At 47.0% G+C, this 140,887-nt stretch overlaps 4 protein-coding genes and 1 non-coding gene across 18 annotated transcripts; 3 read left to right on the plus strand and 2 right to left on the minus strand.

Annotated features, from left to right (window-relative positions):
• Positions 1–4,670: 4,670 nt before the first annotated feature.
• ZNF605 (zinc finger protein 605) lies at positions 4,671–19,281 on the minus strand. Of its 5 annotated transcripts, XM_032849230.1 has the most exons (5): positions 19,125–19,281; positions 17,083–17,257; positions 11,759–11,879; positions 11,440–11,529; positions 4,671–6,824 (listed from the first exon to the last, which is right to left on the minus strand). In XM_032849230.1, the coding sequence occupies exons 2-5, from the start codon at positions 17,095–17,097 to the stop codon at positions 5,029–5,031; spliced, it is 2,022 nt and encodes a 673-aa protein (XP_032705121.1). In that variant the 5' UTR covers positions 17,098–17,257; positions 19,125–19,281; the 3' UTR covers positions 4,671–5,028. The 5 variants fall into 5 exon arrangements, with proteins under 5 accessions (XP_032705121.1, XP_032705120.1, XP_032705122.1 ...); XM_032849229.1 differs by lacking the exons at positions 17,083–17,257; positions 19,125–19,281 and adding an exon at positions 16,902–17,075; XM_032849231.1 differs by lacking the exons at positions 11,440–11,529; positions 17,083–17,257; positions 19,125–19,281 and adding an exon at positions 16,902–17,075.
• Positions 19,282–32,646: 13,365 nt separating this feature from the next.
• On the plus strand, positions 32,647–52,151 carry ZNF26 (zinc finger protein 26). 6 transcript variants are annotated; one of them, XM_032849237.1, is made up of 6 exons: positions 32,647–32,750; positions 32,958–33,010; positions 34,942–35,049; positions 44,422–44,548; positions 44,805–44,900; positions 50,175–52,151. In XM_032849237.1, the coding sequence occupies exons 2-6, from the start codon at positions 32,978–32,980 to the stop codon at positions 51,524–51,526; spliced, it is 1,716 nt and encodes a 571-aa protein (XP_032705128.1). In that variant the 5' UTR covers positions 32,647–32,750; positions 32,958–32,977; the 3' UTR covers positions 51,527–52,151. The 6 variants fall into 6 exon arrangements, with proteins under 6 accessions (XP_032705128.1, XP_032705129.1, XP_032705130.1 ...); XM_032849238.1 differs by having other exon boundaries at positions 50,178–52,151; XM_032849239.1 differs by having other exon boundaries at positions 44,440–44,548.
• On the plus strand, positions 32,971–95,594 carry ZNF84 (zinc finger protein 84). 3 transcript variants are annotated; one of them, XM_032849227.1, is made up of 6 exons: positions 32,971–33,010; positions 73,523–73,632; positions 79,468–79,661; positions 86,314–86,440; positions 87,073–87,168; positions 92,892–95,594. In XM_032849227.1, the coding sequence occupies exons 3-6, from the start codon at positions 79,647–79,649 to the stop codon at positions 94,874–94,876; spliced, it is 2,223 nt and encodes a 740-aa protein (XP_032705118.1). In that variant the 5' UTR covers positions 32,971–33,010; positions 73,523–73,632; positions 79,468–79,646; the 3' UTR covers positions 94,877–95,594. The 3 variants fall into 3 exon arrangements, with proteins under 3 accessions (XP_032705118.1, XP_032705117.1, XP_032705119.1); XM_032849226.1 differs by lacking the exon at positions 32,971–33,010 and adding an exon at positions 72,480–73,150 and having other exon boundaries at positions 73,514–73,632; XM_032849228.1 differs by lacking the exons at positions 32,971–33,010; positions 73,523–73,632 and adding an exon at positions 74,118–74,136.
• A 9,731-nt stretch (positions 95,595–105,325) lies between these two features.
• ZNF140 (zinc finger protein 140) lies at positions 105,326–121,519 on the plus strand. 3 transcript variants are annotated; one of them, XM_032849197.1, is made up of 4 exons: positions 105,326–105,392; positions 107,933–108,059; positions 108,863–108,958; positions 119,735–121,519. In XM_032849197.1, exons 1-4 carry the CDS (start codon positions 105,384–105,386, stop codon positions 120,889–120,891), a joined length of 1,389 nt encoding a protein of 462 aa, XP_032705088.1. In that variant the 5' UTR covers positions 105,326–105,383; the 3' UTR covers positions 120,892–121,519. The 3 variants fall into 3 exon arrangements, with proteins under 3 accessions (XP_032705088.1, XP_032705087.1, XP_032705090.1); XM_032849196.1 differs by lacking the exon at positions 105,326–105,392 and having other exon boundaries at positions 107,666–108,059; XM_032849199.1 differs by lacking the exons at positions 105,326–105,392; positions 107,933–108,059; positions 108,863–108,958 and adding an exon at positions 110,265–110,324.
• Positions 111,154–111,288, minus strand: LOC116862107. The gene has a single exon (XR_004381592.1). It is a non-coding gene; the product is annotated as a small nucleolar RNA SNORA70 (small nucleolar RNA).
• Positions 121,520–140,887: the final 19,368 nt, after the last annotated feature.

Raw genomic sequence — 140,887 nt, forward strand, 5'->3', positions numbered from 1 at the left:
CAAGGGATTAGGGGAGTCTCTAGTTTAGTCTGTAAGAAAGCAGGCCGCTTTTCTTCTGCACAGACCCCAGACCCCAGACCCCAGCCAGGTGGACCAAGGGCCAGGCAGACCACTGGCCGCCAAGTGAATCGGGAGGTGCTTTTCTCCGTACGTTTCAGGTGTATGTGGATGATAAGTGTGTTGGAAGCTGGCAGAGCTCAGACTTGGTTTGGGATACCCAGTGGAAGAGAAGCTAGAGTTCACAGTCACCAAGGATTACACTCACACATACTAATTCGTTGAACAGTTTACTCAGTAAACATAGAGGTACAGAGACTTTGTTTTCCAATACAGCACAGAGAAGTGTGGGCAATAGGTGTGAGCTAGCACAGCTCCCTGGGGCGCCCCTGCTCTCTAGGTGTACCAGTCAGTGGAGACCCGCACCAGCAGCGCACAGACAGAGAAGGGACAGCAGCCCCACCTTCTTCGTCAGCTGTCTGCCCCATCCTTGTATGTGAAGCACTGCTGGCCCAGATCTCAGGTGTCATCCCTCCCACATTCTGCTCTGTGCAAACACACACCAGAGAGAAGTATGTACACTCGCTCACCCACATAGGGCTGGCCTGTGATACCACGGTTTGGAGATACACCCACACTGCCAGCTGATGGCTACAGGGGTAGCAAGTCCATGGTTTACATGTCCCATTAACATGACCACTCTCTTCCATACACTAGCAGTTAATCTGCTTCCCCATCTTCTCGTGAAGTTGAGCTTGATGTGTTAATAAATTTTAATGAGAGGAATGAGAGCAAGGCTTTAAATGAGAACCTCAAACTACAAATGTCACTTTGTTTGCATTCTCCTCTCACCTTACCGGTGACCGCTTCTGTAGCTACACTCTCCTTGCTGGGCGTTTCTGATGACGTAGGTGTTGTAAAATACCTAAGCATAGTGATTTCGGTATTCAATACAGTTGGTGGTCCCTTGTTTACTTCATCTTTGTGTTCTAAAAGTAACAATCTCTATGAAGAGATGTCAAGTCTGCCTGGCTACAAGGAGCAACAGCTCATCTCAACTGCCCAGACCCCATGAAGGAAATAAACAATGACCAGACAGCATCACCAGATTCACACATGCGGGACCGTGTAACTTAGTTACCTGTCATGCTGTGAGCTGGTCATGAGATGTTACATGGCCTACTTCTCAGCTGCAGACACACATCACGAGATCAAGTCTTCTAAGCTGAGAGTGAGCGTGGCCTTTCCCTTCACTAAGTGACAAATACAGGGGGCCCGGGGAGAGCTGTGCGGGTGGAAACCATTTTGCTATCACACAGAGAGGACACAGTCCTGTTACAGAGAAGCCGTTACAGGTAACTGTCACAGTGCTATGTTCGAAACATGTCCACACCTTGAAACATTGATTTCATTGGCTAGAGAATTCCTTAATGACAGGACCAGAGAAATACACAAGTTTATTGGCACAGGCAAGATTGTGAATGGGGTCTTTCAGGGTTACACAAAACTGAAGACCTGCATGAAAAGTTCAAAATGCACACCGAAACGCAAGCGCACCCGGAGAGAAAATGCAGCTGTGTAGCCTGAGGGCAATTATTTCCCTTCAAAAGCCGCCCAGGTACCAAGAGGAGAGGGCCAGGTGAGAGAGGGTGAAGAAAGGTGAACTTCCTAAGAGATATCTGACAAGTGACAACGGACGGGGCTGCCGCGTCCAGGCTCGAAGGCAGCCCACTTCAACCTGACTCTGACTTCCCCAGACCGTCGTGCTGGTAATGGGCCCTGGTGTGGAGCCTTTAGAGACCCTCTGTGGCAATTCTTACTGGCACCTGGGTTACAGATTACATGAATTATACAGAGAAGTAGCAGAATATGGAATGAGGGTATGCCCAGCAGTGTTTCTAAAGGAGATACTGGGATCTGTGAGGCACCATTCCTTTCCACCTCACTCAGGACCTGGTTATCCTTTTTTCTTGTCCATACATATTGAACATAAACGCCAATGTGTTTCTGTAAATTGCTTGGCTAATCCAGAGGTAGCATAAGACTTCATAAGTGTTTTGGCTTCTATTGCTGAAGAAGGGTTAGTACTAAGTGCAAGACCATTGGACACGTAGCAGATGACAATCCGTGCAGCCATGGACATTTGCAGCAAAACAAAACACAAAACACAAAACACTTTGTTACTTGTTATAATTTCTGTGGAATAGTTTAAAAAAAGAGAGAGAAAACACTGACATTTCGTGTGGGGAATCTTGACAGATGTCAGTCTGTGCCCTGTGAGGCACACGCACCAGTAACTGGCACTCAAAATGCTGTCAAGTGCTCAACCTTAACACGGCACAGAAAACAACTGGTGCGCTCCAAATTTTAACTCAAGCCCATTTAACTGAGCGACTATTTACAGATAACGAGTTCAGAAGTAAGGACGCCCGCCAGGGATGGTGAGACACGTGAAGGGCAAGGAGAGGGAGGTGGGAGCGGAGAAGGGAGAGTCTACAGCCCCAAAGGAGGGCCACCCCGCAGGAGCCGGGCCATACAGCAACAGACTCTGCCAAAACCAAGGTCCAGGAAAGGGAGGCGGTGGGGGGAATGAATTGTCCAGCCTCTCTCCTCCCACGGGCGATCTAGCATCTCCCGCGTTCACACTTCAGTAGGAACCCTAGAGGGACAGCCCCTGGGGTGCAGAGCAGAGAGAGGAGGGTGGGCAAGCGCCGGCACACATGCCGGTCCATCACACGGGCCACTTGTGCGCAGCTGCTACGGATCCGAGTCACCCTGAGCCCTGGGGAAGCAGGCTTCGGACTCGGAGGAATAGTCAATTCAACTACTTTGGAAAGTTCATCCAAAGTGTTGTTTTTGTCATATACTTCTAAATAGATCATAACCCACAACACACTGTCACTATTTGGCTTTAAACAATGGATTACCCTTTTAAAACGAGAAAAAAAATCTATTATATTTACCACGTATTCGGCACTCCCAGAACTCTTCGTTTCTTCCTGTAGATGCACATTTCCAGCCAGCATTCCTTTCCTGCGGCCCCCAGACTTACTTAAATTTTCCTGGAGGAAAGCCTACAGCTAATAAATTCTCTAATTCTGTTCTCCTGAAAAAGCCTCTTTTTTTGCTTTCATTTTGGAGAGGTCTTCTTGATGGGTAACAGACAAATACCAGGGTGCGGGGGCTTTATTTTTCCCTCAGTAATCCAAAGTCGTCACTCACTGCATTGCCCCGCAGCCTGAGCAGCCTCTGCCCACGAGCCGTCGCACTCTGTTCTGTGAGCGCGCCCTGTCTCTCCCGAGGTGCTTTGTAACTGTTCTTCTTCCATCTGACTATGATGTCCGTCAGCAGGGTTTATGGTGTGTCTTGTTTGGGGTCCTTTGAACTCCTTGAATACGTGCAGTGACACTTTTCATCCCAAGGGTAACAATTTCAGCTGTCACTTACTCAGCTCCCTTGTTACTTCTCTTCCCCAGCCCCTCCTCTCCTGCTAGGACCCTGCTCCCACTACAATGGACCCCTCCTCTCTTTTCTCCCAGGCTTTTTACCTCTGTACATCAGTTGGACAGTTAGTTTTTTTTTTATTCTTACTTAAATTCATCGATTTCTCTTCTTCTGTGTCTTATCTGTTCTTAATTCCATCCAGAGTTGGGTTTTTTGGTTATTGGTGTGGTTTTTTTGTTTGTTTGTTCGGTTTTTGTTTTTAATTTTCAGATTACCACTGTTTTCATCCTGCGAAGTTCCACTTGGGGTTTTGAAAATACACCTTCCACTTCAGGTCTTGTCACATTCATGTTTTCCTCTATATTCACAAAAGCTAGTCAAACACCCTTATCCTATGCCAACTGCTTCAGTCTCTTCTATGTCTCTTCTACGGGCTCATTTTTGTCCTGGCTACAAGTCGTATTCTCATAGTTTCTTCGCGTGTCAGGAAGTTTCTGGATGCCAGACATCGTGGGTCCAGAGCAGCTCTGAATCTAGCGTTAGTTCCTTCACAAGATCATAGTCTTCTGGGAATCCTACCTGATGCCCCACGTGTTCAAAGTTGTTTCCACTCTAGCTGGCGGGAACTTTACTCCCAGCCTGGCACTGATTTCTGGGACCTGTTCAGCCTCCTGCTTTCCAGCACGACTTTTCCTTTCACACACATGCCAATCAGCGCTAAGCCAAAAGACTCAAGGGGACTCCTTGTAGGTTTCTGCAGCCCTCTCTCTAGAAAGCGCTCTCCTCTCCTCTCCCCATAAATTCTAGCTACTGTGGCCTCTCCAAAGGCCAAGTCAGCAGCTCTCTTCGACAAGACCGCATGTGCTCCCTTCCCCGAACGGCAGCCTGGGAGCGCGCCTCACTCTGTCCACCTTCTGCCGGGGATCACAGACACCTGCTTGCCATAGGTCTCTAAACCATTCTTTCACATACATTTTACAGTTTCTAGCTGCTGAAGGCCGGGGAGTCAATCTGGTTCTTGCCGTACCAACACAGCAGAAAGCAGAAGTTTTCATACTTAAAACACATCTACCATTTTAAAATAACCATTTTCATAATGACTTATATACAACAAACACAACGTTAGAGAATTCTTTCAATAGGATCACACTTATCAAAATTCTTCCCATTAGGACCTCTCGTCCACACGGACACCTCCAGTTGAGGTGATTCAGCATTTCCGCTGTGTATATACCCTCTAGCGTACTGCGAGTTATCCTTTCTTGATGAAACCTCTCGCTTGGTTTTTACAGCAGGCCAGTTTCCCCTCGAGTGGAGGTCCTCTAACAATGAGCCGTCACTTCTGGCTACAAGGTCTGCTACACGATACTGCTAAGACTTCCACGTTAAGTCATCAATGGGTGACAAGCTGTGTGTTCTGGGAGAAGTCTCCCTTACACCGTCTACTTAAACAAATTCCCTCTCTGAATTGGGTGAGACCTGCCTTCCCAGTGCACCGACGGGGTTGCTCCTGTGTGTGTGTCCTTGGACACCTCAAAAGGCGACATCAGACGCCAGATTTCCCACGTTCACGGCATCACGCTGTTTCTAGAGTACGTGAGTCCTCTGGTGAAGCATGAGCTGTGACTTCCTGCTGAAGGCGGTCCCACACTCACCGCACCCAGCGTATTTGTCTCCTGTGTGAATTCGCTGATGCCTCATAAGGTGAGACTTTCTAGTGAAAGACTTCCCACATTCACCACATTGATAGGGTCTCTCCCCTGTGTGAATTCTCTGATGGATAACGAGCTGTGCCTTCTCAAAGAAGGCTTTTGCACACTCACTGCACCCGTAGGTTTTCTCTCCTGTGTGATTTCTCTGATGCTTAATGAGCTGCACTTTCTGAACAAAGGCTTTCCCACATTCACTGCATTCATAAGGTTTTTCCCCTGTATGAATTCTCTGATGCCTAAGAAGCTGTGGCTTCCAGGCAAAAGCTTTCCTACACTCACTACATTCGAAGGGTTTCTCTCCAGTATGGGTTCTCTGGTGATGAATGAGGCTTGACTTCTCACTGAAGGTCTTCCCACACTCCGTGCACTCATAGGGCTTCTCCCCTGTGTGTGTCCTCTGGTGTGAAATCAGGCTGGACTTCTGGGTGAAGGCCTTCCCGCACTCACCGCATTCATACGGCTTCTCGCCAGTGTGAGTTCTCTGATGTGTTAGGAGCTGGGACTTCCCAAAGAAGGTTTTTCCACATTCGACACAGCCATAGGGTTTCTCCCCCAAGTGAGTCTTCTGATGGCGGAGTAGCTCTGACTTCTTAAAGAACGCCTCCTCACAGTCACCGCACTGATAGTTCTTCTCTCCTGTGTGCGTCAGTTGGTGCTTGACGAGCTGCGGTTTTCTGATGAAGGCTTCGCCACACTCGCCACACTCGTAGGGCTTCTCCCCCGTGTGGATCCTCTGATGCCTGATGAGCAGTGAGTTCCTGCTGAAGGCTTTTGTGCACTCGGTACAGGCATAAGGTTTCTTCCCTGTGTGAGTCCTCTGATGTGTAATCAGCTGTGACTTCCAGAAGAAGGCTTTCCCACAATCACTGCAGTTATAGGGCTTCTCCCCGGTGTGAGTTCTCTGGTGGGTAATGAGCTTTAACTTCTGGGAGAAGGCCTTCCCGCAGTCGCTGCAGCCGTAGGGCTTCTCCACCGTGTGGGTTCTCTGATGTCTCTTGAGCTGCGACTTCCTGCTGAAGGCCTTCCCGCAGTCGCTGCAGCCGTAGGGCTTCTCTCCCGTGTGCGTCCTCTGGTGTAAAATGAGCAGGGACTTCCTACTGAAAGCTTTCTGGCATTCTCCACACCCATATGGTTTTTCTCCTGAATGCGTCCTCTGATGAATAGTGAGCAAGGACTTCTGGGAGAAGGCTTTCCCGCAATCGCTGCAGCCGTAGGGCTTCTCTCCCGTGTGCGTCCGCTGGTGGACGATGAGCTGTGACTTCTTACTGAAAACGTTGCCGCAGTCCACGCACAAGTGGACTCCTGTGTGTGTTCTGCGGTTTGCACGGGGCCATGACCCTGTCCTGCTAGCCTTCCTACATTTACTGCAATCACAGTATGGCTCTCCACCATGGGTTCTATCAGCTTTGATATACAATAAATATTTCTTATTGAGCTCATCAGGTTTCTTTCTTCCACGGTTATTTTTTGGAATAAGAAACTCAAGAGGATGTTTCAAACTTTTTTCACCTGAGCCACATTTATGGGGTCTCATTGCTAAATGAACAAAGTTAATGCTTGAATGAAATATTTTCCTAAAAACATCATATTCATGGCCTCTCTCCACACTTCTAAGCTTGTCTTGATTATCCTGGTGCCACATTTTGAGACTGTTATCTAGCCAGACTTCTTCTAAAAAGGAAACAAATGAATCATACTGTGTAAATCTCCCAATGATTATACTCATTGAATAAAACTGAAATGAGCCTAGGATCCCAATTAAGACAAAACAAAACACAAAAACCCTCCCAAATAATATCTACTTACTGGACTTTAGAAATTCTGACAGACACCGTATGTTAACTAACTGGAATTTAAATAAAAGCCTAAAAAATGTTTAAACAGAAATGAAAACATTTAAAAGTTACAAGTGCTTAGAAACATGAATTTTTAAACGAGAAAAGATGAAATCCACTCAAGGAGCAGTGACCATGAGCAATTTATACTCAAACACTGGAGAGACTATTAATCACTAATGTGACTATCTACTGTATGTCCAGGGGGAAGACGAGGGAAGAGCATGGGTAAGCACGCCCGCGCCAGGGGCCTCCAGGTGCAGCAAACGCTAGGAACAGCCCACACACAGAAAAGGACTGGCACAAACTGCTGAGTGCTACGAAGGCAGAAATACTGAATACAGAGCAAATACAGGCTATCGAGCTGACATTCGAAAGACAAGAAACAGTAGGTTCCTGTATGATCGTCACAGCTGAAGAACATTCTGGTTCAAGGCTGTCTCCCGAAACACCCCGTCACTGACTTCCCCATAAAGGCTCCTTCTTGCTAGCCAGTTTTATTTGTCTTTTTTGACATTTTAACTCAGTCTGTAATCTATAATGAATCTATATGTAATCCTACCTGTGCAAATCATTCCAAACCACAAGAAGCCTGTGCATAACACATTAGGACAGACTCTTCAGTACTCAGTAAGTACAACTGTTTGTGGTTTCCACAACATGGTCATTTATCGGCTATTTTAAAGTGAAAGTCTGTTTACCTTACAATAATCTTTACTAGTAATTGTGAGCCAATATTCCCAGGAGGTACCCTGCAAGTCAAAAGATTTGGCAAGAACTCAAATATAAGGCAAATACTTCTTTTCTGCATGATTTTGTGTGTGTGCGCGCGCGTGTGGGGTGGAGACTTACCTAATTCTCAGACATATCAGAATTTCAGAAAAAGGACCAACTAGAGCTGCTGATACAGAGAATAAAAGGACTCAGTGTCTGGAGCTTAAGTGAGTAAGATATTAATACTATTCATTGAGATGAAAAAGACTGAGAAAAAGTTTGGAGATTAAAAGCAAGAGTCAGGGCGCCTGGGTGGCTCAGTGGGTTAAAGCCTCTGCTTTCGGCTCGGGTCATGATCCCAGAGTCCTGGGATCGAGCCCCGCACCAGGCTCTCTGCTCAGCAGGGAGCCTGCTTCCCTCTCTCTCTGCCTGCCTCTCTGCCTGATTATGATCTCTGCTTGTCAAATAAATAAATAAAATTTTTAAAAAAATAAAAATAAAAGAGTCATACGTAGACGTTTAAGTGTGAAGTCCCCTTGAAGTGTATAAAAAATGGTTTCATGAAATCTGAGTAAAAAAATGAAAATTTTAAATTAAAATCAAAACGAAAAATAAAAATCAATATACATACAAGTAAATAAATAACATAAAATAATATTCAAGTAGTTCAACTGTATCAAAAAATATTTAAGAATTTAAAAATCTTGGGGCACCTGGCTGGCTCAGCGTGTTAAGCCTCTGCCTTCGGTTCAGGTCATGATCTCAGGATCCTGGGATCGAGCCCCGCATCGGGCTCTCTGCTCAGTGGGGAAACTGCTTCTCCTTTTCTCTCTGCCTGCCTCTCTGCCTACTTGCGATTTTTCTCTCTGTCAAATAAATGAATAAAATCTTTAAAAAAAAAAAAAAAAGAATTACAAAATCTTGGTGCACTGGGGGACTCAGTTGATGGAACGTCCGACTCTTGGTTCCGGCTCAGAGCATGATCTCGGGGTCCTGGGAGCTGACCCTGTGTCAGGCTCTGTGCTCAGCAGGGAGTCTGCTTGGGATTCCGTTTCTCCCTCTCTCTTCCTCTCCTCTGCACCCCACCCCTGCTCTCTCTCCAAAAAATAAAAGAAAAGAAAAGAGAAAAAGGAAAGGAAAGGAAACAAAAATCTTGTCATTCTGGAAAGCGAGTGTGTCGCTTACAGGTATTACGCAGGGCCAGGCACGGGTGAACCCACTTCTTTCTGTCGCACTCTGGTCCACACTGCCTGCATTTCACTTTAGTTTTCAACTAATATTCCTTCTTCCAGCCTTGATCCCCCTCAATTCTAGTTTCCAGAGAGCCAGTGAGCTTTAGAAAACATGATCAGGCTTTTTACCCCCTTGCTTAAAAAAAAACCCTTTAAAGGGCGCCTGGGTGGCTCAGTGGGTTAAGCCTCTGCCTTCGGCTCAGGTCATGATCTCAGGGTCCTCGGATGGAGCCCCACATCGGGCTCTGCTCGGCGGAGAGCCTGCTTCTCCCTCCCTCTCTGCCTGCCTCTCTGCCTACTGTGATCTTTCTCTCTCTGTCAAATGAATAAAATCTTAAAAAAAAAAACCCAAAACCCCCTGATAAATGCAAGCTTTTACCAGGGCTCAAATGCACAAACCCACGCTGGTCTCTTCCAACTGCTCTGCCTTCCTCTCGCGCACTGTCGCTCGCTGCTGCGCAGCCACACTGAGCTCCTTCGCATCCCTCTGATCCCAAAGGCCTCTTCTGCTCCAGACCTGTGCAATGGCTGCTCCTTTTTTTTTTTTTTTTTAAGATTTTATTTATTTGACAGAGAGAGAGAGACAGTGAGAGGAAACACAAACCGGCAGAGTGGGAGAGGGAGAAGCAGGCTTCCCGCCAAGCAAAGAGCCCGTTGCAGGGCTCGATCCCAGGACCCTGAGATCATGACCCGAGCCGAAGGCAGAGGCTTAACGATGGAGTCCCCCAGGCGCCCCGACGGCACGGCCGCTCCTCCTTTTTGGCTCTTCCCAGCTTTCAACGGGGCTCATTCAAGTGTAAACATCATTTCAAGGGAGCGTAAGGATATACTGTTTATTTCCTTTCTAGCACTTATCAAACAGGCAATCAGCTTACTTCTGTGTCCCCCACTAGAATGCAGACCTGAGGGCAGGGAGGGGTCTGTATTTCAGTGACGTACCCAGCGCGTGCAGGGAGTGAGGCCTCAGTGCACAGAGAACACTGTGCACTCGCAACTACGCTTCTAACGCGCTTCCTTCCTGTACCATGAATCTTCATAAAGAGCTCTGCATTTTAATACAAACACTTTCTGTTCAAATACTGAGTGACGGAATAAATAGTTCTCCATTTCCTTCTGCATTGAAACCCTGCTCCCGCATGACCCTTCCACTCGGTTCCTTGCGTCCCACAGGACAGCGGTCATGCTAAACTAATGGGTGAACACAAAGGTCTACCGTCGCAGACAGTATTTTCTAAGGTGCACATGCCCGGACCAAATCATCCCTGTGAACGGTACCCAGACCTCGGTCATGTCAAGTATTTCCTAGGGTGAGCCGAGACACTGGGAGGTGAAGACCGATGCACTAACGGATATAAAGAAGAAAAGCCCCGCCTTACCTGGCCCCGCAACACTCCACTAATGAGATATTTAATAATCACACACCATAAGTGCTACGGGGAGAAGCGAAGAGCGAGTCACCTGCCATCTTAATACATGGGGGGAAAACTGTTACGACCTAATGGTTAAAAACTGGTGAAAAATTCCAGGTAACCCCTGACCAGGGCCAGGGCTCCTCGAATACAACACTGGTGGCCAGAGATCTCCGAGAGGCCGGGAGTCGCTCTCGCCAGGGGAAGAGAGGGCTCTGAGTAGTGGCACCGGGTCTCCGTGGTAAGGGTATGATAACCACAGGCTCACGTGCGGAGAAAAATGTATGAAACATGTGAAGACACTAGTTCTAAGGGAGGCAGCCCTGACTTCTGGGCACAGGAATCGAAAACAAAGAAGAATGGGTAAGACGTTACCATACCATGAGGTTCTTCCACAGAAGTGTCGTGAAAACATCAACCCAGCCCACGGGGTTAAACCCAGCAGACTCTTGGCGGGTCACTGAGGAGCCTGGGGAAGAGGGACATCGAGGCACCGCAACGCGCCCGGCAGCTGCCCGCGCGTACAATGGAGAGAGCGGGGCCTCCCCACCAGGCTCCCGGTGCTCGGTTTTTGCTCTATATGCACGGATTCCCCTTCTACTCCCTTTGGGTTCAAGACAGAAATCTGACAAACGAGAGGCAGGAAAGAACACTAACAGAGGACTCGGCAGGCGCCCTGCGACAGGACGTGAGGAGCCCTGAGGAGGAGGCAGAGGGCCCACCCCGCGGAGTGGGGGTGCAGGAGAGGAGGAAGGGAGCCGAGAAGGTTGAAAGAGGACCCTTGTCCCGGAAAGCAAGGTCCCACATGCCGGCCACCGGCTCGTGCGGCGGCGGGGGGGTGGGGGGCCGGGGGAACGTGCCGCCACCAGCTCCACGCAAGAGGACACAGCCCGCCGTGCAGTTCAGGACGGAGCGCTCGTTAAAACGCAGGAAGCACTCAGGTCCCCAGCCCGAGCCAACTCTAAAGACGCAGGAACTTCAAACAGTTTTTACAAATAACATTTCCAAATAACTCTTCAAAACATCATACACCAGCTCTCGTCAGAAAGCCGTGATGCAGCGGGCACCGAACGCCACGCACCCGGGTGCCCCTCACCTGCCGAGGTCCGATGCGGGGCTGCTTCTGTGACCCACGGCTCTTCCGGCTCTGGCTTGAAAACCGCATCAGGTCTGATAATTTGATAACCTGTCAGTTGGAAACACGGACAACTTGGACCCGACTCCTCGGGCTGACAGACTCTTCCACACAGAGGAGATTTACTATGGAGGCTATAAGACAAAGCGAGCAGCCCAAAATCTGTCAGATGGGCACAGAAATCAGAATCTTTGACATCGGAAACTTAACCCCCAAGTCAGTAAACCTGAGAGCCCCCCCAGTTACTGAATACACACGGTTTACACACGAACATGCTTACCCAAGAAAACCAGATTGCTGTAGTTCTCCAACATCACGTCTCTGTACAAGCTCTTTTGAGTAGGATTAAGGAGCTGCCACTCCTCCGAGGTGAAGTCCACAGCCACATCCTCAAACGAGATCTGGAAAACGTCATCACGGTTAGAGCTGCAGAGGGGCTCCTGGTGGGACACAGGCCTTCTTCTCCAGCGAGGGAGGCAGCCCCGCCCATCTCGAACTCCGCGTGTCCCATTTGGTGTCCTGCTCCCCTCCAGAACGGGTGCTGCCCTTACTGACTCACTCCTTCTGGGGAGCCCTGACTTGCTCTCTCTGGGGGTGGGGGGTTCCAGCTGCCTGTGGCAAGGCACCGAGGCTACCAACTCCCCACGTGACTGAGCCTGGAAGGGGCTCACTGCCCTACTGCACCCTGTAAGGGAACCAGATGTAAGCTCGGCTGGCAGACTTCTAACCCAGAGAAGCTGTGGGAGAAATTGTGCTATTAGCCACTGAGGTTTGGGTGACTGTTACACAGCAATTGGTAACGCATATGATATCCTAACCTTGCGCTATACTTTCAGAGAAACAATAATGTCATCGAGCCGTTTTTCATTTTGAATTCACTCATCTACCCACACACCGATCCATTAAGAAACTGGATAGGGGACGCCCGCATCAAGGCCCCTTGCTCGGCGGGGAGCCTGCTTCTCTCTCTGCCTGCCGCTCCCCTTGCCTGTGTTCTCACTCTCTCTGGGACGCCTGGGTGGCTCAGTGAGTTGAGTGTCTACCTTGGGCTCAGGTCATGATCCCAGGGTTGTAGGATCAAGTGCTGCATGGGGCTCCTTGCTCAGTGGGGAGCCTGCTTCTCTCTCTGCCTGCCCCTCCCCCTACAGTGCTTCCTCTCTCTGAAAAATAAATAAATAAAAATCTTAAAAAAAAAAAGAAAAGAAAAGAAATTGGAATACGTTGTGTTTAAATAAGCACAGTGCTTCCCAAAGAAGGTGCCACTGGTATGTGGGGACAATTCTTAGCCGAGTCCCATGCAGCGTCAGACCTCCAGCACACTTGGTGCCCACCTGCTAAGTGACAGTCCTGTTTTACGGCTACTGCCAACACCAATGTTGACAACATCCCCCCTCCAACACGCTCCTCCCTCCGCGTCCGCACCCACATGCTAACATCTAGCTGGTCCTCCCCGTATCTTCTGGAACACATACAGGGAGCAGCTGGAGCTCCCCAAACCGCAAACAGTGCCAAAATATGGAGACGGGTAGAATAAAAAGCATGCTTTTAAAACTTTCCAGTCTTTTTAGGCCAGGAAAGAAGGTGTTACAGAGGCCATAAAACAAGTATGCAGAGGGTTTTGGGACAAAAGGCAAAGGAGCTACAAGGTGAAACCAGTGTGGACAAAGAACGTTGTGGGACTCCCCCTACTTGACCTCACGACCTCCTATAAAGCCACAACAGTCAGGACAACCTACTGTTAGGCAAGTGATAAGTACACAGACAAGCCAACAGAACAGCCAGCTTAGAATTACACCCCCCAAGTACGCTCAACTAATTGTGACAAAAGGGTTCCACGAAGAAAGGAGTGTCTTTGAAAAACGATGCTAGAACAATGGCATACCCATAAGCAAAAGAATAAACCTCAACACAGACCTCATACCTTATATAAAAATTAATTCAAAATGGATCACAGGCCTAAAGGGAAAACATAAAAGTATAAAGCTCTAGGAAAAAACCTGCATGATGCCGGATTTGCCAGTAAATTTTTAGGTACAACACTGAACACATGGTCAACTTAAAAAAAAAAAATCAGGGGCACCTAGGTGGCTCAGTGGGTTAAAGCCTCTGCCTTCGGCTCAGGTCATGGTGTCAGGGTCCTGGGATTGAGCCCTGCATCGGGCTCTCTGCACAGCGGGGAGCCTGCTTCCTCCTCTCTCTCTCTGCCTGCCTCTCTGCCTACTTGGGATATCTCTGTCAAATAAATAAATAAACTCTTTTTAAAAAAATCAATGAAATGGGCTTTTTCAAAATCATTTTTCTCTTTTTTTTTTTTAAAGATTTTTTATTTATTTATTTGACAGACAAATCACAAGTAGGCAGAGAGGCAGGCAGAGAGAGAGAAGGGGAAGCAGGCTCCCTACCGAGCAGAGAGCCCGATGCGGGACTCGATCCCAGGACCCTGAGATCATGACCTGAGCCGAAAGCAGAGGCTTAACCCACTGAGCCACCCAGGTGTCCCTCAAAATCATTTTTCTATGTGAAAGACACTTTAAGAAAAAAAAAAGGCACAGACTACGAGAAATATTTGAAAATCACTGAGCTGACAGAACACCTGTATCCAGAATAAAGAATTCTTGACACTCAACAACAACAAAAAAATACAATTAAAAAATGGACATTTCTAGGGCACGTGGGTGGCTCAGTTGGTTGGGCGACTGCCTTCGGCTCAGGTCGTGGCCCTGGAGTCCCGGGACTGAGTCCCTCATCGGGCCTCCTGCACGGCAGAGGGTCTGCTTCTCCCTCTGACCTTCCCCTCTCATGCTCACTCACTCTCATTCTCTCTCTCAAATAAATAAATAAATAAAATCTTTCTAAAAAGTGGGCATTTCTTGGAGGGAAACATAAGCAAAAATAAGCTATTAGGATGTCATAAAAATAAAAAGCTTCTGCAAAGCGAAGGAGACAATCACCCAAACTAAAAGACAACCCAGGGAACGGGAGATGTTTGCGAGTGACAGAGCTGACAAAGGCTCCGTGTCTCAAATCTACAAACAGCTGACACACCACCCAGAAAACACATAATCTAATTTAAAAGTGAGCAGAAGACATGAACAGACATTTCTTCAAACACAACATGGCCAACAGACTCATGAGAGCATCTCGATATCCCTCATCATCAGGGAAATACAAATCAGAGCCACAGTGAGATCCCACCACACCAGTCAGCATGGCTAAGATGAACAAGTCAGGAATGACAGGTGTTGACGAGGACGGGAGAAAGGGGAGCCTCCTACACTGCTGGTGGGAACGCAAGCTGGTGCGGCCGCTCTGGAAACCAGTGTGGAGGTTCCTCAGGAAGTTGAAAATAGAGCTGCCCTACCAACCAGCAATCACCACTACTGGGTATTTACCCAAAGATACGAATCCGCAATTCGAAGGGACACATGAAGGCGAGACTCGGGGGATGTCTCTGGAGACCTGGACCTGTTCCAAGTCCTGACTGATGCTGATGACATGAATTTACAAACGTTCGGAAACTCAGGAGGAGTCAGGCTCCTGGCTAAATGCTGAGACGTTTCAGGCCCAACCACAGGCAAACCGAAGGCTTTACCTGACCGGCCTCCCAGGGGAAGCTGTGGCACCATCAGTGGGGACTAGTATTGGGTCCTCACTACTGAATGTGCTATTGGTGCTGACTTACCGCCCATGTACACCCTGGCCGGCCTTCGCCCCCAAGCCCAGACAGCAGCGGCCACAGCCAGGGCCGTGACAGTGAATATACGGAAGATTGAACCTCCCTCGTGGGGTCTAGCTCGTGCCTGAGGCGAGCCCCAGACTGGCAGTTAAAGGAACCCTCCTGCAGGATGACATGAGTAAGTTCTGCTCCTAATAAGCTTGATTTTTTTTTTTTTAAGATTTATTAAGGTAAGATTTTTTTAAAGACTTTTAAGATTTTTTTAAGATTTTTTAAGATTTTAAGATTTTTTAAGATCCCCCCCGAAGGCGCCCCAGCCAGCCAATTCTTAAACGTGATGCATCTTTCTGGTTAAGTTACGTAATATTTGTTCTTCTTGCATCTAATCTTTCCAGACAAAGGGTCTAGATGAAAACAGATGAACTTTTAAACGTTTTGATTACTAAATGGAACACGCTGATACTAACAACAGAAAAACAAAAGCAAAATAAACCTAGCACCGGGACGCCTGGGTGGCTCAGTGGGTTAAAGCCTCTGCCTTCGGCTCAGGTCATGATCTCAGGGTCCTGGAATCGAGCCCCACAACAGGCTCTCTGCTCAGCGGGGAGCCTGCTTCCCTTCCTCTCTCTGCCTGTCTCTCTGACTGCTTGTGATCTCTCTGTCAAATAAATAAAATCTTAAGCACCCAGGGAAGCATGGTGCTAGAGAAGGTCACGACGGCCTTTGCTTTTTGGACTTGCTCCTGAAAGCTTTCTCCTCCGACTGGAGAGAACATAAACCAAAAGAAACAACTCTCAGGGCTGCCTTTCAGAGACTCTCGAGTAGACCGATGGCTGAACCAACAAAGACGTGACCGGGAGACGGCGAGGATAGACCGCGCTCCTGCGCTCCGCAGGCCAAACATACCCAGATGCCGCCCACATCTAACGAAGTGTGGACTGATGACCTGCGGTCGTGGACAAAGTGATTTGGAAGGAAATGCCCCCAGCAGTCCCTCTAAAACCACATTACCCAGACGGACTAAAAACCGCAGGGCAGAAGTGCCCACACTGGGGGCCGTGTTAACCTAACTTGGACTAAAGCAGCCCCTGCTGGGGGTCCCCTCTATAACTTCTGTTTCCAGGAGAACCATGTGTCCTCTGGGATCACGCTGATGTGTGTGCCCCAACGATCGTGACACTCTGTTAAGTCAAAAAGTAAAAAGACCTAAAGGTAGATACCCCCATCCCTAGCTTTTACCAAAAGAAGCAAAAACACTTCTACCTAAACAGTATCAAAATTACAACTGAGTGAATATTTATGGGGCCATTTGAAGGTTATTTGTAATGATCAGTTCTGCCAGGTGACTTGGGTTTCTTTCCTAGCGCTAGAACATAGGTAAGACGGGTGGTCCAGGCCCACTGGTTCGGTCCTGTATCGAACTCTGAGTTCTGAATTTTACTTCAGATTCAAGCCCTTCGTTCACACTGAGGAACTCTGTAAGGAATAGCACTGGGAAGCTCATCGACCGCAGGGTTTATGCCTCCCAGGGCAACCGTTCAGGACTTTGTCCACTTATCATCCACATGAACAACGCTCCAGACGTCTTCGGTGTAAGGCATCTTCTGCAAACGTCGGCTTCTACTGAGTAGCTAGTCTGCCTTTTGTCCGAGGAAAGCACGTACCAGCACTACCCGTGCTTCCCTTCCTGTCTGCACTCCGGGACTGTCTGAGGACAGCCTGCGGCTCACCTCTGGCAACAAAGTACCTCGTTTCCTACAGATCCGTGCTTCCACTGAAGACTTTGTATGATTCCATAATCCACCTTGTTCTCTGACACCGTCATTCCCAAGCTTATGTTTCTGATTATGGTTTAAATGTATTTAAGAGCTTTCCTATAAGCCTTGTCACGCCTATGGAAGAAGACTGTTGGAGAACAAAGAACTCACCTGGGACTTGAACATTTTCTGCGGCTTGAAAAATCGGCTCTGTTCTGCGACTCCTCTCCGTCCCGCTGCTCTGGAGAGGCTTCCGGTCAAATGTCTGTAAACCGAGAGGACACCCCTAGTCCCGAAGCCTCCTCCTTCTTATTTCACAGGAGTTCTCTTGCTCCTCAGTCATGGCCTGGAGATGCAGTGGGAATTTTATCTTAGATGATGTCATTACTCTGGGTTCTCTCTTACTGGGAAATCAAACAACTTGAATCAGGGCTGCAGCGTAAGAATCAGATGCGAGAGGAGCTCCTAGCAAGCCTGCATCAGGCGGGGTCTGCACCAGCCTGCACTCTGCAGCCCCTGGCGCCTGCCCGCGAATGCCAGACTCCAAGCACTCGCCCCACCGGTGCAGCCAGACGTGCGTAGAGAAGGATCACCACACCAAGATGCTCTCCACAAACAGACCCCTGGCTCACTCATTGTGCAGCATTATTTACTGGGAGCAATGACATGAAGTTACTAGTACTGGTGCTATAGAGTAAAATGCAACTTTCTTTCCCTTTTTTTTTTTTTTTTGTTAAATAAAACTATTTTTTTTTTAAAGACTTTATTTATCTATTTGAGAGAAAGTGAGTTAGAGAGCACAAGCAGGGGGAGTGGCAGGCAGAGAGAGAAGCAGACTCCCCACCCAGCAGGGAGCCCAATGCAGGACTCGATCCCAGGACCTTGGGATCATGACTGAGCCAAAGGCAGAGGGTTAACCCACTGAGCCACCCAGGCACCCCTAAAGCTATTTCTTTTTTAAGATTTTCTTTGTTTATTTGGGGCACCCGGGTGGCTCAGTAGGTTAAGCCTCTGCCTTTGGCTCAGGTCATGACCCCAGGGTCCTGGGATCGAGTCCTGCGTTGGGTTCCCTGCTAGGTGGGGAGTCTGCTTCTCCCTCTCCCTCAGTCTTCTGCTCTGCCTGCTTGTGCTCTCTCTCAATCTCTCTTGTCAAATAAATAAATAAAATCTTAAAAAAAAAAAAGTAAGAAAAAAAGGTAATTCTCTCTCATGCAAGAAAGGGAGACTCCTGTGACTTCTATTCAAAAAAGTACTTCAGAAAACCCGTAATTGTACATTCTTTCTCTGCCCCTTGGAAAAGTGTGTAAATGTTATCTAAAGCTAATAGGCCTTGTCTAGTTAACCACCCAGTATGTCTTTCCTAAGGACCTGGGAGCTATCTCTTTGACGTCACCCAGGAGGATCGGCCCCTATTTCCCAATCTCACAAAGGACAGGACCCTATCCAAGTGCCTGACTTTGGCACTTGCCCCCCTACCCCTGCCCCGGGGTGTAAAACTACCTCTTACCACAAAGATATGAGAAGGCGATTTTTCCTTTGGACAAAGGCAAAAGGCTAACACAGTGGCCACCTCAAGTACTGGGAAAATGCAGTATGAACTGCATGTGACAAATTATCCTTTACCTTGAGAACGTGTGCGTAACGGGTGTGCTGGCCTGGCTCCAGAGAACAGTGAGATTCTCCCTGTCTCTGTGAACTCTTCAGTGCGCTGCCTGCAGAGCTCAGGGCAGTCTTGTTCCAGGTTTAATTTTTACGCAACAATAAAACTGTTTTTCTTTTTCTTCCACTTTTGTGAAGAGACTTTTGGGTTGGCTGATTTGGATTTTCATTATCTCCCCAAGAGGCCAAAGAACTGAGTACAACTGCTATTCTAAGAACTTTTTAAGAGACTGCAAGCTACGTAACGATATCTTAGGCAGACTTATTGGAAAAAATAAAACCAAGGTTTCAGCTAAGTATAATAAACCAAAAATACGGGACACCTGGGTGGCTCAGTCGGTTAAGCCGCTACCCTCGGCTCAGGTCATGATCCCAGTGTCCTGGGATCAAGTCCCTTGCTCCGCGGGGAGCCTGCTTCTCCCTCTGCCTCTGCCTGCCACTCTGCCTCCCTGTGCTCTCTCTCTCTCTCTCTCACTCTAACTAATAAATAAAATAAAATCTTTAAAAATAAATAAATAAATAAATAGGACATCTTGATGCATACACATACTTACACCGTGAATTCCTTCACTGCTCATGGACCAGGTCACTTACATGCAGCAGAGAGGAGACGAGAGCCAGGCACTTCAGAGACGTGAAATCGCACCGAGATGTTATTTCCTTCCTAACAACATACCTGAAAAGAAATGTCCAAACATCATAGCACCCAACTTGGGGACAAGAGGGACAAAGTCCACGTCTCCTAGCGATCCTGCCGATGGAGATTTGTCCAGTACTGGTCTGTACCTGGGGTCCGGGAACGGCCCCTGAGCACCGTGCCCGTGGGCTGACAGGCTAGCAAGGAAGACTGAACGTGGTGGACAGGGCAGTGGGCACCTTTCCAGAAAATAAGCTGAACAAAGAGAGTGTATAGCCCCTGTAGAAGATGGACAGCAAGAGCTCTTTGTCCAAAGGCACTGTTTCGTTCACGCACAGGGAGAGGGTCTCCAACGTCCCAGTGGATATAGAGAAAAGTCAGCCGCAAATGAAAATTATGCCTGGAGGTTAGCCAACTGCCGGGTTCTGCCCCAGGGCAGCTGACCAGAGCAGAGCCGGAAAACCAGCCCCTTCAAGGCAGTTACGACCCACCCCAAGTTGGGCCGAGGGCTAGAAAGAGATGAGACAAGGCTGCCCCCAACACCACATGCTCGAGAACCCTCCGCAGCTCAGGCAGCAAAGCGCCTGCCCCGTGCAGACCGTGCGAAGGAAGCAGAAGGCTGTGGGAAGACCATGCGCATCACGGCGCACTACACGCAGAGGGCTGGAGCCAGATGCAGCTACGATGCTTCCGGGATGGAGGAGGGCACGGGGACTGAGCCAGCCAGCAAGGGGGAGGACCATATGGCCTCGGGTCACCGAGAACACTTAAACAAGGAAATATTCCAGGAAAAGAAGCAGTCACACATCAACAATGTGACGTGCAGGGTGAGAAGAAACAAAGAACAAAAAAGAATACGTCATTCAACAGAAGTCACTAAGTGGAAGTGTTGCCTGAGCCAGTGTGCGACCAAAACTCACCGGGACCCCCCCCCAAACCCACAAATACAACTCACACAGGTCCTATCACCAAGGAGGGCCTCAATCACACATAAGCCCCCACAGAATGACTGGACCCCCTCCCTCCAAGCCCACGGACAGAACTTAAGCCCCCGGAGGCTCCCACTTACCCACACTGATCACCTGAGAATTCTCCAGCCCCTCCTTCACGGATCACTAAGAGCCCTCCCAAGTCTCCAGACCTCACAACCACCAAGCCCCACTGTCACTCACCCCACTTGCCCCTCATCCCACCAGGACTGACTGCTGACCTTACAGGCGGTCCCTCTAGGACCTTCACTTACACATGCACATCCCCAGTGACTCCTCTAGCAAAACCCCTATCATCAACCCCCAAGTGACACAGGAGTCATCCATCAATGAAATCCGAAGTCTCGCCACAGCCCCACCCCCAATCAGATATTCACAGGACCCTCCATTCCTGATCATTCTAGGCTCTTCCTCACTCAGCCCCAAGCACCAGCCAAGGTCAGCCCCTCATCACCAATTCCCACAAGTTTCTCAACACTGATGCCACGAAACCCATCACTGGACCCCCCACATTCCCACCCAATAATCTTGACAGTCTATTCTATTTGTCGACTAGAAGTGGAGTCAGTGAATCCTAAACACAGAATCCCAAGTCCTCCTTCCTACAGTTGCCCATCCACTCACCCTAAAAGTGCCCTAGTCACTGTTCTCACAGAGCCCCTCAGCCTTGCTAGCCCCCATCACTACATTCAAGGAATTCCCAATGCTTAATCATACACCGCCCCAACCATTCACTTCCATGATACCCTATTTTCTAATCTACCCCATGCTCACCCACCATTCACTAATACCCCTACAGTCCTCCTAATCATCACCCGAAAGGGCCACCAGCTCTATATAAACACCGATAGGCTGGTACCTCCAACTCCTACACCACTGTCTGCTCACTCACACCCCCAACAGGCCACCCAGCAGCGCGCACCTAGACCCGTTGTCAAGCCCACAGGTTCTGTCCTGACTGATCAGCTGGCCCTCCAGTCCGCTGGCCGCTGATGAGGCACAGGACGAGAGTTTGGAGGACTGGTATCTGGCCTTCTCATAAGCCAACAAGGGGGCATGTGTTACGGGGTCCTCTGCAGCGCGCTCTTCCCTGGAACACACGGGGGCGGGGGAGACTTCTCAACCTTCCTGTGCTCCAGAAGCCCAGAGCTCAGGTGAAATCCAACACTGTCAGGAACCAACATGCCTTCCAGGCAACGAAATCCTCGGTCCACCAACCCTGAGCCCTCTAAACACCCCCAAAGCAGGCTCCCCACAAAGGCCTTACCACTTGTCAACGCAAAGGCACCTCAAGCACCCTGTTCTTCCCGCAAAGCCGCCCTCAAGCCGCATCCCCGACGGCACACACCCTCTCCCCCAGTCCGGAGCGCAGCCCCTGGAGGCTCCCGCGCCCGCATCCCGGCCAACCCCTCCAGTCTAGGCCTCCCGTCCACAGCGCCTCCCAACAGAGTCACCCCAGAGGCCTCCCCCACCACTTAACGCCCTCCGCCGGCTTCACAACCACTGGCCCCAGCCCCAGCCCACACTGACTTATTACCACACACACCCCAGTGTTTGGGCCCTCCGGTGCCCCCTGCTCCAGACCTCCCTCGGTGTCCTCATCACAGTGCCCGCAGACGGCCCCCTACACCCGCCCCGTCCCTACGCACCCCAACCCCCTAAACGCTGTCCCCAGACCGCGCCGCCCCCACGCCCCGCCCCGCCCAGCAGGGAACCGGCGCCTGCGCCGCGGGACCGTCCCCCCCACCTACCCCCCGGTCCTCCTCGCACCCGGCTCCGGAGCCAGTTGGCGCGTGCTCCGGGGTTACCACGGGGCCCGCACGGACACCGAGGCCGCACCAGCCCCGCAGCCTCGCCGCCCCGCCCCCGCCGCACACACCCTTCGGCTCAGGCCCTCAGCGGCGGGATTCACGCGGCCGACGGCGGAAGGGCTCGGCCGAACTACATCTCCCAGAGGGCTCTGCGGCGGGCCTCTTCGGACGGCAGGTCGGCGGTTTCCGGGTGGCAGGCTCTCAGCGCGGCCCGGGGCTTCCTGCGTCGGGGCTCCCGGGCACGCGGGGTGCGCAGCCGGGATCGCGCGTGCGAGTGAGTGTAGGTGGGTCTGCAGGGGGAAGCTCTGTGTCCGGCCCATTCTCCATGCTGGGTCGAAGTCATGTGCGAATGGTTTCGGTAAGTTTTGGAACATCCAACCAACAGCACTGACAGACGGAATGAAAATAAACGAAGTGAGGCATTTGGGGAGAACATGTCGTTGTGGAAAGAGGAGGAAATCATGAGTCTAAAAGCAGAAGTTGGGGGACCGAATAGCAGAAAACAACGCGATGAGCCAGTTTTTAAAAACAAAATATAAACTCTTGCTAGCAGTTTTTATCCGACGGGGAGGAACCCCTCCCGGGAGGTCGCTCCGACGCACGCGCCTGCGGTCCTGCGCTCCAGGTACACCTTCTCCTCCAGACGCCGCTTCCCCGGCTCGCCGCGGCCTGCCCTGCGGGCTCCTGGCAGCGGCCGGAGTGGTTACCGACGGACAACTCGGGCTCGTCCAGCTGCTGGTGGTGGTCGAAGGCCCCGTCATTGCAGAACCCGAGAACCGCGCTGGCCGGAGGATTCTCGGCAGATGCCCGGGAGCGCAGACTGCGCAAGGTGGCCGGCGGCTTCCCCAGACCCGCAGAGCAAGGTCGCCTGTGCCGCGGGCCGTAGGGTGCGGTTCACGCCATGCCCGCTCCGGTTTCAGTTTCAATGGCTGATGGACGCTGCTGCATGGAAAACCCGATGCTCCGCAGCCAGTTTATCCTTAATATTGTTCTTTGTGGCTCCGTCTTAGGGACGAGTCCACACCTGGACGCAGTTTGCTCATGGTTTGACTTAAATGACAGTTTCCGGGCGCCGGGGCGGCTCAGTAGGTTAAGCATCTCCTTTGGCTCAGGTCCTGATCCCGGAGTCCCCAGATGCAGCCCCACGTGGGGCTCCCTGCTCGGTGGGGAGACGGCTTCTCCCTCTGCCCCTCACTCCACTCTCGTGCTCCCTCTCGCTCTCTCTCACATAAATAAATAAAATAAGATGGACACTTAAGTGTGTAGTCACTTTCCACCCGACTTACTTTGGTACTAATTTCTTGATGAGTTAGTAGATTTCCCGAGTGAATTGGATCAAACTGTTGAGTGTGTTTTAAAAGAGAAGGCTTTTTTCAAGTACGCAATTTTTTTTCCACGTTTTTATTCAAATAACAGCTGGTTTACATACAATGTAACATTAGTTTCAGGTGTAGACTCTCGTGCCTGGGGGCGCCTGGGTGGCTCAGTGGGTTAAAGCCTCTGCCTTCGGCTCAGGTCATGGTCCCAGGGTCCTGGGATGGAGCCCCATGTCGTGCTCTCTGCTCAGCAGGGAGCCTGCTTCCCCCTCTCTCTTTCTGCCTGCCTTTCTGCCTACTTGTGATCTCAGTCTGTCAGTCTGTCAAATAAATAAATAAAATCTTAAAAAAAAAAAAAGAATCTCGTGCCTGATCATTCACATCCAACACCCAGTGCTCATGCCAAGTGCCCCTCTCATTTAAGTAGACAATTTAGTTAATACCCCCGTAACTAGTTAATCACACTTCACAGTGGGAGTGGGACCTGTTCTCTCGGTTTATTTTGGGTAAAGTTGGATCTTGGTCTAGAAGTCTCTGATGTGTAATGAAATCTTAATGGTATCTAAAGACTTATTTAGGTTCATAGAGTGTGAATTCTTCAGTATGAATTCTCTGATGTTTAATATGGCTTGAGCAATAACTAAAATTCTTCCCACATTGCGTATAGTTAGAAGCTCTGTACTTAGCCTAAATATCCTGTCATTTGATAAGGGGTGAATGACACTTAAAGGCCTGTCAATATTCATTGCATTTAGAGAGGTTTTCTACTTTATGAGCTATCTCGTGTTGAATACTGTCTGTTCTGTACATATGGGAATTATCTTCGTAGAGCTTGGTTCCAGCTCGAATTTTCTGATACTGGGTTAGAAATCACTAAAGGTTTTTTCAGATCTAAAATGTTCATAAGGGGTGCCTGGGTGGCTCAGTGGTTGAAGCCTCTGCCTTCAGCTCCGGTCATGATCCCAGTATCCTGGGATCGAGCCCCGCATCGGGCTCTCTGCTCAGCAGGGAGCCTGCTTCCTCCTCTCTCTCTCTGCCTGCCTCTCTGCCTACTTGTGATCTCTGTCAAATAAATAAGTAAAAATCTTAAAAAAAAATAAAATAAAATGTTCATAAGTGGGGTGTCTGGGTGGCTTAATCAGTTGAGTGTCTGCCTTCGGCTTAGGTCATGATTCCAGGATCCTGGGATCAAGCCCCACAATGGGTTCCCCGCCCAGCGGGGAGCCTGCTTCCCCCTCTCCCTCTGCCTGTTGCTCTGCCTGCTTGTGCTATCTCTGTCGAATAAATAAAATCTTAAAAAAGTTTTTAAATGTTCATAAGCTTTTTCTCAAGTAAGAATTATCAGATAAAGACTAAGTTTTGTGTATTGACCAGCAAAAGGCATTTTTTGCTTGGTGCTGAAATGTCTTCTGATTTTCCTTATGCTCTGTATACAGCTTTTACATTCCTAATTCTCTCTGAAACAGGAACATTTACGCACATAGCTTAAAAGTTGTTCCATTGTTTTTGTTTGTTTGTTTGTTTGTTTAAAGATTTTATTTGACAGACAGAGATCACAAGTAGGCAGAGAAGCAGGCAGAGGGAGAGAGAGGGGGAAACAGGCTCCCTACTGAGCAGAGAGCCCAATGCAGGGCTCTATCCCAGGACCCCAGGATCATGACCTGAGCCGAAGGCAGAGGCTTTAACCCACTGAGCCACTCAGGTGCCCAAAGTTGTTCCATTGTTTTATGTTGGGATGAGTAATGTTCATAAATATTCTAGACTCCGAGTGTGAAAAATGAAAGAACAAAAATATCTTATTTGATTTACTACTTTGGAAGAAAGATAAATTTTTTTTTTTAAGATTTATTTATTTTTAGAACAAGCAAGAGCAGAGAGCACAGGGGGAAGAAACAGAGGGTGAGGAAATCCCAGGTTGATTCTGCACTCAGCATGGAGCCCAAAATGGGGCTCAACTCCATGACTCTGAGATCATGAGCTTGAGATCACGACCTGAGCTGAAACCAAGAGTTGCACGTTCCACTGCACCAACCAGGCACTCCTGGAAGGAAGGAAATTTCTTTTCTTTTTTTTTTAATTTTTAAAAAAGATTTATTTATTTGACAGAGATCACAAGTAGGCAGGGAGGCAGGCAGAGAGTGAGGAAGGGAAACAGTCTCCCCGTTGAGCAGAGACCCCGACGTGGGGCTCGATCCCAGAACCCTGGGATCATGACCTGAGCTGAAGGCAGAGGCCTTAACCCACTGAGCCACCCAGGCGTCCCTGGAAGGAAATTTCTATACTACAAGTACGATCATTAAACTTTCAGTGATGTCAATGAAACGTGACTGGCACAGACAGCTCTCAGTTATGGATTTGTAATCCACAAATTGGACAATAACCCTGAAAATAAGAAGATTTTTGTCTAGGAAAGTGAGAAAGGGATATTAGAGAAAGAGTTAGGTAAATCAGTGATTCTCGCACTTTGGCAAGCATCATGTTTACCTAGCAAATTTATTAAAAGTACAAATGTCTACGTCTCGTCCTCTGGATAAAGAACACATGTCTTAAATACCCGGTTAAGTAATTTCTTTGAATCCTAGACTTCAAAAACTACCGAAAGGGAAATAATACAGGAAAACATTGTGAAGTTCAGGATCAGAGAAAGCAGCTTGGGATCATAGTCTTCACTGTACATCTGGGATCACGTAAGAAGTGGTGAGCTCTCTTCCACCAGTCTGTAGTCCCTCCGTCCTCCAAATCATTCTGTAGCTGTTTTAACACTTAGCGTTTTTAAAGATTTTATTTAGGGGCACCTGGGTGGCACAGTGGGTTAAGCCTCTACCTTCAGCTCAGGTCATGATCTCAGGGTTCTGGGATCAAGCCCCACATCAGGCTCTCTGCTCAGTGGGGAGCCTGCTTCCCCCTCTCTCTCTGCCTGCCTACTTGTGATTTCGCTCTCTCTCTCTCTCTCTCTGTGTGTGTGTGTGTGTGTGCCAAATAAATAAAAAGATTTTATTTAATTAAATTATTTTAGAGAGAGAACACAGCGGGGAGGGGCAGAGGGAGAGAGAGGCTCAAGCAGATTCCCAACTGAGCGTGGAGCCTGATGCAGGGCTCTGAGATCATGACCTGAGTCAAAACCAAGAGTTGGCTGCTTAACCAACTGAGCCACCAGGCGCCCCAACATTTATCCTTTTTAAAGATTTATTTATTTATTTTAGAGAGAGTGCCCGCAAACGGGGGGAGGGCAGAGAGAGAACCCCAAGAAGACTCCCCACTGAGCACAAAGCCTGACATGGGGCTCAGTCTCACGACCCTGAGATCACGACCTGAACCAAAATCAAGAGTCAGATGCTCAACTGATTGAGCCACCCAGATGTCCCCATTTATTTTTTCAAAATATTTATTTATATCACTGCTGCTAACCCAAAACCTCCAGGGGTTCCCTGCAACCATACACACTTCATAATGACAAGAATAACAACAAATGTAATAATACATAACAGTTACTGAGTACTTTTATTTAAATCAGTGCCACAAAGGTAACTGAACTGAATTCAACCTAAATGGTCTAAGTTGTGACTTATAAAAGAAAAATACAGCACAGGCCTATTTGTAGAGTCTATGTGAAATTTCAAGTTCAACTTTTCAGAAGGAAATATAAAGAGAAATTTTTTTCTAGCTAGAAAAAGATTTAGGTCACTCTAAGTCTACATACCTGGTTGAACTCTGGAAGTCATTATTGGTTTAAATACTACTTTTTATCATATCCTGTAAGGATATATAATTGGTATATATTAAGTATAAACAGCGGTATGTCCAGGGTATGTCCCGCCCCCCCTTTTTTTAAGGAATTTGTTTAGTTATTTGAGAGAGAGCGTGAGAGAGAGCACAAGCAGGGTGAAAAGCAGAGGAAGAAGCAGACTCCCCACGGAGCGGAGGGCCTCATGTGGCACTCGATCCCGGAACTCCAGGATCATGACCTGAGCTGAAGGCAGACACCCCAGGTATGTCTTACAACGGTTTTGCCTAGTTCTGCTTAAATGCTGGCTTTAAAACAATACGCTGATTTTTCCGCAAAATCTTTAACCTGGTGGTTTTACCGCCTTCGGTGTTGTAGCGGGCACTCTGGCATCCAGGCTCCTTCAGGACAGAGGCACGTGTTTCTCCAGACACCGGCTGCGGTGATTTTAAGGGGCCATAAATGAGTCCCTCTCAGGAAATTGCCCTCACCTGAAGGGAGAGGCCTTACCCAAGGTCAGCCTCCTTGGATTCAGCTCAGACCCTAAAACTGGTCAACATAAAGGTGCAAAGTCCCCACTCCTTTACCCCAATTTGGTCATCTCTGAAAGGCCAGTTTCAGAGATTTTATGAGATCAGCTGAGGCCTCTGCTGTGAAAGCATCACTGTTCAACTTTTCCTTCCCTCATTCACTCCCAGGGGTCGATCGGGAGAGCAGTCCCTAATACGCCAGCTGCTTGTAAGTCTGTATCCTGCAAAACCCAACTGACTGCATGTGCATACTTACTGTTCCAACTAGCTTCTAAGTCTGTGAGAGAAGTAAATTTCTCCTCCTTTGCCATGTCCCTTGTATTAAAGTTCTATGTTTATATAGTAGATACTCTATAAGAACACAGAAATAAGGGGTACCTGGGTGGCCCAATGGGTTAAGCCTCTGCCTTCGGCCCAGGTCATGGTCTCAGGGTCCTGGGATCGACCCCACATCAGGCTCTCTGCTTGGCGGGGAGCCTGCTTCCCCCTCTCTCTCTGCCTGCCTCTCTGCCTCCTTGTGATCTCTGTCAAATAAATAAATAAGATCTTAAAAAAAAAAAAGAAGACAGAAATAAGAAAGAAGATCAGGGAAGCTAAGACAGAAAAGAAACTATTCTGAAAAAGACTATTCTAAGAATGAAGAAATAATTTTTCTAGACGTATCCCATATAAATTAACCAACAAATCCAATACCTAATTTTCCAAACATGGGAACAAAAATAAATACGAGCATTTAAAAAAAATTTCTTTGAAGTTTCATGCTTGATTTTTTTTTTTGAAGATTTTATTTTTGTATTTGACAGAGATCACAAGCAGGCAGAGAGGCAGGCGGGGTGGGGGGAAGCAGGCTCCCTGATGAGCAGAGATCCCAATGTGGGGCTTGATCCCAGAATCCTGGGATCACGACCTGAGTCGGAGGCAGACTCTCAACCAACTGAGCCATCCAGGCACTCCAACATGAGCACTTTTAAGTAGAAAAGAAAAAGAAAAGACAGGCGGGCAGGAAATAAGAAATGATACCATGACATAAAGTCCATAGGGATAATTTATGTAGTCCAAATTACAAATCATACCACAGTTCATAAACAAGAGATCAAAGTTCATTAGAAAAGACAAAAATTAATTTTTGGAGACTTTGAGACATCACCTGAACATTGAGAATGTTACACTGCTGCCTCATGCTCTGACTTTCCAATTAACAGGAATAATCCACTACCAGTGGAGTCAGTAATGCTAGAACTAGACCTGAAAATTTTTATTTTGGCCTGCTCTACATCCATTCCCTTTCTTTTAATAGTTCATCTCTACTTTTTAAGGAAACAACCCTTTTCCTGTGTTTAGTCTGTGTGGTCAGAGAAGCTTAGGACAATGAACTGCTGGTTTTATGTAGTGGACCAAGACCTGGACAATCAATCATTGTGAGTCTGGTTCAGGGCTGGGCATCTGACCTTTTGAGAGTCAATCCCTGCATACTTCCCAGAACCCTTTCGAAAGTATGTGTATTTTCCTTTGCTACTTCCTGAGGAAAACTTGACTGAAAGTTAGCCAACTGGGAAGAAGAGAAAGGGAGACAGTAATCTGTAGGTGATTGAAGCCCTGCATCCAGCCGTTCCTGAAGCTTGACCTCCTCCCTAACTAAGGGCATTTCCTCTGTTAGTTTAAGCTACTTTGAGCAATATTTCCAGCATCTGCATTCAAGATTTTTTTTTTTAATAAAGATTTTTATTTATTTATTTGACAGAGAGATCACAAGCAGGCAGAGAGGCAGGCAGAGAGAGAGGAGGAAGCAGGCTCCCTGCTGAGCAGAGAGCCCGATGCGGGGCTCGATCCCAGGACTCTGAGATCATGACCTGAGCCGAAGGCAGCGGCTTAACCCACTGAGCCACCCAGGCGTCCCTGCATTCAAGATTTTTAATACAGACTTAATGAATTAATTACATATGGTGTTTCCAGCATCAATTTCATTCCAATACTGAAAAAAAAGGTAGGTCACTGAAAACAAACAAAAAAGCAAATCACATGTATGTATTTATCAACTGTTGCAACTCAACTTTCTTTAATCATTTGGATCTCCCAGAACTATTTTTTTTTTAATGAACAGAATGGCTTTGTTTGTTTAAGTAAACTCTACAGCCAGCTCAAACTCATGACCCCAAGATCTCGAGTGGAATGCTCTACCAACAGGCTGCCTGGCGCAGGTCAGAATGTTATCTTTGTGTTGATTTCTATCATATCTTACATATGGAAATGTCTCCACTGGTCTCCACTTTCTGTATACTGTCATCAGTCATTCTTACGGTGTCTATTTCTCTCATGGACTTTTCCAGGATATCCGTCCATTCTTTTTTATACGTTTCCAACCCTAGACCCTAAAATAGTTCTTCCGTCTTCCATAAAAATAGTTCTGGATCATTTTAGGCCAGTAGAACCTTTTCACCATAATACATTCACTCATAATTATGAATAGCGAGACTTGGATTAGCAGGAGACTAAAGTCCCCAAGATGGAAAGGTCTGGGAAGACTTTAGGATTAGGAATGATGCATTTAAATTTATTTAAATGACATAAGATGGCAATCCCAATGGGAGGATAGCCTAAGAAAGGTCTTAAGAGGTAAATTTGCTTCAATCAGAGTAGTAGACATAGAAAATATTTTTGCAATTTGCTAAAAATATAATCTTCTTGGGAGTTATATGAAACTGACTGAGTAGCTCTGGATTCAGCTAGAAAGGGAAGATTAAATTAAAGGTAAGTGGAATAATGGAAAGAGTTTGGGTTTGGATTTCTATCTATCTGGACTTTTTTTTTTTTAAGATTTTATTTATTTATTTGACAGAGAAAGATCACAAGTAGGCAGAGAAGCAGGCAGAGAGAGGGGGAAGCAGGCTCCCTGCTCAGCAGAGAGCCTGATGCGGGGCTCGATCCCAGGACTCTGAGACCATGATCTGAGCAGAAGGCAGAGGCTTAATCCACTGAGCCACCCAGGCGTGCCTATCTAGACATATTTTTTTAAAGATTATTTATTTATTTATTTGACAGAGATCACAAGTAGGCAGAGAGGGAGAGGGAGAGAAGCAGGCTCCCCACTGAGCAGAGAGCCCCATGCGGGGCTCGATCCCAGGATCCTGGGATCATGACCTGAGCCGAAGGCAGAGGCTTTAACCCACTGAGCCACCCACGCACCCCCCAAGTAAATTTTTTAAAAAGATTTTATTTATTTATTTGACAGAGATCACAAGTAGGCAGAGAGGCAGGCAGAGGGAGAGAGGCAGGCAGAGGGAAAGGGGGAAGCAGGCTCCCCGCCAATCAGAAAGCCCGATGTGGGGCTTGATCCCAGGACCCTGGGATCATGACCCGAGGGGAAGGCAGAGACTTTAACCCACTGAGCCACCCAGGCGCTCCAAGCCAAGTAAATTTTAAAGATCTAATTGACTTTATTATTCAATTCATGAATCCGGCACCATCCCATCTAGCAGGCAGAGGGGAGCTCCAAAGGGCTACAGAAAGGGAAAGGTTGGGACGCCTGGGTGGCTCAGTTGGTTAAGCAGCTGCCTTCGGCTCAGGTCATGATCCCAGAGTCCTGGGATCGAGTCCCACATCGGGCTCCTTGCTCATCAGGGAGCCTGCTTCTCCCTCTGCCTCTGCCTGCCATTCTGTCTGCTTGTGCTCTCTCTCTCTCTCTCTCTCTCTCTCTCTGGCAAATAAATAAATAAAATCTTAAAAAAAAAAAAAAAAAAGAAAGGGAAAGGTTTTAAAAACCAGAAGAAGCCATAAATAGAAAAAAGGATTATTTTAGGTGAGGTCACCTCCTTTTCCTTTGAGGGATGAAAAGGGCACTGTGACAGATGATCTTATTGGTGCTGACCTGTTAAGATTACATTTCTGGGAAGCTGAAACTGCTAGTGTTAGGTTACATATTCTGTCTGGGTTTACAGACTTGGGGCCTTCACTTAAGTGTCCCCACTTTGGGCCTGTGGTTTTCTCTTTATGAGTGTTCTCTAGATGTCAGGCACTCTGTGTCTTTTCATTTCTGATTCATTTTCTCTAGTTGTTTGCTTTTATCTTTAATATATCCTTTGCCTTCTTTTGGCTTATTTTGTTGGTTTTTCAGTACATTTCTGCGACTTTAATTTGCTCCTTTTTAGTGTTTATTTTTATAATTACTCAAGATTGTGAGATTTTGTTATCACTGTGTTTCTTCCATAAATGCTTATAGAGTGTTGTCTACACTTTTGTCTTTATTTCCCTATCTCATTAAAATAATTGTTGAATAGGAAGCTGTTGGGAGGGACATCTGGGGGGCTCAGGTCATGATCCCGACGTCCCGGGATGGAGTCCTGCCTCGGGTTCCCCGCTCACAGGGGAGTCTGCCTCTCCTTCTACCTGCTGCTCCCCCTACTTGTGCTCGCTCTCTCTGACAAATAAATAAAATCTTAAAGAAAAAAAAAAGCTGTTTGGAAAAAAAAAAAAGATTTTCAGGCAGAAAAGACTTCTAAACTCATGTTATTTAGAGTTTCATTGCATTATAATAAGAGAATTGTTTGATCTATTTTGGACCGGCAGTATGTTCCTGTCTTCGGTGTCTTTCCGTCTACCGCAGGGTCTCCTGAACGCGGCGCTGGCTGGGTCGGCCAGTGCCCTGCTGTGCAGGGCTGTCGTGTGACCCTGTGACCTGCAGCTTGTGCCCTTAGGAGCATCCTTCTCTTCTATGCCTGGCGATCGGATCCCCGTATTGCTTGACCTCAGGCCTCAGCATTCGCCCTGGCACTGAAGCTGGATTGCGGCGACGCCCGACGGAGGGGACAAGACGCCGCCTGCGGCGCCTGGCCCCGAGCTGTGGGTCCCTTGAGTCTCCGCCCGGTCTGTCCAAGTCAGCCTTCCCGGAAAACCCCGGCGAGAGGCCGGCCCCTCCGCAGAGGATTCTGGGAGGTGTAGTTTTCTTTGGGCGCCGTCTCATCGGGTGCCTCTGCGCATGACGTACTTCTTCTGCGCCGCACCCGCCGCAGTAGTGGGGTGCGCGCCTCCAGGGCTGTTTCCGCTTGGGCGTTTGTGGACCGGAGCGGGCCCGCGGACTTCTGAATATCTGTGGCTCCGGACCGGGCGGAGGGACAGATAGAGCCCCCGCCCGGAGCGTCCTGTGCAGACCAGCAGCTTGGCCGGCTGAGCCCCCACGGTAGGTCTGGGGCGTGGTCGGGGCCAGCCTGGACTCGGGGTCTCTCGTGTCAGTGCCGCTCCGACTGCTTGTGTCCAGGCCCGGAAGCCGTGTCCCTGTGAGGGACTCCGCCCCGGACCCTCCTTCTGTGGGGCGGGAGGTCCCCCGTGCGTGGGCGCGGATGAGGCCGGCAGGGAGACCCTCACGGTTCGGTTCTCTGCTCCGCAGCCTGCAGGGAACAGCGCGGGATGGCCGGCACGTTCCGGACAGCTTCGTGTTGGGTAAGTAGGGATGCTCAAGTCTTTAAACGCTGGCTGGGCGCTGAGGACGGGCACAGCCATCTCTTCACTGTCACCGCCAGCGCCCGAACTCGCATTGTCCCTCCCCCCGCTTCCTTCCCCGTCTCTGATCTCCAGAAACGTTCCTGGTTTCGGCACCCTCGGAAGTTACACCTTATTGCCCGCCGCGGACCCTGAACCCTGAGGATAGTGAGGGTCCTTGTTAAGGAAGCAGGAAGGAGCAGTTTTGGAGCTGGGGAGGGCCGTGGACCGGCGGGGCTGTGCCAGCGGTTGGCGGGGTCAGCAGGTGATGGCTGCACTCCTGACTTCTTGCACGAGTGGCGATGCTTCCCCCCGGGAGCACTGTTTGGAGAGGCGTCCAGGACAAGGGTGCAGCTGTGTAGGTGTTGGCTGTGTGATGCCTGCACCGAGTCTGCAGCTCAAGTGGGAGTTCTCACCTGGAAATACCCAGATTAAAGGTCCCTATGCGAGTGGAGGCTCAGGGTGTGAGGGAATAGAGCCCTGAGAAGTGGAGGGTTTGGTTTGTGGTAAAGACAAAGGAATGTCGGCGGTGCACAAGGCCTGGGGTGCAAGAGAGGTGTAAGTTTGGAGAGTGGTTGTTTTCCTGCAAATTTGGGAAAAGGAAACTTCATAAAAGCTGTGATATGAAATCCCTCAGAGAATTATTTCATGAGACAAACAGTATTTCTTGGACTTGGGTATTTATAAGTCTTTTTTTTTTTTTAAAGATTTTATTTATTAGAGCGAGTGAAAGAGCAGAGGGGCAGAGGGAGAGAGAGAAGGAGAGGCAGACTCCCTGCCGAGCAGGGATTCCCCACTTGGCACTCAATCCCAGGACCCTGAGATCATGACCTGAGTCCACCGGACACTTGACGATTGAGCCGCCCCGGTGCTTTGCGTATTTATGTCTTAAGCAATTTTTCCGTACCAGAAAGAATGTCGGAATGGTCACTTCCTGAGAGGTGATGGTGTTGTTGCAAACTGGATTGCATAAGGTTGTGGATGGTGGAATGTAAAGAAATAATTAGTGACAGTAAAGACCTTTTTTAGGTGGTATGATGCTTCAGGGGTGACAAGAAGAGTATGGGTGCCAGGAACGAGGCAGTTCACAGAGTGACATGAGTCAGACAATTAATCTTAAAATTAAGGGTCTTTTCATTATTTTCTTAAGTAATCTCTGTGCCCAGTGTGGCACTCGAACTCACAATCCCGAGATGAAGAGTGGCATGCTCTAACAACTGAGCTGGACAGGTGCCCCGGGATATTTTTATTCTTAAAACCATATGAAAAGTACAGTGAGAGAAAACATTGTATTTACAATAGCAATAAATAAAGATGAAGGAAGTGAGCAGAGTCATGCCTCATGGAGAATAAGTAAGTAAACAGACTAAACGAAGACTTTAAAACTATTGGATAGTATTAGTGGGTACCATTCTTAGCTAGGCATTTCATGTGTATGAAGTTGTTAAAGTCTCATAACCTTATGGGGCAAGTATGTCCCCACTTTACAGGTGAAGAAACTGGGAAGCCTGTCCATGATCCCAAATTCGTAAAGGATCCAAGGAGACTAGGGTTGCAGAGCTAGGATTCAAACAAGGCAGTATCTTCAGAGTTGTGCTCTTAACGCCTCTTACATTTTCTTTTTTTAAAAAATATTTTATTTGATAGAGAGAGAACAAGCAAGGGGAGCAGCAGGCAGTGGGAGAGGGAGAAGCAGGCTCCTTACTGAATAGTGAGCCTGACCCTGGGCTGAATTCCAGGACCCTGGGATCATGACCTGTGCCAAGGGCAGATGCTTAAACGACTAAGCCACGCAGGCGGCCCTATGCCTCTTACATTTTAATGTGAATAGCGTTTCCTTGTTTTTGAGTGCACATGTTAATTTAACAAACGTTAATTGATTATTACACCAGGTAATTTTTCTAGGGCATGTTGGGACGGACAAGATTGACAGGGTCCATGACCCCATGCTGGGTATGGGAGATGGTCAGACATACCAGAGGAGCATCGTAAACAGAGACGTGAGTGTTGAAGCACGGGGAAGAGAGCGACTGAGTGGCTGCTTTGCTTAGATTGGCACCCCTTCTTGAAGCGACATTTACATAGCATCTGAGTGACGACTTGACCATCATGATGCTGGGGGTGGTCGGGGAGGAAGCCTTCCAGACTTTTATTTCTAGGGTTGTATTCCAAGCAAGCTGCAGCCGCCTCCCGTGGAAAGAAAGCCTGTGGCTGGAGTGGCAAGGGAGGGATGGTGCAGCAGCCGGGCCAGACTAGTAGAGCCCTTGAAGTGAGGGAAAGGCTCATACTGGAAAGCCTTAGGAGTTTTTAATTTTACTTCATCTCGAAAGAATTTTGAAACTAGAGAAATCACAAGAATGGTGTATAAAACTCTTGTACATTGGTACCTGGGTGGCTCAGTTCATTAAGTGTCTGCCTTTGGCTCGGGTCGTGGTCCTGGGGTCCTGGGATTGAGCTCCACATCGGGCTCTCTGCCCCTCTCCCTGCCTGTCCTCTCTCTCTGTGTCAAATGATGGGTGAATGAATGGAATCTTTAAAAAAAATAATTAATTACTCCTGTGCACTGTTGTATAAAAAACCTCTTTACCCAGAATTGTCAACATTTTAGCATATTCGCTCTATTATTTTCTCTGTGTGTGTGTGTGTGTGCGAGCACATGAATTACACTCTAACTTTCCTCCCTTCTTTACTGTTCCAGGCCGCATCGCTTCATCGCTGTAGGCCAGCTCTTGCCTACACACCTCATCCTTTCTCCCCAGCCCTCCTTTCCTCCCTTCTTTTCCTTCTCCTCTTTCTCCTCCTTTCTTTCCCTTCCCTCTTATTTTTATTGACACAAATGTGTCAGTGTCAGTGTCAGAGTGCTCCACCCCTCCTGTTCTGCTCCCCAGAAAAGATTGCCATCCATGGTTTCTTATGGAACTTTCCCATTGTTTTTCTCTACATTTTGCATGTATGATCATGTACCCTGGTGGCTGTTTTGCATTTCAGTATAGAAGTGGCTTCATTGCTTTTCCTTTTTAATATAAAAATTTTTAATTTCCCCTTTTAGAAAATGGGATTCTAAGTAACGCAGCCAAAGCCATTTGGTTATCATTTCCTTCCTCTAATATCAAGAGGTAGTCAATCAGTAACAGGCTCCTGATCTCAGGGTTATGAGCCAGGCCCCAAATTGGCCAGGAGCCTACTTAAAGTTAAAAAAAACCTAAAAGTTTGAAAAAGAGGTAGTCAGTAGCTTGGGGGTTTCTGTCCAGACCCTTTCTACAGGAAACAAGATTTTATATTTTGTTTTCTTCTATGAATTGTGTATTTTGCCATTTCTTTTACATTTCTTTATGGCAATACCTATAGATGGGCGTTTCCTTTTATAATAGCTCCATTTTATGATCCTGCAGTGCCAATGGGCCACGTTTTATTGAACCGTTTCTCTGATTGGCATTTAAGCCCGTGGACTCGCCTCCTGGGTCCCACAGCTGGTAACCGCTAGGGCTTTCTGCTTCCTGCTCTCAGGCCTCAGCTTTTGATATGCTGAAATTTTGTATTCTTTTGAGACACAAATACATTTAAAAATTTTAAAAATAACTAATTAAAATTATTTATGAATATTATAGTGATGGTGTGGAATTTTAGGTGTGCTTAAATTAAACATTGGAGAAGTTTTTTTTTTTTTATAACTTTCTTTTAAGGTTTTATTTATCTATTTGACAGAGAGAGAGATCACAAGCAGGCAGAGAGGCAGGCAAAGAGAAAGGAGGAAGCAGGCTCCCTGCTGAGCAGAGAGCCCGACGGGAGGCTTGATCCTGGACCCCGAGATCATGACCTGAGCTGAAGGCACATGCTTTAACCCACTGAGCCACCCAGGCACCCCGGAAAAGTTTTGTTTTTATGAATTGCATCGTACTGTGTATAATTATTCTACAGTTTGAAAATGTCTCTGTAAGATGAATGTACCATATTCTTATTTAGGTATTCTCTTGTTGGTGGAAATTTAGGTTGTTGAGCTTGTCACTGTTACAGACTTTGAAACCACGAACAACTCTGCACATGTATGGATATATTCCTATCTCTTTTAATTTTTGGTGACATATATGATACCTTTCTGCATTCTCTTAGAACACAGTTAAGTCTTTTTTTTTTTTTTTAAGATTTTTATTTATTTATTTATTTGACAGAGAGAGAGAAAGAGATCACAAGTAGGCAGAGAGGCAGATAGAGAGAAGCAGGCTCCCTGCCAAGCAGAGAGTCTGATGCGGGACTTGATCCCAGGACCCCAAGACCATGACCTGACCCCAAGGCATAGGCTTAACTCACTGAGCCACCCAGGCGCCCCTACAGCTGTTTAGATCCTTAAAATGTTTGGTTTGTTTGGGTTTTTACATAAATAGGTTTCACACTATGTAACATTATTTCTGTTTTTCCTCATGCAAAAAAATACATTTGTAGTTTATCTGTGACAGTTTTATACATATTTATCTATTTGTGGCTTCTTTTGGCCACCCAGGCGCCCCAAAACACAGTTAAGTCTTACAATTACCCTCATATCCTAATCCCTTTTCTCCCCTCAGAGATAGTCAATTTGGTCTATATTCTAGATCTTTTTATGTATGTTTGTCTACAGCCGTTTATATCCTTTTTTATTTTTTTAAGATTTTATTTATTTATTTGACAGAGAGATCACAAGCAGGCAGAGAGGCAGACAGAGAGAGGGGGAACCAGGCTCCCTCCTAAGCAGAGAGCCCGATGTGGGGCTCGATCCTAGGACCCTGAGATCATGACCTGAGCCGAAGGCAGGGCTTTTTTTTTTTTTTTTTTTTTAAAGATTTTATTTATTTATTTGACAGAGATCACAAGTAGGCAGAGAAACAGACAGAGAGAGAGGAGAATGCAGGCTCCCCGCTGAGCAGAGAGCCTGATGCGGGGCTTGATCCCAGGACCCCGGGATCACGACCCGAGCCGAAGGCAGAGGCCTCAACCCACTGAGCCACCCAGGTGCCCCTACAGCTGTTTATATCCTTAAAATGTTTGGTTTGCTTGGGTTATTACATAAACGGCTTTCACACTATGTAACGTTGTTTCTGTTATTCCCCATGCAAAAAAAAAAATACATTTGTAGTTGTATCTGTGACGATTTTGTACATATTTATCCATTTGTAGCTTCTTTTGGCTTTTTAAAAACTTAATGGAGTTTTAAATTACAGTAAAATGCATAAATCTTAAGTAGAGTGTTTATATTCTTTTAGGTTCCTGGACCCAATTCCAGCGAGAGGGTTGGGGGTGCAGTTTCCCTACACACAGCATCACGCAGTTCTTGGACACCAGCAGGTTGTCTGAGAATTCAGCTTCATTGTGTCACTGTGTACCCAGAGATGGGGGACACTCTTCTGGGAACCAGCTGCCCTTTGGTCGGGTACCTCTAGGGGCTTTCCAGAAGTTGCTTCATTAACATAACAAAAGATACTGTGATCACACTTAGGGAATTCCAAGGGTTTTAGGAGCTCTGAACCAGAAAACCATGGATGAAGACCAAATACACATGAGAAGCGTTTTGGACATCTGAATGACCAAATATTCTTCCACACCACAGAATCAGAGCGTGTGCTGAAGGCAAATCAAAGTCAAGAATTCCAGTGGCCTAGCAGGTTCCATTTTTCTCCCTGTCGCCACTCCCCCCACCCCCAGGGTCACTGCTTTATTTATACTTTTTTACTCCTGTTGCAACATCATTAATTTTGCCTTTTTTTTTTCTTTTTTTAACTTAATATAATTGGAATTGTACAGTAAAGTATCTGGCTTCTCTTAGCATGGTTTGTGACTGACGTCCAAGTTGTATGATAGACTCTGTTGTATGAGTGTTTTATAATTTACCTGCTGTATTCTGGTGTTGTCACAGACATAGTCATCCCCAGCATTGGGCTGCGTCCAGTTATTGGCTGTTATGAGTAACACTGGTATAAACATTTTGTACACGACTTTTGAGGGACATCAGTTCTCGTTTCTGTTGGGCAAACACCAGGACTTCTCGGCCTCAGCACTGTTGACATTGTGGACTGAGTTACTCTTCGCTGTGGAGGACTGTCCTGTACATCGCAGGACGCTGAGCAGCGTCCTTGGCCTCTGCCCGTTCAGAGAGCAGCAGCAGCTCTGTCCCCACGCGACGGCACAGAAGTCTCGGTGCCAGATATTCCCAAGGGCGCAGACTCTCGCTCCCGGTGGACAGCCACTTGGCATATGTCTAGGAGTGATGCGTGTGTGTGTGTTTAAGTTTGGTGAACACGACCAGACACTTTCCCGACGCGCTGAAACGGCTCTGTGCCCCGTCAGCCCAGGCCAGCGGTGGTTTGTCCCCTTCGCTTGGAGCATCTAACCCCAGGATGGGTGTCCTGTACTCAGCCATTGTGCTGATGCTCGGTTAATACGATAGCCAGTCTTTATTTCTCAGTGTCTCCTTGGGTTTTTAAAAATAAATTTCTAATTTCCTTGCAAACTATTGTATACTTCTGTACTTTTAAGTATTTGTAATAGTATGTCTTATGACAGTTGTTTCTCGTGTTGTCTGCTAACTTCTGGGTCATCTGTGAGTCTGTGTTGTGTGCTTTTTCCTTGGATTTCTCAGTCTTGTTTTCTTGCCTCTTCACATGTCTCACAAGTTTCTGTTTTATGCCTACGTTGGTACAACCACAGAGACCAAAGTTTAGTGTTACCTTCCACCAGAGTGTTTCCCTTTCCTCTGCCACGCAGATAGGGAGAGGACTGATGATGTCGTCAAACAGGCACCAGGGTGCCACTTTGGTTGTGGTGTGTTCACCTGCGGTCTCAGCGGTAAGGGTGGGGACGGTCACTGCAGGCTCCTCTCTACAGTTCTTTGCGTAGTGCCTTGAGACTGGGAGGATCTGTCCGCCAGGCCAGCCCAGCTCCTGTGCTCACCGGCCTCCGCACATGCACCGGAGGGGAAGCCCGCTGTCCGTGGTGCATCAGAAGCTCCCCTGCCTGTTCTCAGGCTGGACGGATGCCCCCAGCGACGGAAACACCCAGCACTTGACTCACCTGGGAAGAGCTGGGGTTTTTAGAAGGGTTGAGTTTCACTGCATTACTTTGTTTCATCCCTTGAGATGATTGGTTGGCTGTTCTCTGCTGTGTACTGATGTGGCTTATTTCATGGATGGGTTTTTTTGTGTTTTTGTTGTTGTTAATTTTGGACCATGCTTTAATTTTTTAGAGAAATTTCTTTGTTATAGTTTGCTCCGTATGTGTGTGTGCAGGGCTTGTACTCTAATAGTATTTTTATCCAGATAATTTGATCAGAGTTAATGGTAAACGAGTAAGACTGCAGTTCGTGCTGTAGTTGCCTGGTTTGTCTGGGAGGTTGTGCAAGTCTGTGCCATGCGCTGTAGGGCATCCTGTGACTTGTGGGCGCCTCGTCGGGGGAGACATGATGGGAATTTGATGTCCCTGCGATGTCGATAGAACTTACTGTCAGGTGTAGTGTGGGCGCGCGACCTCTCTGGACGGGAGGGTGTACCTTCAGTTGTACTTCTGTGTGCTTTCTGATCATGGATTAGTCAGTCTTGCTTTTTTTACTTCCTTCTGGGCCAACTTGGGTTCTTTCTACTTTCTTTCTTTTTTTTTTTTTTTTAAGATTTTATTTATTTATTTGACACAGAGAGATCACAAGTAGACAGAGAAGCAGGCAGAGAGAGAGAGAGGAGGAAGCAGGCTCCCTGCTGAGCAGAGAGCCCGATGCGGGGGTCGATCCCAGGACCCTGAAATCATGACCCGAGCCAAAGGCAGGGGCTTACCCCACTGAGCCACCCAGGCGCTCCTGGAACAAATATCTTCAGGTCTGCCACCATGTTTGCTTTAAAAACGTGAATTCAGCACCATGGATTTGGTAGGGAACAGTGTGAACCTTCTGTCTGGCTTCACACAGCCCTCTTTCCACCACTTTATGATCAGCTGCAGCCCCTCTTATGTCCAAACACCAGGTTTTTTCCAAGGTAGAGTGGTATCTTGTCATTTTATTATTTCTTAAACAGTAAACATGTGAAACTGCTACTATGTTTGATAGGTTCCTGGTGTTCTTTCTTATGTGTTGCTGACAAAGGTGTCGTGCCCCATCCCCATTCTCCCCGGATTCCCTGTGGGTTTGCCGTGTGACTTCACACAGGGGTGATTCTTTGCTGCATACAGTAGAACTGCCTCTATGTTATAGTCTCATGTATTTAAAAATCTTTATCTTAGAGTTATGGATTCTCTCTTGCTCTTAATGGTTTTCTATTTCTAATTTCTTCATGTCTTTACCATTCTTGGCCAATAAAAATTTTTTAATGGTTTCTCTATATTTTATTTTTATGCTTATCAAGTTCACGATACAGTAAAAAGCTTAAAATAAGCCTCACCGTTTACTCTCACTCTCTTCTTCCATTCTGTCTCCACACTCAGCCGCTTTGGTCTATGTTCACTCTCGTGGCATCTGCCTTAAGCCTTTACACGATCACATGGTGTGCCATGCTTGGGTTTCTCCTCTGCTGAAAAGTCGCTGATTTGACAAGTGGCCTGGGCGGGATCGGAATGCTGGAAGTCACAGCCTCATTTTTCTACAACACAGCCTCAGACGTGCCTGTCCACTCTCCCTTTCCTTGGCCACAGGGGTTGTCTTAGTGAGCACTCATGATGTTCTGGTCTCATCTTCTCTGGTCACTTTTGGGCTTTGGGCCTCCAGTCCACACTCTTAATTCCTTCTCCTCTTCTTCCCCACGCAGGCTGCAGAGGAGAGATGGGGAGCTTGTCCCTTCATTCTCACCTCCTGTGGGGGCTCCTCCTCGGTTGGGAAGCCCAGTGCTTAGACCAGAGAAGCTCCTCTTGTCAGGTGGGTGGTGCTCAGCACCAGGCCGTTGCTTAGGGCCTGAGACATGACCTCACGCTGTATCGCCATGTCGTGAGCAGTTCTCTCACTTACCTCTGCAGACTCCCCCAGAACTGCACTCACTGTCTCTTCCCTCCTGAGTCTCTCTGTCTGCAGCCAGTGCTGTTGCATCAGGAGCCCGTCAGGGGTGCTTAAGTCCAGGAATCTCTGTACTTCACTTCTCAGTTGCCTTTACCCAATGTTCCAGAAGCCTCCATCTTCAGGAGTTCCCAGAGGGCAACAGATACCAGATTCCTGGTTTACTGAAATCCCTGAACACACACCAGTTCCTCCTGGCCGTGGGCTCAGTGGACACCCAGATGGTTGTCCCAGATGTTCCCTCCCTTCCCCCAGTGGCCTGCTTCAGGGAATTCTGAAGGAATTCCCCTCATTTCTCATCCCTCAGGCTCCCTCTCCTCGTTAAAGGGCAGCGTCTTTAGTTTACGTGGCCGGGATCCTTGCTGTCCTCCTCAGCATCCATCTCTGTGTGCCGGTCATCTCCGGTCAGGATGTTGTCTGCTCTCTCTTCACTTGATGCCCACAGTCCGGCCACTGCGTATTACTCCTGTTTTCCCACTCTGGCTCCAGCTACCCTTATCGCCCCCAGATCCAGGACCGTCCCTTCTCCACAGCAGTCAGAATGATCTTGGGTGGGAATCAGAGCATGCCACTCTTGCTCGAGGCCTTGGGATGGCCTGTCCTCACGTGGAATGAAATCTCAGGTCCTTACCATACGCTGTGAGCCCCGAAGGCCTGGGCCTTTGTGTTCATGCCTCCTGGAAGGCTCTTCTGCACAAATCTTGGTATCGTTCTCCCATCGGTTGGGTTTTTACCCAGGTAGTCCCTTACCAGAGAGCTTCCAGATCACTCCATCCGCCAGCGCCTGCCTCGCAGGACTCTCCCCCCTTACCGGGCCTGAGTCTTGGTAGAGTGCTGTCACCACCTGCTTGTTGGGTGGTTATGTGTTTACTGTCACCTCCCCCTGCAAGGACGGAAATGCACCAAGTCCAGGGACCGTGCCCATGGCTGAGCCCCCGGCACGTGGAACAATCCTGGCCCATCGGTGGTGCCTCAGAGATGCTTGTTGAATGATCTCGTGAGGACCTGTAGCTTGTCAGGAGTTTCTTTCGGTCCCAGGAGAGGAGCTTACTACAAGCATTTTGGGAGGTTCACAGAGCTATCAGGAGCCTCACTGAGGGTTTGAACTGGCAGAACTGCCTCACACTGGAGGTGGGGGCTGCTGCGCCCCGCCCGCCCTTTTCCGGCATCTGCAGCTCGGCCGCGCTGGCTCTTGGCTCCGGGGCTGTGTGGGAGTGAGCCCTGGTCGGCCTCAGTAATGGGTAATGGGCCCCTTATTTTCTTGAAAGAAGGCCAGGAGTTTATCTGTTGGGCCTTTTTTAATTTTATGTTTTCAAATTGTGCCAAGTTCTCACTCTGTGTAAGACTCAAGATGCGCTGAGCACCTGTCAAGATGACCGTTTAGAGAGTCACACCTTCCCATGTGTTTAGAATTGTTTTCTCCATCTCTGGGCAAAATATATCCCGGATAATTTTTTTCCTAAATTTTTAAAAAAGATTTTATTTATTTATTTGACAGAGATCACAAGTAGGCAGAGAGGCAGGCAGAGAGGGGGTGGGGAAGCAGGCTCCCCGCTGAGCAGAGAGCCCGATGCGGGGCTCGATCCCAGGACCCTGAGATCATGATCTGAGCTGAAGGCAGAGTCTTAACCCACTGAGCCACCCAGGCGCCCCAAGATAATTTTTTTTCTTAATCAAAGACTTAACAACACCTGTTTTGTCCCCGTGTATAGTTGTTTGTTTCCCTCTGTAAGACTGGAAGTTTCTTTTCATTTTATTCTATTTTATTCTATTCTATTTTCTGCGAGATTCCCTGAACAAGAGCAGGGGGAGGGGCAGGGGAGAGAGAGAACCAGACTCCCCGCTGAATAGGGAGCCTGATACGGGGCTTGATCCCAGGATCACAACCTGAGCCGAAGGCAGATGCTCAACCCACTGAGCCTCCCAGGCGCCCCCAGACTGGAAGCTGCTTGAGGGCAGCAGTTGGTTGTGTCCATCCTGAATCTTCAGGACCAAAAACAATAGGTGCACATGGAAGCTCAAAAGTTTTTCCTTTTAAAGAGCGAGTGAGTGAGAGAATGAGCAGGGGGAGGGGCAGGGGGAAGAGGGAGAGGCAGGCTCCACGCTGAGCAGGGAGCCCAGCAGAGGGCTCGATCCCAGGACCCTGTGATCATGACCTGAGCCAAGGGCAGATGCTTAACTGACTGAGCCACCCAGGTTCCCTGGTTTTTGTTTTGTTTTCATTTGTTTTGTTTTGTTTTCATTCTGAAGTCAGTGCTGACCTGGGCACAGGAGGCATTCCGGAGGAACATTTCTCCTTTCCCAGTTACTGTACATCTGTTCCGTGTCACCAAACGTGATTGTATCCGATTGAATGGGATGTATATTATTCCAGGGATTATTGTCATTCAAGGATATATCTATGGAGTTCACCTGGGAAGAGTGGCAGTTGCTGGACTCGACGCAGAAGTACCTGTACAGGGACGTGATCCTGGAGAACTATAGCCACCTGGTGTCTGTGGGTAAGTGCGGCTTCTCTGCGGTCTCAGTCTGCGCCTTTCGAATGGGCACCCTTGTTCTTTTGGTGGTCTGCCCTGAGGTCTCCAGAGTACTTCACGGTTATGGGCTTGAACGTCAGACTGACTCCGAGTGCCTGTATGGCCCTCATCCTCACCGCGGTCTTTCCCCCAAGTGCGAGCCAGCAGTTTCATTGTGTAGTTCTGGGTCCCTTCGTCCCCAGCAGCCTGGCCCACATCCTTTATGATTTTCCACCAACAGGGTATCATGGTACCAAACCCGATTTAATCTTCAAGTTGGAGCAAGGAGAGGAGCCATGGATAATAAATGCCCAAGTTTCCCGTCAGAGCTGTCCAGGTGGGTGCGCGGGGACCAGGAAGCTGGGCTGTGGGCGTGGAGCTCAGGCAGTGCTGCGCGGAAGCTCTGCTTCCAAGCCCTTGGACCCCGGGGCGCCCGGGAGGAGGAGGACCGCGGCTCGGCCCACGCTTGCCCTGTTCTCTCCGCGGCCTGAGCGGCGGGCGTGCCCGTGTGACCCGCGCTCTGCCAGGATGTCGCTTTCGGGGTTCGTTGCTTTCCTTCGCGAGGTCATGGGTGGTGTCAGCCGGCCGCGCCTCCAGAGTTCGTCGTGTGGCTCGCGCTGTCCCTGTCCCTTCTGCCGACTGCTCGTTTGCCTCCCGCGGGGAGACGCCTCGTCTTCCCCGCTCTGCGAGCAGGAGACCGCGCCGCCTCCTTTCCTCTCACCGACGTCTGAGCTCTTGCTTTCTCGGTCGGTTCTGAAAGCCAGCCCCGTGTCACCGGGTCGCGCCGGGACGCCCGCACCTGCGTTCCCCGCCCCCCTGTAGCGCGGGGGACTGGGCCCCGGCAGAGCGCTCTTCCCGCATCTGCCGGTCCTCCCGCCCTGCCGCCGAGGGCTCTTCCGCTGAGCGTTCTCCCGCCGCGCGGTGACGCGCTCCCCCACCGCCCTCAAGCGCCCTGGGCCTCAGCCCTCTGCGCTCCGGTGCCGCGGGTTACCTCCTCGGTGCCGCGGGTTACCTCCTGGCAGAGAGCCCCTGGCGGCCCCACTCTTCACGCTCAGGAGCTCTTGGGCTTCCCCGCGTTCCTCCCGCGGCTCTCGCGCTTGGGCTCGCTCCACCGGCTCCCGGCTCACCTGCGCGGCCGGTCTTCCTACCCCTGCGGCCTTGCCACCGTTCTGTCTTCGGAGCTCCTGTCCCTCGGGTGTCACCCGACCGGATCGCTGTTCTGTTGGGCGCGGGCAGCTCAAGTTCTTGGTCTTCTCCGTAGCTGTTCCTGCTGGATTTGTTTTCATAAGCATCCTGTCCGCGGGCTGAGAAAATAAACAGTGTCTTACGTTTCTGATTCAACCGGAGTAAGGAATCGGGAGTTTGTAGTCTCAGGTGACCGTCGTCTCCCGCAGGACAGGACGCCGCTGCCCGGCGGCTGAATTCAGAAGCTTAGTGATGTCAGGAGCGCCTGGTGGCTCAGTCTTGATGTCGGCTCAGGTCGTGACCGCAGGTCCTGGGACGGAGCCCGGCTTTGGGCTTGCACTCAGTGCCGTCTGCTTGAGACTCCGCTCCCCCTCAGGTTAGGTGTGTGCGCGGCACGGAGCTAGCTACCTTCCCTAAGACAGACAAACGCAGCGAGCAGCCTGGTGATGTCAGCGACCCAGGCCTCCTTTTTCTCACCCCAGATGCTCTGCTTTTCTTTTCCTTTGTCCTGGTGGGTTCCTCCCTGCCAGGCGTCACACACAGACACCGCGGGACTCAGGGATAAGTCCTGTTTCTTTCCCCACACTCCCCCTCACCAGTCCCCAGACTTGGTCTCACAGGCCTGCCGGCATGTTGTCTTACAGCTGACCTGCGAGGCGGGGGCGGGAAGGGGTCCCCGGGGAGCACACGGACTGTCCTCGCTGACCAGGTCTGGTGCACGGAAGAAGGGAAGTTCCCGCGGCTGTGCGGTACACGGCGTGAGTCCTGCCTTGGAGTGTGCCGCTCGCAGGCCCTTCTCTCCACCTGTGTAGCTCCAAAAATGCGGGTGTCCGCTTGTGCGCCGATCGTCCCCTCCCCAGCCCGGGCAGCGCGTGTTCTCGTCCTGGACCTGAGTCCAGTTGCGAGCCCAGGATTTCTTGAGATGTGTGTGGTGCCTTCAGACGGTGTGGCTGCGGCCGCACAGTCCGACCGGACATGGGGTTACAAGACCACTGGTCTGTTCTAGACGCGTGCAGTAGCGGCGAGGGATTCAGAAGCCCTCACGGAAGCTCCTCTGCAGAGGGGTGGAGGCAGGGTAGCCGCCCTCACTGGCCCATCTCACACTCTCCTCTTTGAGAAAGAAGGTCAAAGACGACTTCCTGCCCTAACACTGGCATACCTTCCTGTTCACTCCAGTCTTTTCTTTTTGTCCAGCATGGCCAGGGATAAGGTGACACTCAGGGAGAATGGTCCTGTCTGTTGGTGCGGATTTGGACGTGTTTGGGAGAATCACAGGCTGTTGTCAGACCAGGCTTAGGTTTCCTTTAGAACCTAACAAGCGGGGATGCCTGGGCGGCTCAGTCGGTTGAGGGGCTGCCTTCGGCTCCGTTCGTGATCCGAGGGTCCTGGGATCAAACCCCGCTTTGGGCTCCGTGCACGTGGGGCATCCGCTTCTCCCTCTGCCTGCCCACTCATGTTCTCTCTCGCTCTCTCTGTCTCTCTTTCTCAAATAAATAAATAAAATATTAAAAAAAAATACCCAACAAGCTTCCAGTCTGTCTGCTTTTTTTCTGAGTAATTCTATGAAGCCAATACCAACTACTGAAAGTTGTCTGAACATATATTCAAGCCTGAGAAGTCTTCTAGCCGCTGGTCTTGGTATTCTCACCCCTGTCCTTGAGTTGAATGGCCCTGCTTTGAGGCACAAACCATAATGCGAACTGTTGCCACATGAGTGGGGAGAGAAGGTTTATCGGAGGTCCAGAGGAGGCAGGAGATTCCCTGGTGGCCCCACAGGACAGCTGTAGTGACACGATGAGGCTGTGCCCCTGACGAGTGCGTCTTTCCTGGTGCCCTGGGGCCTCACACTCAGCATCATGTTCCTTTGGGCCTCATCCTTATCAGGCCACACGTGTCATCTGCTCACCTTCCCTGGAAGGTCTCATCCTTCGTGGTGTTTAAGACCTTTTACGTGTTGTTGACTCTTGCTTTTCCCCGAGCACTAAACTTCGGTCTGCTGCCTACGTGCTGTCTCCTCTCCATTTGGGTATCTGCTGGGATCTCTAGTGTATCAGATCCCAAATAAAGTCCTTCATTTTTCCTCCAAACATTTTCCCTTTCAGAGACCAGCACCTCCTGTTTCTCAAGCCTAAAATCTGGAGTTCTTGAAGCCTCCCCTTCTCTCACCTTACCCTTCACCCAGTCCTTTAGATTTTCTTGGTTCTCCCCAGATGCGTTCCACAGGCGCTCAGCTCCGGAGTTTAGTCCAAACCATTATGACGTCTTCCTGCACTACCGTAAGGGCTTTCTTGCTTGTCTCTCAGCCCTTCTTCTATTTGTTTTCTACATAACAGCCAAACATCTTTAGAAAGCACAACACGAGGGGCGCCTGGGTGGCTCAGTGGGTTAAAGCCTCTGCCTTCAGCTCAGGTCATGATCTCAGGGTCCTGGGATCGACCCCTGCATTGGGCTCCTTGCTCAGTGAAGACCCTGCTTCTCCCTCTGCCCCTCCCCCCTGCTCATGCCTGTGCGTGCTCTCTCGCTCTCTCTCTCTCTCTCTCTCAGAAATAAGTAAACAAAATCTTAAAAAAAAAAAAACCAAAAAACTCTAAAAGGGGTGCCTGGGTGGCTCAATGGGTTAAGCCTCTACCTTCGGCTCAGGTCATGGTCTCTGGGATGTGGGATTGAGCTTCGCATCGGGCTCTCTGCCCAGCGGGGAGCCCGCTTCTCCCTCTCCCTCTGCCTGTGTCTCTGTCTACTTGTCTCTCTTTCTTTCTGTCAAATAAATAAATTTTTAAAAATCTTAAAAAAAAAAAAAAACACCTCTAAAAAAGCACAACATGAATCAAGATGTCCTCTAATTAAAACTCTTTGGGTAAGATGAAAACTTATTACCTGCCTATTTGGTTCTTGCCTCACTCTTTCACTCAGTGGGTTTTAGCTATCCCAGGCTTTTTTCAAAATATTTTTCTTTTTTTTAACTTGTACGCTTCACACGCAATGTGGAGCTCGAGCTAATGACCCTGACAACAGGACTCACACGCTGCATTCTGCACTGACTGAGCCAGTGAGGTGTCCCATTTTTTCTGTTTCTTAATTGTGCCAAATAGGTGTTCCCTTCTCAAGAACTTTTTGTTTTTTTATTAAAGATTTTTTTTACTTTTATTTATTTGACAGAGAGAGATCACAAGTAGGCAGAGGGCAGGCAGAGAGAGAGGGGGAAGCAGGCTCCCTGCTGAGCAGAGAGCAGGATGTGGGGCTTGATCCGAGGACTCTGGGATCATGATCTGAACCAAAGGCAGAGGCTTAACCCACTGAGCCATCCAGGTGCCCCCTTCTCAAGAACTTTTTATGTGCTTTTCCATCTGTTTGGAATGCTCTTGCCCCTAATTTTCCTATGGCTTACTCAGTCTTACTTTTAATGTCTCATTGTACCTATCCGAATGTTATACGCTGGTTACCCTGTATCCTCTGAATTCACTTTTTGAGTAAGCTGCTGTAATAGTAACATTCAGATACAAGATTAATGGTATTGGCTCCTAAGTGCAAGCTGAGTTTTTCTTTCTTTGTTTTCTTTTTTTTTAAAGATTTATTTATTTGACAAGAGCGTGCACAAGCAGGGGGAGCGGCAGGCAGAGGGGGAGGAAGAAGCAGGCTCCCCACTGAGCAGGGAGCCCCATGTGGGGCTTGATCCCAGGACCCCGGGATCATAAGCTGAGCTGAAGGCAGACACTTAACCTACTGAGCCCCGCCACGTGCCTCTAGGCTAAGTTTTTTAAGCCTCTTGTTCTCTTTTTCTTTTTCTTTTCTTTTTTTTTTAGAGAGAGAGACCATGGTGGGGGGGTGTTGAGGGTGGGAGGGAGCAGAGGGAGAGAGACTCTCGAGCACAAGCACAAGCCCAACGTGGGCTCCACTCACCTGAGCTGAAAACCAGAGTCGGCCCTCAGCACACTGAGCCACCCGGGTGGCCCTAAGCTTCTGTTTTAAAAACCGCTTTTGATCACTGTTAATTTGCCAACCATTTCCATAATGGGATTTTGTTTGACGAGGTTCTGCATGCTCCAAAGCTCAGATAATGGCATGCCTGGGCTTGGCCAGTATTTCTTTGGAACCAGTGTCTGAGGCCTGTTATTAAGAAAAAAAATAGCTCAGGGGCGCCTGGTTGGCTCAGTGGGTTAAAGCCTCTGCCTTCGGCTCAGGTCATGGTCTCAGGGTCCTGGGATCGAGCCCCGCATCGGGCTCTCTGCTCAGCGGGGAGCCTGCTTCCCTTCATCTCTCTCTCTGCCTGCCTCTCTGCCTACTTGTGATCTCTGTCAAATAAATAAATAAAATCTTTAAAAAAAAAAAAGAAAAAGCTCATTACATGGCAGTTCTGTAGCTCTCTAATTCCACATCAGCTACATCGACAATTAAAAAATATATATGCATGTATATTTATTTTTCCTAGAAGGTTGGAAAGAATGGTGCCCGGAAAATGAAGATGAGTTTGAAAATGTTGAGAGAAGTTTCACTTGTGCTGCATTTGGAAGACGTCGTCTGAGCAGAACCCGTGTTCCTTCGGGACAGAGGATCCATAAGTATAACACACATGGAAGAAGGCTGACACAAAGCTCGGCTTCAGCCAAAAGCTGTCTGAGAAAAAACCCTGATAAGTTCCACGGATATGAAGAATCCTATTTTCTTAAGCATCAGAGAGCTCATAGTATAGAAAAAAACTGTGTGTGTAATGAATGTGGGAAAGCTTTTCGTTGTAAATCCCAGCTGATTGTGCATCTCAGAATTCATACGGGAGAGAGGCCTTACGAGTGCACCAAATGTGAAAGGGCGTTCAGTGCCAAGTCAAACCTGAACGCTCACCAGCGGGTGCACACGGGAGAAAAGCCCTACTCCTGCGGGGAGTGCGGGAAGGTATTCGCCTTCAGGTCCCAGCTCATCGTCCATCAGGAAGTTCACACGGGAGGGAAGCCTTACGGCTGCAGCGAATGTGGGAAAGCCTACAGCTGGAAATCACAGCTGCTTTTACACCAGAGAAGCCACACGGGCGTGAAACCGTATGAATGTGGCGAGTGTGGGAAAGCCTTCAGTTTGAAGTCGCCGTTCGTCGTACACCAGAGGACGCACACGGGGGTGAAGCCCCATAAATGCAGCGAGTGTGGGAAAGCCTTTAGGAGTAAGTCCTACCTCCTGGTTCACATCCGAATGCACACGGGGGAGAAACCCTATCAGTGCAGCGATTGTGGGAAAGCCTTCAATATGAAGACGCAACTCGTCGTCCACCAGGGAATCCACACGGGAAATAATCCTCACCAGTGCGGCGAATGTGGGAAAGCCTTCGGCAGGAAGGAGCAGCTCACCGCACATCTGAGAGCGCACGCGGGCGAGAAGCCTTACGGGTGCAGCGAGTGTGGGAAGGCTTTCAGCAGCAAGTCCTACCTCGTTATACACAGGAGAACGCACACGGGAGAGAGACCGTACGAGTGTAGTTTCTGTGAGAGAGCCTTTTGTGGGAAATCCCAGCTCATCATACACCAGAGGACTCACTCGACGGAGAAACCCTACGAATGCAGCGAATGTGAGAAAGCCTATCCCAGGAAGGCGTCCCTGCAGATCCACCAGAAAACTCACTCAGGAGAAAAACCTTTCAAGTGTGGTGAATGTGGGAAGGCCTTCACGCAGAAGTCGTCCCTCAGTGAGCATCAGAGGGTTCACACAGGAGAGAAGCCGTGGAAATGCTCCGAATGTGGGAAGTCCTTCTGTTGGAACTCAGGGCTTCGTATACATCGAAAAACTCACAAGTGAGAAATTAGAATGAAGTAGATGTTAGGAACTTTCTCACAGACGTTGACCCTCAGGGGACTTTCGATGATAATGGAGACGGGATGCAGGAGCAGGAAGTCCTAAAAATACACTCCGTCAACTAAATCAGAGAGAGACCATCGTGTTTGGAATGTGGGGGCAGAAGCTTTCAGAAATAAGTCCTACGAGACTCTGCAGATGAGAACTGAAGGAATGAGGAGTAGCTATGAAGGGCAGTGCCATCATGGTAGAGATAAAATCTGGAGAATTCATATTTGAAACTCTCCAAATTTAATAAACCAGGAAAGCATTTTCCCATAGGAAATGTGTTACGTGTGGAGAGTTACATTCCAGATTTGAAGCTACTTGAAAAACCATTCCAGGTTTTTTCAGGGTGGAGTATAAAGTTGTTTTTTATTTTAATATGTAAATAAAGCAATGGTCAGGAAAACATCAAGGAACATATTCTGAAGGTTAAAGGACATTTAGTGTGACTTTCCTAAGTCACACTGAATAGCATTTTAAAACATTTTGGCATTTTATTTTTTAATGTAACTTGTCATACATATATTTGGTAGCTTGTGGAATAACATCCCCTAATATTCTCCATATTAAATGCTAAATATCAGTTTTGTCTCTTTATTTCTTAGCAACTAAAGTGATGTGGCGTTTAATAAATAGAAAGAATCTGGTCCCCAAATGAGTTTACTTACTCGGCAGTCTGTGGAAGTGGGTCTGGCAGTTACCACGGGGTTGCTGTGAAGAGCAGGGAGAGACTGTATTTTATTTATTTTATTTTTTTATTTTTATTTTTTTTTTTAGATTTTATTTATTTATTTTGACAGACAGAGATCACAAGTAGGCAGAGAAGCAGAGAGAGAGAGAGGAGGAAGCAGGCTCCCTGCTGAGCAGAGAGCCCGATGCGGGGCTCGATCCCAGGACCCTGGAATCATGACCTGAGCCGAAGGCAGAGGCTTTAACCCACTGACGCCCAGGCGCTTTAACCCAGGCGCCCCGAGAGACTGTATTTTAGCCGTTGAGAGTGTGTTCTCCGCTGACTGGCGAGAGCTCCCTAGTCTCCTCTGGCTGGGCGCCTCTCTGGTGTGTGCGTACCCGGGTTGGTATCTCTCGGGCCTGTCCCACCAGCTACTGGCGACCCACTGCCAGGTCATGGGCGCCTCGTTCCTGGATCCTGAGTCTCTGACTCAGCCTCATGTGAACCAGAGGGGACCTGTGGGCCTCACTTACTCTTGCCTCGGCTCAGAGGTCCTGCTGGATTGGTTTCCCAGACTAAGTCTGGATGCGGTCCCTCCTTGAATCTGATTTTCTGCCTCTCTTCAGTAAAAAATGTTTTTTTTCTGCTAAAGTTAAGGAGAGTGAATTTCTATTTCATATCACTGAAGGGCTTTAGTCAATAAATCGTTGCTGGGAGTAGTGAATAAGCCACAAAAGAGGGCTTTTTTCCTGAGGCAAGAAGAAAATCAGATTCTTGTTTACATTAGTGTGGAAACTTTAGCCCAGAGTGTGAAGTGTTATTGCTCGTTTACACCAAGAACCCTGTGGCTCCTGATGATCAGATTCTGGGAACACTGAGGGCTGCTGTTGCCATAGGAGAGTTTTTAATTTATGAGGAAATCGGAGACAGGAGATGCGATGGCTACGTTGGTCCTGTTAGCTCTTAATCACAACAATCAGACGTGAGGCCCTGAAACTCCCCTCGAGGAAGAGCATTTTCTGTGACGTTGCTGAATTCAGCCATCCACTTCATGTGCTTGCTAATCCCTTATAGAAGCCTGTATTGGTCTAGAAAAAGTAGACTCTTTAATAATTTTTTTTAAAGATTTATTCATTTGCAAGAGAGAGAGGGAGCATGAGTAGCGGGAGGGGCAAAGGGAGAGGGAGAAGCAGACTCCCCGCTGAGCAGGGAGCCCGATGTGGGACTCGATCCCAGGACCCTGGATCATGACCTGAGCCCAGGGCAGACGCTTAACCCACTGAGCCGCCCAGATATCCCTAATAAATCTTTTTTGAACGGACATAATTCAATGTGTAAGTTTGCCTTCTTGCTCCCACCCCCCTCCATGTCCTTTTCACATGTGGAATACATTCTCCCTACCCGACACCCCCGGAAGTCTTAATTCACCCAAGCTTCAACTCTAAAATCTCTCAATACCATCTAAATCAATTGTGGGTGAGATGGGGCACGCTGTGTCGGGGCAGTATTCCTCTCTGTTTTGGAATGTGTGAAACCAGATCGGTTACCTGCTTCCAAAATCCAATGATGAGGCAGACATAAAATAGACGACCCTGTCCTAAAAGGGAGAAATCAGGAAAAACAGTTGTGAGTCCCACACAAGTTAAAACCTAGCAGGGCAAATTCCATTAGATCTTAAGGCCTGGGAATAATTCTCTTTGGCCCAGTGCTTTGTCCTCTGAGCCCACTGGGGTGGTGGCCATGCCCGTCATCCCTGGATGCTGGACAAGCCTCTGGAATTGAAAAGGTGGCTTCACCCTCTGAGACCGAGGAGGTGGCTCTACTCCCAGGGTCACTCTTCCTTTGTCTTTAAGGATGACCCACGTGCCCATCTAGAGAGCTCTGTTGGCCCGTTCCCTGGACAGCCAACAAGTTTCTTCACCTATCTCTCTCCCCTTCAGTCCAGTTGGTAGCATTTCTGCTGAGATCATTGATGGATTCACAAGGCACACCCTTGTTCTTGCCAGAGCATAGTTTCTCGTTTTTTTACAGTATGGATAAGCTGAGAATCTCAAATTTTCAAAATCTATTTCCTTTATTCTTAACAATTCATTTTTCAGTTTATCTCTGTCCTCCCAAATTGTACTATTAGCAGCAAGAAGTCAGGCCATGTCGTCAACACTCTGCTTAGAAATCTGTTCAGCTAAGTGTTTCAGTTCATTAAAAGTTTGTTTTACAGAACACTAGGACGCAGTTTAGCCAAATTCTCTGTCACTTTATTAGAAAAAAAACTTTTTTTAAGAGCTGCTTGTTCTTTTTAAACATTTTATTTAGGGTGCCTGGGTGGGTCAGTCATTAAGCATCTGCTTTCAGCTCAGGTCATGATCTCCGGGTCCTGGGATCGAGTCCTGTGTTGGGCTCCCTGCTCAGCGGGGGTGCTTACTTCTCCCTCTGCCTTTGCCTGCTGCTCTGCCTGCTTGTGCTGTCCCTCTCTGTCAAATAGATAAAGTCTTTTAAAAAATGAAGATTTGGGGGTACCTGGGTGGCTCAGTGGGTTAAGCCTCTGCCTTCGGCTCAGGTCATGATCTCAGGGTCCTGGGATTGAGCCCCGAATTGGGCTCCCGCTCTGCGGGAAGCCTGCTTCTCCCTTCTCCATTCACCCCTGCTTGTGTTCCCTCTCTCGCTGTGTCTCTGTCAGATAAATAAATAAAATCTTAAAAGGGGGGGGCAACTGGGTGGCTCAGTCATTCAGCATCTGCCTTCTGCTGAGGTCTTGATCCCAGGGTCATGGAATCAAGTCCCACATCGGACTCCCTGCTCACTGGGGAGTCTGCTTTTCCCTCTGCTTCTGCATCTCCCCCCTGCTTGTGCTCTCTCTCTCAAATTAATAAATAAAATATTTTTAAAAATAAAGTAAAATATCACTTAATACATAAGAAGTGACATAATTAGAAAAATCACCACTTGGTAGCTAGCACGGTAGTATTTGTCTCAGGCAAGAATTGTCTATGAATGCTAAAATTAGGTGGGTGAGAATTTTATGAGGAATATTTAATTAGTCTTAAAACATCTGCCTGTGAGATACTTATTAATTACAATTGGAAAAAATAAGAACTTTACAAAAGAGAAATCTGGCATTTACCACCTTAATTAAGCAATCAATATGAAAATTGCTATTATTAACACAAATATGGAACTCTTGATACAGATCTCTGAGAAAGACACCACTTCCGAAGTAGTCCATGAAAAATGCATGACCTGAATCTAAATCATGAAGAAACATCTAACAAACACAGGCTGAGAGTCATTCAGCATGAAAATGGCAGCACTTTTAAAAATGTCAAGGTCATGAAAGACTGAAAGACTGGTCCAGTTTAAAGGTAACTAAAGAGGGGAGCCCTGCGTGGAGACTAGAGTTTGCCTAAAATTAAAAAAAAAAGTTTTTTAATTTAAAGTTAAGTAAAGATACATGAAATTGGATATTGAATCCTAATTTTGTTTCTCGGACATTATGAGGATTATTGATGGAATTTGGATAACTTCTGTGTATTTGATAATAGTACTGCGTTTAGGTTCATTTCCTCAATTTGATAATTTGCTGTGGTTAGATAGTGGAAAGACCTTCTTGGAGACCCTCTCTGCGGTGTTCAGGAGTGTAGAGGAATTATGGAATTACAGAAGCAACTCATGCTTCTACCTTTTAAGAGAAGTATATTCTTTTTATTTTTTAAAGATTTTGTTAGAGAGGGAACACAGAGGAAGAGTAAGAGGGAGAAGCAGGCTCCCCTCTGAGCAGGGAGCCCAGTGTGGGGCTCCTTCCCAGGGCCCTGAGATCGTGATCGGAGCCGAAAGCAGAGGCTCAACCGACTGAGCCACCCAGGCGTCCTGAGAAGTATGTTCTTTTATAGAGACAGCAGACATGGTAAAAATGTTAACATCTGGGGAACATAGGTAAAGTTTATTTAGGAATCTTCCCTCTTCTGTGAATTCTTTACTTCTGTGATTCTGTGATTTTTTTTTTTTACTTTGCATCAGTATCAAAACATTTCTAAATACTTAAATGAAAAAAATGAATTTAGCAAGGTCATCAGATGTCAGGTCTATGTATATAAATCAATTCTATTTCTACGTGCCAGCAGAACTTTGCAAAATGGGATTTAATAAAATGAATCCATTTTCAAAAGTATCAAAGTACAAAATGTACAAAAAAAAAAAAGCCTTGTGCTGTGGGAAGGGGTCAATGTCGTGACTGTGGCTATTGATACATGAACCCACACAGGTGATAACACTGACTAGAACTTCACACTCGAAGGTGAGTGTAAGTGAAACCAGAGAAATCCGAAGAAGTAGCGTGGACTGTGTTAAGGTCAATATTCTGGCTGTGATGTGCTGTAGTTTTGCAAAATGTTAACATTGGGGCAAAGTATAAGGATCTCTCTATTATTTTTTACACTACAGCTGAATTTACAGTTGACTCAATAGAAGTTTCATTTAGAACAGATCTAAGAAAGTTGTAAAAGAATGAATAAACTTATATAGAGCCAATGGAATGTTATGTACTACTACATAAACTACAGCTGATCTATGATATCCTCATTAAAGGCCCAAATTAAGTGAAATGGAATTACGTATTATTTAGGCAGGCGTGTTTCTGTGATAAAATGATGAAACAGGAAAAGCAAGAGAATGATGACCCAAATATTCAGGATGTCGTCTGCTTCTCTGGAGGAGCAGCAAAGAGAGGCTGCGAATTATTTGTAATCTGGGTGACAGATGCATGAACATTCATGAGAAAGTACTTGTCAGTGATGTGAAATGAAAAGAGGACATAAATACAGATAATTTAGATTGTTGAAATTATAGGATAAATTAAGAATATTAATGTACCACTAAATATGAAAGGTTAGATCAAATCTCTTGATTTTCAGGACACCTGGATGGTTCATACATTAAGCGTCTACTCAGGTCATGATCCCAGGGTCCGTGGGATGATCCTGGGATCGAGCCCCTGCTCAGCGGGGAGCCTGCTTCTCCTTCTGCCTCTGCCTGCTCCTTACCCTGCTTGTGCTCTCTGTCAAATAAATAAAATCTTTTAAAAAATTATCTTAAAAAATTCTCAATTTTCTCACAAATTATACATGACCAAAATGGACCAAGCAGAAAAAGCAAGACTGAATAAATCAGTAAGAAATATGGAATTTGAGGGGTGTCTGGGTGGCTCAATGGGTTAAGCCTGTGTCTTTGGCTCAGGTCATGATCTCAGGGTCCTGGGATCGAGCCTGGCATCAGGCCCTCTGCTCAGTGGGGAGCCGGCTTCCCCCCTCCCCTGCCTGCCTCTCTGCCTCCCTGTGATCTCTCTCTCTATCAAATAAATAAATAAATAAATAAATAAACTCTTAAAAAAAAGGAGGGGGGCCTGGGTGGCTCAGTGGGTTAAAGGCTCTGCCTTCAGCTCAGGTCATGGTCCCAGGGTCCTGGGATGGCGCCCCATATCAGGCTCTCTGGGGGCGGGGGAGCCTGCTTCCCCCTCTCTCTCTGCCTGCGTCTCTGCCTACTTGTGATCTCTGTCTTGTCAAATAAATAAATTAAATCTTAAAAAAAAAAAAAAAAAAGAAATCCGGAAATTGAATTGTAGTCAGAAATTTCCCTCAATGAAATGTAGCAAGCTTTAAGTACTGAGCAGTAAAATTTTACCAAAGATTTAAGGACTGATCATCATGACGTTATACAAGCAGTATTGGAAAATTTTAAAGGGATAGATTACTCCCAAATTCATTTCACAGCCCTCCTATAAACTTCATACCAAATCTGGATAGAGACCATAGAAAAGCAATGACTATAGGCCAGTCGAATAGATGAAAGTTTTCTGGATAAAATGGAATCCAGGCTTCTTGGCCCACACATTTGTATGCATCCGTTGGGGTGAGCTGATCTGCGGAGTTACCGATGACGGGCCTGTTTGACCTTGGTGGGGACGCTGCTTTCCCGAGATGGCTGCGGCGAAGCGCCCGCCTTCTTCACCTCCTCTCCAGGGCGGCCCTCCCGCTGCTGCCATGGAGAGTCCAGTTCACTGGTGGTGGCGGCGGAATGCGGCGGCCCTCCCACGCGCGCACACGCGCGCACACGCACACGCACGGACGCACACACGAAGGAGGCAACGCAACCCCGCTGTCGCGGCCGGAGCTCTCGCTCGGGAAGCCCCGGCGGCCGTGCGGCCGTGCTGGGTGGTGCGGCAGGAGCCTCGAGGGCCCGCGCGGAGAGACTATGTAGGTTCTGAGGCTTCGCGAAGAGAACCAGAGGCCCGCGCACCCCCGCACGCTGCGCCAGACCGACAGACAGCGTCGCGTGCGGCCTCCGGAGGCGCGACTGCGCGGCCAGACTCTCCCCGCGCCCCGCGCCCGCGGAAGCCGGAGAGCGTTCGGGCTGCGGCGCAGGCTCAGATTTGGGGCGACATCCAGGCCGCAGCTGCGGTCGGCACAGACCTCTGGCCTGGAAGTGGGGTCCCCCGGCCTCGGCGCGGGGCTGCGAGAGCCTCCGGAAGACCGCGGGGGAGTATTCGGGAAAACGCGCAGCGCCGGGAGGCCGTCGGGGAGCACCCGAAGGCACGCGGGGAGGGAGGCTGGAGGTGAAGGGACTGGCTACCGGCGGCGGAAGAGGCGACGCCCGCGTGAGGCCTGCGGCCGAGGCGTGGGCTTTCCAGGCGCCCTGTCTGCGCGCCGCCCGCGCTCTTCGTGACTCTCATCCCGCTCGAGGCCGCGAGAAGCGCTGAAGCCAGAACCGTCCCCTAAGAGATGCGGAGCGGCGCGACGGCTGTTCGGGCGCCACCGTGTCCCCGACGGAGGACGCCCGCAGGGGGGCGCCGGCCTCGCGTCAGGCCGGACCGGCCGCGCTGCCATCCGGCTCCGCTTTGCCTCCGGTCCTGCTCCGACGGATCCGCTTGGGCGTCCCCCCGCCCCGCCCTCCCCCAACGCACGTGCTCTGTAAACAAAGTCTTTTTTTTTTTTTTTTAAAGAATTTTTAGTTATTTATTTGACAGAAAGAGATCACAAGTAGGCGGAGAAGCAGGCAGGGAGAGAGAGGAGGAAGCAGGCTCCTGGCCGAGCAGAGAGCCCGTGTGAAGTTCCATCCCAGGACCCTGGGACCATGACCTGAGCCGAAGGCAGAGGCTTTAACCCACTGAGCCACCCAGGCGCCCCTGGACAAACAAAATCTTAAAAAGAAAAAAACTGAAGCGAGTCAACAAGCCCTCCGTGAGGTGAGCCTGGCGTCAGCGGGTGAGCTCCGAGGACCCGGCTGCCGATCTGGGGGAGAGCCGTTGGGGGACAGACAGATCGCGAGCGGGGGGAGGGGCGGAGGCAGAGGGAGCAGCCGGCTCCCCGCGGAGCAGGGCGCCCCGGCGAGGCTCGGTCCGACACGCGCGTCAAGATCCGAGCCCACGGCGGACGCTTCACTGACGGAGCCCGCGGGCGTCCCCCCCCCCCCCCAGAATCATTTTGAAGAAAATGTCTTTACAGCCTCAATTCCCAAGCACATTTTCTAGCACCGGAGGCTGCCGACTTGCTCCGTACAGACCGACCGTGAGTGTTACGACTGTTCAGGAAAAAGAACTTGCGAAGTGAGTGGAAGGACACCGGCTGGCAAAGTTAGGGCGCGATTAGGTGTAGTGTTTGCGGGAAATAGGGAGAGAGAAGCTCCTCGTGAGCCAAACATAGCGCGAGTATACACACCCCGCAAGGCTCTAAGCAGCGGTATTAACTCGGACTGCGAGGGACGCACCCTGCGAGCTCGGAAGACTCAGCTCTCCGCAGGCGGGAAGGAGGCCGGGAAGCACCCCTGCGACCATGAATCCCGCGCGGGGGGGGGGGGGGGGGCCGGTGACAGATGGCAGAGCCGGGAGCCAGGTGCAGCTGGGAAGAGCTCCGAGAGAACGGACCGATCGGGGAACCTGGTAACGCGTATTCAGCGGGATGCAGGATTTTCCGTGGACCAGTGACTGTTGCGTGGGGACTCCTGTTGTCCCTCGTGTTAAACAGGACTATCAGTAGCACTTTTCCCGTGTCTGCGCCACTGATGTATTTTGGGTGTATAAGATGGAAATAACCTAATTTAACCTTAATTTCCCTAGATGCTCATCTCCAACTATAGCCACACTGGGGTTAGGATTTCAACAAAACAGTTTTGGAAGAGCGCAGATATTCAGTCCATAGCACATTTAGTAGCCAGTAAAAGAATACACGGCGGGGTGGGGGGAAGCTCACCTTCATAATACCAATAGGAATGACAAGTTTCTTAGGATTATATCTGATACAATGTTGAATTTTTTAAAAAGATTTTATTTATTTATTTGTCAGAGAGAGAGAAGGCACAAGCAGGCAGAGTGGCAGGCAGAGGCAGAGAGAAAAGCAGGCTCCCTTATGAGAAAGGAGCCCGATGTGGGACTCTATCCCAGGATACTGGGATCATGACCTGAGCCGAAGGCAGCAGCTCAACAAACTGAGCCACCCAGGCATCCCTCAATGTTGAATTTTTTTTAAAAAGACTTTATTTATTTATTTGACAGAGCACAAGAAGCGGGGAGGGGCAGAGGGAGAGGGAGAAGTAGGCTGCTCCCTGATCAGGGAGCCTAAGGTAGGGGTGCCTTAATGGCTCAGTTGATTAAACACTGGACTCCTGATTTTTTTAAAAGATTTTATTTATTTGACAGATCACAAGCACGCAGAGAGGCAGGCAGACATAGAGGAGGAAGCAGGCTCCCTGCTGAGCAGAGAGCCCTATACGGGGCTGGATCCCAGGACCCTGGGACTATGACCTGAGCAGAAGGCAGAGGCTTTAACCCACTGAGCCACCCAGGCACCCCTGGACTCTTGATTTTGGCTCAGGTCGTGATTTGAGGGTCATGAGATCAAACCTTGTGCTGGGCTCTGTGTTGGGCATGGAGCCTCCGTAGAATCCGCTTTCTTGGAACGCCTGGGTGGCTCAGTTGGGTAAGCTGCTGCCTTTAGCTCAGGTCATGATGCCAGGGTCTTGAGATTGAGTCCCACATCGGGCTTCTCACTCAGCGGGGAGCCTGCTTCTCTCTACCTCTCCCTGCTTGTGCTTTCTCTCTGACAAATAAATAAAAACATTTTAAGAACTATTTTATTTATTTATTTATTTATTTGGCAGACAGAGATCACAAGTAGGCAGAGAGGCAGGCAGAGAGACAAGGAGGGGAAGCAGGCTCCCCCGCTGAGCAGAGAGCCTGATGCAGGACTCGATCCCAGGACTCTGAGATCATGACCTGACCTGAAAGCAGAGGATTAACCCACTGAGCACCCAGGGTCCGAAATAAATATTTAAAAAAAAAATTCTTTTTCTCCCTCTCCACCTGCCCCTCCCCTTCTCCCTTTCTAACCAAACAACAATAACAACAACAAAAAAAAACTTACATAAAATGATTTATGAATAAAATAAGAAAATGCTACTAAAGTTCATAAAAGGGGGTGCCTGGGTGGTTCAGTGAGTTAAAGCCTCTGCCTTAGGCTCAGGTCATGATCCCAGGGTCCTGGGATAGAGCCCCACATGCGGCTCTCTGCTTAGCAGGGAGCCTGCTTACCCCCTCTTTCTCTCTGCTTGCCTCTCTGCCTACTTGTGATCTCTTATCAAATTAAAAAAAAAAAGAAATCTAAAAACAAACAAACAAAGTTCATAAAAGAACTGAAAAATTCATGGGGCACCTGGCTGGCTCAGTTGGTAGGCAATGTGACTTTTTTTTTTTTTTTTAAGATTTTGTTTATTTGACAAGTTAAAGCCTCTGCCTTCGGCTCAGGTCATGATCTGGGGATCCTGGGATCCAGTCCCACATTGGGCTCCCTGCTCCCTGCTTGTGTCTGCTCTCTCTCTTTCTCAAATTAAAAAAATCTTAAATTTTTATTTTTAAAAAAAATTTTAAGGGTTAAACAATTTTTTTTAGATTTTATTTATTTACTTGACAGACAGAGATTACAAGTAGGCAGAGAGAGAGAGAGGGGGAAGCAAGGCTCCCTGAAGAACAGAGAACCCCATGCAGGGCTCCATCCCAGGAGTGACTCTGGGATCATGATCTGAGCCGAAGGCAGAGGCTTTAACCCACTGAGCCACCCAAGCGCCCCAGGGTTAGACAGTTTTAAAAAAGATTTTATTTATTCGTTAGCACAAGCAGGGGCAGAAGCAGACTCCCTGCTGAGCCGGCGTTCCCCCCTAGAATGTATTTTTAAGTTTAAAAAGTTCCTTTCATTTTATTGAGGTGATTATATTTTCCTTTCGACTTATTGATATGGTAATATTAATGAATATATCAACTTTCCTGTATTTCCACTCCGTTACAATATATTTTCCTAGGGTATTGCCAGCTTCTCTCTGTTGATAATTTCTCGGGGTAGTCATAATTTTTGCACCGGTAATCATAATCACGTTTCGTCTGAGCTCCTTCCTCAAACCATACATTTGTCAATTTTGGTGTCTTTATGGTGACTAATCAATAGAAAACTTCCTTCTTCTATTTCCTCTGAAAATTTTATATGTAAGAATTCTCTGATCAAGATGTTTGAAAGAATTCCCCGGAAACTCAGTGATGCTTTTTGGCACAGGATCTCTGAAACTGTCTTCATCTTTACTCATGAAGTGGTTTCTCCTTTCTTGAGTCAAATCTGACACATTCATTCCTGGAGAATCATTTGTTTCACCAAGAATTCCGAATTTCTTAGTATAGATAGCATTCTCATTCGTCTTTCTACATGTCTGTGGTTATTCTTGTTTTATCATCCTACCCCTCGTCTGCGTAAGGTGATAGGTCCCCACTAATGGGTCCGTGATGAAAGGAGTGACACTGATAAAAAGTGAAGGTCAAGCAAAGCTTTATTTCACGCCAAGCATCGAGAATCAAACCGACTGGTCGGGGACGTCTCTTACAAAGTAGTAGATATTTGAACTGGCCTATCACGTTGGTCAGAATTGGCATAAGGCGGGGCCCACTCTTCTTGGTAGCTAGGGAGACGGTATGCGCGCCCCACTGATTGGATGTCTCCACCTGGCCTGACCCACCCTTGTATCTGGGCTTTGCTACCTGGGACTGGTTTCCTGGACTTGCTTTTAAGTAAGTTCCTCTGGGAGGGGCAGGGTCCATCTAAGTTTACTGCATAAACAACAAAATGGCTCCCTCTGACTAAGTAGGCCCTTACATTCCCCCCCTTTTCTTTGGAGATTTAGTCAAATCCTTGACTTTTCAGCCAGTTCTATGTTCTCCTGTTGTAAGGGGTTATATTGGGCACGTAAGACTAACATTTTTATCGCTCTAATTTTCTTTTGTACAAATGACATTAGGGCGTTTATAATGCAGGGGCCAAAAAGTAACATTAGTCAGTTGGCTGATGAGTTCGCCATTCACCGCTTTGTATAACCTTTTCCATTTTTCCTAATTCCGTTCATCTAATTCCCCACCTGTACTTTTTTGTCTTATGAGGTGACTCAGAAGCTCTTACACAAACAGGTAACAATAGGAGCAACAATGAACTCATAGTCTTTTGAGTCTTAGCTTTAGTCCACGGTCAGCAGGGTCCAACGGCTGCGGCTTCCCTCTCTGGGGGGCGTCCTCGTCCTCCGCTCGTTTGACATGACCCATGTGAATCAGGCCCTGATGCCTTCCACTTTTATTGCCATGGGGTTGGTCAGGATGACAGTAAACTGTCCATTCCAGCGAGGCTCCAAGTTTCCCACTTGATGGCGACGTATGGAAACCAAGTCCACGGTTGGTAAGGATGTGGTTCCACCTCCATCTCCGTCCCAGTGTGGGCAGTTCGGATCCCTGCGTGGGCTCTTTTTAAGACAGACTGTAATGCCTGCAGTGACTGCAGTACAGACTGATCAGTCATTTCTGCTAGGGCCACCTCTTGTAGCTGAGGGCAGAGCGGGGGGTGGGGGTTGGTGTGTCCCAAACATTATTTCAAATGGGGTCACCTTGTTTAAGTAGAGTGTACCCCGTGCCCTGAGGAGGGCAAAAGGAAGGAGATCCACCCATCCACCGCGAGTCTCCAGAATTAGCTTTGTCAAGGTCTCTTTAAGGGTCCGGTTCATTCTCTCGACTTGTCTGGAACTCTGGGGCCGGTAGGCACAATGTAATTTCCCAATAGTGCCCACAGCCTTGGCCAATGCCTGTGAGACTGAACTCACAAATGCAGGGCCGTTGTCCAAACCAATTGTGAAAGGAAGCCCAAACCTAGGAATTATTTCTTCTAATAGCTTTTTGGCTACCACTCCTGCCATCTCATGTTTGGCGGCAAAAGCCTCTACCCAGCCTGAAAAGGTATCTACAAAATCTAACATATACTTGTGCCCATATTTTCCGGGTTTCACCTCTGTAAAATCTATTTCCCAATAAATTCCTGGTTCCTTACCTCTTTCCCTTTTCCCCCTTCCCATTCTAGTTCCTCCCGCATTAACTGCCTGGCATTGAGCACATCTATCAACTACATCCTGAACCATACGCCCTAATTTAGAAACTAGGAACTGCTTGCCTATAAGCTCCTAGAGTTTGCGTGTCCCCAGATGAGTGCCCTGATGTATCTGGTCTACTAACTTCTTACCTAGTCTTTGAGGAAGAATTATTTTTCCTGCTTTAGTCTTAGCCCAGTCCCCTTCATAGTCCAATTTAACCCATTTCTGTAAATACTTTCAATCTTCCTCTGAATGGTCTGTTTTTTCTGGTAGGGCTGGAGCCGGGAGTGTCACCAGCTCTTGCACTGTTTCTCGGGCTGCTTGCTTTGCGGCTTGATCTGCCAATTGGTTTCCTTTTGAAATCAGATCAGTCCCCTTTTGGTGTCCGGGGCAATGCATAATGGCCACCTCTTTTGGGTCCCAAATAGCCTGGAGGAGAGCCAATATTTCTCTTCTGTTTTTAATTTCTTCTCCTTCTGCTGTTAATAGGCCCCCCCCTTTTTTTTTTTAAAGATTTTATTTATTTGTTTGACAGACAAAGATCACAAGTAGGCAGAGAGGCAGGCAGAGAGAGAGAGAGAGGAGGAAGCAAGCTCCCCGCAGAGCAGAGAGCCTGATGTGGGGCTCGATCCCAGGACTCTGAGATCATGACCTGAGCCGAAGGCAGAGGCTTTACCCCACTGAGCCACTCCGGTCCCCCAATAGGCCCCTTTCTTTATAAATAGCAGGTATATGGAGAGTAGCAAAGGCATACCTGCTGTCCGTATAGATGTTGGCGGTTTTACCTTTGGCCATCTGCAGTGCCTTAGTGAGTGCAATCAGCTCCGCTTTCTGCGCCGAGGTTCCGTGTGGCAGGGCTGCCGTCCAGAGTTCCTGCTCAGGGGAAACCACCGCAGCCCCCGCATACCTTTTTCCATCGACCATGTAGCTACTCCCATCTGTGAACAGAGTCATCACTGCATCCAGGAGGGGAATGTCTCTGAGATCCGGCCTTATTCCCCTGACTTGGGTTAGGACCTCCCCACAGTCATGTGGGTGGTCAGCCAGCTCCTCTGGCAGCAGCTTGGCTGGATTTAGCACCGCCTAATGGCCGGAAGGTCACTCTGGGTTGGTTGAGGAGGAGGGCCTGATACCCTGTCACTCGGGTGTTCATCATCCATCAGTCGGGTGAAGTCCGGAGAAGGCCCTCAATAGCGTGTGTGGTGGTCAAGATGAGATTTTGACCCAAAGTCAATTTCCTTGCACCCTTGACCCGGCGTGCCGGGACAGCAATTATGCGGAGGCAAGAGGGGACCCAGCCACTACTGGATCTAGTTTCTTGCGAAGATAGGCTACTGGCCTTTGCCAAGGCCCCAGAGTCTGAGTCAAAACTCCTTTGGCCACCCCTGCCTTTTCATCCACATACAATGGGAAAGGCTTGGTAACATCTGGGATGTCCAGTGCTGGGGCACTCAGTAAGGCTCTTTGTAATTCTCGAAATGCTCCTTCTGCCTCAGCTGTCCACTCTATCATAGTGAGCCCCCTTTCACCGGTTCGTAGAGAGGTCGGGCCATCTCCGCCAACCGCGGTATCCACAGCCTACAGTAGCCTGCCGTCCCAAGAAACTCCCTCACTTGTCGGGACGTGGTGGGGCAGGGGTATCGGGTGATCACCAGTTTCCTGGACTCAGACAGTGAACGCACTCCCTCGTGGAGATCAAAGCCTAGATAAGTGGCGTGGCTTTGACAGAGCAGCGCTTTCTTCGCTGACACCCGATAGCCTTTTCCTGCAGGGTCTGTAAGAGAGCTCTCGTCCCGCAAACATGACTCACAGTCCTCAGCGGCTACTAGCAAGTCATCGACGTACTGTAACAGAGTGCCTCCCGGGTCGGAGGTTCTGTACTCACGCAAATCCTCGTGCAGGGCTTCGTCGAAGATGGTGGGTGAATTCTTGAATCCTTGGGGAAGTCTTGTCCAGGTGAGCTGGCCTTGGAACCCTTCCTGTGGGTCAGACCACTCGAAAGCAAAGAGGGGCTGAGGCTCCCTTGCTAAAGATATGCAGAAAAAAGCATCTTTGAGATCGAAGACAGTATAGACAGTTCTTTTGGGGCCCAGGAGGGAGAGGAGGGTATAGGGGTTAGGCCCCGTTGAGTGGATATCTTCAACCCGTTTATTAATTTCCTGCAAGTCCTGAACGGGTCGGTACTCCCCAGTCTCGGCCTTTTTTTTTTTTTTAAAGATTTACTTATTTATTTATTTGACAGAGAGAGATCACAACTAGACAGAGAGGCAGGCAGAGAGAGAGAGAGAGGGAAGCAGGCTCCCCGCCGAGCAGAGAGCCCGATGCGGGACTCGATCCCAGGAACCTGAGATCATGACCCGAGCCGAAGGCAGCGGCTCAACCCACTGAGCCACCCAGGCGCCCCCAGTCTCGGCCTTTTTGACGGGCAGCAAAGGTGTGTTCCATGGAGACTTGCAAGGAACTAGGATCCTGTCTCCTCGGAGGCGGTTCATGTGTTTTCTGATCCCTTCCTTTGCTTCCCAGGGGAGGGAGTACTGCCGGACGCGAACAGCCGTGGCGTTGCTTTTAATTGTACCACCACTGGAGGCTGTCCCTTGGCCAAGCCAGGGGGCTTCCCTTCCGCCCAGACTTCGGGAAACTCGACCTGCAGGGTTTGGACAAGGCTCCCTTATCTTGTCTCCTCTGGTTCTGAGACTGGCTCGTAAAGGAGGTGTTCGTCTACTGCTGCCACAAGCATCTGCACAGCGGGTTGTCTCAAGGTCACAGTCACGTCTCCTTCGGAGAACTGAATGCCAGCTTGTAAGTTGTGGAGGAGATCTCTTCCAATCAGGTTATACAGGGCATTAGGGAGGACCAAGAATCGATGCTTGACTACTCCCAAGGCCAAATTTAAAGTCATTTCTGTTGTCCATTTATGTCTCTCTGTGCCATTCGCCCCTTGGACCCAGACTTCCTCTCCAGACAGTTTTCCCATAGGTTTAAGTAATGATGAAAATCGGGCTCCCGTGTCCACCAAAAAATCAATTGATTTTCCCTCCACTTTAATTTTTACCTGAGGTTCGGGAAGGGGCTCCAAACCACGGCCCCTTCAGCCTCTGGTGGCCAGCACTGCCGTCTTCCTTTTGGGGCACTCCCTGGCGCAGTGTCCTTTTCCCTTACAGTAAGCGCACTGACCTGAACCTAAGTCCTCCCGCCTGCCTTCTCTGTGCTTAGGATTTTGCACCCACTGACCATCCCCTCCCTGCCTTCTCCCTTTCCATTGACCTCTTTCCCCCGTCTCCTCCCGCCTCATGGAATGCCAAAACCTTAACCAGTTTTTTGGTCTGTTGTTCATCCTCTTGCGCATCCCTGTTGTGAAACACCTTTTCCGCTATTCCCACTAACTCAGTCAGATTCTTCCCTTCAAACCCTTCACTTCTCTGAAGTTTCCTCCTTATATCTGGGGCTAACTGACTGGCAAAAGCAAGATTCACTGCCCTCTGATTTTCGGTGCCTCAGGGTCGATCGGGCTATCCATTTTATAGGCTTCAATTAGCCTTTCTAGTAAAGCTCCCGGGGACTCATTCTTACCTTGAGTCACCACACTAATTTTTTTAGATAGACTTATGGGTCTCCTTGCAGCTGCACGGAGGCCTCCCAGTAGAGCCTGGCGGTAGAAGCGTAGGCTCTCCTTACCTTCATCGGAGTTTGGATCCCAGTCGGGGCGTTCCCTCGGGCAGTAGTCCTCCATTCGCCGGGGATCGAGGTCCCTGCCAAGTCTCTCACTTATCACGTTATGGGTTTCTCGCATGATGCCATACCTCTCTTCCGCGTTAGAGAGAGCCATAGGGAGCTGTTGAATATCCACCCAGGTGGGCTGGTGGGTAAGAAAGACAGTCTCCAGGAGACCAATTAAACCCTGAGGGTGGACAGAAAAGGATTTGTGTTGGGCCTTCCAGTTATAGATGTCAGAAGAGGAGAAAGGGATATAGGTTAGGTGGGGGCGCCCTCTCCCGTCTAGTAGAGCAACCTCACGGAGAGGCAGCATCGGCACAGATGGAACTGGTGAGGTAGAGGGAGGCAGAGGGGGACAGAGGAAAGGGGAAGGATCAGGGCTGTCTTTCTGTTTGGTGGTCCCATAGGTGGACCCCGACCACGTATGAGGTGGACTAGTAAGACTAGTAAGACTCTTGGTCTTGAGACCAAGAGTCAGGTTTAGGGGACAGATAAGGGGGGGGAATTCCACATCCTCCACATCTGACCGGGGTAGGACGGTCTTCTTCCCTGGCTCCCCCTCACCTCTCTGTTCTGATTTTGGTGATCTAACCTCCCTTAGAGGGAGAGAGATGGATTCGTTAGCAGGGGGGAGGTGAGACTTGAGCCATGACGGTGGCTCTTCTATCAGATATCGCCAGGCCACGATGTACGGTATTTGGTCTCGATGGAGATCGAAGACCTTACTCTGGGTAGAGTAGATCTGAGCCAAGGCAAACGTTCCTTCCGGCAGGCCACCCTGTGGAGAAAATGGGCCACTCTAATTGGCAGAGTGTTTTTAGTTTTCCTGGGTAAACCTTGTCACCTGACTCGGTGGCTTTACCTTGAAAATCCTTGCAATGCTAGAGAACAAGACTTAGGGGTGTCACAGGTCCCTTACTCCCCGCTTTCCCCACATTTCCAAACACAATCAACTACACAACAGACAACAAAAAGACAAGACAAAGACAACCGCAGGTCCAGCCATCCTCATCCAGAGCCTGCTGCTGGTGGGGACTTTCTCGGTCCCCTGCAAACACAACAAACAACACAACAGGCAACAAAAGGACAAGACAAAGCCAACCACAGGCCCCGTGGTCCTTACCCAGAACCTGCCACCGATGGGGACTTTCTTGATCTCCTGACCGCCTAGGGGGACTCGAACCCCCTGATCGCCCAGGGGGACTCGACCCCCCTGATGATCTACCAGTGGAGGAATGGGGCGTCCCCACATCCACTCCACCCCTGGGGAGCATTGCTGAATCCAGCTTTTCCCCGTAGGGCTGTACGCTGGAGCTCCACAACCAGACAGACAGACAGGATCCCGAGATCTTACCCCCGGAGGCTTTTCCCAGAAATTCTGATGCTGGCTCAGTTCTCGTGGTTTGATCCCAGATGAGCCCCCAATGACAGGTCCCCCAATAATGGGTCCGTGATCAAAGGAGCGAGACTGTTACAAAGTGAAGGTCAAGCAAAGCTTTATTTCGCGCCAAACATCAAGAATCAAACCGACTGGTCGCGGCTGTCTCTTACAAAGAGGCGACCCCTCCCAGCCTCACAGACTAACTTTTATAGAGCAAAGGCCATGCGGTTGAGCCTGGCCACACACAGATGGCCAATGAGATTGCAACACATAGAGAAAACTGCACAGTCATGTTAGGTCACACACGGGTGGCCAATTGAATTTCAATTTACCCTAGTAGATATTTGAACTGGCCTATCATGTTGGTCAGAATTGGCATAAGGCGGGGCCCACTCTTCTTGGTAGCTAGGGAGACAGTATGTGGGCCCCACTGATTGGATGTCTCCACCTGGCCTGACCCACCCTTGTATCTGGGCTTTGCTACCTGGGACTGGTTTCCTGGACATGCTTTTAAGTAAGTTCCTCTAGGAGGGGCAGGGGCAATCTAAGTTTACTGCATAAACAACAAAATGGCTCCCTCTGGCTAAGTAGGCCCTTACAATAAGGTAGTGACTTGTTTATAACTTTCCCCCACAGCTCTCGAATTATGGATCCACTTTACATTTTCCTGTTAATTCCTATCAACTTAACATAAGTGTCCTCATACATCTTTTTTATTTCCTCAGTTGAAATCTTAAGCCAGTTGTCTTTATTTATTTTTTTTCTTTCTTTAACATATTGGTGGGTTTCTATTCCTGGTCTTTTGAAATCCTTATCCTCCACCTTTCTCCCGGATGGGAGCACACGCTGCTCGCTCCCGGGTGGGGGTCGCGGATGCGTCTCCAGATGACCCGCGCTCCCCAGACGCACGGACACCTACGGGCCACGGAGCCTTCTGGGAAATGTAGTTCAAAGGCAACTTCCTGCCGTTAAGCTGATCCAAAAAAAAAAAAAAAAAAAGAAAGAAAAAAGAAAAAAATGAAGGCGTCTTTCTCTCGCGCACGCGTACTCCACTCGCAGGGCCCCTGACGCTTTCGGGTTGCGCCCCTTCTTTGTCCTTGGCCGCCCAGAGAGAGGCGAGTGTGGGCGTCTCTGCGCGCGCGCCCGCATGTCCGTGCGCGCGCCCCCCGGCTCCGCAGCAGTCCCGCCAGGATCCCGCCGACCCAGGGGCACTGCACGAGGCCCGCGGGCCACGGCGACGTTCAGTCCGGGGGTGCTGGCAGGCCGGGGGCGGGGCGGCGGCGAGTCTGGGGGTGCTGGGGCGGGTCACGTGGTGCCTGGGCCTGCGCGTCCGCCGAGGGAGTCCAGGGGGTCGGTGTCGGCGTTCGCCGGTGTTCGGGGGCGAGTTTCCTCCGGGCGGGTGGGAGGCGTGCGGGGGGGGGGGGGGGGGGCGGGGGGGGGGGGCCGGGGGGTCGTGTGTGGCCTGCAGGCTTGGAGGCCTGTGGGCGCTGGCGCGTGGGCCGGCGGGGATTCCTCGTTCGGGGCCGCGCGGCGGGGCGCGGGATGAGTGAGGGGCCGCGGGGTCCCTGCCGTGCCGGGGATGCTCGCGTTCGTGGGTCAGGCCTTAAAGAGCGCCCCCGCCGGGCATCCATGGCTCTCCCGGGCCGGGAGCCCGCAGCACGTGCGCCCCGCAGGGCTGGGACACCCCCCCCCTCCCGCACCGGGGTGGGTAGAGGGTCTGAGGTCGCTGGGACCCCTCTACCTCCACCCATACCCCTGGCTGTGCAGAGGGTCTGGCGTCTCTGGAACCTCCTGCCCTCCCGCCCCTCCCCCTGCCCTGGCTTTCCAGAGGGTCAGGGCTCCTGCTGTCAGGGTGATTTACCTGCTGGGCCTCCCGTCCCCCACTCCAGTTCGGCTTCACCAGGCTGGCTCTGCCTCTTATCTGTAGAGTTGGTTTTTTTAATTTGTTATTATTTTTTATTTTTTTATGTAGATTTTTTTTTTTAAGATTTTATTTATTTATTTATTTGACAGATAGAGATCACAAGTAGGCAGAGAGGCAGGCAGAGAGAGAGGGAAGCAGGCTCCCCGCCCAGCAGAGAGCCCGACTTGGGGCTCCATCCCAGGACCCCGGGACCATGACCGGAGCCCAAAGCAGAGGCCCCAATCCACTGAGCCACCCAGGCGCCCCTGTAGATTTGTTTTTAAAGGCTTCTCTACTAAAACAAAAAACCCAAAGCCCGAGGAAAAAAAAACCCAAGTAGTTTTCGGCAGCAGCTGGTTGCTGAGTCTTCAAGTTCTCTCTCTGCTTGTGGGCCACCTCTGCCATTTTGGACCCTCCACTCATGGTTTCTGGGTCTCACGTTTATCTCCTGAAAATGAGGGAGTGCCAGGAAAGGATTTCTTTCTTTTTTCCTTCCTTCCTTCCTTCTTTCCTTTCTTTCTCTCAGTTCTGGTGCTTTTTGCTGTCATTAACACTTGTAGTTATTTTAATTATTTGTTGTTTGTTTCAACTGTGTGGTGGTGAACTGAACTGTGTTCTTGGGTTAAGCGCTTTACATTTAAAAAGATAATGTTCATACTTTTTTCTAAGTTTTTTTTATAAGTAAGCCATTTTTTTATTTTTTAAAGATTTTTATTTATGTGACAGAGAGAGAGATCACAAGTAGACAGGGAGGCAGGCAGAGGGTAAAGCAGGCTCCCTGCTGAGCAGAGATCATGACCCAAGCTGAAGGCAGAGGCTTAACCCACTGAGCCACCCAGGCGCCCCTTTTATGAATTTAAAATGTGTTCGTTGTCAGTTTGGAGCGACTAGATAAATAGACTCAAATGAAAACCTTTCATGATCCCATCAACAGGAGACAGTCACTGTTAATGTTTTGATAAACTTCTTGTAGTCAGTTGATGTATGTATAATTTTAGTACATCTTATTTATATTTCTTTAACAAAGCAAAATTGGGAGTATGCTGTTTGAAGCCATTAGGTTATATTACTGGTATCTTTTGTTAAGGTAGACTGTTTTGTTACGTGGGGGGAGTTTTTTCAGCTGGCCCCTGAGAACTTATCTTCCTTTTGTTTTGTTTGTTTTTGGTTTGTTTTTAGATGGGCTCTACATCCAGTGTGGAGCCCAATGTGAGGCCTGAATCCATGACCCTGAGATCCAGACCTGAGCCGAGAGCGGGAGTCGGGCACTTACTTAATCAGCTGAGCCATCCAAGTGCCCTCCTTTCTTTTGTTTTTATCCTTAGTTTGCCGTGGTGGCGTTATTTCTGGACAGGGGACTGAATGGCGCCAGTGTTGAAATGAGGCCTTTGCCCACCCTCACCCCCCACTTTTGTTGAGGGGCTGTGACTGCAGGCCTTCGGGGACACCGAGTGGGGCCAGTGGGCTGGATCTGCCACTTCATAGGTATGTCATCGATGTTGGGCAAGTTGCTTAACCTCTGAGCCTTAGGACTTTCTGTAATGGGTACTGGATGCATTAAGAAAAAAACCCCAAACAGGGTGACTGGCTGGCTCAGTGGGTTAAGCATCTGCCTTCCACTCAGGTCATGATTTCAGGGTCCTGGGACCGAGCCCCCTGTTGGACTCCTGCTCGTCGGGAAGTCTCCTTCTCCCTCTCCCGCTCCCCCTGCTTGTGTTCCTTCTCTCTTTGTCTCTCTCTGTCAAATAAATAATCATTAAAAAAACAACAAACAGTATGATGTATAATACATCTGTCATAGTAAGTAATAAATGTTATTTTTTATTATTCTCTACCTTCCCCCTGAAGTTCCTTCAGAACCTGATGCTAAGTGGAACTACGCGATGGTGACGATTGTCCCTTTGTTCTGGAGACACACGTGAGAGCTGTCACAGAGAGAGCTGCGTGGTACGCAGGAAGCTGCCAAGGTATACAACACTAGCAGACTGGTTAAATTGGGCCAGTTGTGCAGAGAAGGGTTTAGGATTCTGTTTGCCGAGAGGACACGTGGGAGCTATATAAAACAGCTCAGGAAAAACTTGTCAAAACTTTCAATTTTCAGAAATGTATTTGTTTAAATTCAGAGTGAGGTTGAGTCTACATTTTTCTGAGTAACAAATGTCATTAGAAATAATACCACCACACTGAGGGCTTGTCACACTTGTTCACTTGAAATTCTCAGCTCCATGTGTTTTGTATAACAAGTCTACACCTGGTTTTTTTCCTTTGAGAGGGAGTGGGGAAGGGACAGGGGGAGAAGGAGAGAGAGAGACTCAAGCAGACTCCCCACTGAGCATGCCTAACGCAGGGCTCAATCCCAGGATCCCAAGATTGTGACCTGAGCTGAGGCAAGAGTTGGATGCTTAACTCACTGCCCCCGCAGGTGCCCCCTAAGTCCACGTCATTTTGATCTGATGAGTTTTCTACTCTTGGTAAGTTTTCGTTGAAACCTAAGTAAACTTCACCGAGTAGCCTTTGACAACAATTACAAAGGAAATTTTATTTTTATTTTTTATTTTTTTAAAAGATTTTATTTATTTGACAGAGAGAGATCACAAGTAAGCAGAGAGGCAGGCAGAGAGAGAGAGAGGAGGAAGCAGGCTCCCCGCCGAGCAGAGAGCCCGATGCGGGGCTCTATCCTAGGACCCTGGGATCATGACCTGAGCTGAATGCAGAGGCTTAACCCACTGAGCCACCCAGGTGCCCCACAAAGGAAATTTTAAAATGACACTGTGAATTTAAGGAAATGGTTTACATGATAAACATAGTTTTATTTGTCACGGTGCCAGAATGTTTATTACGTGAAATGAAGTGAAAGTATAATGCAAAGCAAATGACATTTGTTGTCATTATATTTTCCTGGTTTGCGGTGTGTGTATACAGGGGGCGGTTGTGTGGATTTCACTTTTTTTTTCCGACCACACAAAGGTTTTTCCTTTTTTTTTTTTTTAAGATTTTATTTATTTATTTGATAGAGATCACAAGTAGGCAGAGAGGCAGGCAGAGAGAGAGGAGGAAGCAGGCTCCCCACCAGGCAGAGAGTCCGACACGGGGCTCAATCCCAGGACCCTGAGATCATGACCTGAGCCGAAGGCAGAGGCTTAATCCACTTAGCCACCCAGGTGCCCCAACTTTTTTTTTTTAAGATTTTTAAAAATTTTTATTTATTTGACAGACATCACAAGTAGGCAGAGAGGCAGGCAGAGAGAGAGCGGGAGGCAGGCTCCCTGCTGAGCAGAGAGCCTGATGCAGGGCTGGATCCCAGGACCCTGGGATCATTGTAACCCACTGAGCCACCCAGATGCCCCTACATATTTTAATAGTTTAATTTATTGACTGTTTTTCTTTTAATTATGGTTCTTGCCTTTGCATTATGTATAGGGAAATTTCCCCCCAAATTACACAAATACTGTGGGGGTTTTTTTTTTAAGACTTTTTTCACATTTAAAAAAAATATTTTATTTATTTATTTGAAAGAGTACAAGCAGGGAGAGCAGCGAGGGAGAGGGAGAAGCAGACGCCCCACCAAGCAGGAAGCTTGCTGCAGGACTCCATCCCAGGACCCTGGGATCATGACCTGAGCCCAAGGCAGATGTACAACTGACTGAGCCACCCAGGCGCACTCCCCCACCCCTTTTTAATTAACATATAATGTATTATTTGTGTCAGGGGTACAGGTCTGTGATTCATCAGTCTTTTTTTTTTAAGATTTTATTTATTTATTTGACAGACAGAGATCACAAGTAGGCAGAGAGGCAGGCAGAGAGAGAGGAGGAAGCAGGCTCCCTGCTGAGCAGAGAGCCTGATGCGGAGATTGACCCAGGACCCCGAGATCATGACCCGAGCCGAAGGCTGAGGCTTTAACCCACTGAGCCACCCAGGCGACCTTGATTCATCAGTCTTAACACCCAGCGGTCCCCAAAACACATACCCTCTTCTGTGTCCATCCCCCAGCCACCCTATCCCTCATACCCCCCTCCCCTCCAGCAACCCTCAGTTTGTTTGCTGACATTAAGAGTTTCTTGTGGTTTGTCTCCCTTTTTGGTTTCGTCCTGTTTCATTTTTTTCTCTCTTCCTCTATGATCCTCTGTCTTGTTTCTCAGATTTTACATATCAGTGAGATCACATGATAATTGTCTTTCTCTGATTGACGTAATTTCACTTAGCATAATACATGTCATTGCAAATGGCAAGATTTCATGGGTTTTTTTGATGGCTGCATAGTATTCCATTGTGTATATATACTACATCTTCTTTACCCATTCATCTGCTGATGGACATCTAGGTTCTTTCCATAGATTGGCTATTGTGGACATTGCTGCTATAAACATCAGGGTGTCTCACTTCTGTTTTCTTTTCTTTTCTTTTTTTTTTTTTAAGATTTATTTATTTATTTATTTGACAGATCACAAGCAGGCAGAGAGGCAGGCAGAGAGAGAGAGAGAGAGAGAGGGAAGCAGGCTCCCTGCTGAACAGAGAGCCCGATGCGGGGCTCGATCCCAGGACCCTGAGACCATGACCTGAGCTGAAAGCAGAGGCTTTAACCCACTGAGCCACCCAGGCGCCCTCACTTCTGTTTTCTTTTTTTTTTTTTTTTTAAAGATTTTTATTTATTTATTTGACAGAGATCACAAGCAGGCAGAGAGAGAGGAAGGGAAACAGGCTCCCCGCTGAGCAGAGAGCCCCATGCGGGGCTCGATCCCAGGACCCCGGGATCACGACCCGAGCTGAAGGCAGAGGCTTAAACCACTGAGCCAACCAGGTGCCCCACTTCTGTTTTCTTAAGGCATCGTTGTAGTTTAAATGAAAATCCATATGGAATTATTTTGTTGTAATGTGAGAGACAAAATTAGCCTTATTTTCTTTTAAATGTTAATCACTTCTGTTCATTAAACAAGCCAGTTTTACTCATGGCTTTGAAATGCCACATTTGGGGTGCCTGGGGTCTCTGTCCATTAAGTGTCTGCTTTCGGCTCAGGTCTTCATCCCAGGGTCCCGGGACTGAGTCCTGCATCAGGCTTCCCGCTTGGGGGAAGTCTGCTTCTCCCTCTCCCTCTGCCCCTCCCCCTGCTCGTGTGCACTGTCTCAAATAAATAATATCTTAAAAAAAAAAAAAAGAAATGCCACATTTATTGTCTGTTAAATTTCTACATATTTGAGCTGTAATGCTTCATGCATCTGCATGTCTTATCAGACAGTGTCAAAAGTTTTTAATTATTTGTACCCGTTAATATTATGTGGACCTGTTCACATTCATTATTTTGTAATTTTTAAAAAAGATTTATGTTATTTGGGAGTGTGCATGTGTCTTGGGGGAGGGGAAGAGGGAGACTCTTCCAGCAGACTCCCTGCTGAGTGCAGAGCAGAGCCTGACTCTTGAGATCACAGCCTGAGCCAAAATGAAGAGACAGTCGCTTAATCAAGTAAGCCGCCCAGGTGCCCCAGTTACTGTGTATTTCTAAAAGTGTCCAAGCTCCTCCTGAACATCTTTCTTCCAGATGAACTTTAGAATTGCTTCTTAAAGAAAACCTTTTTGAGATTATGGTTGGAGTCAACTAAAGATATAAATAATTTGGGGCTAAATTACTTCACTGGGAAGTCTTCCTATCCCAGAGCAAGACAGATTGTGCATGTATGAAGCCTCTTTCTATAGTCCCCATTGGTTGTTTCAGTTTCTTTCCAATGGGTCTTACATGTTTCTTGTCCGAAGGTAGTCGTACATAAATTCTGTTTTTTTTTTTCTTTTCTTTTTTTAAGATTTTATTTATTTGACACAGAGAGATCACAAGTAGGCAGAGGGAGAGGGGGAAGCAGGCTCCTTGCTCAGCACAGATCATGACCTGAGCCAAAGGCAGGGGCTTAACCCACTGAACCACCCAGGTACCCCTGTGGTTTTTCTTTGAGAGTAGATTTTATTTCCCATATACATTTTTGCTAAAAATATCCAAACAGAGGGCACCTGGGTGGCTCAGTCGTTAAGCGTCTGCCTTCTGCTCAGGTCATGATCCCTGGGTCCTGGGATCAAGCTCTGCATCAGGTTCCATGCTCAGTGGGGAGCCTGCTTCTCCTTCTCCCACTCCCCCTGCTTGTGTTCTCTCTCACTGTGTCTCTCTCTGTCAAATAAATAAATAAATAGATGCAAACAGTTTCCCTATCCCTTAAGATTGGTTGTCTGGGTGTTGTAATGGAGGTCATAGTTTCCTACTTGGCTTGTTGTATATGTTGCTGAATTTGGCCATCATGTCTCACTGCTGCAGTCATAATTAGGGCTAATACCTGCGTAGTGCTCACGTGTCAGCTTCTAAGATACGTGTATTTTCACTATCTAAAGGCATTGTTTCCCGTGTAACTCGGAGAAACCTCAGTTAGTGTTTCTGAGCTGGTGCTGAAGTTTGAATCGCAGAAAGACATGAAAGGGAAGAAGTGCTTGTTCCTTTAGGTGGTGTCTGTTAGTATGATTTGGGGGCAGCCGGCTGCTCGTGTGTGTTCCTGTGGAAACGTGGTGGCCGGACGTGTGCCCGGAGATGAGCGCTAACTCGAGAATGTACGGCGTGTATCTGTGCAAACACGCACGTGCCGTGCTTCGAGCAGGGAGCGCCTTAAGCGCAGGACGGAGGAGACGTAATGCTGCGGCCCTGCTGCTCGGCCACCGTGAGTCCCTTCGAAGACCATGCGCGTTCCGTAACCCGGAGGTTCTGTTAAATGCCTCCTCGGCTTGTCTGTGAGGGTCAAATTATAAAGTGCTCAGAGAGAATTCACATGTTGTCCTTTGTTACTACAAGGAATACTCACTTTCCATTTATTATTTCATTTCTTCCTCAGAGTCCCACTGTTAAGTGGACCCAAAGGTCCACTTTATCCTCACAATTTTAACAAGTAAAAAAATGAGGCTTAAAAGCTAAGAAAGGAGCATTTGGCATAAGGAGGGCCATTACACCATGATTAAAGCATAATCTTCCAGAAATATACAACCTCCGTATGTCGAACAATATGTCTTTAAACATTGAATGCAAATATTAATATGATTACAAGGTAAAATTTACCAATCTGTAATCTCATTGGGAGATGTAACATGCTTCCATCAGAAGTTGCTAGAACTGGCTGATGTAAATTGAGGGGGTTGTGGAAGACTTTCTCTGCCTGGTAAAGATGGAGGTTTGTCTGGTTTTGCCCAAAGCCATGTAGCCAGTGGTGGGAACAGTTGGTTGAAATTCTAGTCTTTTTTTTTTTTTTTTAAGATTTTATTTATTTATTTATTTGAGAGGGAGAGAGAGATCACAAGTAGGCAGAGAGGCAGGCAGAGGGGGAGGGGGAAGCAGGCTCCCCACTGAACAGAGAGCCCGATGCGGGGCTCGATCCCAGGACCCGATTCCAGGACCATCATGACCCGAGCTGAAGGCAGAGGCCCAACCCACTGAGCCACACAGGCACCCCTCAAGTCTGTTTTAATACAAATCACTTAAGCTCTCCAAATTCTCATCTGTCTGAAATAGAGTTGTACTTCTTTACACCTGTGAGAGCAGTTGATGCCGCAGTGTCCGGAGTGAGCAGTGAGTGGTTAGCAGAAGTTCTTTACGTCTGGTATTTCTGGATCTGGCTGTCACAGCTTTCCGTTCTTCTGCACCATATCCTGTTCTTACCCTGGGTAGCCCCGTGTCCATCACTCAGAACCGCATATGATCATGAACGCCAGGTTCCTAGCAAGCGGGGAAGAGATCGTAGGTGCAGCCTGAGTCTATGCCTCAGAGTGCATCGTTTCTAAGTCCGCAGATCCCGGTCACCCACAGGAAGGCCTGCCCATGCGGTGTGAGGAAGGAGCTCCTGCAGCCAGGATCCCGCTCCCGGTGTGAGAGGCGCAGCCACGGCCTGGCGGAGTTCGGGGCCAGAGCCGAAGAGGCTCAGGGTGCAGCAGGGCTCAGAGCTACTCATCTCGCAACAGAAAATGACCATGTTACAGGTGAGGTGATTGCTGCTTTGATTTCCAGGGGACTGGAAGGGGTGGCTCTGTCTTCTAGGGAAATAAGTGTAAGTAGTCGAGAGGTCATGGGAAAAGAGCCTCAGCGTAGAAGACCTGGGTTGGGGTAGAACTAGAGCAGTGGTGGGGTCAGGGGCGCAGGCTTCCTGCACGGGGAAAAGCCATGTGTAACTTTCGACCCCCAAAACCTTCACTCACAGCCCACTGTTGACCGGAAGCCTTACCAGTGACGGGTGATTAATACCTGTTTTGTATGTGTATTATATACTGTGTTTTATGATAAAGTTAGAGAAAAGAAAATGTTATTAAAATCAAAGGGAAGAAAAAATACATTTATAGTACTATAATTGTATAGAAAAAATTCACACGTGACTGGACCTGCCCAGTGCACACCTGTGGTGTTCAAAGGCCAACTTTTTTTTTTAGATTTTATTTATTTATTTGAGAGAGAACACAAGCAGGGGGAGCGGCAGAGGCAGAGGGAGAAGCAGGCTTCCCACTGAGCAGGGAGCCCAGTGCGGGGCTTGATCCCAGCACCCTGGGATCATGACCTGAGCGGAAGGCAGACGCTTATCCGACTGAGCCACCCAGGCGCCCTTTCAAGGGGCAACTTTATTAACAATAGGACCTTGAGAAGGTCTTATGATTTGAATTTTTTGTTTTGTTAGGGAGAGAATGTGGAGGGGGGGCGCATGAGGAGGTGGAGGAAGGACAGACAGAAGAGGAAACCTTTCTCTCTTTATTTTTTAACAATTTTTTATCTTCTTTTTAACATATAATGTATTATTAGCCCCAGGGGTACAGGTCTGTGAATTGCCAGGTTTACAGAGGAGAGGAGGAAATCTTTTTTTTTTTTTTTAAATAAATATTTATTTATTTATTTACTTGACAGACAGAGAGATCACAAGTAGGCAGAGAGGCAGGCAGAGAGAGGAAGAAGCAGGCTCCTCGCTGAGCCGAGAGCCCGATATGGGGCTCGATCCCAGGACCCTGGGATCATGACCTGAGCCGAAGGCAGAGGCTTAACCCACTGAGCCACCCAGGTGCCCCGGAGAGGAGGAAATCTTAAACAGATTCCACACCCAGTGCAGAGCCCAGCAGGCTCGATAGCACAACCCTGAGATCATGACCTGAGCCAGAATCAAGGGTCAGATGCTTCGTGGACTGAGCCACCCAGGCACCCCCTGAATTTTTATAAACCATAGTGTCCTACATAATTAATGAATTTGAGCTGCAAACTTGGTTTTCTAATTTTTAGCTGTTGTAATAAAGAAATAAGAATATTTCTGTGGGTTGCATTATCCAAAGGTAAAAGTAAATTAGTTCTTCATAGAAAGTAAATATTTCTTGGTCATGCTTTGATGAAATCTTTGAATAAATGATATAGTGTGCGTAATGTCCTCAGAGAAACGTGGTAAATCCATGGGTATTACAGTCATTTTTCCTAGTTTTCCACAGAATGTCACCCAAGAGGAAAATACCTAAGCACTTAGTAATCATAATTATGTATTTAAGTACCTCTTTAATTGTGAAGCAGAATTCACATATGGAAAAATACCTAAAATGTAAAAGTACAGTTCAGTGAATTATTACCAAGTGCATATGCATGAAGCCACCATTCAGGTCAAGAAGTAGAACATTCCGGGACGCCTGGGTGGCTCAGTTGGCTAAGCTGCTGCCTTCGGCTCGGCTCATGATCCCAGGGTCCTGAGATCGAGTCCTGCATCGGGCTCCTTGCTTGGTGGGGAGCCTGCTTCTCTCGCTGCCTCTCCCTGCCACTCTGCCTGATTGTGTGTGCTCTCTCTCTAACTCTCTTCTGACAAATAAGTAAAATTAAAAAAAAAAAAAGAAGAAGAAGAAGAAGTAGAACATTCCCAGCCCAGATGAGGCCCTTTCTGTGCCAATCACAGCCTCTTCCTCCTCACACAGAACTGGGACCCTGACTTTTGTTGTAACCATTTCTGTCCTTCTCTTTCTAGTGTTCCTTTAACACTGCAGTTTGGTGTCGTCTGCTGTAGTGTATAGTAATTTGTGTTTTGTTTCTTTCACTTAACACTTTGTTTATGAGGTTAATTGCAAGTGCATCCCGCTGTCCAGTGAAGGCAGCTTCCTAATATCATCAGAGTCAGTGTTCAAAATTCCAGTTGTCTTATAAAACCGCAAATCGTTTGAAGTTTGTTTGGATCAGAATCTGGGTAAAGTTAATACAGTGTAATTGGTTGATCTGCTCTCTTAAGACCCTCTTAACCTATTGGGTCTTTTTTCCTAGCCCGTTTTTTTCTTGTTTTGTTTTTGTTTTTGTTTTTAAATTTACTTGACAGAGATCACAAGTAGAGAGGCAGGCAGAGAGAGAGGAGGAAGCAGGCTCCCTGCCTAGCAGAGAGCCTGATGCGGGGCTCTATCCCAGGACCCTGAGACCATGACCCCAGCTGAAGGCAGAGGCCTTAACCCGCTGAGCCACCCAGGCGCCCCCATTTTTTTTTTTAAGATTTTTATTTATTTATTTGACAGATAGATATTACAAGTAGGCAGAGAGGGAAGCAGAGAGAGAGGAGGAAGCAGGCTCCCTGCTGAGCAGAGAGCCCGATGCGGGGCTCGATCCCAGGACCCCGGGATCATGACCTGAGCCAAAGGCAGAGGCTTTAACCCACTGAGCCACCCAGGCGACCCCCCCCCCCATTTTTTTTTTTAAGATGTTATTTATTTGAGAGAGAGAGAGCATGAGTGCCTGAGCTGGGAAGAGGGGCAGAGGGAGAGGGAGAAGCGGACTCGCCCCTTAGCAAAGAGCCCAGGGACTCGATCCCAGGACTCCAGGATCATGCCCTGAGCTGAAGGCAGATGCTTCACTGACACCCAGGCACCCCTCCTCACCACATTTTTGGCGGAAGAGGCCAGGTGGTCTATTCTGTGGATTTCCCACTGTCCGAGTTTTGTTAGTGTTGCTGGTGTGTTCTGTAGAGCTGTGCTGTCCAGTACAGAAGCCACTGGCCACATCAGCTAATTCAATTTAAAATGATTAAATCTAGGGGCGCCTGGGTGGGTCAGTAGGTGAAGTGTCTGCCTTCAGCTCTGGTCATGATCTGAGGGTCCTGGGATCGAGCCCCGCATCAGCTCCTTGCCTGGCAGGGTTCCTGACTCTTCCTCTGCTGCTCCCCCTGCTGTGCTTTCTCTCTCTCTCTCTGACAAATAAATAGAATCTAAATAACATAAAATGAATAAAATAAATAGAATAAAATAAAATAAAATGATTAGATTTAGCCCCAAGTCACACTAGCCACATTTCAAGTGCTCAGAAGCTGTGAATTAGCACAGGTAAAGGGCGTCTCCATCTTCACAGATCTGATCTGGAGGCTTGATCACATTCAGGTGTCGTTTTTTTGGCAAGAGTATTTCAGAGGTTTTGGTACATACTTTCAGGAAGCAGCTCTTGTCTGCTAGCACTTGTCTGTGGTTGTTGCCTTGATGGATTATTTCCATAGTGGCTACTAAATGATACCCTGCATTGACCTCCTCTTTTTCTTCCACTTCTTCTTCTTCTTTTTTTTTTTTTAAGATTTTATTTATTTGACAGACAGCGAGAGATCGCAAGTAGGCAGAGAGGCGGGCAGGCGGGTGGTGGGGAGCAGGAAGCAGGCTCCCTGCTGAGTAGAAAGCCTGATGTGGGGTTGGATCCCAGGACCCTGAGATCATGACCTGAGCCGAGGGCAGAGGCTTAACCCACTGAGCCTGAGCCAAAGGCAGAGGCTTAACCCACTGAGCCACCCAGGCGCCCTTTCTTCCACTTCTTTGTTCATACAGTTATTTACTTACTTTTAAACGATTTTATTTAGGGGTGCCTGGGTGGCTCAGCAGATTAAAGCCTCTGCCTTCGGCTCAGGTCATGATCCCAGAGTCCTGGGATGGAGCCAGGCATTGGGCTCTCTGCTTAGCAGGGAGCCTGCTTCCTCCTCTCTCTGCCTGCCTCTCTGCCTACTTGTGATCCCTGTCTGTCAAATAAATAAATAAATAAAATCTTAAAAAAAAAAGATTTTATTTACTTATTTGTCAGAGAGAGAGAGAGAGAGCGCGCACCAGCAGTGGGAGCAGCAGAGGGAGAGGGAGAGGCAGGCCCCCCCTGAGCAGGGAACCCAATGCGGGGCTCGATCCCAGAACCCTGAGATCATGACCTTAGCTGAAGGCAGATGCTTAACCCACTGAGCCACCCAGGCGCCCCTTCCTTTTGAAAATTTAATAAGCTTTTTTTAACAACTTAGTTCAATTTTTTTCTATTGTGCTTTTTTGTATGTTCTCTTAATTAGTAAATACGCTTTATCTGCATCTTTCAAGGTGATCACATATCTCTTCTTAATTTAATTTGTTAGTGTAGTGAATATCTTTATTTTTTTATTTTTAATGTTAAACCAACCTTTAATTTCTGAATATACCAACTCAGTCTTGATGTATTTTCTTCCGTATATATTGTTCCGCTTAGCGTGGTAACATGTTGGTTAGGATTTTCACAACAGTGTTCATCTGTAATTTGGCCTTTGCTTTTCCTTCCTTGCAATATTCTTACTGAGTTTTGTTATCAAGGTTATGCTTGTATCAAAATGTTTAGTGTTGTGTTCTTGCTTCCATATTCCGTAGTTGTTTAGTAAAATAGGAATTCTGCATAAAAGTCTACAGAATTAACTAGTAAAGCTGTTGTTTTGTGAGGAGATTTTATGTTGGAGATTCTTTTTTTTTTTAAGCTTTTATTTTTTTATTTATTTGTCAGAGAGACAGAGAGAGTACAGGCAGGCAGAGAGGCAGACAGAGGCAGAGGGAGAAGCAGGCTCCCCACAGAGCAAGGAGCCTGATGTAGGACTCAGTCCAGGACCCTGAGATCATGACCTGAGCCGAAGGCAGACGCTTAACCCTCTTAGCCACCCAGGTGCCCTTATGTTACAGTTATTCTCATTACACAGTTACTCCCGGATGAATATTGACATTGGCTACAGAATCCTTCCTTTCAGCACTTTTAAAATGTTCTTTCTACTGGCCTCTGTGCCTTTGAGTAAGACGTCTGCAGCCCATTGAACTGCTCCCTGTGAGAGTCATGTGACTCCTCCTTTGTCTGTATTCCCTAGCAGTTGGGTTGTGATGTGTTTGGTTGGCTCTCTTCATGTCTGTCCAGTTGGGGTCCAGCCCGTCTCCTGAGTCTGCCACCTTATGCCTTTTGCCACATTTGGGGAGCATGGAGCTGTCACTTGTTCTGTCTGCCACGCTCCTGCTTTTCTTTTCCTGGGACTCCTGAGACGCATTTGGTGTTGTCTGGCCCTGTCCTGAGCCCTGAGTGTCTGAAGCTCATTTTTAAGTCTTCTTTTCTCTCAGTTACTCAAAATGGATACTTTTATTGACTGGCTTCAGGTTTGCTGGCCCTTGTCAAAGTGTGTGATGTCCTGTTTAGGTGAGGTTTTGTATTTTATGATGGTATTCTGCGTTTTTTAGTTTTCTGGTCATCTCAGGAGGCTTTGGGACAGAAATCCATCATGACATAAAATCCAGAAATCTTTCTGAGACCTAGATTTGGTTATGTCACTCCTATTCCGTGAGTCATGGCTGGCTGTTGGCAACAAGAGCGTGTCTAGCTCAGGGGCTCCTGGGTGGCTCAGTCGGCTGGGCATCTGACTCTTGATTTCAGCTCAGGTTATGATCTCAGGGTCGTGGGATCGAGCCCCATGTGAGGCCTGTGCTCAGTGGGGAGTCTGGTTGAGATTCTGTCTCCTCTGCCCTTCCCCCAAATAAATCTTAAATTAAAAAAAGAAAGAAAAAGTGTCTAGGTTGGTTAATTCCAGTTAGCCCCACCTCCCACGTGGCCTTTACTCAAATCCCTACCTCACACTCTCTGATGTTGTCTAACTGAACCACTTGTACCTCCTGAATTCCAGCAGTTTTGGGGTCTCATTGGAGCTATTGGCTCCCAGTATGCCTTTGCATGCCCATTTTTTTTTAAGATTTTTTTTTTTATTTGAGAAAGAGCGGGAGCATGAGCGGGGGGCGGGCAGAGGGAGTGGGAGAAACGGGCTCCTTGCTGAGCAGCGAGTTGGACGTGGGGCTCGATCCTGGGGATCATGACCTGAGCTGATGGTAGACCCTTAACTGACTGAGCTACTCAGGTGCCCTGCATCCCCATTTTGTGGGAAGTACTGCTAATTACCTAAAACTCATCTCAAGCTTTGCCTCTTGGAAAGAGCCTCAGTTGACGCTCAGACTGATGCTCTCGCTCTGACCCGTGTTGTGCCCTCCGTTCATTTCTGCCTCTGCTATTACAGTAGCCTGTTGTAGGAACAGGGGTGCAGGTTTGCAGCCCTCTGCGAGGCTGTGCAGCTTTTTAAGCTGTTTTACTCTCTTCCTTTTGGTGCCGCTTCTCCGGTGCCGCAGCTCTGGTGCGGTACACGTTTTGTTGGTGGTTCAGAAGATGTAAAGTTGGGAGCTCCAGTTGTCAGGCATCCTATGAACAGAGGGATGGAAGGGTGCATCGTGGCATTTTCTCCCAGAGACGTGATGCGAAGGGGTCACGGTCGTCATTCTCTGTGGCTTGCTGTGATGGAATGATGTGTGCACGTCACGCAGCGGCCCTTGCTGCAGGTTCACCGGGGCTGTGCTCTTACAGGAGGCGCTCTCATTTGAAGATTTATCTGTGGACTTCACCCAGAAGGAATGGCAGCTCCTGGACCCCAGTCAGAAGGACCTGTACAAGGATGTCATGTTGGAGAACTACAGCAGCCTCGTGTCCCTGGGTAAGGCAGCTCCCTGACGACCTCCTGGCAGGCCCAGCACCTCACTTTGTGAGTTGCCAGGAGCTCTGCAGCTTCTGAAATCTCTAGTGGTTTTGGACCTGAATTTAGGAGATTGAAAGTTCCCTGCGCTGTGACACTAGGGAAGGCGTCTGCACCTCACCTTGGGATAACGACGACTTGTTTTCCATGTGCAGCTCTGAAACTGATCAGGACAGTGGTGGTGTTAACCATTAGTAGTCGGCACCAATGCAAGGAACGTACTGTATTTCGTGTACTGTTCACATGTGGCCTTATTTACAGAGAAGTTTTGTGTGGCTGGTACGATGATTCTCCTTTTCAGTAACTTTCCCAAGGACTGAAAGCTAGTAAGTGGAAGTGTCTAGATTTGAACCCAGGCAGACTGGTCCAGAGCCTTTGAAGTGAGTAATGGTTTGGGTTGGGATTATAGAAGTCAGAGAGTCTTAGACCCCAGTAGCCACCAGTGAAGACCATTGCCTTTGAGAATTACTTACTCTGTTGATAGACAAGTGGGTAGCTTCACTGTGTCCCCCTGATGCCAGACCTTGCTCGTTCTTCAGAGGCCCTAAAGCCCAAGCAGTGGGGGCCACGGCTTTTGTGTTTTCCCCAAACAGGGTACGAAGTTGTGAAACCTGAGGTCATCTTCAAGTTGGAGCAAGGAGAAGAGCCGTGGATCGGAGATGGGGAAGTCCCAAGTTCAGACGGTCCAGGTGGGTGTGAAAACCAGACAGATGCAGGACGCAGAGACTCAGTCTCAGCTGTCAGTGGGCTTGGGTGAAGTGTGCCCTGGAGGGTCTCTTCCCGACCCCTGCAGCTTTCGTGCTGATTCAGGATAGCCGACGTGGCCTACTCACGTAAGTCACGCTTAGATGTGGCTGCTCTGCTTGTGGCGTAAAGCAGAATATTCCCGGCTTGTCCAGGCCGTGAAGTATTCTGGCTGTCAGGTCTGGGATGTTGACTTCTTGTTTGGTTTTCTGACATATTTAGTGTCCTTTTGTCCTCTGTTCACCTGCTCGTACCTTCAGGAGGTTTCCTTTGCTCTCATTCAGGCATCCGATGCCCAGAGAATTGCCAGGGGAGCAAGGAAGTCCTCCTCATCCCTCCCAAACAGTGGTCCTTTTCCTCCTTTTGTGAGATTGGCCTCTGCTCTACTTCTCCTGTAGATTAGACACCATGGAGCACCTCAAATGTTCTCTCTTCACATTCTTATTATTTCAGACTCTTGCCTTTGGAAACTATCTTAACTTCTCAAGTGACACTTGAAACTAGGCGCATGATGTCTCATTCCTGAATTTTCCAAATTGCTCGATGGGTCTAGAGTCTTACTTTTTTTTTTTTTTTTTAAGTTTTTTTATTTATTCATTTGACAGATAGAGATCACAAGTAGGCAGAGAGACAGGCAGAGAGAGAGGAGGAGGCAGGCTCCCCGCTGAGCAGAGAGCCCAATGCGGGGCTGGATCCCAGGACCCTGGGATCATGACCTGAGCCGAAGGCAGAGGCTTTAACCCACTGAGCTACCCAGGCGCCCCCAGAGTCTTACCTTTTATAAGTGTTCTCAAATGATACCATGAATTTCAGTTCCTAAAGCAGCCAGCCGTCTCTGATCCGTTTTCCGGCCCTACTCATCTGCTAAGTGATGTTGTTTCAGGCTCCCTCGAAAGTAGACCCTGAGATTACATGTCTGACTGCCATGAGTTTACGTGATGGGAGAAAGAGCAGCGAGATGGGGGAGAAGGAATGGCAGTGTGTGTGGTGGAAGGGGTGTGACCCATGGTGGCTGTTGGGAGCCCCATGGGGCCAGGAAGCTGGTCACGCTCTAACTCCCACCTCTCCGGGCTTGAGCATTGCCTTGGGGGTGTTTAACTCCCCAGAACGTCCAGAATCCCTGCATACAGACCCAGCGTGCCGTGTGGCTTGAGGATTGTTTCGGGCAGAGGGATGTGGGTCCCTGGGGTAGGCCCCACAGTCTGCCCGAGGTGCTGGTCCCTCTGAATGTAGCTGAGGTGGCAGGAGTGTCTGCTGCAACCTGTGGCCTCTTCCTCCCGATCTCCCCGGTCTGAGTCTGGCGGGCTGTCAGCTGGTTATCCCTTCCCCCAGTTCATGACCAAATCCATTCAAACGTTTCTGTTTTGGGTGTAATATTTCTTCTCTGCATCTGAATGTTTGGTTGTGCTTTATCTTAGTCTTTTCTGCATTAGCTCTGTTTCTGCTGCATTCATGCTCACGGAATGATCCTTGACTCTTCCAGCTAAATTTTTCTCATTTTTTTTTGGAATTCGCATCCCAGACCTGATCACAGTGCATGGGATGTTCTTGAGCTGGTTGGTCCTGGGGCTGTGTGCGCGCATAAACACAAGGCTTACAGTTTCTATCCACTTACGTGTCACAATATTTATGCAATAAGCCCATTGTTTTAATTCAGGTGCTTTTAGCCAGGTGTGCATTGGATTACCTGGGCATTTTTTTCCAACAGTAAATGTTATGGATCCATTACTGGTAAAATTGATTCAGTACAGTGGTGTAAGTGTAGTTTTTAAAATGGAGTATTCTAGAGCTGGAGTTTGTAGTTTGAGGAACCTCTTGTGATTCTTATGCGCCCCTCATTCATTGATAGCCTCCATTTGAATGACGACTAAAGATGATTGGAAATAAAAGACCTAGAAAACACCTTAGAGAAGCGTAGAAATGAGTTAAGAAGTTAAGATATTTATGTTTATTTTATTATTATTTATAAAGATTTTATTTATTTGTCAGAGAGCGAGCGAGCACAGTCAGACAGAGTAGTAGGCAGAGGCAGAGGGAGAAGCAGGCTCCCTGCCGAACAAGGAGCCTGGTGCGGGACTCGATCCCAGGACCCTGGGATCATGACCTGAGCTGAAGGCAGAGGATGAACCCACTGAGCCACCCAGGCACCCCTTGTTTTTTTTTTTTTTTTTTAATTCAGCGTTTAAACATTGAACATTTATGCTTCACTTCAGTGCAGTGCACTTGTAGTCTAAGTTCACTATACAAGGCCTATGTGTCAGGGTCCTCAAGACCACTGCCACATTTAGAGAGCTGTGAGGAGAACTCAGGATATCGTCCATATGGCTAGGACTTCTTTTTTTTTTTTAAAGATTTTTTTTATTTATTTGACAGAGAGCACAAGTAGGCAGAGAAGCAGGCAGAGAGAGAGAGAGGAGGAAGCAGGCTCCCCGAAGAGCAGAGAGCCAGATGTGGGGCTCGATCCCAGGACTCTGGGATCATGACCTGAGCCGAAGGCAGAGGCTTTAACCCACTGAGCCACCCAGGCGCCCCTGGCTAGGACTTCTTAACAGCAACATAATGACAGCTTCCTCATCAGCGAAAGAGCACAAACAGAGGCTGGAGGAATCCGGGGGCAGGTGTCCTGTGCTGCTCCCTCATTGAGGGTCACCCCAACAATGAAAGTGCAGTAATGTGTGTAGTGTTTCTGCACAGGGAAGCTCACTAAAGACCCAGCACCTGGGGACCTCTGTCTGGCACACAGCAGCATTGCAGACTCCTAGGACAGCAGGTGCTCAGCACAGGGAGCCCCTGTTATATCAGCTGGGGAGTGGTGGGCACACTCCAGAAACCAGGCTCCCAGATGGCAGCCAAGGGCTACCCTGCAAGTAGCCATGTACCATAGAATGTTGAAGAGAGAGTGATGTCTCTTATTCTTCAGGTATTGTGCTGGGTGGTGTGGGTTCCTTAGTGAGCATTGGAGATCAGTTCCCTGCCTGTGCAGGGCTTACTTTCTCCTGGGAGGACAAAAGAAATCAAGTTGGAATAACCAGGGTAAAGCCCAGACCCTGAAAGTTCGATCATAGACGTAAATTAGGTAGATGATAATAGGGTAGAGGATTTGTTGCTCTCCTTAGGCTGCCGTAACAAAATACCACAGACAGATAAATAGCAGAAAGCTGTTGGCACAATTCTGGAGGCCAGGGTCAAGGCACCTGTGTGATTGGGTTCTGATGAACGTGGTCGTGCTGGCTTGTGCATAGCTGCCTTGTGGCCTTGTGGCTTTGCCCTCATGTTGCCTTGATTCATTTGTGCAAGGGGTGGGGATGAGGTCTGCACTGGTGTTTCTGATAAGGATACTATTCTTTTGGATCTGGGCCCCACCCCTTGTTCTCATTTAGCCTTAATTCCTTTGAGATCCCATTTCCAAATACAGCCACACTGATGATTAGGGCTTCAACATAGAGGTTTGGGGGTCAGGGGAGGGGTTAAGGGGGCTGCACAAACATTCAGTGCACAACACAGTCATGTGGAGAAGCCAGTTCTAGACACGAAGACCAAAATGAGTGAGCTGCGTGAATTGGGGGAAAGTGTTCCCTGAAGGAATGACAAATATGAATCTATTAGGTCAGGAAGGGACTTGGTGACTTCAGGACAACAGAAAGGAAGCCTTTCTGTTTAGGGGTCTGTGTGCCAGGGAGATAGAGGCTGTGCTATGTGCGAGACCTAGGTCATACATTGACTTGTAAGCAGTAAGAAGGTGGTTAGGTTGATTCAAGTAATTTTAAATTTAAAAAAGTAATTTAAAAAATAAATAAAAATTTTACATTTTCTAAAAAGATTTTATTTATTTGAGAGAGAGAGAGAGAGAGAGCGCACGTGCGCACAAGCAAGGGGACGGGTAGAGGGAGAGAGAGAAGCAGACTTCTCACTGAACAGGGAGCCTGATGTGGGGCTTGATCCCAGAAATGTGGGTTCATGACCTGAGCTGATGATGCTTAACCAACTGAGCCACCCATGTGCCCTGATTTACATGTTTTGTTTTGTTTTTTAAAGATTTGTTTATTTGGGGCGCCTGGGTGGCTCAGTGGGTTGAAGCCTCTGCCTTCGGCTCAGGTCGTGATCCCAGGGTCCTGGGATCGAGCCCCGCATCAGGCCCTCTGCTCAGCAAGGAACTTGCATCCCTTCCTCTCTCTCTGCCTGCCTCTCTGCCAACTTGTGATCTCTGTCTGGTAAAAAAAAAAAAAAAAAAAATTTATATATATATATATATATACATATATATATATATATATATATATATATATAAAGATTTGTTTATTTGAGAGAGCATGCGTGCAGATGGAGGGGAGGGCAGAGGGAGTTGGGGAGGGAGACAGACCCCCCCTCCCCGGTCCCACGACCCTGAGATCATGACTTGAGCTGAAAACAAGAGTTGGGCACTTAGCCAACTCAGCCACCCAGGCTCAGATTTACATTTTTAAAAGTTTGACCTGAGTACATTGTGGAAAATGTAATGGGAAGCAGGGAAACCAGGTGGAAGGATATTTCACTGAGAAAAGTGGAGAGAGTTGGGGTATCTGGGATATACCACAAATGACCAACCATAAAGCAGTCCCATTTTTCTAGTGAGAAAAAAGTAAAAATTTCCAAATGTGTACTTAGTCTAACAATGTAATATTTAAAGTAATGCAAAGTTGTAAGTTTAATTTACAAAGACTTCATTTTCTGCTCTCACATTTCCTATGACCACTTTATTCAGACTCTTAACCTCCATCTCAAAACTAATATTTCTATACTAGACTCTGATTTTAACCACCAGACCTCTTTTTCCCTCATCCCCTATCTTAGGGTATTTTCAGTGAAAGAACACATGGGTCTTAAGGTTTTGTGCCTGAACAGATTAAATGAAGGATGATGCATTCCATGAAATGGCTGTCTTGGTAATAATATTGAAAATGTGCTTAGAAAGTTTCAAAATTCTAGAGAATTTAAAAATGGGGGAAAGTTCACAAACGATTTCTCATTCTTCAAGCTTGTAATGGCTTCAGTAGTTCCTCTATCAATCCTGTTAATTTTCTGTCTTCTTCATTAGAATGCAAACTTCACAAGGTCAGGGGCTGACTGTTTCCTGTCCCCAGGGCCTCACACAGGGTGGAGGAAATCCTGTCCTCAGAATATTGGATCAGTCTTTCTACCCTCCTTTCTTGGTTCCTCCTTGCTCTTGATGAATTTTTTACATTTTCTCTCCATTTTATAAACTTACATTTGACAAAACCAGAGGTGACTTACTATACTGCCTGTATCTTATTCCTTTTTATAGAATTTTCTTTTCTTTTTTTCCCCCTTACCTGGATAGATCTTATGCTAGGGACTGAGAGACAACCTTCTGAAGTGTTCATCCCTTCAAATAGTGTTGCTAGTTTTGTATTCTGTAAACACAGCCATAGAAGAGGCACTGGGGGAGCTCAGTCCGTGGAGTGTCTGCCTCTTGGTTTTGGCTGAGGTCATGATCTCAGAGTCATAGGACTGAGCCCTGTGTTTGGGCTCCAGGCTTCGTGGGAAGTCTGCTTGAGATTCTCTCCCTCTGCCTTTCCCCCTACTTTCATGCCCACTCTCTCTGAAATTGATTAATAACCCAAGAAAAACCCAACTATGGAAGCATTCACAGGCTTTTCTTTCTTTATAGAACAAGTTTTGCAAGTAAATGGTCACATGACATGGCAGCAGGATAACCAAGAGAAGCTTAGAAATATGAAACAAGATCATGAATGTGATGCATTTGGGAAAAAATTCAATCTGAGCATGAACTTTGTTCCGTTAAGGAAATCAAACAGTGAAGATGATGTAGATGGATTACTTTTAAAACATCACTTAGATTTACTTATTCCAAAAGCAGATTATGGAAAAACGGAAGCAGCTGGCTTAAGTGTATTTGATAAGTTGTTTCTCCATCCCAAACCTGAGGAAACTGATAATTGGTTAAAATACTATGAATATGATAAATATGATAAAATTAACTCTAAGAAGTCACAGATTATCATATATCATAGAAACCGTTTAGGGGAGAAACTCTATGAGTGCAGTGAATGTAGGAAACGCTTCAATAAGAAATCAAGTCTCATTAAACATCAGAGCAGACATATAAGAGAGATCGCCTATGGCTGTGGTAACTGTGGCAAAACCTTTCCCCAGAAGTCACAGTTTATTACGCATCACAGAACTCATACAGGAGAGAAACCTTATGATTGTGGCCAGTGTGGGAAGGCCTTCTCCCAGAAGTCGCAGCTCACATCCCATCAGAGAACACACACAGGAGAGAAACCATATGAATGTGGTGAATGTGGGAAAGCCTTCTCCCGGAAGTCACATCTCATCTCACACTGGAGGACACACACAGGTGAAAAACCCTATGGGTGCAACGAATGTGGGAGGGCCTTTAGTGAGAAGTCAAATCTTATTAATCATCAGAGAATTCATACAGGAGAGAAACCTTTTGAATGCAGAGAATGTGGGAGAGCTTTCAGCAGGAAGTCACAGCTCGTTACACATCACAGGACTCACACAGGAACAAAACCCTATGGATGTAGTGATTGCAGAAAAGCCTTCTTTGAGAAGTCAGAGCTCGTTAGACATCAGACAATTCATACTGGAGAGAAGCCCTACGAATGCAGCGAATGTCAGAAAGCCTTCAGAGAGCGGTCGAGTCTCATTAACCACCAGAGAACTCACACAGGAGAGAAGCCTCATGTGTGCATTCAGTGTGGGAAAGCCTTCTCCCAGAAGTCACATCTCATATCCCATCAGATGACACACACAGGAGAGAAACCCTTTGTATGCAGTAAATGCGGGAAAGCCTTCAGCAGGAAATCTCAGCTTGTTAGACATCAGAGAACTCACACAGGAGAAAAGCCCTATGAATGCAGTGAATGTGGGAAGGCTTTCAGTGAAAAATTAAGCCTTACTAATCATCAGAGAATTCATACAGGAGAGAAGCCCTATGTGTGCAGCGAGTGTGGGAAAGCCTTTTGTCAGAAGTCCCATCTCATATCCCATCAGAGGACTCACACAGGAGAGAAACCCTATGAATGCACTGAATGTGGGAAAGCCTTTGGTGAGAAGTCAAGTCTTGCAACTCACCAGAGAACTCATACGGGAGAAAAACCGTATGGGTGCAGGGACTGTGAAAAATCCTTCTCCCAGAAGTCACAGCTGAATACTCACCAGAGAATCCACACAGGAGAGAAACCCTACGAATGCAGTCTTTGTAGGAAAGCTTTCTTTGAGAAATCGGAACTAATTAGACATCAAAGAACTCATACAGGAGAAAAACCATACAAATGCAGCGAGTGTGGGAAAGCCTTCAGGGAGAAGTCAAGCCTCATCAATCATCAGAGAACACACACAGGTGAGAAACCCTTTGAGTGCGGCGCATGTGGCAAAGCCTTTTCTCGGAAATCACACCTAATACCACATCAGAGGACACACACCGGGGAGAAGCCCTACGGCTGCAGCGAATGTAGGAAAGCCTTCTCTCAGAAGTCACAGCTTGTTAATCACCAGAGAATACACACAGGAGAGAAGCCGTACCAGTGCCATGAATGTGCGAAAGCCTTCTCCCAAAAGTCACAGCTCATTAATCACCAGAGGACTCATACAGCGAAGAAATCCTAGGACTGGGGTTACTGCTACTCTGACAGAGCTCTCGGCTCTTTGTACTTCAGAAAATGCAGTTAGGGTAAACCTTTCAGATAAATAGTCGCATCACATTTTACGTCTGTCTGGGTAATCTTTTAGGGTAGGAACTCTGAGGTTATGTAGGGAGAGCTTTGAGCAGGTTAACCTGTTTGTGTAAGAACCCTGAGAGTAGAATGAACCTGTGAGATGCAGTGACTTTCAAAACCCTGTCAGACACACAGTGGGAAATGAAAAGCAATGAGGAGTACTGTGAACATCAGGAAGCCTTGCAGAGGTGACACCTCATTTGCTGTTGGGAAATACCCTCACTGAGGTAAACCCTAGTCCAGTAAATGAAGAATAACCCCATGAATGCAGCAAGTAATGTCCTGTTTTCATCAAGGAGTCACAGGTCATTGTACATTAAGAAAATACTCTCAGGAATGAAGCTCAGTGGAAATGCTAAATGTGGGACAATCTTCATCAGGTAATCCAACCATATTGTATTTGGGGGGAATTCATAATGTGGGTCAGACTAACAATTTAAAGACCTTGGAAACGTGCCCCTAGAAATAAGGCTATAAAGGGAAGCCATGCATTTTTTAATAGGTGGGGTTATCAGAAATGCCCAATTCTAATGGTTGATGTGTTCACTCTGAAGAATGAAGTTTTTAAAAATGTGTGAATAAATGAAGTCATTGAAGCATCTGAATAAGACACTTCTCAGTGGTACTTATGGCTTATTTTCCTGTGTTACACAGTGTGTGTCATATTTTGGAATCACATGTGTAAATGTAATTGCGAGCATGAAATGCACATACCATACCTGGTAGTGCCTCTGATGTCAGGACATACTGCGTGCTGCTGGTATTTCTGTTTCACTGATACAGTAAAAAGAGCAATTGATACAACACCTCTTACTGCTAATATGCAGCTTAAGTGATAGCACCACATCCTTTTTCCTTATGGCTTGTTGGCATATAAAAGGGGTCTGTTGTTGCTGACCTTTCTCTTCAGTTATGAAAGGCAACATTGTATAAATATGTTTGCAATCTGAGAGAATTTATATAAATTCTGGTTAATAAGTATTCAAAGGCAGGAACCACAGCCTAGCAATAGTGACTCATGAATGAACAGAAGAAAGCAGGTGTGTGAACTCTATCACTCAGCTCTGACTCAAGCTAAATGGCAGTCATGCTATGCACAGTCTTGTTCCCATTCATCTTGGCACCCCTGTGCATCAAGTAGATGTACTTAAATACAGTGTGTATGTTACTTCACTCTGAAGAAATATCATGATGCTGTGTGCTGTTACATTTTTGGTGTTTCTTAAAATATCTTGTAAAAAAAACTAGCTGGAGAAGCCAATTTAAGAGTCACTGTTCAGAAAATGTAAAATACAGATTCTTGTGGTGAGAAAAATATTTTTGGTGTATTCAAGGAAGCCTGCTTTGCCTTCCTATGAATTTCTGTGACTACTGGATTGGTATTAAGAAATAGGATTTTCACTGTTGCATCATTTGAAATATCTGTGTTTCTCCTTTCGTCACCAGTTGCACCCTCTAATGGAGACTCCTGCTGTGAACCTTTCATGACCAGTAGGGTTTGCTTTGGCAGTGCATGACCCATCCCTTAGCTTAGGTAGAACTCTGCAGTGATCTTTACAATGTTCCTTGACAAAGTCAACAGTATTCTGTATATGATGGTGAAATTCAGAGAAATCCAGCCCTGACCTTGTTATCAGGCTTGGAAAAAATCAAGACTTCTCTCATATACAAGTTGCTTTATTAGTATGGTGTCTTGCACTTTTGATTCTAGCAGTATTTTTTTCCTTTAGTTGCCAATTTTAACATCATTGTTGAAAATTGGGACTTAAAGAGTAATTCTCTAAACCACCGTACCAGGTTAAAAGTATCTAAGTTCTCAAGTTTGTATTCATTCTCAAATGTATGGACTTCCTACTTTTCTGCATAATACCTGAAGGTGATTTTTTTAAAGATTTTATTTATTTGACAGACTGAGATCACAAGTAAGCAGAGAGGCCGGCCGAGAGAGGAGGAAGCAGGCTTCCTGCTGAGCAGAGAGCCCAATGCAGGGCTCGATCCCAGGACTCTGGGATCATGACCTGAGCTGAAGGCAGAGGCTTTAACCCACTGGGCCACCCAGGCGCCCCCCTGAAAATGATTTTTATCAACTTCATTTGTAAGACAGTAGTGACAGAGTGATGTCTTATTTTGTAGATTTTCCCATTGTTAAATTTCTATCCATCATGATTCTCTTTACTAGTCCCAGAGGTTGATTCATTAGTTCTTGGATTGAGCTTGGAGTCTGTTGTCTAAAAGTGACCTAATTTTGCTCTCTTTAACTCTAGATGATTCCATTTACTATTAAGCAGTTAAACCCAGTACTTTCCTCACTAAATAATAGAGCTTTGGCACTAGCCCATTGATCTAATACCCAAAAGCAGGTTTTTTCCCTTAGTGCCAGTTACCAGTCATCCGAAGGGCTAATGCTGGCGGCAGAGGTCTCGTTTATCAGAATGCCTTCTGTGGAGGCCCAGCTATGTTGTGTAGAGCTCACTAGGGACTCTTTCTGAAGTCACAAGGGTTTTGATTCTGAAATTAGATATTTCTAGTGTCTATCTTTTAAATTACCTTGATAAACCATAAAAAACATATGACCCCACATTTCCGCTCATTGGTTCCTGCCACAAATCCCACCCGAAGAAGAAAACTGATTTTATAGAGGGATTTACATGTAGCTTCCTGGTGCACAATAGGTTATGTTGGTTGAATGTGTAAGGAGACCAGGGGGAAGGAGCATCCCCACCCAAGTTCCCCCACTGGCCTGGAGACAGTCCTTCAGAGGACAATTCCTACTGCATTCCTTTTACTAAATAAAGTCTGAGTTTTGGGACCTGTCCCAGGAGGGCCATCTGTTCAGCGTTTCTCTGTGGGCTTTGGTAATCAGACATAGTTACCTCTGTGTGGGTATGTGTGCTGGACATTTTGATTTCAAGATCAACCCTTGTAGAGCCCGAGAAGGAAACCCAAAGAATATCCAGTTTATCCAGCAATACCTGTATCAAAAAGCAGAATGCAGATCAGTGGAGATTTGGAATCTCCATTGGAGGCTCTCTCATTGGCCCCTTATTCTAGCAATATGCTCGGGTGGTCGATTTCGCCAAACTCCTGAGTCTGCAAATACTGTACCCACAAGCTGGTCTGGCCCAAGTGCGGACACGCTCACCCTCACCATGACGCTTGTCCATTTCCCACACTTAGTAATTACTTCAAGATGCAATTCTGATTATGCACTCCTCTGTTGAAATACTGTGCGGCTAATTGTGGACTTAAAGTGGACTGGCCTCATGGTAGATGAGGACTTCTACACAAACCCAGCCTGTTATTTCTGAATATCTGTCCTCCTACACAGTACTTTTTTGGCCTCCTCAAACTACTTGCAGTTCCTTGAGGTTTCTATGGTTTCGCGAAGCTTTTCGCCAGTCTTCTGTCCCTGAAATGCCTGTGTTCCTTTTTAATGCCTGTTCACACTTTATGAACCCGTACACATGTCTTCTCACTGTGATAATATAACTATCACATGTCTCTTCCATTAGAAAGCTTCTGGAAAGCTGGGACTACCTTCTTTGTATAGTTTTAACAACTGAAGCTGTGACATACAAGCGTGGGTGCTCTTGGTGTCTTCCCCCCCATGTGGGGAAGCATTGTCTACAGAGAGACAAGAATGAAGCCATGGAAACTCGTGCTCCAAGAGCTGCTGCTTCTGGTCTTGATGTCCAGGTTCACCTCTCCTGCCCTTTTCATGCCTTGGTTGTTGCATTCTGTGAGATATTCCAAATATCCTTGTAATAAATTCTGATGTTAGCTTTGACTGGTTCAGGTTGTGTTTTTCTTACAGCCCAGCTGTTCCTTGCACAGGAGGTTGGGCTGTGTCATGACTCGGACTCTCTGGGAGCGGATCCGGACATGAGGTTTGGAATGCAAGTGCTTGTTGAGGACCCGCTGCCGTGAGGTGAAGGAAGGGTAGTGGGTCAGGGGAAGAGGGGAGGTGGCACAGAGGTGGTAGAGACGCTTGCCACGTCGGTAGGGGGCTCTGAAGCTAGTGCAGCTCAGGAGTGTCTCATGTTGGGCCCAGATAGGCAGGTCTCTGCAGCCCTGAGGCGCTCTGTCCCTGGAGGCCTGCTGCCCTGGGAAGGGGATCGCCCCATGTCAGGCAGTTCTTTTCAGCTGGGGCCAGCTCCACAGAAGCCGGCAATGGGAGCGGGCCACTCTCCCTGCCACTGGGCATTAAGTCCTTCCTTGAGGAGGGTTGGGCAGCCCACCTCTGTCACCACAGTCCGACCCTTCCACTCCTGAGCACTTTCCCAGTGTTGGGTCTGTCTGGGGAGAGCCTGAGGAAACCGGCTATTAGGACCAACTGGCCCCTACTGGTGCTGTTCTCTCTCACCTGGGAGCCATTCTGGGACCTCTGCTGGCTCGGTGGCTCACCTCCTTCCTGAGGGGTCTGAGCCATGGTTACCATGGCCTGCCCTGACCCAAGGTGATGGTAAATTCAAGCAGCACCTGTGCAGATCACCAGAATCCATTCTTTCCTCCTCTCCCTGTTGTGTAAGTAGCCCTGCACCCTCTTCCTTGTGACGCCTCGGGAAGCCCTACAGAAAGAGGGACTCCTGGACACGTGGAGCACATTGCCCACGTGGTACCTGTAGCTGGCAATTAACTGGAAAATTTGCTGTCTCCTGGTGAAAAGTTCTTCTCTTTGGGGATCAAGACCTGTAATGCTGCAGAGCCCAGAGTTATGGGTATGGGAAGCACAAAGTCCCTGGAGGTAATTATTGGTAATGGTGGTGGTATACAGACCCGTGTCTTCCGCTCTGGGGACACAGCACCGCAGGTCTTATCTGGCTCACAAGCTGCGTTTGGAAGGACGGCACCCTGTCCCTACAGAGTACCCCTTTGGAGGTGGGCACGCGCTGTACCCTTGTGAGGCCATTCCAGCGCGCTGCGGAAGGTGAGCTATGTAACATAGCCGGTGAGGCCTTTCGTGGTGGGCATGTTCCCCCCCACCCCCCACTTTGCGGCAGTTGTTCTGGCCTGAGACAGTGTATGAGAGGTCCTATCCTGTTCATTTTGTAAGTGACCTCCCCCCGCCCCCTGCGCTTTTTAAAAGATTTTTATTTGAGGGAGAGAGAGCACACAAGCAGGGGGAGCAGCAGCAGGACAAGCAGGCTCCCTGCTGAGCCAAAAGCCTGATGTGGGGCTCCATCCCAGGACCCTGAGATCATGACCTGAGCCGAAGGTGGATGCTTCAGCTGAGCCACCCAGGCGCCCCTGTTTCGTCATCTTTGGATAGTGGTGCTGGCCTAGGAACTGTGGGCAAGAAAGAAAACCCCTACCTGGGTTATGCTTTCTATTGTGAGAATGGTGGCCTTTTAGGCCAAAATGGTCAACTTGACACCAAGTCCCAGGGAACGGTGCTGTACTGGGGGCTCAGCTCTGCTTCCCTTGTTTTGGGCATTCACTAACGACAGCAGAAAAATCAGCCCCTGTGAGAAAGGGTCTGTGCTGTTGGGCAGATTGGCGTTCTTGGCGATGAGATTAACCCCTGCGCTGGATCCCTGGTCTTCGGCTGAGGGTCGCCGTAGTGGGGAAGGCAAGAGGGAGGCCTCTGACGACGTACTTCCAGAGAGGATCGTACATCAAAAACAGCACTGCACTTGGACGGGAGGGAGTGGCAGAGAGTCGTGCTCCTCTGGACCTTCGGGATACGTTGGTAGAGTGCCTCTCACACCGCTATCTAGTTCAGTAGTTCAGGCCTTTTAGGAGCCCGGGAAACCCTACAGACCACATGGACTACAGACTACAGACAAGTTCAACCAAGTAATGGTCCCGCTTGCAGACCTGGCACTGTCTTCTAAAGCAGATTTATATGCCCTCAGGTACACAGGATGCAGCCTTTGATTCGACAAATGCATTCTTTTTATCCCACTCAGGAAAAGATCAGATGTCTGTATCAGCGTGGAGCAGACCACATCACACAGCACGGTTTGCCCCAGGGCTGACATCACAGTCTGCAGAGGTCCAGGCTATCTGCACATAGTCCGGTATCAGTGAAATCGTGCCCATCCAGTGAGATGGTGGAGAAGGGGCTGGCATGTTGGAGGCCCCGATAGCCCATGTACATTCCAGGGACAAGGTGATAAGCCCTGAGAAGGGGAGCAGCTTTCTGTGGAAGATAGCATGTGACTCGCTTTGCTTTATATGTATGATTCAGGGAGTTTTGGTAGGCTGTTGTCTGCGGCAATTTTACGTTTACGGACATCAAATTATAGATGCTGACTTTGGATCTTCTCTGTCGTTACACTGAATTTTTCATTTATATTTGTGAATTCTTTTATTCTCATTCCGTCTTGGCAGAAATTTGCCCATTTGTCAGCTTTTACGATGAATAAGATCTTGATTTTGTTGAGCCATCAGTATTTTTGTTTGTGTTCAGTTGATTTTCTGAAATCCTGGTCTTAACAGAGGCCAGCACAAAGGCAGGAGGTCAGGAACTCCTTGGCATAATATAGGGATTTAAGGAAATATGATGCTGTAGGTCTGTTATGGGTAGTCCACTCACCAGTTTCCCCAATCTTGACCTCCAAGAGGGGCACTGAGAAATTAGTGGGTAAGGAGCACCAGCATCCTGTAAAAACGTGCTAATTGCTGTGCTTGGGGCCAAGGGTGCCCCAAAGTCAGGTTCCTGATATGAAAGAAGACTCCAGGGTTCTGTGGTAGAACAGGCCTAGTAGCAGAATTTAATTTAGGGAGACAAGATGGCAGGGTTACTGTGGTAGGCTCAAGGTCAGGATGGTAACTGAACTGCTGTCTGTGCAGGCAACTCTGGAAGTGGCTAATTGATCCTGGGGTCTACACGGCCAAAATAGATGGACAGCTTAGAAAATCTTACCTCTATAATCAAAAATGTAGAAGCTGGAAATCCTTAAGTATAGACCCAATAATTGGGTCACAAGTACATGCTGTAAACTGAGGAATCATCAATAGACCATCTTACCATCTGTCAGGCTGACTGCTTCCGGGTAACCGAATAACACTCAAGGGTTTCACCATGACCAGGACCCCATTATTATACTTACTTTGCCTTCAAATGGCCCACTGGACCTGAGGCCAGCCAGTATGCGCAAGAGTCACACTGCTCCCGTTTGCTTTCGCTGACTCTCCTAGGCATTCATGTGAGATATAAAATTCCACCTGCTTCATGCCCACTGCCCAAGTGCAGAGTTCAACCATGTTCCCTTTCCCTCAGACTTCCTCGTCCCTCTTGCCTTTGTTCCCGTCAGGATCCTACCAACCAGCCAAGTGAGTCACCTCTGCCGGGATATCTGTGCGTCTCCGTGCTTCCAACCGTCCCTCCATCTGTTACGTAAACGCCTCAGGGCACTGCTCATAGCTTGGACCACTGGCAAGGGTTCTCTCGGGGGCTCCACAAACTGAGGGGCTCCCGTGAATCCATAGTCCTTTCTAGACGATACGTGATGCATCTGTAAGTTACTTCCTCCTGCGCTGGGCTTTAGGTGCTTCCCAGGGCCTGACACCAGATGAATCGTTCCACAGTACAATGAATTCAGCAGCCAACCATGACCCTGACGTTACATCAGGTACCAGTTACAAAATCACATGCTGGGCAAGTGTGCAGGCTCCATGAGGGCCCTGTGGTGTGGAAGACTCTGCTTTTCAAGAAGTTTTCTATCCCCGAAACCGGGCTTTGCTACAGAACCCTAGAGCTCTTTGGAGCTGTGAGACTCCTGACAGCATCCTGCTCTGCCTTGGGTGCTTCTCACACAGCTAGACCTCTGCCGTTCGGGAGTTCAGCCGGAGGATGCCTCACACCCATCCCATGCTTGCCGCGGAGTTCTGTTGCTCCAGGTGCCACTCGAAATCGGAAGCTTTACTAACTACTGCAGTGGGGAACCCTGCCCGGGTGCGTTCAGGCTGCCTTCCAACTTCAGAGAGGCCCACGAGGCACTGTCCCTCGGTGTGGTGTGCAGTGTGGACTTGACTAACTTGCCCTTTACCTTAAAGGGATGTCCTGGCTTTCTTCCGTTCACTGAACTTCTAAAAGTGGCACTGATGGCGGGCCTCGAAGACCTTGTGCGCTTTCCCTGACACCTTCTGGCCCTACTTCTGATACAGCAGTTGCGGACCCTATCCCTAACCCCAGGCCAGCCTCTCTCATCCATTGCTGCCTTCTGTGGTGTTAGGCATGCTATTTGGTTTTGGTTTGTTTTTGGTGTTCCTTTAACAAATTTTAGTCTATTCATTTTCATTCCTTCTTCAAGACCACATTTTAGAAATAAATTTTATTGATGAAAGTTAGACAAAATGTACCTATTTAATATTGAGGTGAAGCGCCACCGGTTCTGAATAATGGCCATGCCTACGTCACTACCTCCCCTGCCACGCCGCGGAGAACTTCCAGCACGTCTTCACAGTCAGATTTCACTCCCACCACTGACCCCGACCACTGGCCTCTCTTATCGGTCCTAGAGTTTCGTATGAATGGAGTCGTACACCTAGTAACCCTTTGTACCTGGTTTCCTTCACTCGGTGTCATGTTATCGGGGGCATTTTCTTTTTTCTTTAGCCATTTCACAGCCATTCCATTGTATGGCTATGCCGCAGCTTGTCCACTCATTCACCTGTTGTTGTTTTTAAAAATTTTATTCATTTATTTGACAGACAGAGATCACAAGTAGGCCGAGAGGCAGGCAGCGAGAGGAAGGGAAGCAGGCTCCCCACCGAGCAGAGAGCCCACTGCGGGGCTCGATCCCAGAACTCCGGAATCATGACCTGAGCCGAAGCCAGAGGTTCATCCCAGTGAGCCACCCAGGCGCCCCTCCACTCACCTGTTAATGGACACCTGGATTGGTAATTTTTGCTATATATATATATATATATATAAAATATATTATATATAATATATATAATATAAATATATTAATTATATTAATATATTATGTTAATTATATATTATATAATTATATATTTTATATATAATTAATATATTATATTAATAATATTATATATATATATATATATAAAGCCGAGGGACGCCTGGGTGGCTCGGTGGGTTGGGCGACTGCCTTCGGCTCAGTGATCGACCATCCGCGCATTCCCTTCTTCCTTCGCTCTTTCCACTTTCGATCACGGACTTTCTCTCTTGCCTGCAAGTATTTTCGCATAAGCCGCTCCCTCCACCGGCTACGTGCTCCCCCGGGGGCCGCCTCTCAGCGAACCTGCACGTTTAGGTGGACAGTTCCTCCTCCCGCCACCCGGGCTCTGAGCTCTTTTAGGGCGGGGCGGCCACCACATCACCCCCACGGCGCAGGGAGGAAAGGAGCTCCCGGTCGTTCTGGCGGAGCCGCCATTCCAGCTCATCTTTCCGGAGGGCGTCAGGGCGGCTCGGAACCGCGAGAACGAGGAGCCGGGGCCAGCCCCGGGGTTGCAGCGTCTGGGCTCGGCCCAAGGGGGCCATCGCCGGCCCGGATGCGCCAGTCTCTCGGGACCGCAGTCCCTCACGCGGGGACTCGGTCTACTACAGCTGTCCATGCCGCGGGTCTCTCACGGAAGCGTTGCGGCCGCAGTCGCTCCCGGTTAGGCTCTAGGTCTCAGCTGTGGACATGGAGCTTTCTGGGAGCCGTAACAGACCAAGGGTATTTGTCTCAAGGCGCCATTAACTCCCCTGCGGGGCGCCCCAGGAGTCCCCGTCTGTGAGGGTCCTCACAGCCGGGCCGCGCTGGGTCCTGGGACCACGGCGCACACCGGCTCCGGCGCTGAGTGCGCAGGCGCTGGGCGTTCCGGCAGTCGTCGCGTGTGAGGGCAGCTCTCCCACGCTCGCCCGGGTGCCGCGGTGGGTCCTGGGACGTGTAGTTGTCTGAGGCCCGCCGGCTCTGTTGCTATGTGCGCAGGCGCGGGTCGTTCCGGCAGTCGTCGTGCGTGAGGGCAGCTCTCCCGCCCTCGCCCGGGTGCCGCGGTGGGTGCTGGGACGTGTAGTCGTCCGAGGCCCGCGGCCTGGTCAGGGTCCGGTCGCCGAGGCTCCGGCAGGCGGAGTTCGCGCGAGCCTGGCGGCGGGTGCCCGGACGCACAGTCGAAAGTCGGGCTCGCGTCGGCCCCGGGTATGTAGAGCGGCCCTCCCTGCCCGCGCCGCGCTCGCCTCCGGGGGGGCCCGGGCCAAAGGCTCCGTCCGGGGCTCAGGACCGCCTCGCCCACCGGGCCGGGGGCGCCGAGGAAGCGCGCCGTCCTGTGACCCCGTAGAAGGCGGAGGAGTGGCGGGGCTGTGGGTCAGCTCAGGGCTGCCCGGACGCACTCCGTGGTTGGGGGGCGGAGGGGCCCGTGTGGGGCGCGCGCTCAGGGCTTCGTTCTCTCCGTGCCAGCCTTGCCGTGTCCCGGTCCCGTCGTCCCCGCGCCGGCCGCGAGCCATGCCTCAGGTAAGCCGCCCCATCCCCTTCTTTCCGGACGCAGACGCGCGCTCAGGCCGGGCGGCGCTCTCCGAAAGCCCCCGGCCCGCGGGGCTGCCCTGCGGCGCCTCGCACGGACGGGGGCGTGAGGGGTGCGCGCAAAGCCCTCTCCGCGCCGGCGGGGTTCTGGGCAGCCCGGGAGCCGGCGGAGGCGGCCCTGCCTCCTTTCCCCAGAGCTGGGACCACGGCCCGTTTACCCCCGTGTTTTTGTCCGGCGCCTGCTTCCGGCGCCTGTGTCCGTGGGGTCCCCGGACCAGCAGTATCAGCGTCACCGGGGAGCTTCCTGGGGGTGACTGTCCCCGAGCTCCGGCCCGGACCTTCTGAACCGGAGACCCTGGCTGTGCGGCTCCGGGCTGTGCTTCGGTAGTCACTTCCCAGTCCCGGGGCCGGGGCTGGCGCGGGAGAGCACGGCCTGCGGCAGTGCCGCTTCCCCGCCGTGGGGATGAAAGGCGACCCTCCTGACTCAGGGGCCCTGCTTTCATTCCACTTCTCGACTTCGTGTCCTGTTTGTCTCCAGATCCAGATGCTCCCCGAGTTTTGCTGGGCAGTGCCGTTTCCGTCTGCGCTGCAGAGTCCACCGTTTGGGAAATAGCTTTATTTGTCCATAGTCTTTTAACACGTTTTTTTGGTGGGAGAGGGAGGACGGGCAGAGGGGACTTTTTTTTTTTTTTTAATATCTTATTTATTAGCGCAAGCTGGGGGGCAGCGGAGGGAGAGGCAGAAGCAACCTGGCCGCTAAGCAGAGAGCCCGATGTGGGGCTCGATCCCAAGACCCTGGGATCATGACCTGAGCCCAAGGCAGAGGCTTAACCCATTGAGCCACCCAGGTGCCCCGAAACAACTTTTTTAAACTGTAAAATATAACTACCCTACACCTGGGGCTCTTATTAGTTTGGTACCTTTTAAAATTTCTGTCCATGCTTAATCATTATGTGGATTATTTAAGCCCGGCAAAACCAGACTGCCAAGTGGGGCTTATTGTTAGCGCTAGCCCTGAGGGGAAGAGTTTTAGGTTCCATCCCGGGAGGTGTTGCATTTCTTCCGTGGGCAGTCGTTACGGCTTGGCTGCTCACCCTGCTTGTCTGTGACACTGCTCGAGTTACCCCTCAGTTTCACAGCTGTTTCTTCGGGAGTGGGGACAGCTGTGGTGCACTTGAATGCATGCCCCTTTTCAGGGGTGCTGCTGCTGTCTGCTGTAGTCAGTTCTTACTGATGAAGTTTTTGAATGTAGGTGGGGGCCGGAGCTAGCGGCTAAGAAAGAATTCTTGAGACGTCTTTGGTGCAAAAAAGTGACTTTATTAAAACCCAGGGGCAGGACCCGTAGGCAGAAAGAGCTGCTGCAGCAAGCTGTGAGGATGACTGATTACATACGGGGGAGTTGGGGGAGGAAAGGAAAAGGGAGGGTTTTGTTTTTTGTTGTTGTTGTTTTAAGATTTTATTTATTTATTTGACAGAGAGACAGCCAGAGGGAGAGGGAGAAATAGGCTTCCCTTGGAGCGGGGACCCCAATGCAGGATCATGACCTAAGCCTAAGGCAGACGGATTAACAACTGAATGACCCAGGTGCCCCAAAAGGGAGGGTTTCAAAAGAACTTTGGTATGCTGAAGAGGACCTACAAGGTATTGGAGGCCTTGCCATTGTCCTTGAGGCAGTTGGGAGTTTCCTTCCAGAAGTTAGGTTATTGGTAAGAATGCATTTCTCTTGGGGCACCTGGGCGCTCGTTGGTGAAGCATTTGCCTTCTCCTCAGGTCCTGGGATCGAGCCCCACATCTCCCTGCTTGTTGGGAAGCCTGCTTCTCCCTCTTCCTTTTCCCCTGCTTGTGTTTCCTCTCTCGCTGTGTCTCTCTGTCAAATAAATAAATCTTAAAAAAAAAAAAAAGAACACTTTTTTCTTGTAAATCACTAAGATGTTTGTGAACCGAGGGAGACCCACGTCTCGCAGAACTTTAATCGCTGTAAATGAACCACTTGTTTTCCCTTCCCTTAGCTTTAGAGCAGCCAGGAGTGCCTGAGGAATGTTCCGGAGAACCCACCTGGGGGTGTCAGCTTGAGCTTTGTCCCCAGCTTGCCTTCTGCTCCCTTGTCAGTCACCAGGAAGAAACTTGGCCAAATCATATTAAAATAGGGCTGCCATTAAGGAAAGTAAACATTGTTACACACAAAGGGATTGTCTTCACTATTCATTCAGTGTTGTAAGATTCTAAGAACTTCCGCAACAAAAAGCCAGGAATTGACGTTGTTCACATGTATACGCCTTTATCTTTCACAAAGTTGTAAATGATCTCAGGACAAATTGTTTTTATTTTTTCTGTTTTTCTTCAGTTATACAATAAAACGAAACAGCTAGGCTCTTACTTACAGTCTTACCAATCACTTAGAATTCTGAAAGCTCCCATTGCTGCTGCTTGTGTCCACTGTCTGCTCTGCGCTGTGGGCCTCGCTCTACTCCTTGACGAGCATCTTCGGGATCCTGGGTGTCGGTGGTGCAGGTAACTGTATGTCATTTCAGGGGTCAGTGACTTTCAGAGATGTGGCCATTGACTTCTCCCAGGAGGAGTGGGAATGGCTCCAGCCTGCTCAGAGGGATCTGTACAGACATGTGATGTTGGAGAACTACGGCCACCTGGTCTCACTGGGTAAGTGTGTTCCTCCTCTCAGAATTTGAACTTTGGGATGGCTTCGTGAATCTTGGTTTTCTGATTAAATATTCCCATGGGGGGGGTGTTAGTTTTCTTTTTGTTTGTTTTTTACTTTTTTTTTTTTAAGATTTTATTTATTTATTTGACAGAGAGAGAGAGAGATCACAAGTAGGCAGAGAGGCAGGCAGAGAGAGAGGGAAGCAGGCTCCCTGCTGAGCAGAGAGCCTGATGTGGTGCTTGATCCCAGGACCCTGAGATCATGACCTGAGCCGAAGGCAGCGGCTTAACCCACTGAGCCACCCAGGCGCCCCGGATAGACTCTTGTTATCACATTTTACTGTTACTACCTTTTTTGGTGGTTTATTTATTTTTTTAAACGATTTTATTTATTTATTTGACAGAGATCACAAGTAGGCAGAGAGGGAGGCAGAGAGAGAGGGAAGCAGGCTCCCTGCTGAGCAGAGAGCCTGATGTGGTGCTTGATCCCAGGACCCTGGGATCATGACCTGAGCCAAAGGCAGAGGCTTAACCCACTGAGCCACCCAGACATCCCACATTTTTTTTTAAACGATTTTTATTTATAAGTAATTTATACACCCAGTGTGGGGCTCGAACTTAAAACCCGAGGTGCATGCTCTACTGCCTGAGACAGCCAGTCACCGGTTTTTTATTTTTCAAAATGGATTATAACCACCTAATCCTTAGACATCTCTCATATTTACATCTGGCGTTTCTTTTAATGTCCCTCTTCTAGGGACTCAAGGACTGATAATTGAATTTATTTCATTTTCCACAAATAGGTCTTAACATTTCTAAGCCATATGTGGTTTCCTTACTGGAGCAAGGGAGAGACCCCTGGCTGGAGAAAGGAGATGTGAGAAGAGATCTGTTTTCAGGTGAGTAAGTTAATAACAACCCAGCGAATCCAGGATAAAGCAATACTTTTATATGTTGGTTGTAAAGTTTTCCCTTAAAGATACAAGACATATGGGGACTATGAAATCTTGTCCATAGCCCCATGAGGAACCACTTTGCGTCCTCTTACCAGTCTATCTTCAGTTCTCTTATCCTTTCCCTGTTTTGTCACAGACAGATGTGTTCTTTCTTTCCATTGTGAGCTCTGTCTGGGCTCTAAGTTTCATTTCTTTTTGACGACTTCTCCCTTTCTTTCTTGAAACTGACCTATGTTTCTGTTGCCTAAATTAAAAGGTATATATTGTTTCTGTAAACTTTGTTCTGTTTAACCATCTTGGAAAGACTAATTCATTACTTTTTGGTCAGTTGATGGGTTTATTCATTCACTCACACATTCTCTTAATATTTATTTATTTATTTACTTTTTAAAGATTTTATTTATTTATTTGTCAGAGAGACAGAGAGCACAAGCAGGCAGAGTGGGAGGCAGAGGCAGAGAGAGAAGCAGGCTTCCCACTGAGCAAGGAGCCCGATGCAGAACTCGATCCCAGGACCCTGGGATCATGACCTGACCCGAAGGCAGAGGCTTAACTGACTGAGCCACCCAGGCGTCCCTCTCTTAATATTTATTTAAAAGACTTTCTCTTAGGTACTACAAAGAGGAGAAAGTATAAAAGAGTGTAATAACTATCAAAGAAGTTATAGCCTAGTGAGATAAAATAGGTCTGGAAGTAACTACACTACGTGTCCTCAAATTTGCAGTTCAGCAGTAAGGAGAAAGGAATTCCAGTTGGTGTTTTAGGCTATGTGATAATGTGCAGGGATAGTAGTAATAGAAACGTAAAAGACAGGAAAAGGATCCGTTTTGGAGAAAAAATGATGAATTCATTTGAGATAAGGTTGGTGTAGGCAGAGGATGGTATTTCTAAGTGAGGATTTGCACTAAGCTGTTGGAATATATGGTAGGAAACAGTTCCAGTTAGAGATGTACATGTGGGAATCTTAGTATTAAGCAAAAATTAAAGCCATGAGACTGAGATGTCACCTTGGGTTAATAACAAAATTGCTGGTGAAGCTCTTTAAAAATAAATGGCCATGCTCCCCCTTCCCCCCCCCCCCCCCCCCGGAAGATTCTGACACAGAAGATCTACGGAGCTTAAATTCTACATCGATGAAAAGTTGTGCACGTTCTTCAGTTGATTCTGAAGCTTCTAATGGCGGTACGTGACCTGTCCCTGAGATAGCAGGAGGAATGCTTACACGGGCAGAGAAGCAGCGGCTCGGAGAGCCTGATGAGGGACAGGAGCAGGTGCCATGGAAACAGCTGCAGCTGTGAGAGCCGTGGTGGTAGGGACTCTCCTGTGCCGCAGAGACTTTCAGGAGGGCAGGAGAGAGCAGGTGTGGGCGGAAGTCATGAACTGGAGCAGGTGCTGGGAGATTTCTCTTTTCCAGTAGGAGTTGAAGAACAGTGTCCTCTTCTTAATCTTGTAAGAGCAATAAAACTGTTAGAACTATGTACAAGGGAAGTGAGGTAGAGGACAAAGGTAGAAAAGTTGTCTCTAATTCCACTACTTCATTCGTTCTTTCATTCATTCATTTATTCACTTATTTTTTAAGTGATCTCTGTGCCCAGCGTTGGGCTTGTACTCTTGAGGCCGAGACCAAGACTCACATGCGCTACGTACTGAAACAGCCGGGTGTCCCTCCACAACTTTAATACAGCTCTTCGAATTTTTATGTGTTCATTCTAGTACCCCTCCTCCCCCTTATTTTAACAGGAAGTAGGATTTGTTGGTGGGCATGAATAAGGAGGGGGCAGTGCTAAGGTTCGCATGAGCACAGGGCCCATCGTTTGTCCAGGAGGCCACAGTTAGGGATGTGTTTGACCCTACAGACAGTTGCATTGAACAGCTTTTCAGCCATCATGGCTTCAAATTTTTGTCCTTTAAAGCAAGTAAAGTCCCACTTCTTGGAGATGTGATCTTCCGGCAGCCCCAGGGAACTTGTCCCTGTGTCGGCCCTCCATCACTTGCTCTGCCCGTCGGTATGGATGGACGTGATTTGGCCTATGTGGACCTTGGCCACTGTGCCCCGAGGTTTCCCAAGGGCACCCCACATACCTGTTTGGAGCCTGTATTGGGGGCAGCATGAGTTCAGATGTGTGTCCACCAGAACAAGCTGTGTCTAGGGTCCTATAAGGCAACACATATAAGCAACAGGCCGCGTACACTACTGAGCAGGCCACTGTTTGCCACCGTCGCACACCAGACCCCCCATGGGGAGGCCGCACGGTTGGCTTTGTTGGCTGCAGTGCAGAACTTCTGTAGAAAGGTGACATATCACACAGAAATAATGCATAAAACGTAAATGTGCAGCCTAACAAATGATTGGAAGGTACTGACGTAACCACCACCCTGGTCGGTAAGCAGAACACCGCCGGGTGTCTGCGAGCGCTCTGTGATCACAGAAGGCCCAGAGCAGCCTTCTCCTTACTTTAATGGGAGTAACTTGCCCTGTTGGTTACTTGACAGACTTGTCAAGTGTTTGTGTTTCTAATCACCACAGCTCAGGTGTGTATGTTTGTGAACTTTATATATAAAGTTATATATATGTAAAGACGGGTCCATACTGTGTGTACTGTGTTTCGCTTCTCAAAATTACTTCTCAGACTTACGCATTTTGTGTATGACTCCAGTAGTTTGTTTCATCGTGCATGTGGGCACTCCCATTTCTTTCTTCTATTATCGAGGCCTTCGTGGGTTGTTTGCATTTTAGGGCTGTCACAAGTCGTGTTACCACTGTCCCTGCATCCTGGCACAGACTGGCCGGATTTCCTGTGGTCTGTGTCTGGGACTGAAATGCCGGGTCAGGGGACAGTGACCTCTTTCTTATCTTTAGATTATGCCTCATCTGTGAGCTGCCTCTTGAAGGTTTTTGCTCATTTATGTATTGGATTCTCTGTCGTTTTCTTTTCTTTTTTTTTTTAAAGATTTTATTTATTTATTTGACACAGAGACAGAGAGAGAGATCACAAGTAGGCAGAATGGCAGGCAGAGAGAGGGGGGAAGCAGGCTCCCCACTGAGCGGGGAGCCCAACGTGGGGCTCGATCCCGGGACCCCAGGATCATGACCTGAGCTGAAGGCAGAGGCTTTAACCCACTGAGCCACCCAGGCACCCCCATAAATGCCTTTTAAGTGTGTTTTATAGCTGGGTTGTCTTGTCCTACAGGATGGTGAAATGTTTCTGTTTCTCTGTATGTCTTATAACTTGGATTTTAACCCATTGATTTTCACGTTTTAAGACTTTGGGTCTTGTTTAAGTTCTGTTGGAGACAATCATTGTATTGAGGCCTGTTGTCAGTATGGGTAAGTTGAGGCCATCAGTTGTAACCTCTCTCCTATGTACGTGGTTCTAGGACAGTCCTGGTTTTTATTTTTTGTTTTGTTTTGTTTTTAAGATTTTATTTTATTTATTTGACAGACAGAGACCACAAGTAGGCAGAGAGGCAGGCAGAGAGAGAGAGGAGGAAGCAGGCTCCCCGCTGAGCAGAGAGCCCTATGCGGGCCTCGATCCCAGGACCCTGAGATCATGACCCGAGCCGAAGGCAGAGGCCTAACACACTGAGCCACCCCGGCGCCCTAGGACAGTCCTGTTTTTAAAGCCTTTGTAGGTCTCCAGTATTTGTCCTGCATATGCAGCTCCTGCTGGCCCTTCCGCACCTGGGCAGTGGGTTCCCCTGTGTTTCCGTTTTTAGTTTCTAGTGTGGTATATAGGGTCAGATCCATGCATGCACAACTCAGGGATGAGCTCAGGATTTCATACACGACTTAATGGGAGCACTTTCTTGAGCTCCCTCTCTTACCCTTTCTGGCTCTCAGGCCCCCTCTTTCAGGTCTTCCGGGTAAAAGGGAGACCTTTAGTTTCCCCTCTGCTCTGTACCTCCTGCAGCTGTGTCTGCCTCTGCAGCCAAGTAACGAGGAGACAGAGTGAAAAAGAGGAAAATGGGTATTATTCCTGTGCTGCAGGGAACATAGATTTCTCTTTTCTTTTTTACAGAGATTTTATTTATTTGAGAGAGAGAGTGAGCAGGAGCTGGGGGAGGGGCAGAGGGAGAGGGAGAAAGGAGCCTGATGTGGGACTCCATCCCAGGATTCCAAGATGACGTCCTGAACCAAACGCGGACGCTTAACCAACTGAGCCGTCCAGGCACCCCAAGATGAGCAACTTTGAAGGAGAGGGAAGATTATATCAATTTGTGACTTTCTGAGTGTCGGATCTTTGTGGGATACTTGACTCTATCAGTTCATTAGGCAGTTGAGTATCTGATGCAGGAACTTAAACAAAGAGATCACTGTGCTTCTCAAACTTTAGTCATTTGGAGAGGTTTTTTTCTTCTTGTTCTTTTTCTTTTTTTAGATTGATTTATTTTAGAGAGTGCTTGCACATAACTGGGAGGGGGAGAGGGAGAGAAATCCTCAATCAGACTCTCCACTGAGCACAGAGCCTGATGTGGGGCTCGATCCGAGGACTCTGGGATCATGACCTGAGCAGAAGGCAGACACTTAATGACTAAGCCACCCAGGCACCCCTATTTCTTTTCTTTTTAAACTTCTTCCTTTTTTTTTTTTTTTTTTGGTTTAAAGATTTTATTTGTCAGGGAGAGAGAGAGCACAAGCAGTGAGGAGCAGAGGGGAAGGGAGAAGCAGCCTCTTCACTGAGCAGGGAGCCCGATGCGGGACTCCATTTCTAGAGCCTGGGATCTTGACCTGCGAGGAAGACAGACACTTACCTGACTGAGCCACCTACGCACCCAACAGCTTGTTTCTTTTTAGTGCTAAATAATATTCCGTTTTCTGGATGAACTGGAGTTTACTTTTGCATTCTCCTACTAAAGGGTGTGTGGTTGCTTCCAAGTTTGGGCATTTATAAAGAGAGCTGCTATAAACATCGGATTGCAGGCTTTTGTGTGAACCTAAGTTTTGAATTAGTTTGGGTAAATGTCAAAGAGTGCAGTTGTTGAATCATGTGGTAAGAGAATGTTTAGTTAGGAAACATCCAAACTGGACACCTGGGTGGCTCAGTCGTTAAGTATCTGCCATCGGCTCAGGTCATGATCCTGGGGTCCTGGGATCAAGCCCTGCATAGGGCTCCCTGCTTGGTGGGGAGCCTGCTTCTCCCTCTCCCACTCCCTCTGCCTGTGTTCCCTCTCTCTCCATGTCTCTGTCAAATAAATAAATAAATAAATAAAACCTTTAAAAAATCAAACAAACCTGCCAGACTAATTTCCAAAGTGCTTCTACCATTTTACATTTGTACCAGCAATGAATGATAATAGTCCCTATCGCTCCGCATCCTTGCCAGCTTTTGATGGTGTTAGTGGATTGGATTTTGGACATTGTAATAACTGTGTAGTGGCATCTCATTTTATTTATTTGGTTATTTATTTATTTTTAAATATTTATTTAGTTGAAAGAGACCACAAATAGAGTGGCAGGCAGAGGGACAGGAGGGAGCCTGATGTGGGGGTCGATCCCAGGACCCTGGGATCATGACCTGCATCAAAGGCAGCTGCTTAACTGACAGAGCCACCCAGGTGCCCTTCATTTTAATTTAGAATTTTCTTTTTTTTTTTTTTTTTTAAGATTTTTTTATTTATTTATTTGACAGACAGAGATCACAAGTAGACAGAGAGGCAGGCAGAGAGAGAGAGGGAAGCAGGCTCCCTGATGAGCAGAGAGCCCGATGCGGGACTCGATCCCAGGACCCTGAGATCATGACCCGAGCCGAAGGCAGCAGCTTAACCCACTGAGCCACCCAGGCACCCTTAATTTAGAATTTTCTCATGGCATGTGATGTTGAAGATCTTTCCATATTCTTGCCGTCTATATATTCTTTGGTGATGTTGCTGTTCAGGCCTTTTCCCCATTTTTAAAGTATATTGTTCATTTTCTTATTGTTGAGTTTTAAAAGTTCTTTGTATATTTTGGATACCAAGTCTTATTAGACAGGTCTTCTGCACATATTTTCTCCGTTTGTGACCTGTCTTCTCATTCTCTTGATGTTGGCTTTTGCAGAGCAGAGCTTTTTTACTTTAATGATGCCCAGTTTGTCAATTGTTTTCCTGGATCGTGACTTTGGTTGTTGTATCTAAAAAGTCATTGTTATACCTAAGGTCATCTAGGTTCCCCCTATGTTATCTTCTAGGAGTTTTATATTTTTGTGTTTTAGGCTTAGGTCTATGATCCATTTTGAGTTAATTTTAGTCAAGAGTGTAAGGTCTGTGTCTAAATTCATTTTTGGCATGTGGATGCATAGTTGTTCTAGGAGCGTTTGTTGAGAAGACATCTTTGCTCCTTTGTGTTTTCTTTGTCGCCTTTTGAGAGATCAGTTGAGTTTAATTAGGCAGCTCCGTTCCTGAGCTCTCTGTTCTGCTCTGTTGATCCGATCGTCTCATCTTTCACCCGTACCGCACCATCTTCATTACCGTCAGTTTACAGTAAGTCTTGAAGTCAGGTAGTGCCAGGCTTATGGCTTTGTTCTTTTCCTTTGGTATCCCATTAGGTATTGTAGGTCTTTTGCTTCTTGATATAAACTTTAAAATCACTTTGTTGAGCTCTATAAAATTACTTTTTGGGATTTTATTGTATCTGTAGATCAAGTTGGGAAGAACTGACATCTTGACAACATTTAATCCTCCTATGAATGTGGAATTTCTCTTTCTCCATTTAGTTCTTTTCTTTTCTTTTTTTATTTTATTTTATTTATCTATTTGAGAGGAAGAAATCACAAGTAGGCAGAGAGGCAGACAGAGAGGGAGAGGGGGAAGCAGGCTCCCTGCTGAGCAGAGAACCCAATGCGGGTTTCGATCCCAGGACCCTGAGATCATGACCTGAGCCAAAAGCAGAGGCTCAACCCGCTGAGCCACCCAGGCACCCCTTTCCATTTAGTTCTTAACTTCGTATCTTTCAACAGAGTTTTGTAGTTTTCCTCGTATAAATCTGGTACGTTTTGTTAGAATTCTACCTAAGTATTTAATTTTTTGTATGTTAATGTAAACAGTAATGTCTCAGTTTCAGCCTTCCTTTGTTCATTGCTTGTATATGGGAAAGACTTTTTTTTTTTTTAAGATTTTATTTATTTATTTGACAGAGATCACAAGTAGGCAGAGAGGCAGGCAGAGAGAGGGGGAGGGAGGAAGCAGGCTCTCTGCTGAGGAGAGAGCCCAATGCGGGACCTGATACCAGGACCCCGGGACCATGACCTGAGCTGCAGGCAGAGGCCCCAACCCACTGAGCCACCCAGGTGCCCCGAAAGACTGACTTTTATACATTAACTTTATATCCTGCAATTTTGTTATAATTACTTACTCCACTTTTTTGGTAAAATTTTTCAGATTCTTTGCATAGATAATAGAGTCATCTACCAAAAAAAGTTTTACTTCTTCCTTGCCAGTCTATATACCTTTTACTTTTCTTGTCTTATTGCATTAGCTAAGAACCGTTATAGCATTGAAAAGTAGTGCTGAACTGCACCTGGGTGCCGTAGTCGGTTAAGCATCTCACTCTTGGTTTCAGCTCAAATCTGACCTGAGGGTTGTGAGATTGAGCTGTATGTCAGGCTCCGCACTCAGTGTGGGAGTCTGCTGGAATTTCTCTCCCTCTCCCTCTGCCCCTTCCCCCTGCACTTCCTTTCTCTCACTGAAATAAATAAATAGATCTTAAAAAAAAACAAAACAGTGCTGTGAAGTAACATCCTTGTAGTGTTCTTGGTTTTAGCAGGAAAGCTTCAAATTTCTCACCATTAATAGGGTGTTAGCTATAGGTTTTTTGGTGTTCTTTGCAACTTGAGGAAATTCCACACTATTCCTAGTTTGTTGAGTTTTTTCATGAATGGATGTTGGATCTTGCAAGCCATATCTACTGGTAACACGTTGCCTTAGTTTTTGTCTCAGAATATCTTTTTTTCTCCTTCACCCTGAAGTATAGTTTTTCAGGGTACACAATTCTAGGTTGGTGGGTTTTTTCTCTCTATACTACATTAAGTACTATCTTGATGGTCTTAAGTAACATTGGTGATAGAGAATTTTTTTTTTCCATTAGAAGAAAGTGAGTGCATTTGAGTTTTGCTTTGAGTATGTTAGCTGCAGATTTCTCATAGGAACCCTTCCTTACGTTAAGGATGGATCCTTGTGGGTGCCTCGGTAGCTCAGTTGGTTAAGTGTGTGACTCTTGGTTTTGGCTCAGGTTGTGATCTCAGGGTTGTGAGATTGAGTCCTGCATCAGGCTCCACACTTGGTGTGGAGTCTGCTTGAGATTTGCTCTTCCTCTCCCCCTGCCCCTCGCTCCACTCGCACACACCTTCTCTAAAACAAATAAATCATTAAAAGAAAAATAAAGGGGGTGCCTGGGTGTGTTAGTTTTTAAATGTCTGCCTTCAGCTCAGGTCATGATCCTAGGGTGCTGGTGTTGCGCCCCACATCCGGCTCCTGGTCAGCGGGAAGCCTACTTCTCCCTCTCCCACTCCCGCTGCCTGTGTTCCCTCTCTCGCTGTGTCTTTCTGTCAAATAAATAAAATTTAAAAAAAAAAAAGAATCCTTGTATTTCTCTAGGCTTTTAATCAGTATAATAAATAAGTTATATAAGATCCATTTGACCTTCACCAAAGAGAGTATGGGCGTGTAGGTGATAGGAGGGGGAGGTGACTTTAAGGAAATGAAGCGGGATGAGAAATATATAACTAGCATTCTATTCATATTTGGAACCTGGTTTTCTTGGTTGTGCTTTTTATTCGGATTGGTCTGTGAAACCATATGGCTGGTAGTATATGAAATCTCTGCAGTTAACCCCAGTTCTTTTTCTTTTACTTTTCTTTTCTTTTTTTTAAGATTTTATTTATTTTTTTGACAGAAAGAGTGAGAGAGACAAGCAGGCAGAGCAGCAGAGGGAGAGGGAGAAGCAGGCTTCCCACTGAGCAGGGAGCCCGATGTGGGGCTTGATCCCAGGACCCTGGGATCATGACCTGAGCCAAAGGCAGTCGCTCAACCAACTGAGCCCCCCAGGCTCCCCAGTTACTTTTTCCTAATACCATTAAGTATCTATGCTCCCCTCATATATCTTGCTGTATTTCTGTTCCCAACTAATTTCTGCAGTGAAGTCTTTCTAGATGAGCTTATCTTGTTTTTTTATACCATTATTTTCTTCTGTGTCCTCTTTATCTTCCTATTTATGTTCTCTGCTCATGAAAAGAATTCGTGCGTTTATATCTCCAGGGCTCTTACTGATTTGCTCAGTAGATATGGAATTGGTTTATAGAAGAGCCAGGAAAATAATTTAAGATTTACCTCTGTTGAGACCATTTTCTTCACTATTGTTTTACTGCCTCCCCACCTTTATCTTTCATGTTAACGTGCCTACCATGTAGGTATAGTTCTTGGTGCTTTGTTCATATACCTATTAAAGAAACAGGTCGGGGTGCCTGGGTGGCTCAGTGGGTTAAAGCCTCTGCCTTCAGCTCAGGTCATGACCCCAGGGTCATGGGATCGAGCCCCGCATTGGGCTCTGCTCAGCAGGGAGCCTGCTTCCTCCTCCCCTCTCTGCCTGCCTCTCTGCCTACTTGTGATCTATGTCTGTCAAATAAATAAATAAAATCTTTTTTTTTTTAAAATCCACCTGTTGCTAATGTTTTGCCCCATTCATTTTACCATTTGGTATATGATTTTTTTTTCCAGATCGGACAGTAAATTGCATACATCATGGCCTTTTACCTCCACATATTCCTAGGAATTAGGATATGAGTGAATATATTTTTAAAAAATTCTTCATATTTGTACTGTTTTGTTCCTCTGGAGAAGATCAGGGCCGGTGTTCGACTGCTAAAGGCTCAGTGGGTTAGTGCACAGCTCCTGGTTTTGGCTCAGGTCATGGTCTCAGGATCATGAAATCAAGCCCTTTGTCAGGCTCCACATTCCACAGTGAGTTTGCTTCAGAGTCCCTCCCTCTGCTCGTCCTGCTTGTGGACTCTCACTCTTTCTAATAAATATACCTTAAAAAAAAAAAAAAAGCATTTAATGGAAAGACACTGTTACAACAAAGTTGAGCTTCAGTTATCACTTCGCAAAGTAGAGTACGAGTGAGGATCATAGACCGTCATTTCCTTTTACTTATTTATTTAAAGTAAGTCACTGTCAGATGTTCCAAAGGCATTAAGTGAACAGTCTGATGTCTTTATGGGACCTGAGGAATATGTGTAGTTTATTAGCAGCATTATGAAATTGTCTTTTTCAAGTCCTTTTTGCCTCGAATAAAATTTAAGTAGAGCTGAGAAAGACGAAAACACATCCTTCCCAAGTATTTATCTTCCTGATAGTATTTTTGGTAAGATTTTATTTATTTATTTGTCCGAGAGAGAAGACAAGCAAGAGTGAGCAAGCACAAGTGGGGGGTGGGGCGTCAGAGGGAGAGGCAGACTCCCCACTAAGCAGAGAGCCCGACATGGGGCTCGATCCCAGGAGCCTAGAATTATGACCTGAGCTGAAGGCAGATGCTTCACTGACTGAGCCACCCAGATGTTCCCTGTCCTGTTTCATCTCTCTTCTGATGTCTTCTGAATTTCCGGGCATACTGCTCAGATTTCAGTCTATATGAGAACTTTGAAAGCCATAGAGTGTTGAGGTGTGTGTGTGTGTTTTAATCCCTCATTGAAAAAGTGGAGTGGCTTTACTCAGTATAGAAAAAAAAAATTGTTGTTTTATTTTCAGAGTCAAAGGGTGAGATCAAAGAGTTTTCTCCAAATGTCATATATGAAGATGGCCCGTCCCAGTATTTGGTAGTGGAAAGAATCCTAAACCAAGACCCTGAATACTCCAGTTTTAAAGGAGGCTGGAAATGTGAGGAGGACACTCAGATGCAAGGAAATCAGGGATGTATCCGGCAAGTGTCAGCCTCTCATCAAGGAGCACTGTCGCAGCGCATGAGTATCAGTACCGGGGAGAGGCCCTATGGATGTCATGAATGTGGAAAAACCTTCAGTCGGCGCTTTTCCCTTGTGTTACACCAGAGAACTCATACTGGAGAGAAACCGTACATATGTTCGGAATGTGGCAAAACCTTTAGCCAGATCTCCAACCTTGTGAAACATCAGATGATACATACTGGAAAGAAACCCCACGAGTGTAAGGACTGTAACAAAACATTCAGTTACCTCTCATTCCTTATTGAACACCGGAGAACACATACTGGGGAGAAACCTTACAAATGTACGGAATGTGGAAAGGCCTTTAGCCGTGCCTCAAACCTCACACGACATCAGAGAATTCATATAGGAAAGAAACAGTATATTTGTAGGAAATGTGGGAAAGCCTTTAGCAGTGGCTCAGAACTTATTCGCCACCAGGTCACACATACCGGAGAGAAGCCTTACGAATGCATTGAATGTGGGAAGGCGTTTCGCCGTTCCTCACACCTTACGCGGCATCAGAGCACCCATGCTACCAAAACCCCCTATGAGTGTAATGAGTGTAGGAAAGCCTTCCGCTGCCACTCATTCCTTATTAAACACCAGAGAATTCATGCTGGAGAGAAGCTCTATGAGTGCGACGAATGTGGTAAGGTTTTCACGTGGCATGCATCCCTCATGCAACATATGAAAATTCATACTGGAGAAAAGCCGTATGCATGTACTGAGTGTGATAAAACCTTCAGTCGGAGCTTCTCCCTCATTCTGCATCAGATAACTCACACTGGGGAGAAACCCTATGTATGTAAGGTATGCAATAAGTCCTTCAGCTGGAGCTCAAACTTGGCCAAACATCAGAGAACACATAGCCTAGAGAACCCCTATGAGTATGAGAATTCGTTCAGTTACCACTCCTTCCTTACTGCGCACAATGGGGTTCGCACTACAGAGAAAACCTAACAATGTACGGATTCAAAACAAAAGCAGAAATAGTTAATGCCTTACTTTGACTTCAGAGGATTCCTGGAAAGAAGCCTTAAGTGAATATGTTGAATGTGAAGAAGGTGGGTTATACTTGTTTCAACATCCTGGAACGTAGGAGCCCAGGAATGTGTTGGAAAGCCATGAGCACGTTCTTTTTGTAACATCAGAAGAGGAAATCAGTACTGAGAAGACCTATATGGTACGATTCCCTCACTTGACATTTGTAAATTCCTACCAGGGAAGGACACATGGCCAATAAATGTGAGGAAGCTTTTATTGAGAAATTGGCCCCAACTCTGCATCTGTCAGCCCAAACAGGACAGAGTGTGTGGGCAAGAGTCGTTTTCCTTTTTCCTGGACATCAGAAAATTCATAATGAAGCAAAGTCATGCAAATGTAGCGATTTGGCGATGTTTTTGTGGACCATGCAATATTTATTAAGTCTGAAAATACTCTCAAGAGAAAAAGCAACCCTATAAATGAACTGAATAGAGGGTGACTTTCTGCTTTATTTCAGAACTGCAGAATTATACCAGGGAGTAAACTGTCATAAGGAGTTTGGCAAGATCTTGAGTTCTGAGAAGTCCTGCTAGAGGGAGTTGGGGAGGTTTTTTTGGGGGGCGCCGGTATTTTTGTTTTAAAGCAAACTCAGAAAAGAAAGCTATGAATAAATATTTGGTTTTTAGTTAATTAATCTGGTACTTGCAGAGTTTTTTCCCATAGCATGTATCAGTCTGAAAATGCAAATACCACAGTATCGACATCAGCAGTGAAGACTAGTGTGCATTGGTAGAAACGTACATGGTCACAGAAACATTTTTCATATCTTAATGGCTTTAACTTTGAGATAGAGTTTAGATTTAAGGTTATGCTCACTCATGTTTATCCTTGAATGTAACTAGACCTGTCTTAGCTTGAAGTAAATGTACATGAGGTATGTTGCAGGAAATGCCAAGGTGGTTTTCCTGTTTTGATCCACTTATAGTGGGAACATTACTTTTGTAAGCACATATTTGTCAAAATAAACCAGATGATGTTTTTACTCTCCATGTACACCTTGCCCATTTTTTTAATGTCCCAGTTAAAGGTGTATCTTATCTTGGAAGCATCTGCCTCCTTTTAAGGACTGAGCTTGCATTTAGGATAGGTTATATGCAGTTTGGTACTTGAATAAGTGCCTCATTTAAGTATATTTTAAGTATGGGTGAATCTTTCACCAAGTGAGAGGCTGGCAACCATCTTTCATGCTGACTGTGATGTAACACATAGCCGTTCCCTGGTAATTTTCTCAACGCCTCAGTCTCTGCCAAAACAGTTCCATTGTACACATCCTTCCTTTCCTATGGAGTAGCAGGCGTTACTTTTCCTAGCCGCATGTGGGGGGGTCTTTTTTGGATAAAAACGTGTTTATCATTTTGGAGGTTTGTAATATTCGGGGATATGGCCATAGACTTGTCTCATGAGAAATGGGGCTGACTGGACCCTGACCTGAAGAATTCATAAAGGAATATAATGATTTGGAACTATGGGATCCTCATCCGAGATTACCATTCCTCCATTCAGAACATGAATTTAGGCATCTTTGCTTTCTCTTTTAGGAAAAGGGTGTGGTTTAACCTTCCTGCCTGAATTCCTACTTCCGGTTCTTGAGGAAATGAAGTAAAATTGGTAGAAGTGGGAAGTGGCTTGCATTCTTCCTTGAAGGCTCTGCCCCTCCCTGCCACTGCTGCTCTTTTGAGGGAGGGAGAGTGAGAGAGAGCATGAGCAGGAGAGGGGCAGAGGAGAGGGAGAAGCAGGCTCCTTGCTGCATGGAGAACCCCGTGCCGGGCTCAATCCCAGGACCCTGAGATTGTGACCTGAGCTGAAGGCAGATGCTTAACCCACTGAGCTGCCGAGGCACCCCTAGCTTCTCTCCCTCTGTATTAAGAAATTGGGTCTGGGGGCGCCTGGGTGGCTCAGTGGGTTAAAGCCTCTGCCTTCGGCTCAGGTCATGATCCCAGGGTTCTGGGATCTAGCCCCGCATCGGGCTCTCTGCTCAGCGGGGAGCCTGCTTCCTCCTCTCTCTGCTTTCCTCTCTGCCTACTTGTAATCTGTCTCTGTCAAAGAAATAAATAAAATCTTTAAAAAAAAAATTGGGTCTGGACCTAGGAAGAACCATAATCTTTTGAAGTATCTATTTTCTCCCTTTTGTAAGCAGGGCTCTGTATTTCTAAATCAAATGTGACCCTTACTGGAGCAAGGAGGAGTCAAAGAATGGTGGCCAGAGGGTGACAAGAGGCCTGTGATCAGGTCGGTGGGGGTGGTCAGGCAGGGAGTGCCAGTGCATGGAGTGGTCCAGCTTGCCAAATGGCTTGAACCATTTTCTCAAAAATAGCAACTTTCCTTTAAAATCCCCCTCATGAAACATCATTCTCAACTGTGTAACTCATCCTAAAGCTAATTAATTTGTGGTAAAGATACATCAGAAAATAACTATGCTTTTATGTATTTATTTGAGAGTTGTTTGAGAGAGAATGCATGCACGCATGAGCCGGGGGGAGGGCAGAGGCAGTGAGAGTCTCCGGCAGATGCTCAGTGCCGGGATTGATTCCATGACCTGAATGGAAATCAGGGTTTGGCCACTTAACTGAGCCACCTAAGGGCTCGTGCTATTATTTTTAATTAAAGTAAATATTTATTTTTATACTTTAATTAAAATTTAATTTTTAATTAAATTTTATGTGGACTCCACATACATTTAATTTACACTTTAATTAAAATTTGCTTTATTTTTTAAAAAGATTTTATTTATTTGAGAGGGAGACTGAGAAACAGCATGAGAGAGGAGGTCAGAGGGAGAAGCAGACTTCTCATGGAGCTGGGAGCCTGATGCGGAACTCGATCCTGCTACTCTGGGATCACGACCTAAGCCAAAGGCAGTTGCTTAACCAACTGAGCCACCCAGGCGCCCCTAAAATTTAAATTAATTAAAGTAAATTAAAGATCATTTCTAGATTATACAATAAGAGATATCAAGAGACTTGCTACTGAAAAAAGAAAATAGCTTGTGGCCATTTTCATTATGTGATATATTTGTCATATCAAGAAGTTGCTGGCAAGGTTCACATTTGCTTTCTTTCACTGAATTTTAGCACACAAATCTGTTTCGTCTTTCCATATTTAACAATGATTTTTAAAAATAAGCTGTAGTGCGTTATAGAGGTAGCAGAAAAGTAAAAAAAGTTGCCTGTTTTTTAAGATGAAATTCTTGTTTTTTTTTTAAGATTTTTAAAAAAGAATTTATTTGACAGACAGATCACAAGTAGGCAGAGAGGCAGGCAGAGAGAGAGGAGGAAGCAGGATCCCTGCTGAGCAGAGAGCTCGATGCGGGGCCCGATCCCAGGATCCTGAGATCATGACCTGAGCCGAAGGCAGAGGCTTTAACCCACTGAACCACCCAGGCACCCCTAAGATGAAATTCTGTAACAATAGCCAGATACACTAAGATATAAAAGCAAACAGTAGTAGAAATGCATGATGTTACATTTTAGAAGGTAATATTTCAGTTCCTATTTGTGTTGTTGAGACAAGAAACAGGTGATACATGGTGTGACCATCTCTGTACGTGTGAAGGGGTAGGCATCCTGCTCGAACATTTTGAACTTTGTAGTATAAGCTGTTTCTATCTCAGGGCACCTGGGTGGCTCAGTCAGTTAAATGTCTGCCTTGGGCTCAGGTTGTGATTCCGGGGTCCCGGGATCTAGCCCCGCATCGGGCTCCCGGCTCAGTGGGGAGTCCGCTTCTCCCTCTACCCTCTGCTCATGCTCTCTCTCACTTGCTGTCTCTCTCTCAATAAAATCTTAAAAAATGTTTGTGTCTCAGACACAATTCTATTATGTTTGCATATTCAAGATGTGTAAAATTTGGTGAAATAAGCTCAGGCATGGTTGCAACCATTATTTCAGTCAAGGCTGTTACGAGACTTTCATTCTTCTTTCATTTTTTAAGTTATCCATACGTTGTAAAAGCATCATACTCCCAATGAAGAGGTCTTTCCTCAGTGGAACATAAAACACATGATGTCTTTTCTGGAATATGACTCCATATATTATTTCTGTGTGAAGCCTTGTTTAATTGAGTTGACCTTCAGGATAATTATCTTGTACACAGTCCCTCGGAGTGCACAGCTGAATGGCTCTCCACATCTGGCACACTGACGTGCAGTTGTCATGCAGACGTGCCTGTCTCATGGCTGTGGCAGTTTTTACTGGTCTCTCCTCAAGAGAGTGCAAGTTGTTAGTATGAGCTTGGGTTTAACTGCACTTATAATGTCTTCAAAAAGTCTACTTCCAAATAGGATGCAGAATTGTGGCAGCAACCACATAGATACAAAAATCCTGTTTTTAAAGGCATCATTGAGCTGTGGAAACAATGATGACTAGATGGGCCAAAATTCCAGAGAGAAAATCACAAGAGTTTTTGTGGTCAGTTGAAGCTGAAATGGCAGGACAGCAACTTGAGAATCTTCAGATATATCGCTGGTCCCCCCACCCCCCGGGACATTTGCTGAATTTAGGGCTGTGCAGCCAGAATAAAAGCTTCCAAAAGAGTGAAGTATCCGCAGTGTCTTTGGAGCTTAGGAGTGAAAAGCCCACTAGAGAGTGTGGCTGCCCAAGATATATGGCCAGTCTCCCCCCACACTATCAAAATTTGAAGCTGCATGGGCTGGGAGGTTAGGAAGATTAGGACCTACCAAGCCCTCCAACTTAAAAGCTTCAGCAGAATCCTACCCAAAACACAGAGGCTAAACAAGGGTAAACTGAGGCTTATTAAAAATGCAGTGGAGATCTGACCCAGCTCAATCTTACTGGACTGAGGTGATTAGTCTCTCAAACGAGCAGAGGAAAGGAGAAACTCTGGTAGAAGGTAACAGAACCTGGAGCCCCTGTGGTTCTTTTAAACATAAAGTCTGTGCCCCCTCAAAATACACACACACCCCATTACTAGGCATGTTAAGAGCAAGATATAGATAAACTTCATTTTATTGTGATTTGCAGATACTGCCTTTTTCTTTTAATTGAAGGTTTGTGGCAACCCTGTGCTGAACAAGTCTACCTGTGCCATTTTCCCAATAGTATTTGCTCATTTTATGTCTCTATCACATTTTGGGAATTTTCGCATAATCCTATCTTTTTTGCATTATATTGAACTGCTGCCATCTAGTGATAAAATTTTAACAGATGAGGAGTTGCTTCTTATGGTTGAACAAAGAAGTGGTTTCCTGAGATGGAATCTGCTCTTGGTGAAGATGCTGTGAAGACTGTTGAGTGATGTGGGTAAAATGCTATCAAACAGCATCATACGCTATAGAGAATGGAAAATTAATTAATGGATTAAACTTTATTAAGAAAATGCCACAGCCACCCCACCCTTCACCAAAGACCAGGCTGATCCGTCAGCAGCCGTCAGCAGCCAGGCAATACCCTCCCCCAGCAAAAGGAGGTGATAGTCCTTGTGATGGTTAGCTTGCCTTTTTTTTTCTTTTCTTTTTTCTTTTTCTCTTTCTTTCTTTCTTTCTTTCTTTCTTTCTTTCTTTCTTTTGCAAGAAAGTATTTAAGGTATGTCCGTTTTTTTGGGAAATAACTGTATTATACACTTAATAGACTGTAGTAAAGGCATAACACTTACATGCACGGGAAACCAAACTCATCTGCCTTGCTCTGTGGCGGTATTTTGGCTCGACTGCAGTGGTCTGGAAACAAGCCTGCACTATCTCTGAGGTGCGCCTGTGAGTAGTAAGAGACCAAACAAAGAGAAGTGCACCCAGAAGTGACCTAGATACCGGGGTTTTTAGACAAGGATTTTGATGTAAATATGGTTAGTACGTTAAAATACAAAAGAAGATGGAAGAAAAAGAAAACTGGACAACTTCAACTAGTAATTAGAATCTAGTAAAAAACAGTCAAATGGCTGGCTATTCTAGAATTGAAGACACAGTATCTGAAATTAAGAATTTCATAGACAGACTTAACAGCAAACTGAACACAGAACAAAAAAGTAAACTGGAAGGCAAATGAACAACAATACTGAGACGGGCAGAGAGAAATATGGCAAGGTCTGAGAGAAGACTCAGAGCTTTGCTGTTCTTGTTAGAAAGCTTTTCTGTCCTGTCGCTTTTCGTCCTCCGTGGAGGACTACTTCCTTTCCTTCAGATTTTGGCTTAAATGTCATCTCACGGAGATCTTTCTTGACTTCCTTATCTAACACAGGTCCCCTGCTTCTTATCCTACCATCTTGTTTTTTCCCCTCATATTTTGAATTTAGCTAGGAGTCAATTTAGAAGGGCTTTTTCTTAAGATTTTATTTACTTGAGAGGGGGGGAGAGAGTGGGTGAGCTAGTGAGCATGAACAGAGGGGAGGTGCAGAGGGAGAGGGAGAAGCAGACTCCGTGCTGAACAGGGAGCCTGACATGGGACTCGATTTCAGGACCTGAGGACCATGACCTGAGGCAAACACAGAGGCTTAACTGACTGAGCCACCCAGGTGCCCCAAGTCTATTTCTTTTAAAAATATTTTATTTTTAGGTAATCTATACACCAACCATGGGGCTTGAACTCACAATTCTGAGATCAGGAGTCACATGCTCCACTGACTGAGCCAACCAGATGCCCCTAGATGAAGTCTAAAAAGAGCCCATGCCCCTTAGCAATATTTTTCAAATGTCCTTTTCAAAGAATTTGCCTTTAAAACACTGGAGATAGAAAAAGTGGGGTGCTGTACTTGATCAAATGCTTTTCTGCATCTATTGATATGGTCATATGGTTGTTATCCTTTCATTAATGTGAAATCACATGATCACATTTATTCGGGAATGTTGAACCACCCTTACAACCCAGGAAGAATCCCATCTTGATTGTGGTGAATGATTTTTTTTTTAATGTACTGTTGTATCAATGTACTGCTAGTATTTTATTGAGAACTTTTGCATCCATGTTCATGATATTGGCCTGTAGTTTTTTTGTTTGATTGTATGTTTGTTTGTTTTTTAGGTTGTTGTTTTTTGGTTTTTGTTTTTAGTGGAGTCTTTAACTGGTTTTGGTATCAGGGTGATGCTGGCTTCACAGAATGAAGCTGGAAGTTTTCTTTCCTTCAGAAAGTACCTGTTAAAAAATCAAACTGGACGTCATAGTTCCGGTACTCTGAGGACAGCTCTGTTAACTCAGATAAAAGTAAAGAAACGGGGTAATTAACACCAGCCCGCCTTCTCCTTTCCTTTGCCTGTGGAAGTGTCTTCTCAGAGCTAACAGCAGTACTCTCACTCGGTGCTCCAGAACCCTCCAACCCTCTCAGGAACTTTGTATTATTGACTGTCTCTCCTTGCACCCACATATGTCATCTCTCCATAGTGGACACATTGCATAAAGGCTTACACATGTTCTAGTTCCTCATTCTTAAAGAAGCTTTACCCATTCGTTTGAGAGAGAAGAGTCCCAAGCAGACTCCACACAAAGTGCTGAGCCCCACGTGGGGTTTGGTCTCATGACCCTGAGATCATGACCTGAGCTGAAACCAAGTCGGTCACTCAATCACCTGAGCCACTGAGGTGCCCCCAGTTTCTTATTGTTTTAAAAGTCCCTTGCCTTGACCAAATCTCTCTTGCTACTACCCTTTTCAAACTTGTCTATATTCAGTCTTTACTTACTTTATTGATTACTGAACTCATCCCAATGTACCATCCATCCTCAACATTATTATTTCCAACTAAGGTCAACAATATTCCTCATGCTGCTCTATGATATGTTCGTTTTTTAAGACTTCATTGAATTTGGCCTCGAAGTAGCATTTAAAAGAACGAACTTAGGGGCGCCTGGGTGGCTCAGCGGGTTAAAGCCTCTGCCTTCGGCTCAGGTCGTGATCCCAGGATCCTGGGATTGAGCCCCGCATCGGGCTCTCTGCTCAGCGGGGAGCCTGCTTCCTCCTCTCTCTCTGCCTGCCTCTCCGCCTACTTGTGACCTCTGTCTGTTAAATAAATAAATAAAATCTTTAAAAAAAATAAATAAAAAAATAAAAATAAAAGAACGAACTTAATTTTCCTTTTTTTTTTAAGATTTTATTTATTTATTTCACAGAGATCACAAGTAGGCAGAGAGGCAGGCAGAGAGAGAGGGGAGAAAGCAGGCTCCCTGCTGAGCAGAGAGCCCGATGCAGGACTCGATCCCAGGACCCTGAGATCATGACCTGAGCCAAAGGCAGAGGCTTTAACCCACTGAGCCACCCAGGCACCCCTAAGATACCTTTTTTAAGCTAACCTTTAAATACAGCAGGTCTTCGTGGTCAGTGGTAGACACTGTCTTTTTCCACCATCCATTTTCTCTCTGCAATCTTAGCCACCCTCACAAGACCTACTGCAGTCTGTGGACTGATGTTGCTAAAGTTGCATGTCCATCCCAGACACCTCCTCAGCTGCCCAACCGCAGTGTGTCAGCCAGTTATCTGGGTGCTTCACAACTCTATAAAGGGATCATGGCTAAAACTGCACCTGCTGCCTCTTTTTTCCATCATAGGTTCCTCCTTCTATGTTTTGTTTCTTAATAAATTAGAGCTGAGCTGGTCAGTATCTGTAAGACCAAGTAGCAAAATCTCAAGGGCTGCTTTCAGCAACAAAAACTGGTAACTTCCTCTCTCTGAAAACTCTGGATTTCCAGTACTCAAATATTGGGATTTCCCTGCTTCTCTGATCACTTGGCTTTGGTAACCTTGGATCCATCATTATTTCTAGCCTAAGCACAAGTGTTTTGTCAACATGCTTTCATTCCTCCCTTTTCCATGTTCCTATCCAAACACATGCATCCAACCTAAAATATTTACTCTGCATACCTCTTCTGTCTTTAAAAACAACAACAGCAGGGACGCCTGGGTGGCTCAGTTGGTTGGACGACTGCCTTCGGCTCAGGTCATGATCCCGGAGTCCCGGGATCGAGTCCCACATCGGGCTCCCAGCTCCATGGGGAGTCTGCTTCTCCCTCTGACTTTCTCCTCGCTCATGCTCTCTCTCACTGTCTCTCTCTCAAATAAATAAATAAAATCTTAAAAAAAAAAAAAACAGCAACAACAAGGTTACTGTGTGGACTGTAAGCATGTGCTTTTAACGTCAATAAGCTGATTTTTCTCACACAAAAATATCCAGGTAGAAGCAATACAGTTCTTTTTTTTTTTTTTAAAGATCTTATTTATTTATTTGACAGAGATCACAAGTAGGCAGAGAGGGAGGCAGAGAGAGTGGGGGAAGCAAGATCCCCGCTGAGCAGAGAGCCCGATGCAGAGCTCGATCCCAGGACCTTGAGATCATGACCTGAGCTGAAGGCAGAGGCTTTAACACACTGAGCCACCCAGGCACCCCACAAGCAGTACAGTTCTGGTACAGCTATCTAAGGAGTTGCTGAGGAACCAGGATCTCCTTCTTTACCTCCTTAGGCCATGGGTGTCATTCTTATGGTCACAGATGGCTCCTTCAGCTCTAGAAGTGGAAAACTCAAAGGGAAAAGAATGAGGAAGGCAGAAAGGCAAACCTCAAAAGGCAAAGAGAAAAAACCAGACAGGTCTGTTTCCAGTGATACTGTTTTTGATTAATCAGGAATGAGGATGATGGCTACAGTGGGGTTCAAGGAGACTGAGAGGACTTTTGTAACTGGACATATTGCTATTGTGAGCCCAAATAGGATTGTCAGTAGGGAAGGATGAGCTGGATGTCTGACTGCCTACTAACAATACCTGCCGCAACAGGCCAGAAATCTCCCAAGAATATACCAATAAAATAATATCATATACACCAGATATTCTAAACGTGATGCAATTAATTTAGAAATCAATAACAATGAGGGTGTCTGGGTGGCTCAGTCAGTTGGGCATCTGACTCTTGATTTTGGCTTGGGCTGTGATCTTGGGGTTGTGGGGTCAAGACCTGCACTGGGCTCCACACTCAGTGGGGAAGTCTGCTTGGGATTCTTTCTCTCCCTCTCTCCCTTGGCCCCTGTTCACTGTCTTTAAAATGAATTTTTAAAAAGATTTTTCTTTTTTGACACAGAAAGAGATCACAAGTAGGCAGAGAAGCAGGCAGAGGGAGAGGGGAAGCAGGCTCCCTGCTGAGCCGAGAGCCCGATGCGGGACTCGAGCACAGGACCCTGAGACCATGACCTGAGCTGAAGGCAGAGGCTTAACCCACTGAACCACCCAGGTGCCCCTACAATGGATGTCTTTTTTAAAAAAGAAAATAACTGCAAACTTTTAACTATTTTGAAAACATAGAATTCTAAACAGCTATACGCTCATTAAGTTATAATACATCTTATACAACATTTAGAATTAAACATAGGCCAAAATGTGTTACATAGTTCAAGAGGTATTTAGAAGACTATAGTCTTAAATGCTTATTTTGGATGATAAAGCTTGAAATAATGAGTTGGAGTCCACCTCAAGACAATGAATAAATCAATCCCACATTCATAACATTTGTAGAGTTTCTCTTGCAGTGAAGAACTCCAACTGAAGGCTTCCCACATTGAATACATTCATAGGATTTTCCCCCAGTGTGAGTTCCCACATATCTCCTAAGGGAAGAAGAAACACTGAGGGTTTTCCTACTTCCTTACATTGAATGGGGTTTCTCTCCAGTATGAATTCTCACAAGTATTTTAAGGGATGAGAGACCACTACAAACTTTCTCACAGTCATTGCATTTGTAGTGATTCTCTCCAGTGTGTATTTTCTTGTGAACTTTAAGATGCGAGCTTGTAGTAAAGGCTTTTCCACAGTCACTGCAGGCATAGAGTTTCTCCCCAGTGTGTATTCTCTTGTGCACTATTAGGTAAGAACTTGTGCCAAAGGATTTTTCCACAGTGATTACACTCATAATGTTTCTCTCCAGTATGAGTTCCCACCTGAGCAAGAGGTGTTTTTTGACTAGAGCGTTTCCCCATTGGTTACGTTTATATGGCTTCTCACCAGTGTGAGTTCTAACATGTCTCCTTTGGGTTGAGGAATTGTTGAAGACTTTCTCACATTCTTTACATTCATATTGCTTTTCACCCATGCAACTTTTCTTGTGCAAAATAAGATTACAAGGTCTTCTGAAGGCTGTCCCACATTGACTACATTTATGACATTTCTCTCCATTAGGAGTTTGTTCCTGTTGCCTATGGGATGGATGATGACAAAAATTCTTGCTTTTATTACATTCATAGGAATTCTCCATTATATGAAAATTGTTATAAGTAGGAAGCATATTATTATGATTGAAGTGTATACCATGCTTGAAGCATGCATATTTTTGTGCTGAGTTTTTTCAAGATGTCACAGAGGTCTACATATTTATGACTTTCACACAGAGCTTCCCACTTACACAGATCCTCTTGTAATTATTTAGGATTGAATTATGTTTCAAATTCTCAAAATCTAAGTAACATTTATGGCAATGTTTACTGGTGGAAACTCTCTTTGAGAAAACAAGTTTTGATCCAAGTTTAGAGTTTTCCTCTAGGGCACCTGGGTGGCTCAGTGGGTTAAGCCGCTGCCTTCGGCTGGGGTCATGATCTCAGGGCCCTGGGATCGAGTCCCGCATCAGGCTCTCTGCTCAGCAGGGAGCCTGCTCCCTCCTCTCTCTCTGCCTGCCTCCCTGTCTACTTGTGATCTCTCTGTCAAATAAATAAATAAAATCTTAAAAAAAATAGAGTTTTCCTCTAATTCATGATGGTCAAATAATCTCTTCTAAGATGCTGTTTTCTTTTGGGTCACTTTCCTCAAATTTCGCCCTGGGATCTTGTGCTGTTTTCTGATCTTATGACATTCCTGGTCTTCACTTAATGTGGAGGACCAATTGTCCATTATGAATCTTATCATTTTCACTCCATTGGATGATTTTTCCCTAAAAATATTCTGCTTAGGGGACACCTGGGTGGCTCAGTTGGTTAAGCAGCTGCCTTCGGCTCAGGTCATGATCCCAGCGTCCTGGGATCGAGTCCCACATTGGGCTCCTTGCTCGGCGGGGAGCCTGCTTCTCCCTCTGCCTCTGCCTGCCATTCTGTCTGCCTGTGCTCGCTCTCTCTCTCTCTGACAAATAAATAAAATCTTAAAAAAAAAATATTCTGCTTAGGAGTTTTTGGTTTTAGATTTTTTGGTTTTAAGTTGAATCTCCTAGTCTGTATAGGTATCTTGGAGAATAATCTTTTTCATAGTTCTTATCTCTTCTTGACCCGACAGGGAGCTCACAATAAACTTCCATAACTGATATTCCAGTGAGGTAAGATTTATAGTTTTCCAACACCACATCTCTGTAAATTCTTCTCTGACCAGAATCAAGCATCATCCACTCCTCCTGGGTGAACTCCACAGCCACATCTTTAACGGTCACAGGTACCTGTAACCAGGTTGCTGGAAATTTGGCCACTACTCTTTTTTCCTCATTATCTCTCACGTATAAAGAGGCAGAATTCTGTGTTGGCAGAGCCCATATGAGGGGTGGGTCAGTGGCTGCCATCTTAAGAGTCTGAAAGTGATATCTGCCTGCACAATAGGGCACAGAGACCAGGATACTTCTTTTCTTGTTCCTCTGATCCAGTCAAGGCATGAATGCATTTCACTGGGTGTCCTCCCTGTAGTCAAAGAGGCAAGTTCAGGTAAAAGAAGAAAGGTGGAAACAGAACCCCATTGTTGGCAAGGAAAAAGAAGAATTGTAAACCCTCTCCACTACTCTGGCCAGTTTAAAATCTTTACAGGGATTTGTAGTCACATACAATATTGTCATCCTTGGCCCCCTTCTAAAACTGTCATCTTGGTAATTTATGCTAGCTTCTCCCGGAGACTACTGTTCAGCACTGTGGGAAAAGAGCATACATTCTCTATTTTCTTTAAAGATTTTGTTCATTTATTTGACAGAGACACAGCAAGAGAAGGGAACACAAGCAGGAAGAGTGGGAGCGGAAGAAGCAGGCTTGCCCAACTTGGGGTTCGATCCCAGGACCCTGGGATCATGACCTGAGCTGAAGGCAGATGCTTAATGACTGAGCCACCCAGGACCCCCAAGGACCAGGCATTTTTTTTATTTATTTTTTAAGATTTTATTTATTTATTTGACAGACAAGAGATCACAAGTAGGAAGAGAGGCAGCAGAGGAAGGGGGGAGAAGCAGGCTCCCCACCGAGCAGAGAGTCCGAGGCAGGGCTTGATCCGAGGATCCCAAGATCACAACCTGAGCCAAAGGCAGAGGCTTTGACCCACTGAGCCACCAGGTGCCCCTAGGACCAGGCATTATTAAAAGAAAAAAGATTAAAGCTAAAGAGAAGCAGGCCAAAGAGGCACGGTTGATTAAATTTTGTGCATACTTTGCTACTTTTTTAGTTAACTTTTGGAATGGGAAAGTAATTCTCCTGTGAAACATAATTATCCGGGGCGCCTGGGTGGCTCAGAGGTTAAAGCCTCTGCCTTCGGCTCAGGTCATGATCCCAGGGTCCTGGGATCGAGCCCCGCATCGGGCTCTCTGCTCCGTGGGGAGCCTGCTTCCCTTCCTCTCTCTCTCTGCCTGCCTTCCTGCCTACTTGTGATCTCTCCCTCTGTCAAATAAATAAAAAAAATCTTTAAAAAAAAAAAAAAAAGAAAAAAAAAAAAGAAACATAATTATCCTAGGTGTGCTTACTTTCCTGTATATAAATTGGCGTTTACCTGAATAACGTCATACCTGATTAATAACACTGATGATTTAGCTGCTACTCAGGAATTTTACTGGAGTTGTTAAGGGTAGATATGTGAATTTGAAACAAGTGTTCAGGGGCGCCTGGGTGGCTCAGTGGGTTAAAGCCTCTACCTTCGGCTCAGGTCATGACCTCAGGGTCCTGGGATTGAGCCCCGCATCGTGCTCTCTGCTCAGCAGGGAGCCTGCTTCCTCCTCTCTTTCTGCCTGCCTCTCTGCCTACTTGTGATCTCTGTCTGTCAAATAAATAATAAATAAAAACTAAAAAAAAAAAAAGAAGTGTTCATTTGATTACCTCCAATTCAATCTCCTTCTCCAGAGCACATCTTTCCTCTAGATAATTTATTCTATCTAAAACTTGAATGGAATCAACAAAAAAGCACGATCCATGATCCAACCCTTGGGAGTGAGGTCTTATTGTTAATAAGATGGCAGAGTACTTTCCTATACAATTTTTACAAAGGCTTTAAAATAAATTTTAAAAAGATGCAGTGTGAATACAAAAAACGAATGCTTAGAGACTTTAGGATCATAACAAATCATGCAATAATTTGTTATGCTATTTTTTTCCAGGTGTTCCTTTTTGCAGATTACCTGATAACCTTCAAGTGTGAGTCCTCTATCTCAATGCTACAATAGAGTTCAGTTTTAATGGATAAAATCACAGATTTGGGCATTTTATTTAGATAAATTTTAAAAAATAGTTTATTTATTTGGCAGACAGAGATCAGAAGTAGGCAGAGAGGCAGGCAGAGAGAGAGAGGAGAAAGCAGGCTCCCGTTGAGCAGAGAGCCCGATGTGGGGCTCGATCCCAGGATCCTGGGATCATGATCTGAGCCGAAGGCGGAGGCTTTAATCCACTGAGCTACCCAGGCACCCCTAGACAAATATTTTTAAAAATATTTTATTTATTTATTTGACAGATCACAAGTAGGCAGAGAGGCAGGCAGAGAGAGAGAGTGGGAAGCAGGCTTCCCGCTCAGCAGAGAGTCCGATGCGGGGCTTGATCCCAGGACCCTGGGATCATGACCTGAGCCAAAGGCAGAGGCTTTAACCCACTAAACAACCCAGGTGCCCCTAGACAAATATCTTTGACAGGTAAATTCTATGTCCTTAAACCAGAAGTGTATATGTCTTTAGTGTGAACCATACAGAAATAGACTTCCATCTGATTTGTTCATTGCTATATTCCAAGTACCTAGAACATTGTAGCACATGGTAGACACTCAACAAATATTTATCGAATAAGCTGAATGAGTCCATGGCAATTAAGGCTTTGTGAAGGAACCTCTACCCCCACCCCACCATCCATACCCTTTTTTCGTTCGGAGAAAAAAAATTAGAAAGTTATGTTTCCTCTTCAAAAAGGAACTTACTCTGGAGCACCTGGGTGGCTCAGTGGGTTAAAGCCTCTGCCTTTGGCTCAGGTCATGATCTCAGGATCCTGGGATGGAGCCCCATATTGGGCTCTCTGCTCAACAGGAGCCTGCTTCCTCCTCTTTCTCTCTGCCTGCCTCTCTGCCTACTTGTGATCTCTCTCTCTGTGTGTAAAAAAAAAAAAAAAAAAAAAAAAAAAAAAAAAAAAAATTTAAAAGGAACTTACTCTGTCTTCTGGTTAAAGCTTTTTAAAATTAACCAATTAATTAATTTATTTATTAATTTATGTCAGAGCAAGAGAGAGAGACTACAAGTAGGGAGAGCTGAAGGCAGAGAGAGAAGCAGGCTCCCCACTGGGCAAGGAGCCCAATGAGGGACTCCATCCCAGGACCCTGAGATCAGGACTTGAGCTGAAGGCAGACACTTAACTGACTGAGCCACCCAGGCATCCCTGGTTAAAGCTTTTTAAGCTAAGAATTGTATTCTGGACTTGTTTCTTAGTTTCCCATGTTTTATTTCTTTTCTAGTTACAGAACTAATTAGCAAAACTAAACACTTTAGGGACAAACAGGAAAAAGTAGCTGAATAAATGGAGGAATTCATTATGATCATGGATAGAAAGATTAAATATTATAAAGATTTCAATGTTTCACTAACTAGAATTGCATTGGATTTTCATTATTCTATATATTCAATAGGGGCTTTTTGAAATGACAATTTGATTTTAAGATTTTATAGGAAAATGAAGGTACATGAATAACAAGGCAATTATTAAAATAGTGTTTTACCTTACTATATTTTTTATTTTTAATTAACATACAATGTATTATTTGTTTCAAGGGTACAAATCTGTGATTCATCAGTCTTACACAGTTCACAGTGCTCACCATAGCACATACCTTCCCTAATGTCCATCACCCAGTGACCCCATCCCTCCACCCCCACGACTCCAGCAACCATCATTTTGTTTCCTGAGATTAAGAGTCTCTTATGGTTTGTCTCCCTCTCTGTTTTGTCTTATTTTTCCCTCCCTTCCCCTGTGATCCTCCGTCTTGTTTCTCAAGTTCCTCAACATCAGTGAGATCATATGATAATGGTCTTTCTCTGAATGACTTTATTTCACTTAGCATAATAGCCTCTAGTTCCATCCACATTGTTGCAAATGGCAAGATTTCGTTTTTTCGATGGCTGCCTAATATTCCATTATATATATATATACCACATTTTTAAATCAATTTATCTGTTGATGGACATGCAGGCTCTTTCCATAGTTTGGCTATTTTGGACATTGCTGCTATAAACATTGGGGTAAATACCCAGTAGTGCAATTGCTGGGTCATAGGGTAGCTCTATTTCCAACTTAAAAAAAAAAAATTCTTTTTCTTTATTTGAGAGCAAGAGTAAGGGAGTATGAGCAGTGGAGATGGGCAGAGGGAGAGGGAGAAGCAGATTCCCTGCTGAGCAGTGGAACTCGACCCCGGAACCCTGAGATCATGACCTGAGTGAAGGCAGATACTTACTGACTGAGCCACCTAGGCGTCCCTATTTTCAACTTTCTGAGGAACCTCCATACTGTTTTTCCAGAGTGGCCGCACGAGCTTGCATTCCCACCAACAGTGTAGGAGGGCTCCCCTTTCTCCACATCCTCACCAACACCTGTCATTTCTTGCTTGTTAACTTCAGCCATTCTGAGTGGTGTGAGGTGGGATCTCACTGTGGTTTTGATTTGTATTTCCCTGATGCTGAGTGATCCTGAGCACGTTTTCATGTGTCTGTTGGCCATCTGGATGTCTTCTTTGCCAAAATGTCTGTTCATGTCTTCTGCCCATTGATTGGATTGGTCTCTTTGGATAGGTATGCTGCCAATCTAATATTTCTATTGTTGTAGGTTACAGTCCTCTTGTCCTGAGCTACTTTCATGATTTTCTCTGTCTCTGAGACTTGTAAATTTTACTATTAGGTGATGGGGTGTTGACCAATTTTTATTGATTTTGAGGGGGGGTTCTCTGTGCCTCCTGGATTTTGATGCTTATTTTCTTCCCCAAATTAGGGAGTTCTCAGGTATAATTTGTTCCAATATACCTTTTGCCCCCCCTTTCTTCTTCTGGGATCCCAATTATCCTCATATTATTTCATCTTATGATATCACTTACCTCTCAAACTTTCCCCTCATGGTCCAGTAGTTGTTTGTCTTTTTCTCAGCTTCCTTACTCTCCATCATTTCGTCTTCTGTATCACTAATTTTCTCCCTGACTTATCATTATCATATATATCCTAACTTATCATTATCATATATTATCTCTGCCTGACTTATCCTAGCAGTGAGAGCCTCCATTTATTATTGCACCTCATTATTAGCTTTATTTCGACATGGTTGGATTTTAGTTCTCTTATTTCTCCAGAAAGGGATTCTCTAGTATCTCCTATGCTTTTTTTAAGCCCAACTAGTATCTTTAGAACTGTCATTCTGAACTCTAGTTCTGACATCTTACTAATAATGTCCATATTGGTGAGATCTCTGGCAGGCGGTACTGCCTGTTGCTTTTTTTTTTTTTTTTTAAGGTGATTTTTCTTTCCGTTTTGTCATTTGTCCAGAGAAGAATAGGTGGATGAGAGAACAAAATGCTAATAGGATAAAAATGACCCAGAAAAATATACACTAAGTGAATCAGGAGAGTCCTGCAACCAGCGGGAAAAAAAAGGGAAAAAAAATAATAGAGAATATGATTAGGCTGGTGAATAGAACAGAGCTACACACTAAATTTTGGGTGTATTTTGATCTGTTAGAAGAAACGGCCTCCCAAAATTTTAAAGACAGAAAATATATATATATATACACACAAAAAATAAGTGTAAGTACAATGAAAGGATGGAATATGACTGTAAAGATGAAAATTTAAAAAGATTTTAAAGAAGGAATTCATAAGAAGTTGGTTGAAAAAAAAGAAAAATTTAAAACAAGGCAGAGAATGTGTTCAGGCAGGAGACAAGAACAAAGTCATACACTAGATTTAGGGTCTATTTTGGTCTGTTAAAAGAAAGTGTATCCCACAATTTTATTTATTTATTAAAAGATTATTTATTTGACACATAGAACACAAGTAGGCAGAGAGGCAGGCAGAGGGAGAGGGAGAAGCAGGCTCCCTGCTGAGCAGAGAGCCTGATGTGGGGCTTGATCCCAGGACCCTGGGATCCTGACCTGTGCTGAAGGCAGCTGCTTAACCAACTGAGCCACCCAGGCGCCCCCCACAATTTTAAAGAATAACTTATATATATACACACACACACAAAATAAGGTTAGATACAATGAAGGGATAGAATAGGACTGTTAAAAATGACATTACAAAAGATTTTTAAAAAAGCTATTGATGTGGGGCACCTGAGTGGCTCAGTGGGTTAAGCCTCTGCCTTTGGCTCAGGTCATGATCTCAGGGTCTGGGATCGAGCCCTACATGGGGCCCTCTGCTCTGGGGGAAGCCTGCTTCCCCCCACCTTTCTCTGCCTGCTTCTCTGCCTACTTGTGATCTCTGTCAAACAAATAAATAAAATCTTAAAAAAAAAAAAAAAGCTATTGATGTTGATTATAGGAAAGAGGAAAAATTCAAACAAAAAAAGAAAAAATAAAGAAAATTAAACAATTTTAACTTGAAAGACAAAAGAATCATGGGAAAAAAGCCATGAATTCTGTGTGTTGCTTTCCCCTACTGCTGGAGTTCCGCAGTTCTCATTGATCGGTGAACTTGGTCTTAGCTGGATGTTCTTGCTGATCTTCTGGGGGAGGGGCCTGTTGCCTCGATTCTCAAGTGTCTTTGCCTGAGGCAGAACTGCACCACCCTTGCTAGGGGCTGGGCTAAGTCAAACGATCGGGTTTCCTCTTGGGAGCTTTTGTCCCCTGAAAGCTTTCCGTAGAGCTCTGGAGGACAGGAATGAAGATGGTGGCCTCCCAATCTTCGGCCTGGAGGGGCCATGAGCTCCGGGGCCCCACTCCTTAGTGCACCCTCAGAGAAAACTAGTCAGTCACGACTATCCCCTTTGTCTCCAGCCGCTCTATGTGTAAACCTGGCCTGTGACCAAGTGTCTCTTCTTTGGTACACGACCCCGTGTGGAGTCTCCAAACCCAGCAGATCCCTGCAGTGTGCTCCCCTTCCACTCCTCCCATTGAAGGAAGCGGGGTTCTCCCCAGATCTGCCACTTGTGGGGTCCCTGCTCAAAGAGCAGTGGCATGTCTGTGCTGTGAATCAGTTTATGGCAACCCTGAGATGATAGCCCACTCCTCAGCTCCGTCTTCGCAGCCGGTTTCCCCGCTCTGATACTTGGGGGGTCTGGGACACTTAGGCACCCCCAGTCTTTTTGTGGCCCTGAGGTTCCTGACACCACACTCTCCCAGCGAGGGTTCCACCACCCGCTTAGCCACTGGAGTGATGTCCCTCCATGGAGCAGACTTAGAAAAGTTCTGCTTTTGTGCTGTGCTGCTCTATCACTTGCTGTAGCGGGCTGATGGAGGCCCCCTCCCCTCGTAGTGTATCTTCCCAAATATTACCAAAGATTCAATTCTCTGCAAGCCCTACCTTCCACAAAGCAGCCCTTTTCTGTTCATAGAATTGATATTTTCTTCGATCTCCTGTTGAGTTTGTAGGTGTTCTGAATGGCTTGATAACTAGCTGAATTCCTGGGACCAGACGAAATTTAGGTCTCCTCCGCCACCGCCATCTTGCTGCTCCCTGCCCTACTATGTATCTTTTAAAAAATATTTTATTTATTTATTTATTTGTCAGAGAGAGAGAGAGAGAGAAATCACACAAGCAGGCAGAGAGGCAGGCAAAGGTGGAGAGAGAGGCAGGCTCCCCGCCGAGCAAGGAGCCCGATGCAGGACTC

The sequence above is a fragment of the Lontra canadensis genome, unplaced genomic scaffold (genome assembly GCF_010015895.1).
Source record: "Lontra canadensis isolate GAN:19392208 unplaced genomic scaffold, GSC_riverotter_1.0 scaffold220, whole genome shotgun sequence".
Lineage (NCBI taxonomy): Eukaryota > Metazoa > Chordata > Mammalia > Carnivora > Mustelidae > Lontra > Lontra canadensis.

Excerpts from the sequence above, each read along its gene's own strand:
- ZNF84 (XM_032849227.1), top strand. Across the intron at positions 86,441-87,072 it reads CAGCAGCCTCGTGTCCCTGG|GGTACGAAGTTGTGAAACCT; the intron begins GTAAGGCAGCTC and ends TTCCCCAAACAG. Across the intron at positions 87,169-92,891 it reads CCCAAGTTCAGACGGTCCAG|AACAAGTTTTGCAAGTAAAT; the intron begins GTGGGTGTGAAA and ends CTTTCTTTATAG.
- ZNF605 (XM_032849229.1), bottom strand. The coding sequence starts at position 16,979 with ATGACGGTGTCAGAGAACAAGGTGGATTATGGAATCATACAAAGTCTT. Across the intron at positions 11,880-16,901 it reads ACGGATCTGTAGGAAACGAG|ATCTCGTTTGAGGATGTGGC; the intron begins GTACTTTGTTGC and ends GACGTTTTCCAG. Across the intron at positions 6,825-11,439 it reads CCCGCATCGGACCTCGGCAG|AAGAAGTCTGGCTAGATAAC; the intron begins GTGAGGGGCACC and ends TTTCCTTTTTAG.
- ZNF140 (XM_032849196.1), top strand. The coding sequence starts at position 107,921 with ATGTCATTTCAGGGGTCAGTGACTTTCAGAGATGTGGCCATTGACTTC. Across the intron at positions 108,060-108,862 it reads CGGCCACCTGGTCTCACTGG|GTCTTAACATTTCTAAGCCA; the intron begins GTAAGTGTGTTC and ends TTCCACAAATAG. Across the intron at positions 108,959-119,734 it reads GAGAAGAGATCTGTTTTCAG|AGTCAAAGGGTGAGATCAAA; the intron begins GTGAGTAAGTTA and ends TTTTATTTTCAG.
- ZNF26 (XM_032849237.1), top strand. The coding sequence starts at position 32,978 with ATGGCCGGCACGTTCCGGACAGCTTCGTGTTGG. Across the intron at positions 33,011-34,941 it reads TCCGGACAGCTTCGTGTTGG|GTAATTTTTCTAGGGCATGT; the intron begins GTAAGTAGGGAT and ends TTATTACACCAG. Across the intron at positions 44,549-44,804 it reads TAGCCACCTGGTGTCTGTGG|GGTATCATGGTACCAAACCC; the intron begins GTAAGTGCGGCT and ends TTCCACCAACAG.